This window comes from Physcomitrium patens, chromosome 2, assembly GCF_059467195.1.
Source record: "Physcomitrium patens ecotype Gransden chromosome 2, ASM5946719v1, whole genome shotgun sequence".
NCBI classification, from domain to species: domain Eukaryota; kingdom Viridiplantae; phylum Streptophyta; class Bryopsida; order Funariales; family Funariaceae; genus Physcomitrium; species Physcomitrium patens.
The window spans coordinates 2847643-2991821 of record NC_143411.1 but is presented as its reverse complement, the minus strand read 5'-3'; the positions used below and the strand labels follow the sequence as shown (position 1 = coordinate 2991821).

At 35.8% G+C, this 144179-nt stretch overlaps 9 protein-coding genes and 2 long non-coding RNA genes across 37 annotated transcripts; 7 read left to right on the top strand and 4 right to left on the bottom strand.

The window, feature by feature from the left end:
• Positions 1-2530: 2530 nt before the first annotated feature.
• On the bottom strand, positions 2531-5170 carry LOC112293752 (uncharacterized). Its single transcript, XM_024543558.3, has 4 exons — positions 5044-5170; positions 3964-4139; positions 3524-3710; positions 2531-3317 (listed from the first exon to the last, which is right to left on the bottom strand). Exons 1-4 carry the CDS (start codon positions 5105-5107, stop codon positions 3067-3069), a joined length of 678 nt encoding a protein of 225 aa, XP_024399326.1. The 5' UTR covers positions 5108-5170; the 3' UTR covers positions 2531-3066.
• A 50758-nt stretch (positions 5171-55928) lies between these two features.
• LOC112278895 (uncharacterized) lies at positions 55929-58197 on the top strand. 12 transcript variants are annotated; one of them, XM_024512776.3, is made up of 5 exons: positions 55929-56003; positions 56460-56537; positions 56710-57028; positions 57242-57448; positions 57622-58197. In XM_024512776.3, exons 3-5 carry the CDS (start codon positions 56738-56740, stop codon positions 57931-57933), a joined length of 810 nt encoding a protein of 269 aa, XP_024368544.1. In that variant the 5' UTR covers positions 55929-56003; positions 56460-56537; positions 56710-56737; the 3' UTR covers positions 57934-58197. The 12 variants fall into 12 exon arrangements, with proteins under 12 accessions (XP_024368544.1, XP_090099807.1, XP_024368546.1 ...); XM_090243681.1 differs by having other exon boundaries at positions 56703-57028; XM_024512774.3 differs by lacking the exon at positions 55929-56003 and adding an exon at positions 56049-56150.
• Positions 58198-58676: 479 nt separating this feature from the next.
• On the bottom strand, positions 58677-65984 carry LOC112278893 (ceramide kinase). Of its 7 annotated transcripts, none has more exons than XM_073532234.2 (16): positions 65862-65984; positions 65148-65250; positions 64689-64755; positions 64223-64484; positions 63746-63898; positions 63394-63552; positions 63063-63155; positions 62714-62806; positions 62017-62428; positions 61333-61474; positions 60776-60931; positions 60514-60615; positions 60238-60364; positions 59706-59980; positions 59335-59401; positions 58677-59161 (listed from the first exon to the last, which is right to left on the bottom strand). In XM_073532234.2, the coding sequence occupies exons 3-16, from the start codon at positions 64718-64720 to the stop codon at positions 59018-59020; spliced, it is 2217 nt and encodes a 738-aa protein (XP_073388335.1). In that variant the 5' UTR covers positions 64721-64755; positions 65148-65250; positions 65862-65984; the 3' UTR covers positions 58677-59017. The 7 variants fall into 7 exon arrangements, with proteins under 7 accessions (XP_073388335.1, XP_024368536.1, XP_090099773.1 ...); XM_024512768.2 differs by lacking the exon at positions 65862-65984 and adding an exon at positions 65434-65575; XM_090243647.1 differs by lacking the exon at positions 65862-65984 and adding an exon at positions 65434-65575 and having other exon boundaries at positions 61333-61426; positions 64223-64364.
• On the top strand, positions 65960-66741 carry LOC149989692 (uncharacterized). The gene is made up of 3 exons (XR_016497902.1): positions 65960-66048; positions 66213-66253; positions 66602-66741. It is a non-coding gene; the product is annotated as an uncharacterized LOC149989692 (long non-coding RNA).
• Positions 66742-67299: 558 nt separating this feature from the next.
• On the bottom strand, positions 67300-72844 carry LOC112278894 (rop guanine nucleotide exchange factor 7). 3 transcript variants are annotated; one of them, XM_024512770.3, is made up of 8 exons: positions 71191-72844; positions 70300-70656; positions 69950-70066; positions 69643-69797; positions 69196-69270; positions 68632-68916; positions 68046-68414; positions 67300-67891 (listed from the first exon to the last, which is right to left on the bottom strand). In XM_024512770.3, exons 1-8 carry the CDS (start codon positions 71462-71464, stop codon positions 67385-67387), a joined length of 2139 nt encoding a protein of 712 aa, XP_024368538.1. In that variant the 5' UTR covers positions 71465-72844; the 3' UTR covers positions 67300-67384. The 3 variants fall into 3 exon arrangements, with proteins under 3 accessions (XP_024368538.1, XP_090099791.1, XP_024368539.1); XM_090243665.1 differs by having other exon boundaries at positions 71187-72418; XM_024512771.3 differs by having other exon boundaries at positions 71208-71347.
• Positions 72845-73012: 168 nt separating this feature from the next.
• On the top strand, positions 73013-74613 carry LOC149989691 (uncharacterized). Of its 2 annotated transcripts, XR_016497900.1 has the most exons (3): positions 73013-73109; positions 73259-73354; positions 73522-74508. It is a non-coding gene; the product is annotated as an uncharacterized LOC149989691 (long non-coding RNA). The 2 variants fall into 2 exon arrangements; XR_016497901.1 differs by lacking the exon at positions 73013-73109 and having other exon boundaries at positions 73214-73354; positions 73557-74613.
• A 7722-nt stretch (positions 74614-82335) lies between these two features.
• Positions 82336-85135, bottom strand: LOC112294899 (caffeoylshikimate esterase). 3 transcript variants are annotated; one of them, XR_016497877.1, is made up of 5 exons: positions 84419-85135; positions 83994-84177; positions 83272-83845; positions 83008-83068; positions 82336-82759 (listed from the first exon to the last, which is right to left on the bottom strand). XR_016497877.1 is itself a non-coding variant. In XM_024545895.2 (5 exons), exons 1-5 carry the CDS (start codon positions 84791-84793, stop codon positions 82643-82645), a joined length of 837 nt encoding a protein of 278 aa, XP_024401663.1. In that variant the 5' UTR covers positions 84794-85135; the 3' UTR covers positions 82336-82642. The 3 variants fall into 3 exon arrangements, 2 of the variants coding, with proteins under 2 accessions (XP_024401663.1, XP_024401654.1); XM_024545895.2 differs by having other exon boundaries at positions 83746-83845; XM_024545886.2 differs by lacking the exon at positions 83008-83068 and having other exon boundaries at positions 83746-83845.
• A 1632-nt stretch (positions 85136-86767) lies between these two features.
• On the top strand, positions 86768-91176 carry LOC112275909 (putative protein phosphatase 2C 35). The gene is made up of 6 exons (XM_024506667.3): positions 86768-87698; positions 87879-89343; positions 89564-89695; positions 89831-90050; positions 90289-90668; positions 90881-91176. The coding sequence occupies exons 2-4, from the start codon at positions 88033-88035 to the stop codon at positions 90017-90019; spliced, it is 1632 nt and encodes a 543-aa protein (XP_024362435.1). The 5' UTR covers positions 86768-87698; positions 87879-88032; the 3' UTR covers positions 90020-90050; positions 90289-90668; positions 90881-91176.
• An 844-nt stretch (positions 91177-92020) lies between these two features.
• LOC112275915 (uncharacterized) lies at positions 92021-97297 on the top strand. Of its 3 annotated transcripts, none has more exons than XM_090243624.1 (6): positions 92021-92162; positions 93720-94130; positions 94500-94751; positions 95347-95490; positions 95787-96042; positions 96277-97297. In XM_090243624.1, the coding sequence occupies exons 2-6, from the start codon at positions 94023-94025 to the stop codon at positions 97011-97013; spliced, it is 1497 nt and encodes a 498-aa protein (XP_090099750.1). In that variant the 5' UTR covers positions 92021-92162; positions 93720-94022; the 3' UTR covers positions 97014-97297. The 3 variants fall into 3 exon arrangements, with proteins under 3 accessions (XP_090099750.1, XP_024362466.1, XP_090099751.1); XM_024506698.3 differs by having other exon boundaries at positions 92157-92911; XM_090243625.1 differs by lacking the exon at positions 92021-92162 and adding an exon at positions 92189-92448.
• Positions 97298-98103: 806 nt separating this feature from the next.
• On the top strand, positions 98104-105012 carry LOC112275900 (alanine--tRNA ligase, chloroplastic/mitochondrial). 3 transcript variants are annotated; one of them, XM_024506652.3, is made up of 14 exons: positions 98104-98231; positions 99135-99283; positions 99392-99491; positions 99662-99787; positions 100048-100438; positions 100777-100855; positions 101020-101154; positions 101465-101614; positions 101751-101861; positions 102194-103099; positions 103434-103706; positions 103810-104019; positions 104231-104385; positions 104487-105012. In XM_024506652.3, the coding sequence occupies exons 2-14, from the start codon at positions 99230-99232 to the stop codon at positions 104818-104820; spliced, it is 3024 nt and encodes a 1007-aa protein (XP_024362420.1). In that variant the 5' UTR covers positions 98104-98231; positions 99135-99229; the 3' UTR covers positions 104821-105012. The 3 variants fall into 3 exon arrangements, with proteins under 3 accessions (XP_024362420.1, XP_024362411.1, XP_090099737.1); XM_024506643.3 differs by lacking the exon at positions 98104-98231 and adding an exon at positions 98250-98449; XM_090243611.1 differs by lacking the exon at positions 98104-98231 and adding an exon at positions 98515-98715.
• Positions 105013-126363: 21351 nt separating this feature from the next.
• LOC112295726 (long-chain-alcohol oxidase FAO4A) lies at positions 126364-130253 on the top strand. The gene is made up of 5 exons (XM_024547617.3): positions 126364-127199; positions 127338-127616; positions 127711-128950; positions 129065-129313; positions 129413-130253. Exons 1-5 carry the CDS (start codon positions 126876-126878, stop codon positions 129712-129714), a joined length of 2394 nt encoding a protein of 797 aa, XP_024403385.1. The 5' UTR covers positions 126364-126875; the 3' UTR covers positions 129715-130253.
• The last annotated feature ends 13926 nt before the right edge of the window (positions 130254-144179 follow it).

Below are 144179 nucleotides of genomic sequence, written 5' to 3'. Positions count from 1 at the left end.
TCATAATAACACAAATTTTTTTAAAAAAATTAAACATCTCTTATTGTTTTTAGAACCTTTCAATTCATATTACTTTGAACTTTCTTAGAATCCATCATAATGCCATCATTTGAAATGATATATCTTAAAAAGTCAACCTGAGTAGTTTAAAATATGTACTTTTTTTTATCTTGGCTTATAATCATGTATTTCTAAATTTTTGTATGATACAAAAATATTTATGCTCTTTTGTATTCTTAGAATAGATTAAGATTTCATCTAAATATTAGACAATAAAATCATTTAAAAATTCTCAAAAGACATCATTCATAAGATGTTGAAAAGTAATTAGGGCATTTGTGAATCCAAAAAGTATGACATTATGTTCAAAATGCCCATACTTAGTTCAAAATATTATCTTCTATTTATCTCTTTTTTTGATGCATATCAGGTTATATGCTCCTCATAGATCTATTTTAGTGTAGATCTTACCTTAATTTAATTCATCAAAAAGTCATGATATCAAAGATAAAATATTTTTATTCTTAACAATAATCTTGTTGAATCTTTGATAATCTATACATATCTGCAATGATCCATCTTTTTTCTTCACAAATAAGATAAAGGCTTCTAGTGGAGATTTTGAATGGCAAATGAAATTTTTAGTCAAATTTTCATCAATTTACTTCTTGAATTCAACCAACTCATTTTGCAATAAATTTTAGATTGGTCCAAATCGCAATTAAGCTCCTTCTTCAAAATCAATTGAGCAATTATAAGAATGATGCTTTGAAAGAATATCAGCATTATTCTTTTCAAAAACATCTTAATAATCTTGATATTGGCTTAGAATGAAACTATTGTTAATAAATTTCTTTTTAAAATCTTATTTTGAATCCATAGCATTTTTGATATCCAATAGAACTAAAAACTCCCATGTACCATGATTTCTCAAAGAATCAAGTTCTTCTTTCATGGTATGATTCTACTTCTTCCTAAAGGATGAACTCATGGCTTACTCAAAAAATTTCTAATTCTATCTATTTGTTAGCGTGAACAACATCTACTATTTCAATTGGCAAATCATAATTTCTTCAAAAAAAATTGTTGTTATTTTTGTAAAGTATGTAATATATCTTACTATTAATTATAATATTTTTTGAATCAATTCCACCTATGTTATGACGTCTTGGTGGTAGAACTTAAGTAATTACCTTTACTTCTAATTAATGTAATTCCACTACATTCATTGATTTAGAGCTTGTATTAACACCAAACATTTTTTTACTAGATCCTTTATGGACTTTTGATCCAAAGGCTTGAAGTTTAGGTATTTTCCATCTATCCAAATATTAAAGACCAAACTAACCAAGCTTGTTTTTATGATTCTCATTTCTACCACTCTTATCTTATAGAGTCATTGGTTTATCAAAATCTTCATCTTTGTCATCAAGGAAAACCACATCTTCATTGAAAATCATCTTTTTTTCCTGAAGTAGAAAAATCTTGTATAATTTTATCACATCCAAATATTCAACAAAGTTATTCTTTTTTTCCTTTGCAACAAGCTTTTGACACTTCTCCATTAGTATGTGATACCAAGTAGGACAATCAAAATGACAAGCATATTCAACAAAAGATTTTTCACCAAAAAAAATTTAATGTAGTGTCTTACAACTAAGTATTACAAGTAGAAGGTGATTGCCAGTCTAAGTCATATACTTGGTAGAAACACCTAATATCAACAATCCAACTTAACATTGTCTAAAAATATTTGTATTGCTTCAAAGATGGTCTACATTATTTGTCCTACCATGCCAACGATCTCATTTCAATAATCATTAAAATAATCATGTGTCAAATGCCTTCAACCTTAAAGTGCAAACCTAATTAATGTTTGAAGAATTTAGTGCCTTGATTAATAACAAAAGTTTTCATCTTTCTATTGGTTTTCTTCTATGTCTTTGCTTCATAGGTATTGTAAGTAATATGCACATGGTCTTTAGTCTAAAAAAATACAAGACTATAATAACCAAAGTATTTGACATTTCATACAAGTAATCATTTGGTGCTACTAAAATTAGTTGAATAAAAATAACCAAGATCAAACACTACTACAATATACTTATGCTTATAGGAAAAAAAAATTCTATAAGCCTTACCAACAATGTATAATTGCCATGTAGATACTTTATCACCCTTGATCTTCAATCCTTTGACATTGTTCACTTGCTTTGTCTCTTAGATCATATGCATTGAATCATATATTAATGCTCAATATCATCCAAATTAAGCAAGAATATTGAAAGTTTTCAACCTCCTCAATCAAAAGGTCAATTTTCAATGTTCTATCAAATATATTGAAGTGATGTGAACAATGAACAATGAACATTTGCACCACCAACAATTACACATATGTGGATCTATGCTAAAGTCATCAACTTCACCTTTCAATTGCCTCATAACCCAACAAATTTTTTATTCCATTAACAATTGAATGTCCATCATACCACATAGATAATCGATTACAGTTAAAGACTAGGTTTACACGTTCCTTTCAAATCCTGATCCATTCTTGTCATTTTGATTATTAATGGAAGTAGACTCTTTTGTTACAATATTCTAAGTACAAGTTGGAAATTTTACTCCAGAGGGATTTCCCCTCAAAACTATGGTTATGCTATTCAAGGCCACTATTCTCCCATCGAACAGTAGAATATGTACCACAAGAGCAAATAAAACATCCGTCTTCAACTCTCCCCTAATTACAAAAGCTTCAAAATGCATGGCATTATGTATAAAGCTCTCCATGATGCACCCTGATCAGTTGAAATGCCTCGAAGTAATCTTTTCAGTGTAAATGACACTCGGCTGATTCTCTTATCAAGCAGGCCCTCCATCAGGAAATCCTTCCAGCACATTGTGATTCTACAACTACTTGAGTACTAACCTGCTCAGAGGAAAATAATCAGGTAACAAGAGATGCAGAGGGTCCCAATTCACCAGCAACAGAGGAGGCATCCTTCATCCTACTTGATGAAGGCCAAATTTGTGAAGCCAGAATTGGGTGTAGTTTGAAAGATTCACTTATAAGTCATCCTTCAGCCCCAGCTCATCATCAAGAAAGTCATCACTTTCAAACAATTTGATAAATCGTGCTTGCTGCATCTCCCTTTGTTTCCGACGCCATCCGCTATAAGCAACAAAGGCGAACCCTCCCAGTGATAATAGTGCAAATACAACAATCACAGCTATTAACTCATGACCATGGCTCTTCTCCTTTTTCTCAGGACCACTGTCGGGTTCACCTGCTTCCACTTCTTCGGATGCCACCACATCTGACAGAACACCATCCCAAATTCAATTAGCAGAACTCTACCTCGGGATCATTTTTCATTCTCAACAACAAAGGAACTACCTTAAAAGTTACAAATAACGGCAGCTCCTCATACGATCAGTATTATCTGGAATATCGTCCTAGTATTATGTGATGACAGTAGAAGAAACTAGACTGGATGCCAGTATCAAAGGCTGTTGAACTTACTGCAGGTTGGGCATGTGAACGTGAGGTTAAACTCATTTTCTTTAAAACGATGATAAAGCCCATCTGGACTTGGTGTGAAATTCAATGGACAAAGCTCCCATTGATCAAATACGTCATCTGACTTAAACGTATCCTTCTCGAAAATTCCGCAGCGCTTGCATTTCTTTCCTACCAATCTTGTGAGAGGCTGCAAAAATAGCTCAAGCCAACACGGGTCATAATCGTATACACAACATAATCCGTCCATATAGAAGTCTCTTCACATAACAAATGTCACTCTTGTAAGCTAAAGCAGTTGAGGTTTGAACGTCTCGCCCTTCAAGAAATCACAGCGTGAATGGACTGTGATCAGTATCACTTTTGTTCTTGCCTGTTAGGAAGTAAACAATTTAGTATAGTCAATCATTTTCTTCGACATCCAAACGTGAGTAGTACGCTACCTGCCAAGATTCCTCTCCCAGGAAAGTATAAAGTTGATCCTTCGCTCTAACATCAGGCAAGTCCACCCTGTCTTCGCCCTGACATTGGAAATACACGTTAGGTTTTTGTCCAAACCATTCGTGCGTATTAAAGATTGTTAACGACTGTAATGTAACGTTCCCATCTGCGGCAGCACCTGTAGAAGAAAATCAGAGTATTGAAGTTAGGAAGTTGTTGAGCCGAAGATGGAATTGTCAACATCAAATGCACAGCTGTCTAAACCAATCGTGTTAGATAAATGAATCTTGAAGGAAACTATATGCGGCACTTAATGGAGAGCAAATCAAATGTCTATAGAAACACACAAAAACGAATCCAAACACTTCAAAATTGTAAAAAATCCTACATATGAAAACCGTGAAATCTCCCTCCTGAAGTTTCAAAAATCGGAACACACTCCGAGAAGCTTACAAATAACGCGCTATCGACCGTGTCACGCCACGAGACCCAAATGACCGACTAACCATCGTGTAATCCACACAAAGCTTTAAAATGTATGACAGGACCTTAAATTTGTTCACATCAGATAATTTGCACTACACGTTTGCACACGAACACTCAGCTTCCAGTATCAACTTACGTCGTATGTACTAACCCTAACATTCATGAACCACCTCGTATTTCCTCACTGAAAAAGTACACAGCCTTTCCACCACTCCAAATCGATACAAACAATCCTACTCGTGAGATGTTAAGAATTTCCGAAGGATCTGGACTCTGCATACAAAATTCACGTAGATCCTAGACTCCATTAACCTAACAAGCCAATTGAGACCTCCACAATATATATATATATATATATATATATATATATAATCAAAAAATCAAAATTCAAAAATTACAAAAAAAAAGGTAGATCAACTAACAAACGCACATCGCTAACATGAAGAACAGGAGAAACACCAGCGGAGAGGCGCATCGGGACCATAAGTAACCTCGACTCTAAACGAGGTTCCTTCAAAGGGGTCACAAACACAAGAGTTTGGTGCCCACCGACCAAAGCGAAAAAGACATCATCGCAAGGGATAGAAGAGCATTACCGGAAGCGGCGAGCAACGTCAAGATGCACAGAGGCAGAAGAGTGCGGTACCATCCCATCGACATCGCCGGCAATTGTGAAGCAAACTCGCGATTGAGTCGCAGCAGCAACAGCAGGATATGATCTTCATCGTTCAGCAATAAGTCTCAAGAATACATGGCCACTCTGATTAGTAGGAATAATTTTCAATGACCCCCTCCCTTCTCCTACCCCTATCTATACCCGCTTAGATACCCTCCACCATATACCCAGGTGGCCTACCACCGAGATCCTTGACTCGGTTCCCCAACCTGGAACCACCATTGTTTAGTTGCGTTGCTCGGTGACAGGCCATCTTCAATGTTTTGTCTTTAGTATGAAACTTTGTTGTGTTCAAAAATGTTTTGTTGATACTAGCATTAGTCATTCATTAATCATCATAATTAATGATGATTGAAATTAATGTCACATCAAATTAAAAAAAATTAAATGTCCAGTTACTAGTTTGTAAAATAAAATAAATAAATATCAGGTACAATTATTTTAAACAGTTTTTGTCAATTTAAGTAGGCAGTTAGGACCTTAAAGCAATATTTAAATTATGACACATGTTTTTTTTTGTTTATTTTACTTTATTTTTTATCTTATTATAGAGATACAAATCCATATCAACGAGAAAAGGTAAAGGATCAATGGATTAAGAATTGTAAGAGGAACAAGTTATTGGATTAAAAATAATTATAAATACAAGATTAGTAACAAGATACTTGGATTGTTTCAAAACTTCAGTTTGTAAGTTTGAGATATTTAATGTTTTGTTATTTTAATTATGACGCAGCAATTTGATCTTGTAGAAATTTCAAAGGGAAATTCTAATAATCAAAGAATATTTAAAAGTCAAAAAATCTTTGTGAAAACTTCTAAATTAATTGACTAGGTCTTGATTAGTTATAAAAGCTTCTAGAAGACTATAGAAGATTCACAAAAACATTTGGACAACAATAGAAGATTTTGGAATCTTAAAGAATTTTTTTTTGAAGAGTCTTAGGTTTTTGACCATTTATGGAAAGTTTTACAAAACATTTGTAAGGTTTTTAAATATTTCAAAATATTTTATAAAATGCTTTATATTATAACTTGTATATTTATACCACCTCAATTGTGAGTAGTTTTATATGTTTGTGGATTATAAAAGAAAAACCATAGATTCACCAAGGTATCATTATTTTTATATACTTACTAAATCTGTATGATATACCTTTCTTTTACCTTAGCAAAATACAAGTGATTTTTTTAAAAAGTTTAGAACTTAAATTATAAAACTAAGATGTTTCTCTTTATATTTAAATTCAAATCTAATAATATTTTTCTATAAAAAGATTTATAATAAGTTAATAAAATATTATATATATATATATATATATATATTCATATATATTTTATTATTTTTAAAGAATAAAGAAAAAATAATATAAAGAATAATTTTTTTTGAATATATCAAGTTTAAAATTTTTATTGTAAAAATATCCAAAATATAAAAAGAAAAATATATGTTTTATAAAAATTAAGAAAAAAAAATACTAAAAAAAATAATGATTATATTTTTCTTTTAAATCTTTTACTTGTTAAGGACATGAATCTTGAAAGAACTAAAAACTCAATACACTCTTATATAACTCAAAAAGAATAGATATTCACTCAAAACTAATATAGTATTGAAATTAGAATGGCTATTGCCAAAGAAAAGAAGATTAGAAAATCTTGAAATAAGACTAAGTACTCAAAAGGAATTTAGAAGAGTGAAGTAGGCTTCATTCTTGCCTCCATATATATTATCTAATTAAAAGTTATGTAGTGACGTTTTATAGGACCTTTAATACGTGTCCAACTTGTGAGACATATGTCTAACTTGTAAGACAAGTTTTTTTTATATGCACCATGTAGTTAGCTTGTACCACAAGATTTTAAGACATGAGATACATAGCCAATTTGTTGGCAAAGTTTCCAGCCTATCAATCAACACATCTAAGAAGCTTTTCCATAAGATAATATCAAATCTAGCTACATTAATCTTCTATTTAATACTTCTTATCTAGGTAAATATGTATGTCTGTGATATTACCTCTCTTTTAAGGATAAGTTCTACAAGGAGTGGCAATCATATGTTGAGAAAGTCGAAGATGTGGCAAATTATATTTGCTACATTTTTTAATCTTTGTTTTCTTTAAAGGTAGTTGATAAGTCCTATCAACTATTAATAATGTCCCATTTTAAGATAAAAAGACCACCCTATTATTCGATTATTATTGAGGCCTTTGTAATTCTTTCAAATAAACCATTTGAAATATCGTCAAAGGTGGTTCTTAACTCGAATAATATCACCAAGCATTAAGAGTCTCTTTTAAGGTTGTGATATCAAATACATTGTATCTCACCATCTATTCAAGAAAGTACATATTATTCTTAAGGGTCTTCATCTCTATTGTATCATCTTGAAGATTAAGACAATTGCAATGTCTTGTCTAGTGACTTAGCAGATAATAGCTCTCGAGTTGAATCTACTAATTATTGATATTTCATCTCATTAGTGCCACAAATACATAGAAACTACAAATAAGGATAGAAGATAGAATACAATCTCTTTTAAATTGTAATTCTTTTATAGAAAAGTTTTGCTATCTTTTGTCTTTATTTGGATGGATGTTGTCAATAAAAAGCATTAACTTTATTTGCTACATTTGTAATATTTTTTATTGGCTGCCATGTGTTTTTATTAATATCCTATTTGTATCAATAAACAGAATATTCTAATATATTTTGGTGCCACCTTGTGTGAAAGATAAGAACTTAATGAAAGTAAATAAAAAAATATAAAAAAATAGAAATAAAAAATATGCATATTAAAAAGAAATTAGAATGGCTACTGCAAAAAGACAAAGAAACTAGAGACTCTTAAATCTAGACTAGAAGCAAGAAAAGAATTGATAAGAGTGAAGAGGGCTTCATTCTTGCATCTATGTATACTATCTAACTAGGAGCTATATGGCAATATTCTATAGGACCTCTAATATGTGTTGACTTTGCAAAATACATGTTTTAGCTTATAAGGCAAGTTTTCTATATGTGAACCATATAATTAGCTTGTTCTTCAAGCTACCAATATATGTGTCACATGGCCAATTTTTTGACTATGTTTTTAACTTAAAAATTAATTATAGACACCTACAAAGTCAAAGCAACATCTATAAAGCTTCTAAGAAGCTTCTAAAGAATATATTATAGAATTAACTTATTTTTACTTATTTTTATTTAATCATATAGATAATTATTAGTTTACATGTATATGTCCATGATATTAGTCCTTCTTCTAGGGACGATTTCTATAAAGAGCGATCATCATATATTGAAAAAATCTAAGATGTAATAAATTATATTTGCGACATACTCTGATCTTTACTCTCTTTGAAGATGGTTGATAGGACCTCTTAACCATCAATAGTGTCCCATACTAAGGCAAGAAGATCACCCAATTATTTAATTATTATTCATGCCTTCATAACTTCCTTCAAATAAAACATTGAAAACATCGTCAAGAGTTGTTTCTACCTTTAGTAAAATCACCAAACATTGAGAGCCCTTCCAAGGTCGTGGTATCAATCGCATTGTATCTTGCCATCTATTCAATGAAAAAAATATCATTCTTGAAGATCTTCATCTTGATTGTATCATCTTGAAGGTTGTGACAATCATAATGCCTCGTCTAAAAAGTCAACAAATAAAGGTTTTTGAGTCAAATTTGTTGGTTTTTGATTCTCTATTTTTTTAATGTTATAAATATATAAAAATATTAAATAAAGATAGAAAGTAGAATACAATCTTTCATAGACCTTGTTTCTTTTATAGCAAAGACTTATTATTCTTCATCTTGATTTTGATAGATATCATCAATAAAAAGCTTCCATTATCTTTATTATATTTAGAAGATTCTTTATTAGCTTCTATGTGCATTCACTAATATCATATCTGTGCTAATCGATAAGATATTTCAATTTATTTTGGCATTGCCTTAAGTCTAAAACTTCTTCTACTTTGAACTCTTCATTATTTTTTACTTCTATAAGAGGAGGTAGAACTTGTCTTCTTCTTGGTATGTTCATAGTCTTGTATGGTTCAAAAAAAAACACATGGAAGATAAGATAGATCTTCATTACCTCCAATAGATATAATCGATGAATAAGTAGATTGATTTCTCCACAAATAAGAAAAGATCCAAGCTTGCGATAGTCTAACTTATCACAAAGATGAGTAGACTTGATATTACAACAAAATAACCATACCTTGTCACCTACATTAAATCATGGTTGTTCCTTTCAATAGGCATTCACATTGATCTTTTGTTATTCTTGAACTTCTTTTAGTTGCACCTTCATTGTTGCATGTAGCTATGACAAATGATTTGCCAAACCTTTTGCCATAGGATTATCAACTTTTAAAAAGTTAAAAGTATCAAATTATTAATGGTAATCATAATTGATAAAAAAAATATTTTTTGCATAGAAGAATGCATTGTATTATTATAAGCAAACTCTGCCAATGGCAAAAAGGTTCTCCAATCATCTTGTTGATAATTGATGGTTCACCTTAAGTATTGTTCCAAAATTTAGTTTACGCACTCTATCTGTCCATCAGTTTGAGGATGAAAGGCCAAAGAAAGCTTTATGTCAATCTTTAGAATCTTAAAAAAAGTTCTCCAAAATCTTAATACAAATTGAGTCTACTTATCTGATTTAATATCTTTTTTCAATCCACAATATCAATAGATATTGTCAAAAAAAAAACTTAGCAATTTCTTCATGTGTGATAGATTTTATACATAATACAAAATGTGCCATTTTGATAAAAATGATCTACTATCACAAATATAGAATCACACAATTTTGAAACTAGAAGATCCGTAATAAAATCCATAAAAATTGAAGACCATGGTTGTTGTAGAATAGGTAATGGCTGAAGAAGTCCATAAGATCGATGACAAGGTATTTTTAACCTTGAACAAATGTCACATGATTAAACAAAGTCTTTTATAGCCTTCTACATTTGCAGCTACTAAAAATCTCTAGATATTAGCTTCAAAGTCTTGTTATATTTAAAATATCCTATTACTACAAAGTCATGATGTACTTGAAGAAGACATAAATATGCTTCTATTTTTGGTATATATGGACATCCTTCGAAATAGAATAGGTTGTTCTTGAACTTAAACTTAGAAGTATCACAAGACTTAAAAGAAGTATTATTGATATCATGAATAAGAAGATCAGAGGACATATTTGATTGAATTCATTTGAAAAAAGTTGAATCAACAATCAATATTGATTTCATTACTCAAAGATGAAATTATTTTGGCTTCTATAAAATTATTCTTTGTTGATTAAAAGATGTATCTCCTTCTTTAGATATAAGATAAGAATATCTAGAAAGGGCATTGCACAAATTTTATTATTTTTTTGCTCGATAAGTGATATTGAACTCAAATCTTAATAAAGATATGCTCCAATAAGCCTAGAAATAATTCAAAACATGAGCTGATATGAAATACTTGAGGTTCTTTTGATCCATATATATAGTAACTAAATTGAAAGTATCTTCTAGATAATTATGTTATTCTTAAAAAGAATCCACAATTATAAGAAGGTCTTTGTTGTAGATCTCATAATTAATCTCGATTGCTAAAATTTTTTTGGAATGAAAAGCTATTGGCTAAAGTTTATCATCTATTCCCATTTGTGATAATATAGCATCCAAAGCAAAGTCTAATACATTTGTTTCCATAAAGAATGTCTTAGAGAAGTCAATGTGATACAAGATTGGTGCAAAAACCAAGTCTATCTTTAAAGCTTCAAATGCTATTTTTGCTTCTTGATTCTATTGAAGTTTTTCTTTACAAGTCAAACATATAAGTAGAGTTGCAATTTGAGAGAAGTCCTTCATAAAGATTCAATAGTAGTTGGCAAATTCCAAAATACATTTGACATCTCAAACTATTTTTGGGATTTTCTAATCCATAATAGTTTGAATTTTTTTAAGATCCATCATAAGTCCATCATTTGAAATGATGTAACCTAAGAAATCAACTTAAGTAGTGTAGAATATACACTTTTCTATCTTGGCATAGAGTCTCACATCTCTTAATTTTTGTAAGACACAACGAACATAGAGTTCATGTTCTCTTGTATTTTCAAAATAGATCCAGATGTTGTCTAGATAATAGACAATAAAATCATCCAAAAACTCTCAAAAAACATCATTCATAAGATGTTGAAAAATTGCTCATGCATTTGTAAGTCCAAAAGATATGACATTATATTTAAAATATTTGTACCTAGTTTGAAATGCAGTCTTTCATTCATCTCTTTCTTTGATGCATCTAGATTATATTCTTTTCATAGATCTATTTTTGTATAGATCTTAATTTGATTCAATTGATCAAGAAGTCTAGATATTATAGGTAGTGGGTATTTGTTCTTGATGGTGATCTTGTTGAATCTTTGATAATCAATACACATTCACAATGATCTATCTTTTTTCTTTACTAATAGAATTGGGACTCCTGTTAGAAATTTGGAATGGCATATGAAGTTTTTCGCTAGTTTTTCTTCAATATATTCCTTAATTTTGGCCAACTCATTTTGTGATAAATTGTAGATTGGTCCAAATGGCAGTTGTGTTCTTTCTTGAAGGTCAATTGAACAGTCATAAAGATGATGTTTTGGAAAAGTATCTACATTCTTTTTTTCAAATACATCTTGAAATTCTTAATATTGGCTTGAAATTCCACTTGAAGTCTTTAAACTATTAGAAATGGATGTGGCATAAATGACATAAGATGATCATTTTTTTCCAATATGCAAGAAAGCTCTTACACCTACAAACATAGATTTAATTGTACTAGACTTGTGATTTTTTACTTGATTAACTACACCCTTAGTTATACTTTTAGAAAAATAAAGAATATAAGTAATCCAATCTACTCAAGGATTTTATTTTTCTAACCACAATAAACCTAAAATGATTCGATTAGATGAAGATTTAATGATATTAAATACTACAAAGCTATTATGACCATTGGTTATTACTTCTTTAGGAAGGATTTTAAGAATAACATCTCCAAAAGACAAAAGACAACCATCTATGACTTCTATGTGAACAGATTTAATTTTCCTTACTAAAGATATGCTAAGTCTTTTAGCAAATTTTTCATCTAAGAAATACATTGAGGCTCCTAAATCTAATAAGATAAAGGCTTTGTAATGTATAGGTCCTAAAATAATATTTAAGATAAAACAAGGAGAAGGTTCTGAGGAAAAAATAGGAGCTTTATTAGATATTGTATAAGGTTCCAATTGCACAATTCATATTATAACTAGACAAACTCATTTTTTGATATATTTTCTTCTTTGATATTTATACACTTTATTTTATAATTGTGTCATTTATTTCAATAATGTTGAGCACTAAGCTTAGGTTCTCTATAATATAATTATAATCCTTTCTGGTGGCAATAAATCTTTTTTTGCTTAATAAAAATTTTGAAACGTACCACATTAATTTATATATCCTCTACTTCTAAATATATGTGTTGAAGAGGTATTGGTATTGTTATTGAATTATAGTAGCATTGAGGCCGACTTGTTTGACTCCCAAATTGAAATTCAAAAAATTGATTATCACATGTCACAGCAAAGTCAATTCCTTGATTCAATGTTGAAGATTAGGTAAATTGAGCATGAATTTCTTTACCTCATATTATAATTTTTAGAAAAATTTGTTAATAAGTGCATCATCATCCCACTTAATATCAATTATAAGTTGTCAAAATTGTGAAGTATATAATGTTACAAGTTGATTGCTTTGTCATAAAATATGAATCTTGTTGGTTGTAACACTAGTTGCATCATGTTTTCCATACATGCATGAAAACTCTATTGAAAAAGCTTCCAAATTATCTAATATTGGATCTTGTTGTTCAAGCAAAGATAAAAATGATGATAATATTGAACTTGAAAAGAATATACTAATGAATTTAATTTGTGATCTTGGAGTTGGATAACTTTGGGATTGAAGTTCAATAACAAGTTGTATTTGATTGATAAATCTTTGAAATTTGAATCTTATGCCATTAAACTTCTCAAGCAATGCAATTCTTAGTTTTTTAGTACCAAAAGGATGCTCCATTATAGGAAAAGAGGCATGATTGGATGCAGATGTTGAAGCAACTTCAATCATATCTATATCTTTATTTCTTGCTATTCTTATTGCTATTTGTGGTAGTAAACTGAGTTGATGCATTGTAAGCATTAATTCTCTCAATTGCTCTTACATTTATGCCATTGCACTCTTTATTTCAACAAAATCTACCATGATAATACTTAGAAAATAAATGTCTAATATTACTCAAGACAAGCAGATGAAAGGACTTGAGAACAAAGAAGATATTAAGAATAATATTATTTTAAAAGAGAGTAATCTTCAACTTCTAAAAATAATTATGTTTTATCAAAAAAAAAAATAATCCACTCTTAATCAAGAAAAGACAAAGCTCTAATATCATAAATGTACTCTTGTCAATTTATCAAAGACAACAACTTAATAAAAGCAAATAAATAAGTATAACAAAATAAAAATAAAGAAGTATGTATATTAAAAAAAAACTGAAATGGCTATTGTCAAAAGACAAAGAAACTAGAGACTCTTAAATCTAAATTAGAAGAAAGAAAGGAGTTGATAAGAGTAAAGAGGGCTTCATTTTTTCCTCTATATATACTATGTAATTAAGAGTAATGTGGCTATATTCTATACGACCTCTAATATGTGTTGACTTTGTAGAACACATGCTTTAGCTTATAAGGCAAGTTTTCTATGTATAGACCATATAGTTAGCTTATTCTTTAAACTACTAATATATATAGTACATGGTCAACTTGCTAACTACGTTTTTAATCTAAAAAGTTAATTATAGATATCTATAAAGTCAAAGCAACGACTATAAAGCTTCTAAAAAGCTTTTATAGAAGTTATTATGGAATTAATCTACTTTTATCTACTTTTATCTAATCATATAAGTAATTATTAGTTTACATGTCTATGTTTGTGACACCTTGAGTTAAAGATCTCTTCAACCTTATACACTTGATTATTATCCACTTCTAAAGGAAGAAGTAGTATTTGTCAACTTTATAGTATATCTATTGTCTTGTATGGCTCAAGAAGAAATATAGAAACACAGGATGGATCTTCATAGACTATAGTATGTACAATTAATTAGCAACTAAATTAATCTATTTACATATAAGAAATGGTTTAAGTCTATGATAATCCAACTTGTCACAAGAGCAAATAGTCTTAATATTATGATGAAGTAAATAAATTTTTTTGCCAACATAGAATTGAAATTATTTTATGCAATAAGCATCTACATTGATCTTTTGTCGTTCTTGAATTTTATTAAGTAATTTTTTTTATTGCATATAACATTAATAAAAAAATTACCAAATATTTTTCCATAAGATTATTAACTTTTGAAAAGTCAAAAATATCAAATTATAGATGATAATTATAATTGGAAAAAAAATGAATAGAAGAATGTATTGTATTATTATAATCAAATTTTATCAATGGCAAAAAAATTATCCAATTGTCTTATTATTAATTGATGTTAAATCTCAAATATTACTTCAAAACTTGATTCACTTTCTCCATTTTTCCATTACTTTGAAAATGAAAAGCCAAAGATAGTTTTTTGTCCATCTTTAAAATCTTGATACAAATTGTATCTTCTTATCCAATATAATATTTCTTGGCAATTAATAATATCAATAATTTTTTTCAAAGAAAATTTTAACTATTTTTTTACTTTTAATAGATTTTGTATATAATACAAAATGTGCCATCTTGATGAATTGATCTATCATCAAAAATATAGACTCAAAAGAACTTGAGATTAAAGATCTATAATAAAGTCCATAGAAACAAAAGTCTATGGTTGTTTTGAAATAAATAATGGCTAAAAAAGTCCATAAAATCAATGATGAGGAGTTTTTGATCTCAAAAAAATGTCACATGTTTTTACAAGATCTTTAGTTACCTTCCACATTTGAGGCAACCAAAAATCTCTAAATATTAGCTCTAAAATTTTGTTATATTAAAAATATTTAGCTATTAAAAAGTCGTGATGAACTAGAAGAATATGTACTTGTGCTTTGCCTTTTATAACGTACAATTATCCTTCAAAATATAGTAGCTTATTCTTAAATTTAAAATTAAAAGTATCATGAGATTTAAAAGAATTATTCTTAATATTGTAAATAAGAAGATTAGAGAACATATTCAATTGTACTTACTTAAAAAAGATTGAATCAATAGTTGATGTTGATTTCATTGCTCAAAAATAAAAATGATTTGATTTCAAGAAAATCATTCTTTTTTGATCAAAAGATACATCTCTTTCTTTTGGTGTAAGAAAACAACGTCTAAAAAAGGCGTTTGACAAATCTTATTATATTTTGGATCAATAAGTGAACTTATAATCAAATCTTTATAAAAACATGTTCCAATAGGTTTGACAATGATTTCAAACACATGTTGACATGAAATACTTGAGATTCTTGTAGATCTTATAGTCAATCTCAATTACTGAAATAAATTTAGAATAAAAAGCTACTAAGTAGAACTTATCATCTACTTCCAATTATAAAAAATTTTATCTATAGCAAAGTCTAATGCATCTATTTTTATAAAAAATACCTTTAAAAAGTGAATGTAATAGAAGTTTGGTATAGAAATAAATATTTTGTTGAAGATTTTAAAAAATGCTTCAACTTATTTGTTGTACTCAAGTTTTTCTTTACATATCAAACGTATAAGAAGAGCCACAACTTGAAAAAAAAATTTATGATAATTCAATAATAATTAGAAAATTCCAAAAAATATTGCACATTTTTAACTATTTTTAAAATCTTTTATGATAGTTTAGACTTTCTTAAGATCTATTATAAGACCATTATTTGAAATGATGTATCTTAAGAAATTAACTTGAATAGTGTGAAATATACACTTTTCTATCTTGGTATATAATCTTACATCTTTTAGTTTTTATTATACATAATAAATATAAAGTTCATATCTTTTTATTATTAGAATAGATTAAGATATCATTTAAGTAATAGATAACAAAGTCATTAAGAAACTCACAAAAAAAATCATTCATTAGATGTTAAAAAATAGTTGGTACATTTGTGAATTCAAAAGGAATATCATTATATTTGAAATGCCATACCTAGTTCAAAACAAAGTTTTTCATTCATTTCTTTTTTTAATGCATACAAGGTTGTATGATTATTATAGATCTACTTTGATATAGATCTTTGTTTGATTGAGTTGATTAAAAAGTACTGAAATCAAAGATAGAACGTACCTATTCTTCATGGTGATCTTATTGAATCCTTGATAGTCTATACACATCTACAAAGATCCATCTTTTTTCTTCACAAATAAAAAAAAAAACTATTACTAAAGATTTTAAATAGAAAATAAAGTTTTTAGTTAAGCTCTTATAAATATATTCCTTGAGTGCAACTAATTTATTTTGTAATAGGCTATAGATTGGTCCAAATGGTGGTTAAGCTCTTTTTTGAAGATCGATGGAAAAATCATAGGAAAAATACTCTAGAAGAATATTTCTATTTTTTTATTTTCAAAAATATCTTGATAATCTTAGTACTAGCTTAGAATGCTACTTGAAATCTTTCTTCCATCAAAAGTAAGTGTGGCATGTATAAAAAAAGTTGACCCTTCTTTTGCAACATCTATAAAAGCTCTAACAACTATCAATAAGGATTTAGATATATTAGACTTATAGATTTTTATTTGACTAGAAAAATCTTAGGCTAAAATATAAAAACAATGAAGATTACAAGAAATTTAATCTATTTGATGGTTGTATTTTCTTAGCCACAATAATCCTAACATAATTAGATTAAAAGAAGATTTAATCACATTAAATATTATTGAGCTATTATAACCACTAGTTGCTACATCTAAAGAAATAATTTAATAAGTGACACTTCTAAAAGACAAAAAATAAGCATCTATTATTTCTACATGCATAGATTTGGATTTTTTAAATAGAGATATTTCTTATTTTTTAATAAAGTCTTGTCTATAAAACAAACTAAGGCTCATGAATCCAATAAGACTAAGACTTTGTGATCTTTTGGACCTAAACAAATTTCTATTATAAAATAAGATAAAGGAGCTAAGAAGAACATAAGACCTTTACTAAGTATTGTACAAGATTCTAGCAACGAAATCCTTATTATAGTTAAAAAAAAAACTAGTTATCCAATACATTGTCTTTTTTGGCAACCATGCCCTTTATTTTCAGATTGTATTGCTTCTTTGGAAAATATTAAAAAAAGTGCTTAGGTTTTCTATAATATATGCATAATTCTTCTTGACAACGTGTTATAGACAAGAAATCAATAAAAGCAAATAAACAAGTGAGATTTTCTCAAAGAAATATGACAAAATAAAAATAAAAAAGTATATATATTAAAAAAAAAAAATTAGCTATAGCTAAAAGATAAGAAAACTATAGACTCTTCAAATTAAATTAAAAGCAAAAAAGAAATTAAAAAGATTGAAGAAGGCTTCAGTCTTACGTCTATATACTATCTACCTAAGATCTATATAGCGATATTCTATAGGACATCCAAAAATGTATTGACTTTGCATGATATGTATTTAAACTTATAAGGAAAGTTTTATATATGAACGCCATATAATTAGCTTGTTCTAAAAGCTACCAATACATGTGGTACATGGTTAACTTGTTGGCTAAGTTTTTAACCTACCAATCAATTACAAGTATATGTAAAGTCAAAATAGCATCTAAAAAGCTTTTTTAGAAGATATTATGAAATTAATCTATTTTTATTTACTTCTATTTTTTTATATTATTTAAGTTATAATTATAGTAGATATATATATATCCATGATATTATCTCCCTTTTTAGGAACAAATTCCACAAGGAAAGTTGATCATATGTTGAAAAATTCTAAGATGCTAAAAATTATATTTGCTACATATTTTAATCTTTGTTTGCTTCAAAGGTAGTTGTTAGGTCATCTCACCTATTAATAATGTCCTATTCTAAGGCAAGAAGACCACCTTATTGTTTGATCATTGTTGAAACCTTCGTAACTCCCTTAAAAAAAACATTTGTAACACTATCAAAAGTCGTTCATACTTCCAATAAAATCACCAAACATTGAAAGTCTCTTCCCATGTTGTGATACCAAATGTATTATATCTTGCCATTTATTTGAAAAAAAACATGTCGTTCTTGAAGGTCTTCATTCCTATTACATTATCTTAAAGGTTGTAATAATTGCAATATTTCATATAATAAGTAAACAAATAATGGTTCTTGAATTGAATTCGTTGGGTGTTGATTCTCCATATCCTTAACACTGCATATTATAAAAACTACAAACTAGGATAGAAGGTAGAATGTAATATTTTCTAAATTATATTTTTTTTATAGAAAAGATTTACTATTCTTTATTTTGATTGGATGGATTTCATTAATAAAAAGGTTTGACCTTTTCTATTGTATTTGTAAGATTTTTTTTGTTGGCTCTTATGTACATTTTTTAATATCATATCCATGCCAATAAATAAGATATTTCAACTTATATCAGCATCGCCTTAAGTCTAAGACTTTTTGTACATCAAATTCCTGATTATTATCCACTTTTATAGGAGGCAGTGGTATTTGTCTTTTTTTCATTATATTCACTATCTTATATGGATTAAAAAAATACATATGAAATACAAGATGGATTTTTATAGACTCCAATAGATATAATTGATAAATGATTAAATTAACTTATTTACAAATAGAAAATGGTCAAAGTCTATAATAATCTAATTTCTGACAAAAGAAAATAGTTTTAATATTATGATAAAGTAACCATATTTTATCACCAATGAAGAAATGAGGTTGTTCCTTGCAATAAGCATCCATGTTACTCTTTTATTGATCTTGAGCCTCTTTAGTCACACCTTTATTATTATATGTAGCTTAGATAAATAATTTATAAAATCTTCTATTGTAAGATTATCAACTTTTAAAAAGTCAAAAGCATCAAGTTATAAATTATAACTATAATTATTATAAAAAAGTATTTATTGCATGGAAAAAAATACCATATTGTTATAACCAAATTCAACAAATGGCAAATGAGTTGTTCAATTATCTTATTGATAATTGATGTTATATTTCAAATACTACTCTAGAACTTAATTTATATGCTATTGTGATACGTATTGTCTTATTTAGAAATGCACCAGGTATCTAGCTGTGGAAGATAAAATTATATTTTATAAATATTGAAGAAATCTTAATACATTCTATCCATATAAGAAGAATAAAATTCGAATTTTAATTCAAAAGTGCTTAAAGCCAATACAAAAAGTTCAAAAATATTCTTCTTAAAAACCTCAACTATACGTAAATTCCAATTATCTTATTACTTTCATAATCTGGTAATTTTGATTTTTCTTGTACAAGTCCTAATTAGTATGAAATTTAATCTTGAAGTTTTTCACTACTATGCCAAATTTCATTTTGATCCAATTAATAGATCTTTGATATTATAGAAACCCTATTCAACCTCAAATTGCCAACTTCTAATACCTTCTTCTATGAAAATCCAAATAACTTCTAAATACACCATTAAATTGAAACAAAATTTTACACACTTAGTACATCTAATCAACCAAGTACTTTGAATCATAGATGTGATATCAATTGCATAAATTAGCTAAGATTTCTAGTCCTAATTGTATTGCATAAATTCCAAATCATCAATACAAGTCCTAATTTTGAATAACAATTACAAAGTCATTTTAAGTTCTCTAAAAATAAGGCTTATACTTTTAAAATTTGCTTGAAACTAGCTCACTAACTGTAATTGTTGATCTTCAAATGCTTTCTTAAGCTATCCTAGACAATCATTTTAATAGCTAGAAGTCTAATTTTGACCTTGTTCTACAAACGGTAGACCCTTGGATATCAATTTAATCTATCCTAGGGATTTTTTAGCCCAATCGTATCTTCAACTTAATCCTAGTATCAACCATGTTAATTATTTACCTCTTCTAATCTGATTTTATTAATTTATGGCCTTTCTAAAGCAATAAAAGAGCTTCTACATCTTAGAAGGTAAAATTATCAACCAACTTTTAATCTATTAGCTATTAAGACAAGAAAATAAACTAAGTGGCTTTTATGAAAGTCATATTTAAATATTTTGAATTATTATTGAATCAAGATGATTAGATATTATTTAAAATTTTATTTTTGATTATATCTTTATCATATAGTTGTATTATAATATGACATCCATTGCCTCTAAATCTACACATCATTTGGTATATGCTAAATGAACCATATGACATAATCGACATCACATTATATCTTTTTTTCTTTCATTCTATATTTTTATAATTTCACTTTATAGTGATATTTTTTATGATTCTTAATTTCTTCAACAACTTTGGACAATGGCTTCTCCCTCAATCTATCTCAATTTGGCTCATGATTTGGAAGCACAATAAAAAATTATACTATCCTTCTCCCATCTTCTCTACGAATTTGTGCATAAATTGAACCATCATCAAGTACCTTTATTTCCATCGAAGTTGCAATAATATATGGCTGCCTTAAAATAAAAGATAAGATGTTGCATCTTGAACAAAGAAATTTTGTTCCATTTTAACGTCACTAATTCAAATTTTTACATCTAGGCAAGTACTATGTAAATTACTTCATGTATTATTAGTTGCTTGTATTGTCCATCTATGTTCTATATCAATTAACCACCTTTTCTTCATGTAAAGATCCTTGGACATAAGATTTATTTCCGAATCTTCATCAATCAAAGCAATAATGGACTTATCTATATCTTCAATTTTCAACAATACCTCTGTAGTTGCTCTAGCTCAATGCTTTAGAGTATAATGACTAGAAATCTCTTTATTTTTATTACTTTAATCATCAAAACATATTCTTTGATTATGAATCCTTTCCTTACTTATTAATTCTTTACAACGATTATAAAATTCATCTTCTTTATCCTCACATATGTGTGCATCAATTGCATAATTCAATCCAACTTCCTCTATTAGTTTTTTTTTTTTTTTTTTTTTTTTAATACTATCAATAATGACATTATGGAATTCTTTCTTAAAAATTTCTAAAATCTCCTTCAATATAAACTCAACCTTAGCATTGAGCTCACGTTTTTCAAGCACATGTTCTTCAAGTACCTCCTTTAAATATGTGGTTGCCACAATATCAAGGAGTAGTTTGTATGTTGATGACTTATCTTTATTTTTTATATCTTTTAATTTTTCTTTCAATGTTGTCAAAGCATCCTCCATCAATAATTCTTGTGAAGCCATCTCACGAGTCTTGTCTCTTCAAGTTTACTTTTTAGAAGAATTTTTGTTTTCTGGTATCATCAAAATTTTGTCTTTTCTTTTCTTCTATCAAGGCTTTATGGTGGCTCTTAGCAATATATGCATAAAGCAAAAGAGCTTCTATAAGATCTTTCCAACTTATTACACTATATATTGTAGCTGCACTTCTCAATAATGCCTCCTTAGGTATTTTTCTTTTTAGCATCATAGAAATGATAGAAGTCTAAAATCTACTTATTTCTATACTTCCATCAAAGTCATTGTCTATCTTAGCACCATAACTTATAGTTTTTATTGCCGTGAATACATATACAGCCAAATAATCCTTAATAAATACTTTCATACTTTCTTCATCAAAGTTGATTTTGAAAAGATGACCAATATCCTTTAATGTATCAAAGATATGAATCTTAAAGATTGAAATCGACAATACATTCTTGTGTCATTAAAAAGAATTAAAAAGTCACTCAAAGATGATATAATATTAAACTAAAATAGCTATTGTCAAAAACAAAAAAACCAATAAGTCTTAAAAAAAGATTAAAGACTAAAAAGGCATTGACAAGAATTAAGAAGGCTTTACACTTGCCTCTATATATATCCTTAACTAGGAGCTATGTGATGATGTCCTGTAGAACCTCTAAAATGTATTGACTTTCTAAGACACATATCTTAACTTACAAGGAAATTTTTCTATATGTGTACCATATAATTAGCTTTTTCTATAAGCTATCAATATGTGATTAATTTATTGACTAAGTTTCTAATCTACCAATCAACTACAAACACATATAAACTCAAAATAGCATCTATGAAGCTTCTAAGAAGCTATTTTAGAAGATCTTATGAAATTAACCTATTTTTATCTACTTTTATTTATTTCTACCAAATCATATAGATATTTATTAAAATACCTATGTATATCTGTGATACAATGCCACTTTTTCATCTTTCTAAAAAATAATGTCTTATTGTATGATCTCATTGAATTTACTACAATCTTTTTGAAAATAAAAATCATCATTATACTAAATATATCTTTGTATATATCCTTGCTTAGAAATAGTCTTTGAACTTGTTGTAGAAGTCTTCTTTTCAAGTCTTATAAGTTTGATTTGAAGATCTTGCATTCCATATATAATCTCTTCAAATCTCATATCTTCTTTCTTTGATATAGTCCTTGGAGATTGGACAATAGGTACTATTGATTGTAAAGTAGGTATTTGAATTTAAGGTGCTTGTACTACTCTTAGAATATTAACCCAATCCTTTCTTCTTTCTTGTTTTACAAGCAAATCTACTATATCTTCAACATTTCTCCACTTTGTTGTCAATCCTTCATCTTCTTCTTTATCTTCAAGAAGCAACTCCAATTTTTCTTATAATTCTCTATTGATAGCTCGAAGAAATAATTCAACCTTATTTACTTATATATTAACTTTTCTACTTTTTATAATTAAAAATATTGTCTTTCAAACTCTTTCAATAGATCTGTTGTTTATAAATTTTTATTAGACTATTCAATCTAGTCCAAAAATAATTTCTTAATAATAAAATTAATGTCTTCTAAGATATATTCATCTTTTAATGTATGTAAAAATATCTTCCATGAATTCTTTTAATGCTTCATAATTAATATAATATATTTTTATATCTCATGTATTATAATAAGTCCAAATAGTTTAATCATCTTCTTCTCAAAAATTCAATTTCATTCCATTTCTTGTACATAACATCTTAAGTACTTTGAAATATCTCTTCCGTTAGATTGATCAATTTTATTGACCAATGCTTTGGTTGCCAAAGCTTCTTTATAATCATTATTTTTCTGTTACTGCATAGATAATGAAAAAACATCAAACATACTTGCAATGATTGGATTCATGTATATACTTTATCCACCAATAGAAAATCCACTTGAAGCTCCACTCAAGGCTCCATCAAAAAATTCAAATTCAACCTTCTTGTCTTCTTATAACATCAATTCCAAATAACCACAAATACAATCCAATATCTTCCACTCCAAACTTTTCCTTTCAGTTCACCACTTATGTCATATTACAAAAAATCTTATTTGAGAATACATCGAGTATCTAATTATAGAAAGAAAAAAGATATTATAACAACAAGATTCTAATTTTAATATAATTCTAAATAATTTTAATTAAACCTTAATAATACTAATCAAGATATGATCAAATCCAAAGAAACTTCAAAAAAATTATAAAAGAAATATAAAGAGATCTTAAAGAAATTCAAATAAAGTATTAGAATGAAAATCTAAATATACTATAAATAAATTTTAATCAATTTTTAATTTAATCTTAGTTAAAATTCTATGAGTCCTTACTAAAATCCTAAGTTCAATCCTAACTAAATCCTAAAGAAACAATAAATCCTAAGAAATTTTTTAATCTTAAATCAAACTCCTAATCAAATTAACAAAAATTAAAAGCAATTTAAAATCTCAATATCTATCAATGATATTATTGATCTTACTTAAGATATAACACACCTCTCAACAACTAAGTTGGAAAAAAGTACATAAAATTCAAAGAAGATCAAACTTATCAAATAGAAGATCAAATCTAAATTTTGCTCAAGTATTGACTAGCCTCCTTCTCTGATTTGAATGTTGAACTTCTAGTGCCAAAATTCCTTTTGAACCATTCAAGTACATCCAAAATACACCTAAACTACTGAAAATCAAGTCAAGTCTCTATAAAACAAAAAATTCACTTCAATTTAATTAGTAGATCCTTAAAGATCTTAAAAATACTCATTTGATAACAATAAATGTTGTCAAAGAAAAGCTTGGCTATTTTTTTCACCTATGATTGCTTTTGTATACTGTAAAAATAAGCCATCTTACTAAAACAATCTACTATCATGAATATAGAGTCATAAAAACTTGAGACTAAAAGATTTTTCAAAAAATCCATAGAAATAAAAGACCATGGTTGTTCTAGAACGGATAATAGTTACAAAAGTTTACAAGATTGATAACTAAGAATTTTTTATCTTAAACAAACATCACATAACTAAAAAAAGTCTTTCACTACCTTTCACATTTATTACCACTAAAAATCCCTAGATATAAGATCTAAAGTCTTATTGTATCCAAAATATCCGACTGCTAGAAAGTTATGACATACTTGAAAAACAAGTAAACGTGCTTTTCTTTTGAGAATGTATAGGCATCCTTTAAAATAGAGTAGATTTTTTTTGAATTCAAACTTAGAAGCATCATGAGACTTAAAAGAAGGGTTCCTGATATCATGGACAAGAAGATCAAAGGACATACTTGGTTGAATTTGTTTGAAAATGGTTGAATCAATAGTCAATGTTGATTTTATTGCTCGAAGATGAAAATGCTCTAGCTTCAAGAAAATCATTCTTTATTGATCAAAAGATATGTTTCTTTCCTTTGGAGTAAGATAAAAACATCTAGAAAGGACATCTCACAAATCTTGTTGTTTTTTGGATCAATAAGTAATCTTAAAATCAAATCCTGACAAGACATGCTCTAAAAAGTTTGGCAACAATTCAAAATATATGTTGACATAAAATATTTAAGCTTCTTATAGTTGATATAAACAATGATTGGATTAGAAGTACCTTCTAGATAATGGCACTATTATTGAAATAAATCTATAATTATAAAAAGTTCTTTGTCATGAATTTCATAGTTGAACTTGGCTACTGAAAACTTTCTTGAATGAAAAGCTATTGAATGAAGTTTATCATTTGTTTCTATTTGTGATAATATAACACCTAAAGAAAAGTCCGATAAATCTATTTCTATAAAAAAATGGCTTAAAAAAGTCAACACAATATAAGATTGATGTAAAAATAAAAGCTATCTTTAAAGCTTCAAATGTTGCTTCTGTTTTTTAATTCCATTGAAGTTTGTCTTTACAAGTCAAATATGTAAGTGGAGCTGCAACTTGAGAGAAGTTCTTGATAAAGATCTAGTAGTAGTTGGCAAATTTACAAAAACCTTGGATATCTCTTACCATTTTTGAGATCTTCCAATTCATAATAGTTTGAACTTTCTTATGAACCATCACAAGTCTATCATTTGAAATAATGTATTTTAAAAAGTCAACCTAAATAATATAGAATACATACTTTTTTGTCTTGGTATAGAGTCCTATATCTCTTAATTTTTGTAATACATGGCAAACATGAAGTTCATATTCTTTTTATATTCTTAGAATAGATTAAAATTTTATTTAGGTAATAAGCAACAAAGTCATCTAAAAAGTCTCAAAAAATATTATTCATTAGATGTTGGAAAATTGCTAGTGCATTTACAAGTCCAAAAGACATGACATTGTATTCAAAATATCCATACCTTGTTAAAAATATAATCTTTCATTCATCTTCTTCTTTGATGCATATCAAATTATATACTTTTTATAGATCTATTTTTATATAGATCTTAACTTAATTCAATTAATCAAGAAGTCCAAATATCAAAAGTAGCGAGTACCTACTTTTGATGGTGATTTTATTGAGTCCTTGATAATTAATACACATTTGCAATGATCCATCTTTTTTCTTCACAAATAAAATTGGAGCTCTTACTAGAGATTTGGAATAACATACGAAGTTCTTGGCCAAATTTTCTTCAATATACTCCTTGAATTCAACCAACTCATTTTATGATAAACTATGAATTGGTCCAAATGGTGGTTGAGATCCTTCTTCAAGATTAATTGAGCAGTCATAGAGATGATATTCTTGTAGAGTATCTGCATTCTTTTTTTCAAATACATCTTTAAAATCTTCATATTGGCTTGAAATTTCACTTAAAATCTTTCCACCATTAGAAATAAGTGCAGCATAAATGATACAAGGTAGTCATTCTTTTGTAACATGCAAGAAAGCTCTTATACCTAAAAATATAAGTTTAATTATACTAAACTTATGACTTTCTACTTAATCCACTATACTCTAAATGTACTTTTTAAAAAAGTTAAGACTACAAAAAGTTTAATTTATTTTTGGATTATATTTTTTTAGCCATAATAAACCTAAAATGATTAGATTAAAGGAAGATTTAATGATATTAAATATTACAAAGCTACCATGACCATTAGTTGTTATTTCTATAGGAAAGATTTTATCAGTAATATTTCTTAAAGATAATAAACGACTATCTATGACTTCTACATGAATAAGTTTAATTTTTTTTTACTAAAGATATATTATATGTTTTAGCAAATTCTTCATCTAAAAAATAAATTGAGGCTCTTGAATCTAACAAGGCAAACGCTTTGTGATGTTTAGGTCCTAAAATAACATTTATTGTAAAACAAAGAGAGGGTTATAAAGAGAGATTAGGACCTTCACTAAGTATTCTATAAGTTTTCAACCACATAGTCTTTATTGTAGCTAAACAAAGTTGTTTTTTGACATACTATCTTTTTGATGGCCTTACTTCTCATTTTGTAATTGTGCCACTTTTTTGGACAATATTGAGCAATGTACTTAGATTCTCTACAATATAAGTACAATCCTTCCTGACAACACAAGTCTTTTTTGCTCAATAAGAGGTTTGAAACATACCACATCAATTTTCATATCCTCTACTTTCAAATGTATGTATTGAAAAGACATTGGTATTGTTATTGAATTATAGTAATGTTCAGGTATACTTGTATAACTCTTACATCAAAATTCAAAAAGGCAATTGTCACACTTTATAACAAAGTCAATTGCTTGACTGAATATTTGAAGATCAAGTAAGTTGAGCATCAATTGTTTTACCTCATATTATAATCTGTAGAAAAATTGGCTAATAACTGCAACATCATTTCATTTAATATTAGTTGTAAGTTGTCAAAACTATGAAGCATATAACGTTACTAATCAATTATCTTGTTACAAAATATGAATCTTATTGGTTGTAACACAAATTGCATCATATTCTCTATACACAGATCAAAACTTTGTTAAAAAAAAACTTTAAATTATCCAATATTAGATCTCGTCATTCAAAAAAAGATGAAAACTATGATAATTCTAAACTTGGAAAGAATATATCAATGAATCTAATTTGTGATCTTGGAATTGGATAGCTTTTAAGTTGAAGTTCAATCACAAATTATACTTGATTGATAAATCCTCAAAACTTGGATCTTATGCCATCAAACTTCTCAAGCAATGCAACTCTTGGTTCTGTTATACTAGATGGATATTCTACTATTAGAGAAATGACATGATTTGATACATATGTTGAAGTAGCTCCAATCATCTCTATATCTTTACTCCCTACTATTTTTATTGCTCCCTATGATAGTATATTGAGTTGATGCATCACAAGTATTAACTTTCTCAATTATACTTGTATTTATGCTATTACTCTCTTTATTATAAAAAGCTTTGCTATAATAACACTTAAAAATGAGAAGATGTGTAATATCACTCAAGACAAATAGAAGAAAAGACTTCAAAATAAAGAAAAAATACCAAGGATAATATCAGTTCAGAAGAGAATAATCCGCAACTCCTAATATATTTAAGTTTTATCAAGAAAAAGAGATAATCTATTCTTAATTAAAAAAAGACAAAGCTTTGATATTATAAGTGTATTCTTTTTAATTTTTCAAAGATAAGAATTTGATGAAAGTAAATAAATGAGACTTTTTGAAAGAAATATGACAAAATAAAAATAAAAAAGTATGTATATTAAAAAAAATGAAATGGCTAGTGCCAAAGGATTAGGAAATTAGAGATTCTTGAAACTATACTAAAAGCACGTAAGGTATTGACAAGAGTGAAGAAAGCTTCACCCTTGCTTCTATATATTATCTATCTAAGATCTATAGAGCGATATTCTATAAGATCTCCAAAAATGTATTGACTTTGTATGACACATATCTTAACTTGGAAGACATGTTTTTTATATGGACGCCATATAGTTACCTTATTTTACAAGCTACCAACACATGCAGCATGTGGTTAGCGTATTGACTAAGTTTTCAACCTACCAATCAATTACAAGTATATATAAAGTCAAAATATTATCTAAGGAGCTTCTAAAAAGTTTCTTTAAAAAAAATTATGAAATTAATCTACTTTTATCTTTTTCTACCTGTTCATATTATTTAGGTAATGTATATATATATATATATATATATATATATATATATATATATATATATATATATATATATATATATATACGTATGATATGATATCACATCTTTTTTTCTTTAATAAAAAATTAATAGTATATCTTATCAATTTACATAAGTTATTATCTTAATGAATATGCTTCTATGATCCTTAAAGATGTTGCCATGATTTGACATATATCTCTTCAACTAAGTCTTTATTCTTTGCATCTTTTAAAGAATCAATTATTGTATGCAATAGCTTAAGCATTAAATTACTCTAATAAGTTTATTTTTGGCATAATTTATAATAAATCTTTGACATTATCTTTTAATCTATATTAAAATTGATTAATAAGAGCCTTATTATTTCAATCCATGTTTCAAGCAAGGTTTTGGAATTAAATAGTATATATGGTGGTTGAACGTGATCTTTTTTATGAAGATATAAGTTTAATCTTTACTACCTTTTCTTAATGGTTTTTTTAAAATGTAGTTATATAAACTTTTAAGAATAAATTTATATCATATAATAGTCATGAATCTTTTTTGTATTAAAGGAATATATTAAGAAAGAATATTTTTAGAAAAAAATATACTTATGAATCCAACTTGAATAAATTCATTAAAGTATTGAAGAAGATACAACTTTAAATAGAGCTTTATTTATTATAAAAATCCTCAAAACATTGATCTTGTTCGATTGAACTTTTCTTACATATTTATCCTTGCCTCTTTTATACTTATAATATTAAGACTTTTCAAATTTACTTGTGAATTTTATCTACTTGCTTTTCTTAATTCTACAACTTTTTGGCATAGACCTTGAATTTCATTATTGACTTCTTTTATAGGCATTGGAATACTATATCTATGGATGACATTAGAGATACATAAAATTTATACCTTAATAATATTGATAAGCTTGTAAAGATCTTTAATGGTTGCAAATCTATTCTCATATCTACTAAGAGTAACATTCATAATTTTTTCTTTCATAAATAATTCAAATAAATCTATAAGTCAAATTAAAAGAAGATATTTCAAAACCTATAATATCAAAATTTCTACAAAGAATGAATAGTTCACTCTCTTTAAAGAAAAATCACTATTAGAAAACTAAAATATTAGATTATAAGTTATCAAATTGACTTACTTATTATTTTAGGATAAAAATATATATTTAGAATGCATAAAATCAAAATATGTAATAATTAGTGTAGAAATCCTTAGAGAAATAGAAAATTAGAATGTTAGTGGTGCAAATGGAGTCTTCGTAAGTCTTAAAGGCAATTATCTTTGTTGGTTTAGTATTTTTATTTATTGTTGAATATTAAAGATAATTTATTAAGACTAATATTTATATTGGTCTTCTATCTATATGTAATACTTATAAAAACTATAAATGTTATTAGTTAGAAGAAGCATGAGAAAGAACCTCATGTCATTTTAGTTATTGATATAAAAAATAAGATTTATAGTGGATTTAAATTGATTTTTTTATTATAAAAAATCACCTGGATAGGAAAATTTAACCTTAAATGGATATTGGTATTATAAAAATATTATAGAATTTTTCATAATTTATTTAGAATCTATTTAGAATATTTTAGGAATTTTTAGAGCAATTTTCAAGATCTTAATAAAAATGAGTTTTACCACTTTGGGAGCCTTTATGAAAAAATGGAGCAAGATTTGAAGGCCAAACAAGGCTTCCAAGCTAATTGGATGTTTTCAAAGACCATGGTGAGGTCAAAAATGCAAAAAAAATTGGTCCTTCTAGTAGAAAATAGGAGGACCAGCAACTAGTGTAGTCCTTGTAGGAAGGAGGGTGTCGAGGGCAAGAACTTGATAAAGACAAATAAACAAGTTAGACTTCTCTCAAAGAAAGATGAAAAAATAGAAATAATTCTATATATATATATATATATATATAAAGAAAGAAATAAGAATGGCTATTGCCAAAAGACAAGAAAACTAGAGATCCTTGAAACTAGACTAGAAGTAAGAAAGGAGTTGACAAGAGTGAAGAGGGCTTCACTCTTGTCTCTATATATACTATCTAACTAGGAGCTACATGGCAATATTCTATAGGACCTTCAATATGTGTTGATTTTGTAAGACACATGCCTTGATTTATAAGGTAAGTTTTTCTACATGTGGGCCACATAGTTAGCTTAGTCTTAAAGCTAACAACATGTGTGGCACATGGCCAACTTGTTGACCATGTTTCTAATCCAAAAAGTCAATTAAAGATACCTATAAAGTCAAAGCAATGTCTATCAAGCTTCTAGGAAGCTTCTATAGTAAACATTATAGAATTAACTTTCTTTTACTTACTTTTACTTACTTCTACATATTTATACATGTAATTATTGGCTTATATGTATATGTCTGTGATATTATCCCCCCTTCTAGAGACAAGTTCCACGAGGAGCAGTCATCATATATTGAAGAAATCTATGATGCGACGAATTAAATTTACTACATACTCTAATCTTTGTTCTCTTCGAAGATGATTGATAAGGCTTCTCAACCATCGGTAGTCTCCCATACCAGGATGAAAAGACCACCCAATTATTTGATCATTGTTAAGGCCTTCATAACTTCCATCGAATAAAACATTTAGAACATCATTAGGAGTTGTTCCTACCTCTAGTAAAATCACCAAACATCGGGAGTCCCTTCCAAGGTCATGATATCAAATACATTGTATCTCACCATCTATTTGAGGAAGAACATGTCGTTCTTGAAGATCTTCATCTCGATTATGTCATCTTGAAGGTTGTGAAAATCATAATGTGTTATCTAACAGGTCAACGAATGAAGGCTCTTGAGTCAAATCCACTAGTTGTTGATTCTCCATCTCTTCAGCATCACAACTACAAAGAAGCTACAAACAAGGATTGAAAGTAGAATGTTATCTTGCCTAGATCTTGTTTCTTTTATAAAGAAGGTTTTCATATTGATTTTGATGGATGTTGTTGATGAAAGGCCTCTACCACCTTTGTTGCATTTATAAGATTCTTTACTAGCTCCCATGTGCATTCACTAATATCATATCTGCAGCAATGGATAAGATATTTCAATTTATTTTGGCACCGCCTTGAATCTAAGACTTCTTCTACTTCAAATTCTTCATTGTTGTTTACTTCTATAGGAGGAGGTGGAGCTTGTCTTCTTCTTGGTATATCCACTCTCTTATATGGTTTAAGAAGAGACACGTGAAATATTGAATAGATTTTCATTAACTCTGGTAGATGTAAACGATATGCGATTAGATTGATTTATGTAGAAATAGAAAATGGTCCAAGCCTTTGATAGTCCGACTTATCACAAAGACGAGTAGTATTGATATTACGATGAAGTAATTATATCTTATCACTTATGTGGAATAGTGGTTGTTCCTTTCGATAGACATCCGTATTGACCTTTTATTGTTCTTGAGCTTCTTTTAACTGCGCCTTCATCGTTGTATGTAGCTTTAACAAATGAATTGCCAAATCTTTTGCCACAGGATTATCAACTTTTGAAAAGTCAAAAGTATCAAGTCGTGGATAATAACCATAATTGATAAAGAAAGGTGTTTGTTTTATAGAAGAATGTACCTTGTTATTATAAGTAAACTTTGTCAATAGCAAAAGAATTGTCTAATCATCTTATTGGTAGTTGATGGTACATCTTAAATACTGTTTCAAAACTTGATTAACATGCTCCTCTTGTCCATCAATTTGAAGATTGAATGCCAAAGATAGTTTTATATCTACTTTTAGAATCTTGAAAAGAATCTGCCAAAATCTTGATACAAACTGAGTTCCTCTATTTGATATAATATCCTTGGATAATCTATAATGTGATAGATATTGTCAAAAAAAAACTTAATTGTTTCTTTACATGTGATGGATTTTGAACTTAGTAAAAAATGTGCCATCTTGATAAAATGATCTACTATCTTAAATATAGAGTCATAAGAATCTGAGATCGGAAGATTTGTGATGAAATCCATAGAAATAGAAGTTACAACTCTACTTACACGTTTGACTTGCAAAGACAAACTTCAATGGAATGGAGAAGCAGAAATAGCATTTGAAGCTTTGAAGACAGCCTTTGTTTTTGCACCAATCTTGTATCGCATCAATTTTTTTAAGCCATTTTTTAAAGAAATAGACGTATCAGACTTTGCTTTGGGTGCTATATTGTCACAAATGGGAACAAATAATAAACTTCATTCAATAGCTTTTCATTCCAAAAAAATTTCAGTAGCCAAGATCAACTACGAGATCTACGACAAAGAACTTTTTACAATCATGGATTTGTTTCAAGGATGGTGCCATTATCTAGAAGATGCTTCTAGCCCAGTCGCAGTGTATACGAATCACAAGAACCTTAAATATTTTATATTGGCACTTATTTTCAATTGTCGCCAAGTCCATTGGAGTATATCTTTGTCAAGATTTGAATTCAAGTTCACTTATCGACTAGGAAAACAACAAGGTTTGTCAGATGCACTCTCTAGATGATCTTATCTTGTACCAAAGGAAAGAGATGCTACTTTTGATCAACAACAAACAATTCTCTTGAAGCCAGAGCATCTTCATCTTCAAGCAATGAAATCAACACTAACTGTTCATTCAACTTTCATTAAACAAATTCAGTCAAGTATGTCTTCTGATCCTCTTATTCATGATATGAAAAAAAATCCTTCAAAGTCATATGATACTTCCAAGTTTGAATTCAAGAAGAATCTACTACATTTTAAAGGATGCCTATATGTTCCAGAAGGTGAAGCTTGATTACGTGTTCCTCAAGCTTGTCATGACTATCCAGCAGTAGGTCATTTTGAGAACAATAAAACTTTGGAACTAATATCCACGGACTTTTGGTGGCCACAAATGTAGAAAGCAATCAAAGATTTTGTACAATCTTGTGATGTTTGTTCAAGATCAAAAATTCTTCGTCATCGACCTTACATACTTCTTCAGCCATTATCCATTCCAAAACAACCATGGTCTTCTGTTTCTATGGATTTCATTACGGATCTTCCAATCTCAGGTTCTTATGACTCTATATTCGTGATAGTAGATCATTTTACCAAGATGGCATATTTTGTACCATATACAAAATCTATCACAAGTGAAGAAACAGCTAAGCTCTTTCTTAACAATATCTATTGCTATCATGGATTACCCAAGGATATTATATCAAATAGGGGAACTCAATTTGTATCAAGATTTTGGTGGACTCTTTTTAAGATTCTAAAAATAGATATAAAACTATCTTCAGCATTCCATCTTCAAACTGATGGACAAATAGAGCGTGTTAATCAAGTTTTGGAGCAATATTTAAGATGTATCATTAACTATCAACAAGATGATTGGACAACTCTTTTGCCATTGGCAGAGTTTGCTTACAATAACAAGGTACATTCTTCTACAAAACAAATATCTTTCTTTGTTAATTATGGTTATCATCCACGACTTGATACTTTTGACTTTTTAAAAAATGATAATCTTGCTACGAAAGATTTGGCAATTCATTTGTTAGAGTTACATGCAACGATGAAGGCGCAGTTAAAAGAAGCTTAAGAACAAGAAAAGATCAATGCAAATGTCTATCGAAAGGAACAACCACCATTTCACATGGGTGATAAGATATGGTTACTTTGTCGCAATATCAAGACCACTCATCCTTGTGACAAGTTGGACTATCGAAGGTTGGAACCATTTTTAATTTCTACACAAATCAAACTAGTTGCATATCGTTTATATTTATCGAAGTCAATGAAAATCCATCCAATATTCCACGTGTCTCTTCTTGAACCATACAAGATAGTGGACATATCAAGAAGAAGACAAGCTCCACCTCCTCTTGTAGAAGTAGACAATAATGAAGAGTTTGAAGTAGAAGAAGTTTTAGATTCAAGGCGGCGCCAAAATAAATTGGAATATCTTGTCCATTGGTGCGATATCAAGGACAAGAACTCGATGAAAAACCAATTCAGACAAGTGAGCCTTCACTCAAAGAAAAGTAACAAAATATAAATAAATAAGTATCTATATTGAAAGAGAAACTAGAATGGCTATTGCCAAAAGACAAGAAGACTAGAAACCCTTGAAACTAGACTAGAAGCAAGAAAAGAGTTGACAAGAGTGAAGAAGGCTTCACTCTTGTCTCTATATATACTATCTAACTAGGGGCTACATGGCAATGTTCTATAAGACCTCCAATATGTGTTGACTTTGTAGGACATATGCCTTGACTTACAAGCTAAGTTTTTCTACATATGGGCCACATAGTTAGCTTAGTCTTCAAGCTAACAACATGTGTGGCACATGGCCAACTTGTTGACCACGTTTCTAATCCAAAAAGTCAATTAAAAACACCTATAAAGTCAAAGCAGCATCTATGAAGCTTCTAGAAAGCTTCTATAATAAATATTATAGAATTAACTTACTTTTATCTATTTTTACTTACTTCTACCTATTTATATATGTAATTACTGGCTTACATGAATATGTCCATGACATTATCTTCCTTTTTAGAGACGAGTTCCATAAGGAACGGTCATCATATGTTGAAGAAATCTATGATGCGACAAATTATATTCGCTACATACTTTGATCTTTGTTCTCTTCGAAGATGATTGATAGGGCCTCTCAACCATCGATAGTATCCCATACCAGGGCGGGAAGACCACCCTGTTATTTGATCATTGTTGAAGCCTTCATAACTTCCTTTGAAAAGAACATTTGGAACACCATAAAGAGTTGTTTCTACTTCTAGTAAAATCACCAAGCATTGGGAGTCCTTTCCCAAGTCGTGATACCAAACGCGTTATCTCTCGCCATCTATTCGAAGAAGAACATGTCATTCTTGAAGATCTTCATCTTGATTGCATCATCTTCAAGGTTGTGACAATTGTAATGTCTCGTCTGACAGGTCAGCAAATGCAGGCTCTTGAGTAGAATCCACTGATTGTTGGTTTTCTATCTCCCAAGCGTCACAACTACAAAAAAGCTACAAACAAGGATTTAAAATAGAATGTTATCTTGCCTAGATGTTGTTTCTTTTATAAATAAGGTTTTCATCTTGATTTTGATGGATATCGTCAATGAAAAGTCTCCACCACCTTTGGTGCATTTGCAAGATTCTTTATTGGCTCCCATGTGCGTTCACTAATATCATATCCACACCAATGGACAAGATATTCTAATTTATTTCGACGCAGCCTTGAATCTAAAACTTCTTCTACTTCAAACTCTTCATTATTGTCCACTTCTATAGGAAGAGGTGGAGCTTGTCTTCTTCTTGATATGTCCACTGTCTTGTATGGTTCAAGAAGAAATACGTAGAATATTAGATGGATTTCCATTGACTTTGGTAGATATAAACGATATACAACTGGATTGATTTGTGCAGAAATAGAAAATGGTCCCAGCCTTCGATAGTCCAACTTGTCACAAGGATGAGTGGTCTTCATATTGCGACAAAGTAACCATACCTTATCACCTATGTGGAATGGAGGGTTGTTCTTTTCGATAGACATCCGCAATGACCTTTTGTTGTTCTTGAGCTTCTTTTAACTACACCTTCATCGTTGCATGTAGCTCTGATAAATGAATTGCCAAATCTTTCGAAGCAAGATTATTATTTTTAAAAAAATCAAAAGTATCAAGTCGTAGATGATAACCATAATTAGCAAAGAAAGGTATTTATTTTGTAGAAGAATGTACCTTGTTATTGCAAGCAAACTCTGCCAATGGCAAAAGAGTTGTCCAATCATCTTGTTGGTAGTTAATGATACATCTTAAATATTGCTCCAAAACTTGATTAACATGCTCCATTTGTCCATCAATTTGAAGATGGAATACTGAAGATAGTTTTATATCTATTTTTAGAATCTTAAAAAGAATCTACCAAAATCTTGATATAAATTGAATTCTCCTATCTGATATAATATCCTTGGATAATCCATGATAGTGATAGATATTGTCAAAAAAGAGCTTAGCTGTTTCTTCACTTGTGATAGATTTTGTACATAGTACAAAATATGCCATCTTGATAAAATAATCTACTATCATAAATATAGAGTCATAAGAACCTGAGATTGGAAGATCCGTGATGTAGTCCATAGAAACAGAAGACCATAGTTGTTTTGGAATGGATAATGGCTGAAAAAGTCCAAAAGGTCCATGACGAGTTTTTGATCTTGAGCAAACATCACAAGATTGTACAAAATCTTAAACTACCTTCCACATTTGAAGCCACCAAAAATCCCTCAATATCAACTCCAAAGTCTTATTGTATCCAAAATGTCCTGCTGCTGGGAAGTCATGACGAGCTTAAAGAACATGTAAACATACTTCTCCTTCTGAAACATATAGGCGTCCTTCAAAACACAGTAGGTTATTCTTGAACTCGAATTTAGAGGGATCATGAGATTTAGAAGAATTATTCTTGATATTATGAACAAGAGGGTCTGAACACATACTTAATTGGACTTACTTGAAAAAAGTTAAATCAATAGTCAATGTTGATTTTAATGCTCGAAGATGAAATTACTCCGACTTCAAGAGAACTGTTTTTTATTGCTCAAAAGTTACAAGATAAGAACGTGCAAGATAAAAATGTCTAAACAAGGCATCAAACAAATCTTCTTATTTTCTTGGTCGATAAGTGATGATTAATTCGAATCTTGATAAAGACATGCTCCAATGAGCTTGATGACAATTTAATACATGTACTAATATGAAATACTCGAGGTTCTTGTGATCCATATGTATGATGACTGGACTGAAAGCACCTTCTAGATAATGATGCCATTTTTGAAAAGAATCCATAATTGCAAGAAGTTCTTTGTCATGGATCTCATAATTGATTTCTTCTGCTGAGAATTTTCTTGAATGAAAGGCTACTAGATGAAGTTTGTCATTTGTTCCCATTTGTGACAAAATTATACATAGAGCAAAGTCTGATGCATCTTTTTCCATAAAGAATGCGTTGGAAAAATCAACACGATATAAGATTGGTGCAAAAACAAACGTTGTCTTCAAAGATTCAAAATCAACTTTTATTTTTTGATTCCAATGGAGTTTGTCTTTACAAGTCAAACGTGTAAGTGGAGCTGCAACTCGACAGAAGTCTTTGATAAAGATCCAATAGTAGTTGGAAAATCCTAAAAAATATTGAACATTTCTTACCATTTTTGGGATCTTCCAATCTATAATAGTTTGAACTTTCTAAGGATCCATCATAAATCCATCATTTGAAATGATGTAACCTAAGAAATCGACTTGAGTAGTGTAGAATACACTCTTTTCTATCTTGGTATACAGTCCCACATCTCTTAAGTTTTGTAACACATGACGAACATGAAGTTCATGTTCTTCTGCATTCTTAGAATAGATCTAGATGTCGTCTAGATAACCGACCACAAAATCGTCCAAAAACTCTCAAAAAACATCATTCATTAGATGTTGAAAAGTTGCTGGTGCATTTGTAAGTCCAAAAGGCATGACGTTGTATTCAAAATGTCCATACCTAGTTCGAAACGCAGTCTTCCATTCATCTCCTTCTTTGATGCGTATTAGATTGTATACTCCCCGAAGATCTATTTTTGTATAGATCTTAGCTTGATTCAGCTAATTAAGAAGTCCAGATATTAAAGGTAGTGGATACCTATTTTTGATGGTAATCTTGCTGAGTCCTCGATAATCAACACACATCCGCAATGATCAATCTTTTTTCTTCACAAATAGAATTGGAGCTCCTGCCAGAGATTTAGAATGGCATATGAAATTCTTGGCTAGATTTTCTTCAATATACTCCTCGAGTTCAGTCAATTCATTTTGTAATAAACTGTAGATTGGTCTAAATGGCAGTTGTGCTCCTTCTTGAAAGTCAATTGAACAATCATAGGAATGATGTTTCGGGAGTATATCCTCATTCTTTTTTTCAAATACATCTTGAAATTCTTGATATTGGCTTGAAATGCCACATGAAATCTTTGCATTCTTAGAAATGGGTGTGGCATAAATAATATATGGTGATTCTTTTATAGCAACATGCAAGAAAGCTTTTGCACCTATAAACACGGGTTTAATTGAACTGGACTTATGACTATCTACTTGATTAAGTACATTGTTAGTTATACTTTTAGAGAAAGTAAAAGTTCAAGAAATCCAATTTATTTGAGGGTTTTATTTTTCTAACCACGATAAACCTAAAATGATTGGATTAGAGGAAGATCTAATGATATTAAATACTACAAAGCTATTATGATTATTGATTATTACTTCTATAGGAAGGATTTCGTGAGTAATATCTCTAGAAGACAATCGACGACCATCTATGACTTCTACATGAACAGATTTAATTTTCTTTACTAAAGATATGTTATGTCTTTTAGTAAATTCTTCATCTAAGAAACACGTTGAGGCTCTTAAATCTAATAAGATAGAGGCTTTGTAATGTTTAGGTCCTAAAATAAAATTTAATGTAAAACAAGGAGAGGGCTCTGAGGAGAGAATAGGACCTTTACTAGATGTTGTGCAAGGTTCCAGCCGCACGGTCTCTATTGTAGCTGGACAAACTCGTTTTCTGACATATTGTCTTCTTTGACAGCCATACTCCTCATTTTTTGGTTGCGTCATTTCTTTGGACAATGTTGAGCACTGTGTTTTGATCCTCTACAATATAAACATAATCCTTCTTGACGATGTTGGAGGAGAGAGAGTTTGCCTCAAGAAAATGCTGGGCTTCTGGCTGTCACTAATTATTCAATCAAGCTTGAAAATAAAAGAAGCCCCAAGTTTATATATAATCTTTTCTTTTTGAGTAATTACATCAAATATACAATCCTCAAATAACCCACAACTTCCAAAATATGATAAAATCTTCTAAAACCTTATTTATTCTTATGTGGAGATTTTTCTGAACTTCAACACCTCATATCTCTTAATCCGACAGTCCAAAAAAACTCAAATTTTATATGAAGTACAAATGTATTCTTATTAACTTCTACAACAATTTTCAATCACAAATTCGTTGCAGATCTTGAGATGTCTTGAAAACCCTAATAGTCGCTTCAAACCCTTGTCTTTATACATCCACGTGCAATTTTCTTCATATCTCACAAAATATAAGCTCAAATGCCACGAAATTTGTATTTATAGCTTTTTAACACAAAAATTTACATTCTCAAAAAGTTTGAGCCAAAAATTCATCCGAATACTCAAGTTATGGCTCCAACCATTACTACAAACAAAACCGCTTACTTACTGCCTTTGATTTGGAAGCGCCGCCTTCAACTCCTTACAACTCCTTCATATGAACTCCAAAAGTAATAATTCTTTCATGAAAGATTTAGGCCTTGAAATCGCCGTTCCAATCGCATCTTTCGATCTTCAAAAGCTGCTATAAAACTCCTCGTACTTTCAAAAGAGTAACAGTATATCTTAAATAAATACCTTAACTTCAAACAGCTATAACGTTTTCACCCTAACTCCAAATCCTCTAATTTTTGCACACAAATTGTATTCCAAACCCTAAAATTTACAATCCTAGCTTGTAATCTCCGAATGCCTTCAAAAGAAGAACCCTAATCCCTAATAAGGCCTCGGGCAGCATCCTTGAAGTCCATTGGGCATAGTATTCGACCAATAGGGATGAAGTTCTCCATTCCTTACCTTCATCCAATCATGCCTTACTTTCATCCCTCTCAATTAGCCTCCTACTAGTTTAGATTTTCATCCTTAGGCTTCCACCTTCTCCCAAGGCTTCATACTAAACATTTAGGTCTTATATATATATTTTTTTAATGTCAAAATCAAAACAAGTAAAGAAACAAAGTAAAGTTTCTTATACCAATTCCTTTTAATTTAATCTACTAGCCACTCTAACACACATCTAGATTTATTAACATATAATATGTTCTAACTAATTTTTACATATTGTAAACATTTACAGTACGATAACAATGACGAGTCTTTTCTTGCTCAGTAAGAGGTTTGAAACGTACTATATCCATTTGTATATCCTCTACTTCCGAATGTATGTGTTGAAGAGGTGTTGGTGTTACCATTGAATTATAGTAACGTTAAGGTCCACTTGTACGGTTCTCAGATCGAAATTCAAAAAGGCAATTGTTGCACTTCACAGCAAAGTCAATTGCTTGACTCAATATTTGAAGATTAGATAAGTTGAACATTAATTTTTTTACCTCATATTGTAATCCGTAGAGAAATTGGCTAATAAATGCAGCATCATCCGACTTAATATCAGTTGCAAGTTGTCGAAATTATGAAGCATACAACATTACTGATCCATTGCCTTATCGTAAATTATGGATCTTGTTGGTTGCAACACAAATTGCATCATGTTCTCCATACATGGATTGAAACTCCGCAAGAAAAGCCTCTAGATTATCTAGTATTGTATCTCGTCATTCAAGAAAAGATGAAAATCATGATAGTGCTCAACCTGAAAGAATTGTATCAATGAATCTAACTTATGATCCTCGAGTTGAATAGCTTTGCGGTTGAAGTTCAATCACAAGTTGCACTTGATTGATAAATCCTCAAAACTTGAATCTGGTGCCATCAAACTTCTCGGATAGGGCAATTCTTGGTTCTCTAACATTGGAAGGACATTCCACCATAGAAAAAAGGACATGATTTGATGCAGATGTTGAAGCAGCTCCAATCATTTATATATCTTCACTTCTTACTAATCTTGTTGCTCTTTATGGTGGTAAATTGAATTGATGCATCACAAGTATTAACTCCCTCAATTGCTCTTGCATTTGTGCCATTGCACTCTTCATTTCAACAAGTTTTGCCATGATAACACTTAAAAAAGAAAAGATGTCTAATATTGCTCAAGATAAATAAAAGAGAGGACTTGAGAACAAAGAAAATACTAAGGACAATATCAATTTAGAAGAGCATAATCTACAACTTCTAATATGCTTATATCGTATCAAGAAAAAAAGGTAATCCACTCTTAATCAAGATTAGACATAGCTCTGATATTGTAGGTGTACTCTTGTCAATCTGTCAAGGACAAGAACTCGATGAAAAAGCAATTCAGACAAGTAAGCCTTCACTCAAAGAAAAGTAATAAAATATAAATAAACAATTATGTATATTGAAAGAGAAATTGGAATGGCTATTACCAAAAGACACGAGAACTAGAGACCCTTGAAACTAGATTGAAAGCAAGAAAGAAGTTGACAAGAGTGAAGAAGGCTTCACTCTTGTCTCTATATATACTATCTAACTAGGGGCTACGTGGCGACGTTCTATAGGACCTCTAATAAGTGTTGACTTTGTAAGACACATGCCTTGACTTACAAAGCAAGTTTTTCTACATGTAGGCCATATTATTAGCTTGGTCTTCAAGCTAACAACATGTGTGGCACATGGCCAAGTGGTTGACCACATTTCTAATCCAAAAATTCAATTAAAGATACCTATAAAGTCAAAACAACGTCTATGAAGCTTCTAAAAAGCTTCTATAGTAAATATTATAGAATTAACTTACTGTTATTTACTTTTATTTACTTTTATTTACTTCTACCTATTTATACATGTAATTACTGGCTTACATAAATATATCCGTGATATGCAGATATGATATTAGTAAATGCATATGGAAACCAGTAAAGAATCTTGCAAATGTAGCAAAGGCGGTAGAGACTTTTCATTGATGACATCCATCAAAATCAAGATGAAAACCTTTTTTATGAAAGAAATAAGATCAAGGCAAGATAACATTTTACTTTCAATCCTTGTTTGTAGCTTCTTTGTAGTTGTGACGCTGAAGAGATGGAGAACCAACAATCAGCGGATTCAACTCAAGAGTCTTCGTTTACTGACCTGCCGGACGAGACATTACGATTGTCACAACCTTTAAGATAACGCAATCGAAATGAAGATCTTCAAGAATGACATGTTTTTCCTCGAAGAGATGGTGAAATATAATGTATTTGGTATTACGACCTTTGAAGGGACTCCCGATGTTTGGTGATTTTACTAGAGGTAGGAGCAATTCTTGATGGTGTTCTAAATATTTTATTCAAATGAAGTTATGAAGGCCTCAACAATGATCAAATAAGTAAGTGGTCTTCCCGCTCTGGTATGGGACACTACCGATGGTTGAGAGGCCCCATCGATCATCTTCAAAGAGAACAAAGATCAGAGTATGTGGAGAATATAATTCATCGCATCATAGATTTCCTCAACATATGATTATTGCTCCTCGTGGAACTCGTCGCTAGAAGGGGGAGTTAATGTCATGGATATATACATGTAAGCCAATAATTATAGGTATAAATAGGTAGAAGTGAGTAAAAATAGATAAAAATAAGTTATTTCTATAGTATTTAGTATGGAAGCTTTCTAAAGCTTTATAGACGCTGCTTTAGCTTTATAGGTGTCTTTAATTGACTTTTTGGATTAGAAACATGGTCAACAAGTTGGCCATGTGCTACACATGTTGTTAGCTTAAAGACCAAGCTAACTATGTAGCCCACACATAGAAAAACTTGCCTTGTAAGTCAAGGCATGTGTCCTATAAAGTCAACACATATTGGAGGTCTTATAGAACATTGTCATATAGTCCCTAGTTAGATAGTATATATAGAGACAAGAGTGAAGCCTTCTTCACTCTTATCAACTCCTTTCTTGCTTCCAATCTAGTTTCAAGGATCTCTAGTTTTCTTAGCTTTTAGCAAAAGCCATTCCAATTTCTTTTTTAATATATATATCAAATTATTTCTATTTTTTCATCTTTCTATAAGAGAAGTCTCACTTGTTTATTTATCTTTATCATGTTGTTGTCCTTGACAGTATAGTATAAACCTTCCTCGAATGAATTTCCACAATCTCATCATTATCCCCTAATCCAATAGATGCAATTAATTCCAAAGAATCTTCCAATCCATTTTCTTTATAAACACCTAAAATCCTCTCATCATCTTCTAATGTTCTAAACTTGCGTAATTTCCTTTTAATACTATATAATCTTTTCTTTTCTTTTCTTTTAAAATCATCAACTTTCTTATACATAATATTTCCATTCTCAAAAATACCAATAAAACTCGTATCAAAAGCACCTACATCTTGCGAGAGTACATCTTCTTTTGTACCTCCATAATTCCACTTTATAGTGGTACTTCTCCAAAATCCTTAAATTCTTCAACAATCCTTGGCAATAGTTTCTCCCTCAAGCTATCTCGATTTCGTTCATGATTAGGAGGTACTGTTAGAAATTGTACAGCTTTCTTTCTATCTTTACTTCATATCCTTGCATAAACAGAACTATCATCAAGTAATTTTGTTTCCATCCGTGTTGCCGTAATATAAGGTTGTCCTAAAATCAATAGATAAGACGTTGTATCTTGAATAAAGAAATGTTGTTCTGTCCCAATATCTCCAATCCAAATTTTGACATCTAGACAAGCTCCATATAATTTGCCTTGTGTATTATTAGCTGCTTGTATTATCCATCCATGTTCCATATCAATTGACCATTTTTGCTTCTAATAAAGATTCTTAGACATAAGATTTATTTCAGAACCATGGTCAACTAAAGCAACAATTGGTTCTTCTATATCTCCTACTTTCACCAATACTTCAATAGCTGCCTTTGTCTAATGCTTTTGAGTATAATGGCTTGAAGCTTCCATTTCTTTATCACTATAATCTTTGAAACGTACTCATTGATTATACCCATTCTTTTCATTTTTTGATTGCTAGTAACCATTATCAATCACTTCTTCATCTTTATATAATCTTGCATCAATAACATGACTCATTCCAGCTTCGCCCATTAATTACCTCTTTTGTTTAATGCTGTCAATGATAACATCATGAAATTCCTTCTTTGCAATTCCCAAAATTTATTTCAATGTGAATTCTGCCTTAGCATTTAATATACGTTCTTCCAACATCCTTTTTAAATTTGTTGCTGCTTCAATATCAGAAAGTAGCTTATAAGCAATTGATTAACCCTTATCTTTTGTCTCCTTTGTTTTTTCTTCCAATTGTGCTGAAATATCCTTTATATGTAATTCTTGTGAAGTTGCCTCATGAGCCTTGTCTCCTCGAATTTACCTCTTAGAAGAATTTTCTTCTCTTGTATCATGAAAATTTTCTCGTCTCTTTTCTTCTATCAAAGCTTCATGTTGGCTCTTAGCAATATATGCATGAACTGAAAGAGCCTCAACAAGATCTTTCCAACCTGTTGTACCTCGTATTATAGTTGCAGTCCTCAATAATACTTCCCGAGGCATTTTTCCTTTTTGCATTGTGGAAATGGCAGAAGCCCAAAATTCACTAGTTTCTATACTTCCACCTAAGTCATCATCTGTTCTAGTACTATAACTTGCAGTCTCTCGTGTTGCTATTCCATTTTCTATTAAATAATCTTGAATCAATGCTCTCATACCTCCCTTGCCAAAATTGGTTTGAAGGAGATCCTCTGTATCTTTTAATGCAATCTTTCCATCTTTCCAGTAAATAACTACTTGCTATACCATATTATTAAATTCATTGCAATCCTTCCTAGTATGCAAAGCATCATCACACCAAATACATCTTTGTACATACCTTTGTTTTAAAATATTCTTCAAATTATTTATAGAAGTATTTTCTTTGAGTCTTGCCAATTTGATTTGAAGATCTTGCATTCCACGTATAATTTTTTCAATCCCCATATCTCCTTTCTTTGATAAAGATGTTGAAGGTTGAATAATAGGCATTGTTGGTGGTATTGTATGTACTAGAATTTTAGGTGCTTGTATTGCTTTTGGAATATTATTCCTATCCTTCTTCCTTTCTCTTTTTACAAGCAAATCCACTGCATTTTCAACATTTTTCTACTTTGTTGTCAATCCTTCATCTTCTTCTTTGTCTTCAAGAAGCAACTCCAATTTCCCTTATAATTCTCCATCAGTAGCTTGAAAGAATAATTCAACCTTGTTTGGCTCTAATGTCAATTTTTCTACCTTTGATAATTGAGAATACTACCTCTCAAATTTCTTTAATAGCTCTGTTGCTTATAAATTCTTATTAGGCTGCTCAATCCATTCTAGAAATAATTTCTTAGTAATACGATCAGTGTCCTCTAAGAAATATTTGTCTTTTAATGTATGTGAAAAAATCTCCCATGAATTTCCATAATACTCCATAATTGATGTAATATGCTCTCTTGTCCTTTAGAAGGAACTCCACCAGAAGCTCTACTTGAAGCTCCTCCCAAAGCTCCTTCAAAATTTTTATTCTCGTTCTCCATAAAATAAAAATGAAAATAAACGAATTCCAATACCTGTCACGGACACAGAATACAGACTTGATATCTACCAAGAAGTTCAAGAAGAACTGGCAAGAACTAGATTAATCAGATGAATACAAGAATAACACCAGAGAGGTGAGCTAGAGCTCCAAGAGATGTGTTGTCGAGACTGAAGAACTTTTCAGCCTCGATTCTAATATATACTCCTATTTAGGAAGCTTCTCAAGCAACTTCTACCAACTAAGAAGCTTCTAGAAGGTTCCAGAGACTTGCTTCTAGAGGGTTCTAGAAACTTATCTCTACAAGGTTCTAAGGACTATGTTCCTAACATCTTCTACCAACTAAGAAGCTTCTAGAAGATTCCAGAGACTTCCTTCTAGAAGGTTCTAGAAGCTTGTCTCTAGAAGGTTCTAGAAACTTGTCTCTAGAAGGTTCTAAGGACTATGTCCCTAACATCATCCCCTCCTTTAGCTTTGAGGTCTCTGAGAAGCAATGTTATTGTCAATCAGTACCAACGCAAGAAAATGAAGATCTGTCGCATAACGTCTACTATGAACTCCAACTGTTGTTCACGAGGTAAGTGGTTCATCGGCCCTTGAAGCCAACGGTAGTGGCCCACTCCTTCAACTTCTGACCAAGCATGAACTTCCGTGTCTTCATTGTGAAATTGTCCTGCAAATATGCCTTCTGGTTGACCATCGTAAGCAGGCTCGGACTCAAATACAATCACTAGTGATCGGTTACTTGGTATCCTCCTTCGTCGTCGTGGTCCAGGTGGTTCTTCATCTCGGGGTCGCCTTCGTGAACTAGTTGGTTGAGATAATCTGACTGGCATAGTATCTATCTCTTGGCTATCCATATCAGAAGACCAAACTATGGCTACTCAAAAAATTCTATTTTATCTTAGTGAAAATAACTACATCAACTACGAATTTTGCTGGTGCTCTCTCCCTTTCTTATATTTTTGGGTGAGCAAGCTTCAGAAAGAAGCTATTGTCGAACCGGCTTAGGTTTATGAGGATGTTGTTGATGAAACTCCTGTACCTTTTGCGGTGCATTGGTGAGATTTTCAGCTGGCTCCCACGTTCGCTCATTAATGTCGTAGCCGCACCAATGAACAAGATACTCCAACTTGCTCCACCTTCGCCGAGAATCTAGCACTTTTTCAACCTCGTATTCCTCATGGTTCTCGATCTCAATACTAAGTGGCGGACATTGCACTCTTCCAAGAAAAGATGACTCTCGATAAGGCTCCAACAAAGAAACATGAAAGACTGGATGTACCTTCATAGAAGCCGGTAATTCGAGACGGTACGCCACTGGATTGATTTGCTTTTGGATGATAAATGGTCCCAATCTTCGATAATCTAACTTATCACATGGTCGCTTGGTCTTGATATGTCGTCGAAGAAGCCATGCTTTATCTCCAATTTTGAAAGTAGGTGCTTGATTCCGAAATCTATCTGCAGACGCCTTATAGGATTCTTGAGCGGATTGTAATTGAAGCTTCAATGTATTTTGAAGCTCTGATAGTTGTTTCCCAAATCCTTCAGCTGCTGGATTGTTATTTGTTGATGGACTCAATAAATCAAGCTTTGGATGATACCCATAGTTGGAAAAGAATGGTGTGTATTGAGTCGATGCATGGAGGGTGTTGTTATATGCAAACTCGACTAGCGGCAGATATGTGGTCCAATCGTTTTACTGATAGTTGATGCTGCATCGTAAGTATTGTTCCAAGACTTGGTTCACCCATTCCGTTTGACCGTCAATTTGAAGATGAAAAGCCAAAGAAAGCTTGATATCCACCTTCAGTATCTCAAAGAGAGATCTCCAAAACTTTGATACGAACTGGGTTCCTCGATCTGATACGATATCATCTGGTAGTCCATGATATCGATACACATTATCAAGAAAGAGCCTTGCTGTGACTTCACTGGACGATGTCTTCTTGCAAGGGACAAAGTGTGCCATTTTTGTAAGTCGATCTACCATGACAAAGATGCTATCAAATGAGTTCGATGATGGCAGGTCCGTGATGAAGTCCATGGAAATTGAAGACCATGGTCGACGTGGAATCGGCAATGGCTGTAGGAGTCCATAAAGGCGATGTCGAGGATTCTTGGATCTTGAACAGATGTCGCAGGAGAGGACAAAATCTTTCACATCCTTCCACATTTGGGGCCACCAAAAATCTCGAGAAATAAGCTCCAAGGTCTTGTTGAATCCAAAATGTCCCGCAGCTAGAAAATCGTGGCGAGATTGAAGAACTCAGAGTCGTGCTGGTCCTTTTGGGATATATAACCGCTCTTCAAAGTATAAAAGATCTTCCTCCACCTTGAATTTGTCCTCATTGGCACACTGCTTAATATCAATGGCTACTGAATCTTTAATGCTTACGGCACGTACCTGATTCAGGAAGTCAGCATCAATTGGCATAATAGTAGCGCAAAGCTGAAATTGCTTTGGCTTCAACAATGTCGTACATTGTTGATCAAACGCTGCTTCTCCAGCCTTTGGTACAAGATACGATCTTCTCGATAAGGCATCAGATAGTCCTTGCTGCTTTTCAGGTCGATAAGTGATAATAAAATCGAACCTAGATAGCAACATACTCCATCGAGCTTGACGTCGATTTAGAGCTCGAGCCGACATGAAATACTCCAAATTCTTGTGATCTGTATATACGGTCACTGGATGTGCAGCTCCTTTAAGAAAGTGACGCCATTCTTGAAAAGAATCCACTATAGCAAGAAGTTCCTTATTGTGGATCTCATAATTGATTTTAGCAGCAGAGAACTTTTGAGAATAGAATGCAACCGGATGGAGCTTCTTGTCTTCTCCCATTTGTGAAAGTACAGCTTCCAAAGCAAAATCCGAAGCATCAGTTTCTAAATAGAAGGCCTTTGTAAAGTCTGGATGTACCAAGATTGGAGCCGTAGTAAATGCGGTCTTCAGGTTTTGAAACGCCTTCTCTGCTAGAGGTCCCCATTCCAGCTTATCCTTGTATGTCAACCGAGTGAGAGGAGCAGCAACTTGAGAGTAATTCTTGTTAAAGATCCGATAGAAGTTAGCAAAACCAAGAAAGCATTGTACGTCTCTAACCGTCTTCGGAACCTCCCAAGACACAATTACTTCCACCTTCTTGGGGTCCATCTTCAAGCCTTTCGTAGTCGCAACGAACCCCAGAAACTCCATCTCTATTTGGTGAAATAAACACTTCTCCAACTTGGCATATAGTCCTCGCTCGCGTAGTTTCTCCAATACCAAACGAACGTGTTTTTCATGCTCTTCCTCATTTTTGGAGAATATCAAAATATCATCCAAATAGATGACAATAAAATCGTCAAGGTACTCTCGAAAAATGTCATTCATCATATGTTGAAAGACCGCTGGAGCATTGGTAAGACCAAAGGGCATGACATTATATTCAAAATGGCCATACCTTGTACGGAACGCTGTCTTCCACTCATCTCCTTCCTTGATTTGTACGAGGTTGTAAGCTCTCCTTAGATCAATTTTTGTAAAGATCCTTGCACATCTAAGTTATTCTAAGAGACCAAAAATCAAGGGTAACGGATAACGATTCTTCTTTGTTACCTTGTTGAGGCCTCGATAGTCCACGCACATTCGCAACGAGCCATCTTTCTTCTTCACAAATAAGATGGATGCTCCAGATGATGATTTTGAATGACGGATGAAGTTCTTGGCTAGATTCTCGTCGATATACTTCCGCAACTCCGCCAACTCCATCTGCGATAGATTGTAGATTGGGCCAAAAGGCGGTTGTGCTCCTTCCTGTAAGTCTATGGTGCAATCATATGGTCTGTGTTTCGGTAGCATGTCGGCATTTTTCTTTTGAAACACGTCTTTAAAATCCTTATATTGCTCCGGTATACTTGTTGTCGAGATCTTCTCCCCGGTAGTTGAAGCCGCATAAATGACAAACGGTGTGCCTCCCTTAGACAATCTTATAAACGTTCTTGCTCCAATAAATAAGGATTTCTCTATTCGGGGTTTTCTACTAGGCTTGCTCTTGGGTGGTTTTGTGGGAAAGGTCATCTTCCGCAACTTCCAATCTATGGATGGGTTATGCTTTTCCAACCAGGAAAGACCAAGAATAACATGATTTGATGGGGTTCTAATAATATTGAAAATAATATGACTACTAAGGTCCTTAAACGTCACTTCTATAGGTTCTGATTCATGGATGACACTACCAGACAATAAAGGACGTCCATCTATGACCTCAACGTGAACAGGTTTGGATTTTTGTACTAAAGGGATCTTATGACGCCTTGCAAATTCTTCGTCTAAGAAAAAAGCAGATGCTCCTGAATCTAATAATGCTAAGATTCTCAGTTTCTGAGGGCCAATAAGCAAAGGGATTGTAAAACAAATGGTAGGTTGAGCGGAAAGAAAAGAACCTGGTTGTTGTTGCGATATTTCACTGTCGAGCCGCATGGTTCCTATTGTGGCTGGGCATCTTCGTTTTCTTGAATAAACGCACCCTTAGTCTTGATAATACGTCGACTTTGCTTCTTGGGGCAGTTTCTAACTTTGTGGCCTTCTTCACCGCAATACAAGCATAGACATTCCTCCATACGCCGCTTTTTTTCTTCTAGAGTAAGAGATTTCACACGTACCGCATCAATTTGCATGTCTTCTACCTCTGAATGTGAATTCACGCTGCTTGCCGACATAGTTGGGGTGTGGCGAACCGTATGTTGTCTTGAACGTTAGTCTTGATGACGTTGGAATAGGCGGTTATCGCACTTCACAGCTTGGCTAATAGCTTCGTTGAGCGTTTGCGGATTAGGAAGAGTTAACAGCAAATCCTTCACATCGTCCCTTAAACCCCAATAGAATTGACTCATCAATGCTTCTTCGTCCCAATCGATGTCGTATACTAATTGCCTGAAGTCCGATACATAGACTGATGTAGAACGCATCCCTTGTCGTAGTGACCGGATCTTTGTTGTAGCCCATCGAACCTTGTCGTGTTCACCAAATGCTTCTGCAAATGCCTCCAAAAAGGTTTCAAAGTTGTTTAGAATGGACGATCGTTTCTCAAACAAAGGAGCAAACCATGATAGAGCTTATCCTATAAGTAAGATTCCAACAAGCCCAACACGTGACTCCTCCGTTGGATAGCGTTCGGGCTGTAAAACTGTTATCAACTTGATTTGGTTGATGAATCCTCGAAACTTGGAACGTGTACCATCGAACTTGTCCGGAAGGCTAACTCGGGGTTCCTTATGTTGTAGAACCAGCGGTGCTTGTCGAACCTCAGGTAAAGTTGCTTCTCCAAGTGTAGAAGTTTGAGGCTGGTGCAACCTAGATTGTGCCATCCCAGATGCTCCATCATTATGAAGCCTTGCCACGACTCCTTCAATCTCTGCAGTTCTTTGTGATAATGTAGCGAGGGCATTCATGATAGCATCTAACTTGGACTCTGAACTTTCCGTCATACTAATGTCTTGGCCCCTGACCATTCTAAGAGAAGGACAGAAATGACTCTACAAGAAGACAATATTGGTTTAGAGGAGGGTACTCCGCAACCTCTAAAATGCCTTAAGAGTTTCAAGAAAAGGGGTAATCCACTCTCTCCAAGAAGAATAAGACTCCAATATTGTAACAAAAGAAGTATCAATTTAGAAGAGGGTAATCCGCAACCTCTAAAGTGCTAGTACACTTCCAAGCAGAGGGGTAATCCGCACTCTAACAAAGAAGAAACTAGCTCTGATATCTGAGGTGAGTGAAGTCTCGACAAACTATCACGGACACAGAATACAGACTTGATATCTACCAAGAAGTTCAAGAAGAATTGGCAAGAACTAGATTAATCAGATGAATACAAGAACAACACCAGAGAGGTGAGTTAGAGCTCCAAGAGATGTGTTGTCGAGACTGAAGAACTTTTCAGCCTCGATTTCAATATATACTCCTATTTAGGAAGCTTCTCAAGCAACTTCTACCAACTAAGAAGCTTCTAGAAGGTTCCAGAGACTTGCTTCTAGAAGGTTCTAGAAGCTTGTCTCTAGAAGGTTCTAGAAACTTGTCTCTAGAAGGTTCTAAGGACTATGTCTCTAACAATACCTCCCACCTCAAGCCTTCACGTTGGGTTCACCACTTCTTTCGTATTATATGCTATCTTGCTTAAAAATACACTGGGCATTTGGCTATGGAAGATAAAACAATGTTTTACAAGTATCCAAGTAGTCTAGTGGGTTTCAACCATCTAAATACAAACTATTTCAAATTTCAATATAAAAGCTTAATTCCAATACAAAGTGCTTAGAAATACTATTTTTAATAACTTCAAGCTATTATAAGTACAAATTCTTTTTTTACTTTGTTAATTTTATTTTATTTTATTATTAGTATTATTTTTTTTAATTTTTAATTTTTAATTTTTTAATTTTTAAACCTTAATCCTAGATAGCGAGCTTTGGAAAGCTGTAATTCTCAATTTGATCATCTGATTCTTATAAAACTTCTACCATTAGTGTCTTTGTAAGTCTTTTAAGTGCTCAATAAGTTTCAATCCAATCTAACTTACAGATTGCAAGAAAACGCCATAAATCCACACTGATGTCCCTTGACCGCTGCCTAGAAAGTTGATGACAAACTTTGAATTACAATTTCTCCTTCTCCAACTGTTAATTCTTATTCAAACTTTGTGTACAACTTTGCCTTTAAGTCCTCGACTTACCATGCCAAAATTCACCTTATTTGAGTTGGTAGATCTCCAAATATTGCAAAAACCATCTTTGGAAGGAGCTTGAAGCTGGCTCTCCGACTTCAAATTCCGATCTCCGAATGCCTCCCTACTTTACCCTAAGCGGCCATTTTAGTGACTAGAGGTCTGATTTTGACCCCAACCCACAAACGGTCATCTCTCGGATATCAATCCTACTTATCCTAGAGGTTTTTCAACACTTCCCTATTCTTAACTTCACCTTATTATCTACCATATCATTTTTTTATTTCATCTACCTTATTTTTACTAATGTATGGCCTTTCTAAAGTGGTAAAAGAGTTTCTACAATCTAGAAAGAAAATTTAATGACAAGATTTTATCTATTAGCTATCAAGACAAGAAAATACTTTAAAAGCTTTTATAAAGCCTTCCTAAATTGTCTTGAGCTCTTATCAACCAAGATGACTAAATATTAATAAAATCTTTTTCATTTATATTTTCACCATATAGTCGTGTTACAACACGACAACGTGGCGATGTTCTATAGGACCTCTAATATGTGTTGACTTTGTAGGACACATGCCTTAACTTACAAGGCAAGTTTTTCTACGAGTAGGCCACATAGTTAGCTTAGTCTTCAAGCTAACAACATGTGTGGCACATGGCCAACTTATTGACCATGTTTCTAATCCAAAAAGTCAATTAAAGACACCTATAAAGTCAATGAAATATCTATGAAGCTTTTAGAAAGCTTTTATAGCAAATATTATAGAATTAACTTATTTTTATCTACTTTTACTTACTTCTACCTATTTATACATGTAATTATTGGCTTACATGCGTATGTCCGTGATAGGGGGTGGACAAGTCCCATATGGATTGTTGTACCTTGAAGGTAGTTGAGAGAATAAGACTAAGGCCTTATAGCCTTAAAGAGCCATATACACTATATGTGAGCCGTGGTGAGGCTCGAATCCTTGATCTATAAATAAGTTATCTTTGAGGTAAAATATTTTCAATTCATCTTTTAATTATTAACTTTCTATCTTGAAAACTTCATAACTTACTCATAATAATTCGGATTTATATGTTTCTTACCTCATTGAAAAGATAATAAAATTACCTATCTAAAAATATACTTTTATTTTTTACTTTTTACTTTTTATTGGATAAAAATATAGTGAACAAAATATGACTTAGTTTTAGGTGTTGTAATTACTTAATTTCATTTCTTCCACTTGTATTGTGGTTGTTCTTCTTTGTTTTTTTGCCAATTGCATACTTCACTTCACACCATCAATTATAAGCAACTCTTAATTGAGACTATCTTGTAATTAGAGTTGAAAAGTAAAATTTACACTCACATAGATTAGAGGTGGATAATTTTTAATCTTTAAACACAACAATAGAAGTGGTGTAGTCCACTCACTTCTAAATCAAAGAAAAGAATAATGAGTTAACACTCTTATCAAATTGTCAACAATATGAATCTTAAAGAACCAAAAATTCAATACAGTCTTATGTAATTCAAAAAAAATAGATATTCACTAAAAATTAATATAATATTGATGGAATGGCTATTGCCAAAGACAAAAAGACTAAAAAGTATTAAAACAAGACTAAAGATTTAAAAAATATTAATAAGAATAAAGAAGGTTTCATTCTTATCTTCATATATACTATCTAATTAGAAGCTATGTGGTGACATCCTACAAGACTTCTGACATATGTCTAACTTGCAAGACATGTATCTAACTTATAAGACAAGTTTTTTATATGTATACCACGTAGTTAGCTTTTACAAAAAGCTACTAACATGTGCAACACCTGGCTAATTTATTGGCCAAGTTTCTAACCTACTAATCAACTACAAACACGTCTAAAATCAAATATGCATCTATAAAGCTTCTAAGAAGCTTTGCCATAAAATAATATCAAATCTACTTATATTAATCTTCTATCTAATACTTCTTGTCTAGATAAATATATGTGTCGATGATACTACTTCAATTGCATCAATTTATAAGTATTTTTTTAATTAATTGGTTTAATACATGCAATAGCAAAATAAACATAACATTTTTATCATAAAAAAGTATAATAGAATGTAGAAATTCAAATATATTATTCCAAATAAAAGACAATGTTTCCAAAATTTCATTTAATATATTTTTTTTATAGATGATTTCATTATGAAATAAAAAAATAAAATATTATTTTTTGAAATTTTGACCACATAATGTGTGTATATATATATATATATATATATATATAAAGAGAGAAAGAAAAAAGAAGAAAGAAAGAAAGAAAAAAAAAGATATATATATATATATATATATATATATATCTTAAAATTGAAATTATTAAATTTTAATTAATCATAGATTATATTATATATATTTTTTAAAATTAAATAATTAAAATTAATATAATATATTTTTAAAAAATGGAATGCCAATTATTTTTTATGTATATAGATATAAATATATAAAAATATATTAAATAAATATAGGTTTTTATCAAATTGATCCACCTATCCTAACCATCATGAAAAGGAAATGACCTCTACATTCATTTTTTCACTAATAAATCCAAAACCAAGGAAAACCAACCACATTTGTCATGATTGCCATATTCTTCATGATGGGTAGGTCAATTTGGTAAATATTTGGATCTATTTAACATTCTTCTATATATATATATATATATATATTATATGAATGGATTTAAATGTGAGAAAGAAAAAGGTATAATACTTGGAATAGATACCCATGCTCTTTCCACAACTAATGGGTGACCACCACCTCCACACAGATGGATTGAATCAGGGTTTAGGGTTCAAGCATTACCGCTAGACGTAGGAGCAACGACAGCCGCCATCTGACGTGGGAGCAGCGATAGCCGCCGTCTGACGCGCTCACCAGTGACGCCGAATAACGCGTCCGCGTCGCGGCACGCCGCCGCGGCGAATCGCCACATGAGTGGCGGACGCAAGCAGTGGCGCCGTGGGCGTGGGTCCCGAAGTGATATTTGGTTGTCCGTGCGGGCACGCAAGGTCCACTAGAGAAGCCGAAACCTGCCATCCAAGCATTTACTCGCACTGTTGTTGATGATAGAAACCCAGCAGCGGTGGGCGATGCATCGATCTGCCGCTGTCGCCACCCCCCCCCCCCCCCTCATGCAGCCACGCTGCTGCGGTGATCATCGCCACGCTGGGTTTCGTCTTTGCCAAGTTAGGTGGCTTGGTCGTGTCCCTCCAATTCCGGAGATGCCGATGCGTTTGCGGCTCCCAGTTCTGCGTTGAATGATCGGAGGTAGGATATAGTTGTGCTTTGACTGAAGTGGAGGATTTCTCCACTGCTTGCGTCTGTCAGTGAGTGTGGATGATTTGCTGGGTGTTTGCCGGAGGTTGTATATTAAGCGATCACAGTGGATTGGGCGTTTTGGAGGAGCTGGACGAGGTGGGGTGTTTGAAGTAATCTGCAAAGTGTTGGAGGTTGTCAGATGGTCTACGTAGTTTGTCATGGAAGGGAATGTTGTATCTGATTTCTCTGAGCTTGTGGGATCTGTTTACCTTCTCTCGTCCGTCTTCTGAGCTCCATCGTTTATCTGCACAGCATTGATCGTCAGAGACACCAACATGTTTTTTTTGTGTTGCTTTGCGGATAGACTCTCGTAGGTTTCATCGAGGAAGGAAAGACTTGCAACCTTGTTTTGGATGTTGTTGACTGCACGATAGAGTCTAAGGTGATCAATTGCCCTAATTGTAGGGAAGGGTCTCGGTTTGCGAGGTGACGTAGCTGTTCTATGAGAAACCATTGGTGCTCTCTCGTTTTGTGAAACGTCAGGTGATTCCCACGTTGTCCACGAGCTGAATGATACGAACCACAGTCGCTGACTCTGAACTTGTAATTTTTGCATAACTTATGTTTTGGGAGCACGTCACTTGTGTCGTCTTATATTATTTGTATGGATACACTTTTGCGAACGACTGTCTGAAGCTTTGTGAGAAGAGTGCAGAAAACCTCCCTGAACGAGGATCATCGCAATGGCGGCACAAGCGTTGATGCAAAAAGCCTCTCCAGCTGCACTAGGAAAGCTGAAATGCATCACAGTGGACGTGACGGGAACTTTGATAGCATACAAGGGGCTTTTGGGAGATTACTACTGCATGGCTGCCAAAGCCGTGGGCCTCCCTTGTCCCGACTACGATCGCATGCACCAGGGTTTTAAGATCGCGTACAAGGACATGGCTACCAAGCATCCCTGCTTCGGTCAGGCGTCCAGGATGCCTAATATTGATTGGTGGAGAGTCTGTGTCCGAAACTCTTTCATTGAGGTGTGTCACACTTCTGGTGTTGGCTAGTCCGGTCTGATGTAGATTGAAGCTATACCAAATTTCTTTGTAAATCTTGCACATCTGAGTTCGGAGGACAGACCAAGGTTTAGATACCTTTTTAAACCTTAACCATTGTGAAGTACTTACTGTGCCTGGTTTGCCGAAGATTGTTTCTGTGCTTGGTTTGAGGGCATGATGTGGGAATTTTAACAGGCTGGCTACAACTATGACGATGAAACTTTCGGAAAGGTGTTCAAGCGGATATACTCGATGTTTGGGTCAGCTGCCCCTTATATAATTTACCCAGACGCACAACCGTTCTTGCGTTGGGCGCGGAAGCAAGGAATTATCGTCGGGGTAGTGAGTAATGCTGAGTATCGATATCGTGACGTCATATTGCCATGTTTAGGGCTCAATCAGGTCAGTGCAGCTGGGCGATCACCACCATTAACTCTTATTGTGGTCGTTTACCAGAATGTCCATTTTATTTTGTATTTTGTTGTGAGCTTCCTGTTTGAAGAGTTTCCGGGAAAATGTGGCCTGCCAAAGTGCTCCTCATTCGTGTTTGACTAGAAACCATGTAACATTGTCAGGGTTCAGAATGGGATTTTGGAGTGTTTTCGGGCATCGTCGGTGTCGAGAAACCTGACCCCAGGATTTTCGAGATAGCTCTGAAGAAAGCAGGGGGGATTGCTCCTGAGCAAGCTCTCCACATTGGAGACAGCCTCCGCAAGGATTACGTCCCTGCTAGAGGACTTGGCATGCATGCATTGCTGCTGGATAGATTCCAAACCAACGAAGCAATGCGTGCCAGTGAGGCCGGCGTGCCTGTGTTTCCTGATCTCACATACGCTCAGAAGTACATTATGTCGCTACAAGAGAAAACAGAAGCTTTAGTTGTTTAAATAATCATATCATTTTGGCTTCCTTCAACGGACGTGTATTATATCACAAAAGAAGTTGGCAAGTAAAAGATACCAAAAGCAGGACCTAGAATAACTACAGAATCATTATCCGCATCAACGAGATATGGGAAAATCTATCAATACTAACAAACTGAATTTAGGAATGTGAATTATCATGTATAAATTCAATGCTAGCATTGCATGCTACAAAGCAACTTTTTATATTGTACAAGTACTTCAATAACAGAGTTTATATCAAAATGATGACATTTGCCGCTCCAGGTTTCCTTTCATTCTTTGCTGGAACAGCATTCTGTCACCAGAGTTGGGCTAAGTGTATTATGGGGCGGCATTCGAGTGAGAAGTACATAGCGGAACAGGCGGTACAAAACTGTGTATGTACAACAACATCCTGTGCAATACATGGGGTGAAGCCACTGTGTCAACACAGTGCTTTCAGCTTTTAAAGTTTGTCCAGCTGCAAAAAAAAAAAACGATGTCCTTGGATTTTGAAAGCAGCTTTAAAAACAATTGAAGTAACTGGTTCAGGATTAAGCCGTTCGAATGTTTTAACATTTCAAGATCCCGTAGAACACTCCGAAATTAAATGGAAGAGCATGGATCAGAAACTGCATAAGAAAATGTTTGAAAATGCCTTAAATTAGAAGACAGTAACCAGGAGAGAATTTCCATCACTGCAATGACCAAGCATTACACGAATTAATCTTCACGACAGATGGACAAACTGATAATTTTCACCTGTAAGGTAATATATTTACTGCTCATTGACTTCATACGTTGCCCATCAATTACGCTGCATTTAAAACCGCACCAAGTGGTTGGAGTTTTATTATTCCCCATCCACTTCTTCACTCTGCGAACGTTTTCTGACCTCACTAGAAATTTTGTAACAATAGTTTGTCGCCGCTGTCCTATGGACGCATTAATGCCATTTATGTCGCTAGTAAAATGTGATATCACATCATTCTACAATATAAACACTACTGCTGCTTTAAATCTGATCCCTAGAATGAAGTAGACAAACTTCTGTTTGCGAAAACCATTACTGAACATACAGTTATGCTTAAGCACTCTCGGGACCCCTTGCAAACAGATTCACGAGCCCGCGAAATACTTGTCCTTCAAGCTGTACAGCTTGGAGTAGCTCACCATCTACACTCCACACGCTTTCCTCGTCCCCACGAGATGAAAACGTGAACAGCGGCGTCTGCAGCACCAAGGAAAAGTATTAACAAAAGCAGGCATAAGGCCCAGTCATAATGTGGCCATGCCGACAAACCACCTAAGAAAATACTGTTCAGTGAAACGAGAAAGCAAGTCCCATGTGACTAATCACAAAATACAATAATAGAACTATTTGTTAGACTTCCAACTTTATACCTTGTGATACTCGACAAATGGGAATTTGAAAGGATCTGCTCCACGTCTGGTCAAGCGCAGCAGCTGCCTGTGTTCAGAAGATCCAAATGTATTAAAACAAACATTCTTCAATTTACTGGATAAGATTATGTCTCGAAATGATGAATAGGAAGAAAAATATGAGCTTAGTAATGCTCTCATCTTTCTTCACCACTCACCTACACGAAGTCATAAGTTGCAGAACATAAACCAGCCGTAAGCATGAAAGAATCATCAAACTTAAAATAAGAGGGATACCTTTTCCTGAACCAGAAACGGAAACGATCTTTAAACATAATGTTTGGTTTCCTAAGCTTTCAACCATGGCAAGTCTAGAAATTTATGAAACAAACCTGAGGTAACCAAGACGCGAACACTCTCGAATGAGGATAAGGTGAAGCAAACCATCCGCCAAGTGAGCATGGGCTGCCACTCCTTCGGGTGCTTTATCATTCCGACAAGACATGACTGCAGCACCTACGCTCTGAAATTTTGAACGGACTGTTTTCCATGTCGGTGCCTGCATTCCCTCGGCATGCGGAACTCCCTCTGAATCACTCTCACTATTGACTACATGCGAAAAATCGAACCCTGATGCGCAAATTGCACAATTAGCGAGGCATACAACCTGCATTGCAATCAGCAAGTCAGTCTTAGAGTAAATGATTCATTGGTGTCCAGAATCATATTTCATAGAGCATCAAGCATGACACTGGAACGATACTAACATATGCAATGCTTCTGTATAAAACTATGTGCACAAAATATAATCATGGAAGCCAGTCAAGAATGAAAAACGCTCAAAAGGGCTCGCACACAAGAATCACACTAAACCAGATTCTTTTAGGTGGTTTTCATTATACAGCTTTAATACCATAAACGCACCTTTCTGCGCGCATCATTCCTGGACTGAGAGGATGTGTTTCTAATCCAAGGGCCTTGTGGCATCGATGTTTTAGGATCTGGCTGGTTCTGTGAGACATCTAAGAACGACACTTCGGCCTCATAACTCCTGTCACATGAGCAATACTGTAAGAACCTTTTGATCCACAAGCCCTATCTATGAAGATACAGAAAAAACCGAAATACTGAAACAAATACCCTGCAGTACGAAAAGCTTCGCTGACACACCACAAGAACGGAGACGTACAGAACTCTTACTTGTGATTCATGAAGACCTTAAAGCCTGCTAAATCATATCGAGCAGGACCCATCCACCGCAGTTCTTCGCTCTCCCTCATTACATCTCCATAAAAACCATACCTGTTAAAAGGATCATCAATGCACCCCGTTACATAAGCCGTAGATGCTTGCTGAAGTTCACCAATCCTACCAAAGACTATGTCATGAAGTCCTGAAAAAGCCAGCATACTTCCCATTATTTTGCATAACCAGTATCTAACTAACAAGGATATGTCCCTACCCAGTAAACGATGCTGCATAACGGACTTCTGGCTTCCCGTTGAGTGAGCCCTCCGAATGATTTTTCCAACCCGTTATTCTTACCAAGTCCAGAGGCATCCTATCTCCTAAAATTACGTGCAGTGCTGATGTTATAGAGTCACGTGCCCCAGTTGTACTGCACACACGGAACAAAATAAGGAAATCAGAGGCGTTCGTTAACGTGAAGTTAAAGCTCCCAGCAATGCAATACGATGTTAGACAGCAATTGAAGAGAAGAATGAAGGGTATAGACATGAATTATCAGATTAAGGACTTCACGGGAAAAGCATATATAAAGCTTGCACAAGCTCAGGAAATATACCAGAACCAAGAGCTAAACATTGTCAAAACTCAAAACATGTTCCCAGCCATAGCATCCACATTATCTTCAACCAAACAAAATTCAGGTATAGTAGATGAACGTTAGTCGGCGAAAAGAGTCCACTAAAAGCTCATGATAAGCGCTTAAATGACAGAGGGTGAAAGCCTTGATATGCATTTTACGATGCACAGCAAATAAGACCGAAAAGCTATTACCTGATCACAACTGTATCTGTTGACCCAGCAGGTATTAATCCAATCCGCAGATTGGGGTTTGAATTTAATAGAGTGGTACTGGGATTCTCCAACTCTGTATTGTCCACAGGTGTGCCAATAGACTCAGAAGCATCGCATACACCTTCAAAGTTTATAACTCAGAAGTTCGTCAACAAAATGCACAACATGACAATAATCACGTGTAACGAAAGTCCTTCAACATCTAAACAGACTCAAGAGGCCATTTAGGTAATTCTTTTAGATCAAATGCAAACGTACCCTCCTAAATACTCTCCAGATCTAGAAACAACTCTGTACACCTCAACAAACCCTTATTTGGATCATGAAACTGGAGGTGTTCATGTGTCGCTCAACGAGTTCATACTGGATAAAAGTAATTGCAAGTTTTCATTCCATGAAAGCTAATGATCGATTCATACGTCCATGCACTCAAGCACCTTCTTCACTCTAATCAAAGAATATCATTTTCAAGGAAAAGCAAGACGGGTTCAAATTCTTAACAAACAGTTTCTGATAGAGAACAAATTCGTAAGATCGGCTGAACAAACCGTAAAAGACCCTTTCCTCTTGATAGCAATGTTTGAATCTCCTAGCATTGTTGTAGAATGTTCGAAATTCCTAATTCATCCTGCACTACGACTCAGAAGAAGATAGAGGTGTTACCTGAGAAACCACCACCAGCTTGCCCTCGCAATTCATCTTTCACTTGAACAATTGAGTCATTCACAGCTGTATCAATCCTCTCAGACTCAACCCCACTCGAGCAAATCTTTCCTCCAGTGCCCGTGCCAACCTTGCCTTCTTGGCCAATTGAAGCTTCTATAAGTAAAGAAAGAGCTCTATTTTGGAGAAGAGGATGTTCATCCGAAGAATTCTCTTGCGACGTGCTTACATTCCCAATTAATAGCTGCTTCAATCCCCCTTGCTCATCCGAGATCGCATTAACCTTAGTATCTATTTGTTGAGTTCGCGTTTTGCTAAAACTACTCAATCTACCGGGCATGATAGCAGCCTGTGCTTTGTGGCGATGCATAACTAGGCCATTAACCACTTCGTTGAAGGTACCATCTCCACCCTATACATCACATAATATATACTTAGAATCAACTTTGAAAGTTACGGCTTCCGAAAGTCAACAAACTCAAAATACTTTTCACATAGAGAACAAAAAGTGAGAGAACGCATCTAACATTCATTGTGGTTGAGCAAAGATAAAAATATAAATTACAACATGCACGCTAGCTAATCAATTATCCTCTAGTTGAACTACGTATTGGTACGCTCTGCGTTTGTGGCGTCTGGATAACTACGCGCACAAAAAAATTGTGTCCTATCATGAACAAGGTAAGAAACAACGAACCACAACAATCACACCATCCAGAGCATCAAGTTCATCTTTCGTAGCACGCTCCATTAATTCACGCGCATGACCTGCCCGTTCAGTCTCAACCACCTGCAACAATCACGAACAAGAAAGTACTCTTTCAAGAACTTAGAAGTTCAGTTACCTCACAAAATCCAGCATCCGCACCTTTGCAGTTGGAAAAGATGTGACAAGAAAGGCCAAGAGGGGAACATAAGCATTGAGCCGAGTAAAACCACCTTGTCTGACGACTTAAAACTTCAGCTATGACCATTTAACATCTGAGAACATAACAAAGATTCAAAAATAAAAATCACCTAAGAAATACAAATGAATTGAATTTTACCGTCACTTTGATCTTTGCCAGCTCAAAAAATGGTGCTACTTGTTCCCAGGTTTGAATACCAGATCTCTTTCCTCCATACGGATTGACAAATACCTGCGCTTAAACATGAATCCAGAGCATCTGATTACATGCTTGCGTAAAAACGTGTATGGCGAGTTATGAAACCCAATTTTAATTCCCCCATGTTATATAATTATTGCGCCCAACCTGTAACAAAATATACTACACATCCTCTGGTACGCTAAGCATGGCAAAGTCAACCAACCAATACATGAAGACCTGTGGCATCACAAGATATTACATGTATAATCCACTTATGAATGAAACATACCAGCAAAGTTTTTGGCCTATGAGAATCTTCATGTAGTCGCGATTGGATTCTCTGAGTCCACTGTTGAACAACAGCTGGACTTGTATGGCCGAACACATAAACCTTTGGAATCCACTTGCTGTCGGAACGCAGGAATGTGTGCACCTCAACTCTATGAAACTACCCTTCCCAGTATGAGGACAAGGTACACAAGGTAGTGTCATTTCAAAAGTTATAGCCTTAGTAATCACAACTCAACTTTTTAGTCCTACACTGTCATCACTTCGACTTAACCTGAGACAGCTATACAGGAGCTTGCAACTTCAAGTAAAATCACTCATATATTTGATGCCTAGAAAGCAAACTGACATACCTGCTTGGTTGGGAGAGAATCTCCACATAGAGGCGGTTTGGCCTGAGTGACAGGACCAAAACCCGATGATTTCACGGCAAAAATTTCTGCTACCGGCACGTGCCCATCCACATCCTTGTGTGTGGTTCCACAGCAAAGGAGCGAACGAGCATCCTATTCACCAACACCATCATATAATAAATGCAACGCTCAACATACTGGAACTTGTTTTGTTTTTCACATTGATTCTCAAATGAAAGACATTCCCAATAAGTGCAACTAGCATCCTGCTCAAGAGGAAAACGTAGCGCCTCGACTTTACAATATGACACGAACCTTTTCAGAAGACGATGCTTGTAAGAAAACAATGTGATTGATACCAACGCTGAGAAATCCGAATTTTTTAAGAAGAAACGTGGAAGTACCATCATACCAATTTTAACTCTCTAGTCCACTGATACCCCTAACTAAAACATAATGCAGTATTACGATAATTACCAGATTCTGAATATCATCCTCGACAGAATGCCACACAAGATGAGTATCTGAGAATGTCACTGAAACTTGGTCAATGCGTTCAAGATGAAAGATATCCTCCAACAATAGAGCTTCATTTGAACGAGTTGCGCACCCGTGAGATCTGAACACACCACCACAATCACCATGGCTCCCATTGCTGCAAGGATCTTTGCCATCGACATATTGACCCTGATGAGACGTATCAATGGGCACATATCGATGATTCTCACTCTCCATTGCTCTGTTTATACACGTTGAAAAGCACAAAAATAATGGCCATGACCCTTGCAAAGCTTACATGTGGTATATAAGGATTGCAGGTGAAAAAAACGGAGAAATATAGGCGAGAATTTGCTACATTTACAAGACGTGCAAACTACAACTCAATTCTACAGCTGAAGAAAGCGCAACAACAGCCAACACAAATTATTAGCCTGAAACTTGCCTGCCTTTCCTGGAGCCCTCGCTGGACGCCATCAGGATCACATTCCGATTTAGACTCTCACTCTTCTCTGCGAACCAAAATTGCACTAACGAAATTTAACGAAGGGCACTGACTACGAGGCATGACACGCAAGGAGTTTCAGCAGCACTGATTTCAATGGAGGGTAAGCAAGCACTTATTTTCCTGGGATGTTAATTATCGAATTGCAGTCAAGAGCTGCCTGACTAATATTCTTTCCTGAGAAGAATCCAAAATATGGTGCAAAATATTTGCATTCATCTGAATCGAACAGCATCATTCACTAAGATTCCAACTACTCTAGGATTCTTCTACAGAATAACCTATCTAGACTCGATAAATTGATAAACCTTTCCAACTTTCCAGCAATGGCTACCCTCAGAATCCGACACTAAGTCGCAATTCGCAAAATTGCCAGAGATCGAGCATCGAATTTCATACCCGTATCCCTCGCCTTCTCCACGATCTTCAACCAGCCATGAGCAGCTCCGAGGCGCAACTTCGGTGCAAAAAAATCTTCCACGTCAGTTTTGAAACCCTAGCACTATCCCATCAAGAATTGCGCCCTCAATCAGAAATTCTACTCACCTTACCAACAGTAAGAGACGATTGCTTCAAAAAATCTTTAAGATTGATATTCCGGCAACCATGCTTTCCCCTATCCCGCTGTGCAACGATCGGGTGAGTCGGAAAATTGTGAAACCCACAAGCAGACATTCGCACTGACCGTAAAATTTACACCAACCCAAGTGCTTGCGCGACGGGTACGAGACTTCGGCGTCTTGCGAAGCCCAACAGGAAGGACGACGCGACAACAACAAGAGCTAGAATCTTTGCCACCTCATGGAATGGACTGTTCTGGGAACGCTGACGGTGCATTCCTGGACGGACGACTGTTTGGTGCCCATCTACGATTCGTCATCTTCAGCCATCACACCAAATATCGACTCTCTTGCACACACTAAACAGCATTAATGCTCTTAAAATATCTGCTGCAAGTAGTTGGTACATTACACTTTTCTCTACAACCTGGTTTTGACTAGATTTTTTTCCTTTCGCAGTGTGACATAGTGCTAGCATCTGCTGAAGAGAATTTGAACCTTGCAGTTTTGCATCCAGAAAAATATATTTCATTCTGTATATGCAATTGCTTACATTCGATTGGTAACTGTTGCGGTGTTGTTTCCTTCTACGCAGAATAAGACAACTCTCGAACATGTGATAGAAGGTCAAGAAAGAATCTAATGACGTATTTCTTAGCAGACTTTTGGAGGTTGCAAAACTATTTGGATGAAGCCCTTGCATGGCCTCCTGCAGCACAGAGTCTTCCTTAAAGCTAATGGTAATGTTGTGTTGATTTAAGTTCTAGTGAGACGTTCTGGGAAGACATGCAACGCTACTAGCTAGATGATGTGTACGTTGATACCATCGCTAATAAATCCCCACATCGTACTCTGTAATTGCAGCCAAGGTCTGCTCAGCGTGCTCTTGTTTGTTGGTGCACAGATACTTCATGATTCTGCACGGAGACTTGCAATGAGTTCCAGGTGATATTTCAAACTTTGCATCAGTGGTTGTATGGATCGGTACAATCACAACCTAATCTACTAATTATTTTCACTTGGGTCAACTATCTATGCTAGAGTTAAGGGAATACCCCTCAATTTTTGTGCATGTTCCATAATAGAGTAGAATTCATGCTGCGTTGCACATGATGGTCAGCTATGACAATCAATCTGCATGCCCAGTCCCAGAGCGTGTGAGATGCTGCAACAGTTGAACAAAAGTGAGAAGTGACGTTGAAAGTACGTGTACACCCGGAAGTAGTTGCGCATGAATCTGCTGTGAAAGATTAACAAAGATTGTGTCCCTGGTGCTCTTCGTGATGTGCTCAGGTTATTGCTGTAGAAATGTGATTCATCAGATTCATGGCAACAGCGTGCATCGTCGAAATAAATTCTAAGAATTTTTTTTAAAAAATTAATTGTTTGATCCGACAGTCATTGACATGACTCAATTCTAATTGGAGTCTTCTTCAAAAATCTTTGAATATGAAAAGGCATTTACAAGTATTTAGTAAGCCTTTCAATCAAAAGAATGCATGCTTGAAATACTGACAAGGCATTGAAGCCATTTGAGGGATGTTATAAATTTTAGTGATATTTTAGTGCCTTGGCCAACGGGAGGTCTTGTTTATCTCCCCATCTTGATATATTTATACTTGTAAAATTGATAGACTGCAAAATACATCAACATTCAAATCTTGTACAAGCCTTGTTCTTACCAGAAATATGTATTTCATTAAATTTTGATTTCTTGAACCTGTCAAAAACTTTAATGAATTACTGTCACAGCCAGTGTAATAGCTGCAATGATAAACTGTACTGAGCATAAAAATGGAAGCCACATCAGTGCCATGGAGAACAGCCGCACCGCACCGCAAATTGCCGGCGGCAATTCGCGTGGTAGACAATGAGCAAGTACATGGGAAAGGTGAGTGCGGCACCTGATCAATCGTCCAACCTTGACAACGTCAAACGCTGGCGAGCTAGAAAAACAAAACCAAATCAAGAGACATAAGGACAACGTTGCGGAGCTTGCAGAAGATCAGTTTCAATCAGTGAAGAATGGGATACTGTACAAGGAAGAATGAACCCACAAAAGGTGTGTTTCTACAACTAATCCCGCCCGGGGGGACTATGGAGAGCGTGCGAATTCTCGAGATGGCCGGCATATGTCCATGGCCTACCACCATCTAACGAAAACTTCTGGGGCACTTCAAGCTCCAGCAACGATCCACCTTCAGGTATATGTCTACACATGTAATCTGACAGTGCTTTGCCCAGTCCCGGCGTTAGAATCGGCGCTTTGACGCCCTCCAGGGGAGAGGTCGGCGTCGTTGGGCGAGGACTCATCGTAGGGGAACAGCTCGGCGAGATGGAAGGCGTCGCATATGCGGTGCTCAAGGCAGTGAACCGCGTGGACCCGTTGTGCCTCGTTCTTCTCCCTGAGAAACTGAGACGCCGCGAGAGGGATCTATCCTCACGCGCCATGGATGGTTGCGGTCCCAGTGATCTCTTCACTAGGTCGTTGGCATACAGGACGTCGTCGATGCGTGCGATGATGTTGTGTGCTAGACTTTCCAGCACACGGGAGTAGCTTTCCAGAATCGACTGCCCGACATCCTGCATTTTTGCAACAATATGGTCGGTTATAACACGGTCCAAGTGCTGCGTGCACACGTCGAATCCAAGTTGCGTGAATGAGGCCTCTATTGTTTGAATGAACAAGGGGGCGAAGTGAGGATGTTTCTTATAAGAACTGTGGTTGTGAACATACCCTGTTGAACTGTATCTTGTTTGCATCCAAGGCAGTCTGCGACATCCCTGGAACTCGTTGTTTCAGGTACAAGAGTACACTCTCCGCTCTTTCTGCAAGAACCGCTCTCCTTTCTGCATCGCCAACGAAGTCTTTCATTTTGCTCCAAGAGGTTTTGCGATTGAGCTTGTTCTCATACGGCATAATCTGTGTCATTGCCTTCGTCTGACTTCTTCGCCGCCATCCAACCACTGCAGCTTCCAGCCGATTGGCCATCTCTAAAATACTGTGTTCGTCATCTATATCCAATTTTGATACAAGCCGATCCGGAGAAAAGTGGTCGGAGGCTATGGCCCGGTACAGGTCATCGCCCAGGCAGACTCTTCCGTTCTGAAAAGTAATCAGAGTGCAACTCGTCAATTCTTTCACCTGGGTCATTGACCTACCTCCAATTACCTCATTGTAGCGCTATCGTCACATTTACATTGTACAGAAAGGTGTGGTACAACCTGGCTTATAAAACTTCGGGGTGAATTACCATGTACAAACCGGGGGAACACGGTTGGCTAGTTTCTGGTTAACGGGAGAAAGGAGATTCAGGAAGTACCTTAGGAAGAGTTTCGAAGTAGCTCTCCGGCGCCTCCATCTCAATCAACACTTGAGCATTAATAGCCATAGCAGCTTTAAGAATTTGGCTTGTGGCATCCCTTTGATGGTGTAAAAACTTTTCAGAAGCCTCTGAAAGACCATTAGCTGGTACATTCGGGGTAGGCAGCCACCACTTTTCTTCTTGCCGTTGCATAGAATGCCGCACACTTCTACTGTCCTCAGAGACCGAAATTCCGTGCTCAACATACCAGAATTCCGTTTCATGGTAACTATCTAGCGACTCCTGGGAAACCACGCAGAAAACACCCGTACGAATTGATTCATGGGCTAAATCAATAAGTCAAAAAGCGAGCCGCCACATCTAGGTCAATGTGATTAATGGAGCCGTATAATTGCCAAAATATAATTTCTAGCCTCAATACTAAAGAGCTTTATTTAACCCAAAGCTTGTAGCCTGTTTCTACTAAACATATATATACATATATATATATTAATCACAGAAGAGCCTCCGTTAGTAAACACATACGAAACCATTGAGAGGAAGTAGGAAGAGGACACTTACGAGCAACATATTGTCCAACTTTCTAAGTGCTGGCAAGTTGATGCTGAGATCTGATCGGGGCCTGGTTACCATTACCTGGATTGAAAAATGCAGAAACTTTTAGGATTCCTCTAGACCAATAACGAAACTCAATTGCGGATCTCCAGTGAGAAAGAACAATGCAGTGCAGTGATTCCAGACTCTATATTTCAATGTTTCCTAACATAGTAGATTCAGGGTCCTAAATACGCCTACTCTCCACAAGATTCTCATTTCACAGTACTTAAAATTTGGAAATTATTTTCTTACATGTTCCGGAACCCGGAATCACCTTAAGGAGTACATTCCTTGCGTCCATCTTATCAGGGAATTGTAAAATGACAGACATGGGTACCGCAGTATTAAGTAGTTTTGCAAGCTTCTAAATGTAAAGAGTGTCAGAAAACCTGGTTGAAGAGAACAACATACCTCCACTGTGATTCCATCCGGATATCGTTGCCAAGACGGGACTAGCTCAACAATATGATCACTGACTGAAAGTATCCAATTCATCTCTCGCCTCCACATATTACGCCGTTTCATAGACAATGGTTCCAACCTCCACAACTCTCCAAACACTGACGCTGTATCCACAGATCAGGGCATTAGGTAACGAAACGGGAAGCTCCCCGTTTGGATTAATGATCGCAATATCAATACTACAGCAACATGATAAATTAGGTGGAAGAAGAATTTCTTTGGCAAAGCGGCAAAGGGTAAGATCGTTGATTGGCACCTGACAAATTCGTGATTGAGTTCGATATAGCTAAGGCTGTGGAAACACCTTTGCCCCCACCTGACATATCCTCCCCAAGCAGTAGCTTTGCAAACTTCTCCTTCATCATTTCCACCTCTGTAGAAGCAAGACGCAATTAGATAAAAATGATCCTGGCACTTGCCGGCATAAAAACGGAAGGCAAAAAATTCCATTGATTGAGAGCTCGCTTGGTTGCAGACTTAGATGATGTGATAAGAGCCCAGAAAGATGGCGGTGATTGTAGGGTGTGAAGCTGAGTTAAATTGAGTTGAGATGTTCTGCTGCTCGTAACGGAATTGCGAATGCTTAGAAAAAGGACATAGACAAACCTAGGAGCTCTGTAGTTCTGCTCTCCTCCTTTTCCTCCAACATGAAATCTTTCCTTCCACTTGGCATGTTCGATGATGAAGGCGAAGGAGCTGCACTTTGCCTGTCCATTCTAGCCAGTGGCCACCCCAATGGTGAAGATCCCGTTGAGCTGCTTGCGCCATCATCACAGTGATTCAGGCTAAAACTCGCATCTCCGTCGCCTAAAAGGTCCATACTGAGACCTTCCATACTAAGGGTGGAACTTGTTCCATCTAGGCTGCGTTCCTCAAACTTGTCTTCTGACGCAGCATCCATCGGTATTCTTCTTGAACCGTTTAACGACGATCCCCGCAATCCTTTCATCCTAGGCACAAAATCTGCGTCAACGATGACAAAAATATAAGAGAATGATCCACTATGATGTTATCAAGGTTCAGCATTCGGTCCCTGCAAAGACGCGAAGCTAAAAAAATCCAGTGAATCCGTCGCCACCAAATTGCGCGTTCAAAATGCAGCCGACAATGTGAGCTGTTCGAGCAGAGTCAGATAATCCTCTCAGCACCAAATCATCAACTTCATGTTTATTATCAGAAAAAGACAAATGCAAACTTCGATATCCTCACGCATCAGAAACAGAGATTTGGAAAGAACGGGGAACAGGAGACACACGTAATAGCATGTCAAGAGGACTCTTGTGGAACCAAGTGATCATTTCAAGCTTCGTGATAGTACAAACAAAACGTAACATAACCAAATAATTAAATAAACAGATTTCGTAAACAAGGAGAGAAGATCAGGAACACACATCGAAGCAAGCATTAGGAAGAACTAGATAAATTGATTCTGTCCCGAAAATGAATGGTCAGAAGAGGGCAAGCTTAAGGTAGAAGGATGGAACTCGAGACACCTACAAAAAGCAGCGCAGCACCTCACAGATTCGTGGTCGGAATAGTACAAAGTAGCCCCCGGACTCCGATGTGGGTGAGTTGGAGGTAGCAGACGACGTGGTATTCGCAGCCCTCTAGACCAAGACAGATTCCTCAACACGCGCAATACAGCGAGACCGACTACAGGAGTGCTGCGCTCCCGGCCAGTTGCTAAGCGTCTCTTGCTGTTGCCAACAGATTCGATTCCCTTGCCTTCGGTTCGGCCTCTTTGTTCCATCCCTACCTGGTTCCTCTGCATGGATCTGCCTCTTCCATCTCTCGGCTCTTACTTCCAGCAAATTAATTTACGGTCAAGGTAGGCTCCATCACCGTGACATGTGCCACTGCTGTTTACGCAAACCCAGAACGCACGAGAAAACTTCTCACGGTCTTCACACGTTTACGAAGAAGATTAGTCTTGGCAAAAGAGCGCTACAAGGTTTTGTATTCGCCACCCGCAGCAGATAGTTGCCGTTGCCATGGTGTAGTCGTGGAACTTCCAACATTCTCAATCGAGCTATGAGGAATATATCTGACATAAAATTGCGTTACAAGTGCAGAAGAGTGTTCCGTATCAGATATCTTTTTCAGTTCAACGCTGCAAATTTCAAACCATTCAGCACTCGATTGTCTCCAGTCTTCAGAACGACGGTATTACAGCACTTGAGAAAACTTCACGAGAAACGGTGCTTTGAAGACGCACAGATGGTGCCGACGCTGGTCATCATCCAACAACGTACCGCACGTGTGTGAAGCTTCACGGACCTATCAACCTCGTTGAGGAGCCAGTACCAAAGACTTTTTCACAAGTAATGAGGCACGCCAGGACCTTAAACCACGACCATCACGCCGCGTATTATTTAATTCAAGACCCAACTCAACGCTGCAATGTCTCGTATCCCAACAGCCTATCAGCTTGAAACTCACAAGACAACACCGTTGCAGCGCCGTAGTGTCCCAACAGCACACAGCAGCGTTCACACTCCACTCTTCCACCAGCTCTTCAGTCCTACCTACCTCTTCTCTCCAATTCCACCTCCCCAATATCGAAGCCAAACGCTGCTTCTTCACTCATACACCCTCTTCATGCAAGATTTCTTCCAAAACACTCCGGCTGCCTGCGTTCTGCCGTCATCAAAACGCGCACTCTATCTCATCTCCTTACCCACAACATTACACCATCACATTCACCTTCGCACTCCGCAGCCCCTACCCTTCTCCAAAGCCCTGCTATCTTATTTCCAACACCCTCCTCCTCACCCAAAAATCTTGCTACAAAACCTCAACCGTCTACCGCAAAAGCACACAACCTCCCCTGCGACCCCCGCAAAGCTCACAGACACTCCCACTACTTTCCAAACACGTCTCACGTGCGCAACCAGCTCCTAAAACAGTCTCCCACAACTTGCACAGTATCTAACGATAAAGATCGTGAACTGCTGAAAAGAACTGAACTACCAACCTCGAATCTCCTCACACTACAGCACATGCCCGCATTACCCTCTGTCTCCAAATCGTAGCAATCACCTAGCCTCCCTTCGTCTCTCTAGCGAAACTTGCTAGCCTTCCCTGCACGCATCTGTTAATTTCATATGGATATGTCTACCCCATAAGAGCTGAGACCTTTGCTTTGTGGCCGTCTGCGAAAAGGGCCAAAATGAACTCCGACAGTTGGTTTTCAGCATTGAATCGCCTTCCGAATTCGCGGCATCATGGTCGAGGAAGAGGCTGAAGCTCTACGAGTGGCGAACATGTTCGACCGGGAATAGGTGCATTCCGTACGCGGACAATCGAGGGTAATGGAGCCAACATGCTTAAGTATAAGCGATTTGCCAGAAAAAGGACTTTCAAGTCCATTGTCTTGTAGTTCATTAATACGGGAACTGCCAGTTCGCCTGCTTCAGGTCACTATCGCGTTGTAGTATTTAGGGGTGTCTTTGCATGATTAACTTGTCCCTTTTTTAAAATAGAATTATCATTTTTGCAATTCATGTCAGAGCTTTCGGACTCTCTCTCTCTCTCTCTCCTGCTTGAAACTACACCAGATGTGCAGGCATGGCTCCGATGACTAGAAGCAAGTTGACAGAAGCCATCTCAGAAGGAATGGCCGCTCTGTGAGCATCTGCAAGTTCACACAACGCGTTAAGAGGTGCGTTGATCGATGTGCTCTTCTAGAAGTAACTTGTTGATTGCAGCCATGAGCAAAGATATGAGTGACTGTTAGTGAGCAACGTCAAAATTTCTGCTGTTGGTAGTTTTACGCACACATGCAAATCGGCGGGTTGCAACGCCGATTGTTTTGATCCTCTCTGACAGAGAACAGATTATAACGCTGGAATTTTTCCGTGAAGGCGAGTGCGAGCAGCTGCGGTACGGGTGAGTAGAACGAAGGCTTAGGAATGCGAGGTGTAGAGGACAAGCAATCGGGCGTATTTTGCAATCGTCATGCGATTTTCTCACATACTCTGAGAGTGGGAAACTCTACTGTGTTCAGCCACCAAAATTAATGATCCGTGAACAGAGATCGATTTGATGTGCAACGTAAACAGAATGTACACCAAACATTGTAGCCGCTTAATGCATCAGCAGGTCCAGCATCCGCAGGTCCAACCTGAGGTCACTGAATGGTCATTGTAGAAGTCAAGGATCCAGAGCGCCAAGAGTAGCAGACTCGCCTTCCATGACTGACACGACAGGATGGATGGTGAATACCGACATGTGAACGGGACAGCTTGAAACACGGACGAAACCAGTCACGGCACACGAAACCAGTGCTACAGTTTTATGGCGATATCCAAGTTCCAGTACCAGACCAGAAGGAGGCCATGTTCACATCCAGTAAACTCCGGACAAACCACAGCGACACGCCGAGAAAGATAAGCACTGATACTGTAACTTGGACCCAATCGCAGCGATCAGCTCATCGATTCACAACACCAAAGTCTAGAGTGCCGCTGCAGGAATACTGGTGTCAACGTTGCCAATCAACAGTGAAACTCATGGTGTCAAAAAATGTTACACACAAGCTGCAGCGAAATTGTAGCGATCTTAGAAAAGTAGCGTAAGTTTCCAGTGGTTTTGTGACTGGTTACCGTCATTTTTGTGATGGCTTGCGATAAGCTATGCATCTAGCAAGGAAGGGTTATCCGATCGGAACCTACATGCTCGTTAGTGATTCACAATGTGTTTTGTCCCTTCGGCAAGGCTGCAGAAAAGTTCGCCTTCGGTTTGGCACCAGCGTCGAGGAGCTGCTGTGGAATCACTTGAATTCTTTGGCATCTTGTGAACCCACTTATTTGTGTACTTGGTAATGTCTACACAATGGTTGTTTCTGTTCACGCAAACATTGATCATGCATATTCATATTAATACAATGAAATGGTGTTTGAAATGAACACTTTGTGTTGTTATGTTTTGCAACTGTTTGTTGTTTATGTTTGTAGAAAAATTAACATCGGCTCTCTATACTAGTGTGTTACAACATGTGTCGAAAAGTGATCTATGATGTAAGATGGTTATTGATAGAAAAGTATTTAAGGATTGTGTATTTATACATGTGTTTACATTCTTTTACATGTGTTATAAAATGTGGTGGAATGAATACCAAGAAAAAATGATAAGAAAGATAGCTTAATAGCACCAATACAGAACACCAAAGTTGTAAAACAGGTGGTCAATCTATAAGTAATCAAGACACACGGCCACCTTAGATGACAAATAAAAATTAACTAGTACAAAAGAGTTGTATTATCATATTATAGTCTTACAAAATTATTGTCAATCTGTATGTATCTATGCAACAACCTTTATATGTAAGCAACTTGGTTGTTAAAATCACATAAGTAGAGAATCATATCTTACTCCATGTCTAAGCTTTGTTTTGTGTTTTGTATAAATATATTTAGAATCTACAACTTATATATATATATATATATATATATATATCACACTTGTATTATTAAACTTTTCACGTGTACCAAAGTTTAAAATTATACTACAAAAAACTTATCTAATCATGTTTATGAGTCTTGTAAATATCTAAAAATAGAAATATGTTTTGTATATTCTGTTTAAATACTATATAATACTATTTTTTTGAAAGTTATTCCAAAAAAAACATATGTATTCTGACATATCATTATAGATGATAAATAAAATAATGGCTTAACTTTGCTATTAACTGCCACAAATCTATAAGCAAATTCGGGGAAAAAATCAATTTCATTAGTTCTAATTTATTAAATTTATGAAAAGCATGAAAAGACAGAGGGAGATATATGATACAATATATATACGTATACATATATAAATGTATATAAATATATAACTCCACATAAATATCTTAGTTGATTAAATGTTAATAAAAATGTAGAAAGTGAATAAAAAAATGATTTATTAATAATGTAAAATATGCAATATTTTACAAGTTCACAGTAAATGTATTTAAAAATAGAGCATTGTAATTTTTTTAACTGGTATTTTAATAAAACCTTATTTGAGAAAAGAAAATTCAAAGATATGATCAAATTGCATATACTCATATTTGATTTTTTTTAAAGTTTGATACTATGTATATATATATATATCAGAGAAAAATTAGTGCTTTGATAAACTTTAAATAGACCTAAAATGTAAATACATATAATATTTTTTTAAGAATTACAACTATGTATTTTATTAATAAGCTTTAAAATGTTCATATATTTATCTTTACTCAGTTGATTGGAGCCACGTGTACTTTAGCAATAGAATATCTTTGAATAAAAATTAATAGAAACACACTAAAATATAACCACGTATTTTTATTAAATATTCATATGTGTCTATTTTAGTTTTATTGAGTACATCTTTAAAATTAATTGTCATGTTTTTAAAGCTCACATTTAAGTCTGAACCTTACAATACTTTTAGATCCTGTAGTAAGTAGTTCTTTAAATTTTGGTTAAAGAACTACTTCTAAAGTTTAACCAAGAAACACTCCTCTTGTATTCTTGCACAGAATGTCCCAGTCCAAAATTAACACTCTATTGATGGCTCTCAACAGCATGTTCTAAGATTTAACATTCTCACCAAGTTGGCACATTTTTCATATACAGTATCCATAAGTTGGCTGGCAACAAAGACCACAATAAAGCAATGGTGGCCCAGTTCTCTTTTCCTAGCATAAACCCTAATACTGTCAAAGCATGTGAGAAGCTGTTGTTAGAACACCAAAACTAAATTCTATCATGCTTCAATGGCCACCCATTTAAGAAGACTCGCATGAAGAAATAATTGGAAGAAATACACCCTCCAAGATACAAACAGCTCAAACTCATGAAGAACACCACTTCAACTTTCACCTCTGTTTCCACTATCTATTTTTGGCAAATTTATCTTCAAATCCCCACATTGCTATATCCTAAACCTTCAAGCTAAAACTAATCCTTTCAAGTAACAGCTGTGATTGAGCTCTTTGATATTGTATGTCTTACCACACAATCACTTTAGTTGCTGCAATAAGATTGAATCTTGAGCTGTTCTACTACCGAAAGTTTATGGAAAAGAAAAAATTCGAAAGAATATTAAGAGGGAAATATGATACATGAGAATCAGAATTATTATTGGAATTCACGTTGCAACACAGATAGAGTGTCAATGCAGGCAATAGTAGAACCGAGGGTGGCAACTGCAAATGCTACATGTTGAGAGAGGTCTTCTCAATATGATCATCCTTGAGTTTTGAACATTGGATTGTGATCAGATGGAATGTTCTTCCACAAACGGATACTAAGGTCAAATTTAGGAGGTCCTATCTTCTCCTTGTGTACCATACAAACATTTAATTCACTCTTTTAAAACACTATACCAGAAATGAACCCATCAATTCTTCTCTCACTGTTGCACTATCTTACAACAATGTCTAAGCAATGGTTTATTTAATTCCTCACACAAGCTTATTCATTCTTGTTTGAACTTTACTGGTTTCAAGGAATTTGTTTGAATAAATGAAACACTCCTCCAACAGTAATAGCACAAAAATTAGCAAACTCATCGTTCAAAATTATGGAGAAGAACGTGGGATTTAAGCAAAGTCACATCCAGAAACATTTATTACAAAGTCAATTAGAAATGGAAACGATGACCAATCCTTTGGAAAATCCCTCACCAACGATATAAATAGATCAAAACACGCAAATCAATGAAAACTAATAAATAAACAAATAATGCCTCCTTATGATGCTGCCAGATGGAGCAGCAAGGGCAAAAGGAAACAAAACGATGGGTACGAAAAAGCAAAAGTCCAACTAAAGCTTTAGTCCAGAAAGGAAGCAAATTCTGGGTGGAACCGTACCCTTCTCATCAAATGCCATTTAATGCCCCTGATGCACATGCTGTGGAAGTGTGATTGGTCCGGGCCCACTCGTGGGGAACGCCGGAGAACCATGGCCTCATGAGAACTGGGTCCTTAATGGGGAACTTAACTGACCTGGGATTTGGATATCATAACATTGATGCGAACGGGATCATAGCCTGTCCCACGGCATTAAGAGGGCTTTTACTCCTTCACCGTGCCATGGGAACAGCCGACGTTCCCCATTCGTTTCCTTTCCTCAACGGGGAACTGAATTAAACCCAGCTTTTGTTACCGAAAGGCTGATGAATCCATCGGAATTTGGGCCATTTTTAAGGACAATATCTCTGTCATTCTCAGTGTCGTGTTCCAAATTGTTCCCTAGGATTCTAAAAAAGAATGATGTATTTTTCTTTTTTCAGTTAGCAAGAAAAAACAAGTGAATTAGTATTCATGACCCTTTATACCCAGTACACCGTGAATTCGTACTGACAAAAAGTTTGAGGTTTGTGTGGTACTCTGCGGACAATTTATGTGGACAACAAAACTAGTAATAAAGCCCACTCTGCTTACAAGTAATGGGTTCTGAGAACCACTGTTACTTCGATAGAAAAAAGGCTACTTATTGCATGAAGATTAATTAAATATAAAAAATGGATTAATGGGTACTTATTTGCCAGATATAAGGACACGTAGGGAAAATGAGTGGTGGCGTTTGAAGGTAGAAAGTGTCGTACCTGGGTACTCTTAAATTAACTACATTATCTTTTGGCTCTTCCCCTAATTTTGAGGAACGACACTTCGTCACCTTTTTTTACGAAAAGAGAGATGGCCATTTTTCTGTGGAGGGCTGCTCGCAGCGACCTGCCGTAGTCCACCTGGCAGGTCTGTGGTGCGTCAGCATGAGATGGCAACTGAGTTGGACAATTGTGCATACACCTGGCAAGAAGGTTGTTACTCTGTCCCGCAGCCACGTCGCTGTGTGACACGCTGGACCCTCTTCAGATTAAATTGGATGAGCTGGCGTTTGCCCAGCTGGACCACTCTAATCTTACCCTCGTATGAACAAGGCTCTTTCCAGGCCCCTTGTTCCGAGCTGACTTCGTGTGGACCTCTGTCAAGTGTGCACGTCTCTGGACGACATTGGGTATTGTATTAATGTACATGTATATATATTTGTATTTGTATACACTGCAAGGTATTCATTTGCATTACAGTTGGCTAATCAACATTTATACAGTTTGGTCTACAATTAGAAGCCAAACATGGAGGAAGTGTAGCTTGAGTTAAAACAATATTCGTAGAGAAAATGCTTATATTACTGAAATTGGGGCCACAATTTAATTAATTATAATTCAATTATCATATAATACGTTTTGAGAAACTACTTTACCTTTTCTCTTTTTTACTTTTATGATTGCGATTTTGAAGTAATTTTTACTTTTATTCTACTTTTATTCGTACACAAATAAGTATAGACTGTACAGAAAGGTACCTATCATTTTGAAAAGCGACCTCATAACCAATATTACATGTCAACATTTCATCTCAATCAATAATTCAAATACATTGTTGTTGTAACAATCTAACTTTTTCGTTAGTTGTAGTTTTGCTCAAGCTTTCCCAATATAAACAGTAACTATTACAATTTATAAAGTCTAAAGAAAACAAACAATTAATTTTTTTTAAAAGTAGGTGTGAATCTAGCATCGTTTGACCGTAATGCTTGAACCCAAATCAACCATGCCAGGCTTATATTTATTAGCCTGTTTTAATTTTGAAAATTGTGATAATTTTTGTGGTTGTCCCAATAGCTGATCCAATTGTGAAAATTCTGCCATGCCTTCCACGAAAGTACAGCAGATTGAGCTCCATTCTTTGGATGTATTTGGTCTTCTTTTCTCGTTCATGTTTTTTCTATATGTTTTTAATATGAGACATTGATTTACATCTGGAGTATTTGGAATGCAGCTTTCTCTTTTCCTCTCTACGCATGTCAGTATCATGTCAGGCTGCCATTCTTCAGTTCCTATGATGAAACACAATATAAAGTTTCTATGAACAAAACAATGATATAAAAAGAGTTTAAAGAACATCCAGAGGGAGACTGCTAGTGCACCCTCTCTTATTTCGTTTTTGTCTCCAAGCCTGCTGCACCCAGTTTTTGGAGCCTCATAATGTGAGGAAAAAGAGCCATTAGCTATTGCCAAAGCTGGGAAAAGCCTGCTTTTAGCTCCCTACCTAGAGCCACTTTTGAAGAGTTTCCTCACCATTCACACCATGTGACAGAATCAGACAAATCATAGTGCTTGCAGCATGGATGGAATTATTATTCTCATTGCGATAATAATAATAATAATAATAATAAATAGATAAACAATTATGTAAGCGATCCTATAATAAATTTAAGTACATCCAAGGTTTGAGATGAGTGGGGTTCAAAATCGAATTTTGCACTTGGCTGCAGGTGGAGTAAAAAGGCCCAGATTAGGGTTCATGGTTTAGGGTTTCGTTCGTGGGATTCAGCCCTGAGAATGGAGATCAAAGGCACTGAGCATCAAGCTTTGAAACCCGTTCTGAAAGCTGCGCAGCCTTGAAGGCTCTCACTTCTGAAACCGAATGCCGAAGCAGGGAAAGGAGAGGATAAGAGAGGAGAGACACAGAGACAGGGAGAGTCAATGAAATGCCACCGCTGGGTGGCAGATGCCGAGGGTAGTAATGGAACCAAAGATCAGAGCTGCAACTGCGCCGGACCCGCCAGAGTGCACCGGTATTATACTTCCACCAGGGGACGAGGATTGGGCATGTGCGGCGTCAGTGTGTCAGGCACCCACTACCTGCAGCCTCAGATTTTCCGCTCCCACCCGCACAGGACAATCCCACGGACGCCGCGCGAAGCCGCGGAACGCCTCGTCCTCCAGCCGGGGACAAATCAGGACGGGAATTCTCTCCCACCGTCCTACCGCACCGGCTGGGGCTGCGTCCAAGCCAACACTCCAGACGGGGTTACGTCCAAGTGAAGGCTCCAACGTCGGCAGCAATACAGCCCTGGGCGCAGATTCTGTGCCAGGCGGTGGAAAGATTCGGCTTGCAAGAGAAAAGCGTGTGAGGAGTGTTGTGTTGAGCCCGACAGAGTTCGACGACGAAATTCGGCAGGTTAGGCGCCGAATTGTCGAAGAAGAAGATTCTCTCTTCACCTTCCAGTCGCCGAATTGTGCGTTTATTTGTGTGTGTGTTTCCAAGCTTCGGTGTTTGTTTGGAGACGGCTGCTGTCTCTTTCCTCTTCACTTCTTCTCCCCCCATTCCGCTTGTTCTCAAGGTGTGGCGCGTGGGCACGCGTTCTCTTCGATCCCAACAGCGTTCCTCCCGCCCTATCGCACTGTCTCCGTTCGCCGCGATTGCGGGCATGGGAGCCCGTTTGCAGGTTGCTTGCCACTTGTGATTGTGGTGACACGTTCCTATTGTTGGGTATGGGTGACTGATTGATACCCGGCGGGTCTACGTCTCAGCTGCACGATGGCTTGGGTCACAAAGTAATCTTAGTGGTTAGAATCCGCTTGTCTTATACTATTTTTTTAAAAAATAACTGCTAAAGATGAAACTAGTAACAAAACCTTCATTAAATTTATTTTAATTGGTTATAATTGAATTTTATTAAAAAGAAAAAACATGTATACACTTTTTGCATCATTTACAGTAACAAACAAGAGATTTGTTCAAACATTTAATGTTAATAGAATTTATTTATATTAATATTTATTTATTCATTAAGAACTTTGATGTCTTTTTTAACATTCATAAATATTTTTTTCTCCAATTTTTTTATTAGAATGAATATTTAAAATATATATATATATATATATTTAATAATATATATTTTTGATTTTTTAAATTCTTAAAAAACATAATGATAATTACAAATAAAGAATGAGAAAATATTTTATTACTATATTTCAAAATGTTATTGAATTAGATTAGAAGAAAAACAAAAAAATATTAAATCAAATTCAAAAATTTGTGAAATTTATAAGTCTGCTAAAGTAAAAATTCTTCTCTTTGCATTATGTCTTCTTCAACTTGGACAACCACAAATGTAGAATATCAATATGTTTGTTTAGTGCCAGTTCCCTTCCACATTTGTAAGTAAGCGACATTAAAGCAAGAAGATGCATAGCAAAACATTGTTTAAAGAAAGTGACATTGACCAATAGAAACAAGAAGAATGGAGATGGTGTTGACACTCCATAATAAATAGAACTTTTATTTACCTATTAATTGAAGATCATTCAACTTAATGACTAAATACACTTACTTTGTGTACTTCAGTATTTAAATTGTTCATAACAAAATGTTAAAAAGTTAAAAAGTTAAAAAAAACACACACACAACGTTAAAGGACAACTTTATTTAAAATCCATGACTTTTTAACTAACTCTCTATGTCCTCAACTAATATTCTCCTAAAATTATGATCATTTTCCTCCTCTAAACCAAGTAATTGGGCCACACTTTTTTCCACTTATCATGATATCGTTTGGTTATATAGCAAACAAACGAGAGTGTATGAAGCAAAATATACTCTGATTGTCAAAACATTCTACGTTACATTGAGCTGTTTAAGTGTGTGCAAACATGTGTGGATGTATTTATGTATATATACACACCTAATGTTGGTAAGTATTATCAGAAACACTGCAATTCATGTGATACAGTGGAGAAGTTACTTAGATCACCAAATTGTAAGATTCTACAACGGTACATAAAAAGCCCAGCTGGGGTGCAAGAAGCCAATCCATGTGACCAATCTGTTTTCGAAATTAAATCCAGGTGAGGATTCCATTTAACACAGGGCAAATGCCATGGCAGAGTAACGATAACTACAGCATTCAAAACGCTTCAATGAGGATATCAGGATGTTCAAGTGCTAACTTGTGGAGGAAGATGTGCTTCCAGCCAAGAAAACATGTCACCGAACACTTGCTCAAGTCCTTCAGAGGGTTCTCCCACTAGCTGGTGCCACATATCTGGGTAGACATGCAAAGCTTTGTCTGCGCAACTTACATTTTGATGCAGCATTTTGACACCGTCCGGATCACACACCACGTCAAGGCCTCCATGTAACATAAGCAACGGGGCTGTGACCTCTGATGCCCGACCCTCGATTTCCTTCACAACTCGCAGAAATTCCTGAGCTGTGGCGGCCCGAGGCCTTCCAGAGTACCTAAGAGGAAAGCAGTAACGTGATTAAGTGAAGGATCTTCAACATCAAACTGTATCACTTGAAGAGTGCAGGTTGTGGAGATACATGTCGACTTCATGAGAGGATGTTCAGGTAATACCCATTAGAAAGGTTTTAGGATCGCACGGCTAAAGTCTGTTGAAATGTACCAATTCTGAGTACAACCATTCAATGCTTTTCTAGGCTTGTCAGAAGTGCAGACCGTATTTCTCTTTAAAGAACCAACTTACATGGGGGCAAATTATGCTGAATCGCGGACGGGGAAATAATAAAAGGAAAAGAAGGAAGAAACTGCGCACGAGCAAAAGAAGACTGGCACAAGCATCAGTCTCTGTAAGACTCAGACATGTAAGCGAAAAGGACAATTGTGCCCTAAGCTGAAGTTCTGCAGATGTTATGTCCCCTGAATGGCACTCAAAATTTCTACCAAACAAAAATCACGCCAGACAAAAATCACGCCAAACGTTTGTCTCCATGTCACCCAACTTGCATACCTAAATACTGAGTGCGTGAGCTGCACATTATGCTTCGTATTTAATTTGCATATCCGAATTTCTAGCAGGAGCAGCCAAGACTTTCACTGCTAACTGAAATTAGACTTGTGAAGTTAGAATGCTCTCACACGAGGCGTTTGCGGGACCAGCGAGGGGTTCTCCAAAGACACAATAGTTCTAGTTTGCAAAGTATTTGCAAAATAACAAAATTCTATCTCAACAGAATATCAGAACGCCCAAGTTCAGCCTGATTAACATCGATAACTCCGTTCGGGCACAATTTTTTATCAACCTGTCTAAATCGAAACTTGTAAAACGTAATTGTTAGAGGGTTTTTGATTCCTAGAAAATAGTATTTAATACAAGTTAACAATATCCTGCTCACGGTTTGAACCAGATGAAAAGAACAATGTGTATACATGGGGAGCAATAACTTGAGTCCAACAAACACTGTGAATTACAGAGACTACGTACCTGTTAGGATTATTACGAGCAAGTTCGCGCTTCCAAGGCTCCTTGAAAGATACAGTAGGTATATCCTTCGTAGGAACGATTGGCCACGTGGGAATAATACCTAACATCATATGAAAGCGAGCAAATATATTTTTAGCTCTCATGCATGACTCTATATCCAATACAAAATACAGTATAAACAAACGCTTCTTTGGACGCTAATTCCATCAGAAGACCACAGAGAAAGAACTCAAAAAGATGTAAAGTACCCGAGATAAAGCCAAGCAGATGTTCAGCTGGCCAAGGGGGCTTAAATTTGCCAATCCCGCACATGGCGCCATTGAGAACGACTCCTTGCCAAAGCTCCGGTTGCCGAAGATGAATGAGCAAAGCGATGGCACCACCCATGGACTCGCCATACAAGAAAAAGGACATACCCTTGTGGGATCCCCGCTAGACACCACCAAATATAAAAACATGAATAACACGTTATAATGCTTAAAGAATGCTTCAAAAGATGATAATGGAGTTCTGATGTTTCCACCGCCAGAAGTCGTCCTGGAAAATGAATCATGAATTTCTTCGAAGTGATCGAAATAAACCCTCGATGTCAGAAACATCGTTCCTTGACTCAACATCAAGGACAACTGTCATAATCGAGAGAAACCCAAAGACTGTGACAAGTATGTCAGACCTTGGAATCAAAGAAGGCAATGCAGTCGTCGACGACGACCTTGATATCAGGAACATGCCCCTTGAGACCTTCGGATTTACCATGACCTTGATGGTCAATAGCATACACTGCATAACCCTCCTTCGCAATGGCGATGCACGTGAGCTGCACTAACCATCCCGCGTCAGCGCCATAGCCATGACACACACACACCACGCCCCGAACTTCTCTGTCCACCGGCACCCACGATCGCCAACATTGCCTCAAACCCCGCGAATTCAATAGCATGTCTTCGAAATAAGACACCTCATGCTTGGTGTAAAACTTTTCCGGCTCCAACTCCCCAAATATATTACTCGAAGAGGCATCGCAACATGGATGTGGCTGTCGACCCATGGCTGTCTCGAGATTAGACCCAAAACTCCTGCAAAACGCAAGCAATGTTTTCCTTCCTACACTGTCTGTCTCATCAAAAACTCCTTCGATGGATGACCCAGCTTCAGAGCTCTAAACTTCCTTCGAAGCTTGCAGGCCTTAGCATCAAGCTCTCAGTCCAATGATTCATCTAAGCTCCGACAACGCCACCAGCAACTCAGTCTGCAACTCCTCTAATGACACACATGAACAAATCATAAAAGGGTGGAAGTGGGATTCATAATGGTGGCCAGGAAACCCTCGTGATTGCATGGAAATCCAAGTACCACTGCAGCAATCAGCGATGGCTTTGATGGAGTCAATGCCGCCGCAACGCTGTCGAAGTCTTCGCTTTGTGTCCCGCTTTTTGTGATCCGACGTGGCAGACTATGTGGTGACGTGGACTGTTTGGTGCCGCGGTTATAGGTCCCGCTAGGTCGGCAATCGGTCGGTTTGCGTGCGTCATCACCGCTTCACTCGGATGTGGCAGCTGGTGTGGTGACGTGGGACGTGGTAATCAGCCAAACTTTACATTTAATTAAATATAATTATGCACAAGTAAGATTTTATCATAAGATTATAACAATGAGGTAGCCGACCCATTGTCAACTACCTCCATTTCCAACCGATAGGGTGAGGTTTTCCCTCAGTCTGGCAACCTATTGTCGACCAAGTCTAATATTTGTTGGTCCATATTAAGTCAAGGGTTGGTTAAAATGATGTTGAGCCATAATCGGAAATAGGTCGGGGGCTGGTTGAAATGATGTTAAGCTGCATGCAGTAAATAAATTTAGTTGTATTTGGAATGGATATGCATGAACTATATATATAATGTGTTCTTGTTGTTGCATTAGTGATGTAAAATGTTCATACATGTACAATATGTACAGATGTATTTCAACATGTCATTGATATATTAGCATTACACATCTCTGCACAAGCCTTGGATTTTTTAATCCAACATTATTTATAGTTCTTTTAAAAAGAGAACCTCATTTTATATATATATATATATATATATATTTGGTATGATTACAAAGTTGAAATTAAAAATAGTATTGGCATAAATGAATAATAATTAATATTTTTTTATTGTCATATTTTATATACATGCTTGCTTGCTTTGTTTGTCTTTTTAAGTATTGTGCTATTAAAAACCAATTATATTTTATGCTGCAAAACATCGACTCATATTTGTATTATTTTTAAAGAGTTATATATAATTTTGATATTTTACATTAAAAAATTGAAGCAGTGGAAAAGCACTTTACGAAGAAAAAAAAAAAAAGTGTAACAAAGCCTCCAAGTTCTTTGTGCATGTATTTTGAAATAAACTTTTGGCTTTACAATACTCTTTAACAACATACCGTTTTTTAAAAAACATATACATACATACATACATACATACATACATACATATATGTTAAATAAATTGAAAAAATTACGAAGTAAAAGTCTTTTACTTTTTAAATACATGTAATATTGTAACATGTAATATTTTTAAAAATTATCAGGGAAGTAGAAGCATCTGAAAACGTCTATTAAAACGAGGAAATTTGACGTGCAAAGGAAATCTATTCTGAATGCAAATATTAAACAACCAGATCCAACTTAGTTTAGAACCTGGATGTGAACAACCAAATATACACATTAGGAACATGGGCAAGGATCATCGATGGGAGGGCTCTCATTCATCTATGAATTTCGTCCCGACGTCTCGTCAGAGGTCGCGGGATCGACCCCGTCGAAATAAACCGAGAATCTTCGTCGAGATGAATCGCATCCGTTATTGAATGTCATCCGCATCACGAGTCAGAGTTGCAGGGATTCGACCCCGCTGGGAAAATTCGACGAGGGTCATAAAAAGAAGAAGCGATGCGGTGTAATGGGAAGCCAAGCCACCCGCGCCACGTCTAATAGTATGGATCCGGGGTAGCATAGCTCGGGGGTATGTATGTAAGGTGGAGGACGGGCGACCCCCGCCCACGATGAGCAACTCCCCTCTGTGCACCCGGGCACGAGCAAGGGCCGGAGCGGGGGGCGTGGAGCACAGGGGAGTGGGGGGTGCGAGGAGGCGGGCAGGGCGGGCAGGCTGGCCACTAACGTGAACCCGGCAAAGCGACGGGCGAGACGGCACTGCGGTAGGCCAGGGTTGGTGGTGCGCTGCGGAGCGCGGGGAGCGAGCGAGACGAGGGGGAGGGGCCAGTCTGGAGCTGGGTGCTCTGCACCCCGACTGATGCCGCGCGCCGATTCCTTGTCAGCGCTTGCTTGATCCAATCCTCGCGATGATGCTCTTTAACGCCCCCCTCCGAATCCCCCTCCCCCCTACCTGCGTCGTGCCATCATGCCATTCCCCCGTCGCACCCTTCGTAGATTTTGCTCATTCGTCTCCAACGTCGCTATGGTTGCAAATGCGGTCACTGGGTCCCAAACCGTCATGCATTGTCGTATGTAGAGTAGTCGTCGACAAGGAGCTTGTTGATCTTAGCGAGCGGATTCCTGCGTCGGTGCTGTGAGATTAGGTTATGAGTGAGCGAGTTTTGGTTGATGCGGTGTTGCGCGCTCGAGGAAGAGAGAGAGTTAAGGTTTCTGGAATTGGTGGAGACTGTTAGGTTACAGGTGGTAGATGGGGAGGTGTTTGATCCCTACGACGAGCTCGCGTTGGATGCCGTGTTTGAGGTTGATGAGCCTAGATTCTTGGATCTGGAGTTGTCGCATTGCTGCTTTATTGACCTTCAAGAGTCGCTGGATCTTTTAGGGTGGACTCGTTGGTATTTTCCCGAGATCAGCTTCAGGTTATATGATAATATGGAGGCAGGTAATGATGGAGGAGCGGCGTTTCGGGAGCGTAAATGTGCAAAGAGCAGGATTGTGCGATCACCAATGTGTAAGTACTCTCGATCACGATTTTTTTTTTTTTTTTTTTTTTTTTTTTGTCAATCGTAGTTTGATCTCTGCATCAAGAAATATGGTTTTTGATGCAGACTTACAAGCTCGTAAATTTTTAGACCAGATCGTGTGTCATAGGACCAGCACGGTCTTTGACTTTAAGCACGGTGATGTGCAGGTTACACGCCAGATTCAATGGAGGGGTTCAATGTCTCTTTCTCATGAGAAAAGTATAGACGTCATTCAATTCCAGCTCGTGGACTTTTAGTGGGGTTACAATCTTTTGCTTTTTTAGTAGTTGTTATCAATTTTCTCCCATTCACGTACACATAATGGGGTGCATGAACTCAAAGAAGTCGGCTGATAGTTCATCGGGTAAAGATCCTAAGAACAAAGACGCCAAAGACCCTCGGCGTGTGTACACGCCAGCTAGCCACGACAACGATGAATGGGGAGCGCCAGTTCCTCTCCGCCCCAAGGCCAAATCTGGTCCTGTACCCCCTGTCACCCCAGTATCGAGGAAGAAGCAGGCAGTGGGCAGTGGGCCTCTTCCACGCGCTAATGCCTCCGCAACCGGGGCATCACCCGGGAAATACACACCTGGTACACCTCCAGGTAAGTCTCCCACTTACATAATCGACAGGCCTGTTCCGAACATTACTATCCCGCTGCCCACTCAACCTAAACCTGTGTTCGTGCCGAAGCCAAAAGCCCCAGACCCCAAGCGATCGTCGAAGTCTGGAATTTTATACCAGGATACGCCTTACTCTAAGACTGTCGAAGGGGGAGCTCCTCCTGTAGTTGTGGAGTCTGGACTTGGAGACCAGTGCCTCCCCCCATCCGGTTCTAAAACAGTGAAAGTACCAGAGGGGAATTACGAGCTGAATTTCTCGGTTTTGTCTCAAAGAGGTCATTACCCGGATCAGTTGCGCAAGGCTAATCAGGATAGCTTCACCATTCACACCTCTTTCGGTGGCGATCCAAACGACCATTTCTTTGGAGTTTTTGACGGGCACGGTGAATACGGTCAGCATTGCTCAGATTTTGCTCGGAAACACCTCTGGAAGAATATGCTAAACGACTCGCATTACCCTAACGACGTGGTGCGGGCATTTCACTCTGCCTACCTGAAAACTAATTCGGAGCTTCACAAGCACAGTCAGTACGATGATTCAATGAGCGGGACGACAGGGATCACCATTCTTGTTCGTGGCCGGAAAGTATATGTTGCTAATGTCGGGGACTCGCGTGCTGTTCTAGGGGTTCGGAAATCCAAAAAGGTCGTAGCCAAAGATTTGTCATTCGATCAGACACCTTACCGGACCGATGAGTGTGAGCGTGTGAAAGCGTATGGGGCACGGGTGATGACGCTAGACCAGATGGAGGGTTTGAAGGATGCTACTGTGCCCTGCTGGAATGACGAGAACCACGACGATGGGGACCCACCTCGGCTCTGGGTTGCTGATGATATGTATCCAGGCACAGCTTTCACCAGAAGCATTGGAGACTCAGTTGCTGAAAAGATAGGTGTCACTGCTGTACCGGAGGTGTTGTGTCTAGAACTTCGGCCTCGTCATCCCTTCTTCCTCATAGCAAGCGATGGTGTCTTCGAGTTTCTTTCAAGCCAGGCTGTCGTTGATATAGTTCGTACCTTAACTCTCTGCACTTTCTAACGTTGCGTGTTTTACCTCTTGCGTGTTTTGCGCATTTGGCATATTTTGTTTGGTTTTTTAGGCTTATCTATTTATTTATTTATTTATTTTTGCGTATTTTACTTGTTTCTCATGCACTTAGTGCCAGATGAGAATGATTTGCTTTGGATTTCTTTGATTCTCGCCTGACTGTGTACTTCGATTTCTGTAGGTTGCATTATATCAGGATCCAAAGGAGGCTTGTCTCGCTGTTGTGAAGGAAGCCCATCGTCTTTGGTTGAAGTATGAAACTAGGACGGACGACATTACCATCATTGTTGTCCATGTTGATGGTTTGAAGGATGTAAGATACTCTTCCCTTACTTTCTTGACTTCATTCTGATATTAGTCTCACTTTATTTATTTGGTGCATGTTCTCTACCACCTGGTAGTGGTGAGTCTTGTAGTCACTAATCTCACTTGTATTTTGATTGAATAGCCTAATAAACCTCGACGACAGTCGCATGGCGAGCCACAGTTATCGGATGGTGCTTCCTCCATTCCTCCTGAGGCTGAAGATGAACGAGATCTTCCATCAAAGAGTTCTCGTCCTGTCCGGAGTATGTCACGCATTAGATTGCGTTCTGAGGAGGAGGCCGCCGTTGACAGCGAAAAGTGGGCGTCTTGATCTTAATGCTTAGAGTTTTAAAACAAGAAAGGTGAGTTTTTACCACGACATTAAGTCTTACCGTCTGTACTCGGGTCACCTTTGTAGTTATTTGCGAATTGGAGGCATTTGTGTGCTACTCTTTGCCTACGATTCCTTTGATATTCAAAGGATTCCGTCATTAGATTGAATCTTCTCAAGCATAGTCTATTTAAGCTTGTTATTGTGAACTGAATAACTTCAAGTATGTGGATTCTATCGCCTGAGTTGTTTTTCTGCCATTTTTTCAGGCTTCTTACACTAGAAGTGACGTCTTAGTCCTACAAGTTCCCTGGCATTTTGAAGGACTCAGATTCATGTGAGGGTGCTATAAACTGTCACTGGAGTATGCCGTACATTGGAAGGCTTTCTGCTTGGTCCCACAGACCCTGAAGCTGGCCTGTTCTTGAATGAGAAGGACATGCCATTCTGTGATAAATGGAGCATGGGTTGCTGTGAAGCGAGGTAGTACGCTGGAAAAAGTCGCAGGTGTTCGATTACTAAGGGCAGGTAGATTTTCAATTTTCGGTTTTCGTATGGGTGGTAGCTGTGCTCCAGCGTTATTTGCAGAGCTTTCCTGACTTCTGTCGTTAATGCAACTCCAAGGTTCCACTGTCATAATCATATTGAGGTAAATACTTGCTTCAGTAACCCTCCGTGATTTATCTAGCATTCGTATGCATCTATCTCAGTAGAATACACTTCTCTGCATTTGTGGAGTTATTTTATCTGCTTGCGATTCATTAAAGAATGGTTGCATGGCTCGCTGTTTAGAACTTTTCGCCCTAATTGATAATTTATTTTTGTTGGGTTTCTAACTTTATATAAATGGCTGTCCTCCAGTAAATGCACTCCACTTAATGGCTTCGTTCCTGTCCCAGCTCGTCCCTCAGCGGCCAGATAGACATCTTCCATGTACAGTACAAATTCAAACATGGCTCCGAATTCATGTTCTGTAGCGTTTTGAAGACGAAAACGCACAGTACGTTAGGACCATTTGCTTCAATGTCTTCTGAGCCCGATAGGCTTAGACAGAAGCTGTTGATATCCAGGACATATTTGGGCCAGTTCTACAAATTCCGCTCAATAATCTGTACTTTATTTTTTTCCTCAAAAAACCACTTTCCGATTTTGCTAAATCATTGCAATCAGTTCTTGGATTTTGCCTCAAAATGTAATTGCACAATTAAGATCTTATCATTGCAAGTGTACTCATTAGTTTAGAGTATCTTTTTTCCTCTTCTATAACTGATCATTCTTTCTTGGATGTTCATTCTTTCTTGGATGTCAGTGAACTGAATGAGCTAATTCGGATTTGCTCCTCTAATGTAAAATTGCTCCTCTAATCTGTTAGCAACTCTAATGTTTTTCATTCTTGAAAAAAATTCTATTCAAATTAACACTTGTTGGCTGAGAGGGAAACGGAAGCCACTGCATTTATTAAAAGTACCAAATAGAGGTTTGTAGTGCAAAGACTTTACATGAACCACATCAATTATATGATTTGTTTTTGGTTACAATTCGACTTTGAACACCAACATTTGTCTTGGTGGCAATTATTGTGCAAACCTGCTCAGTACTATGTTCTGTTTATATATTTGGGTAATTTATATATTACTATTCTTAGATCACACTCCAATATTAAGTCGGTAAACTAGGTTAAGAGTCAAAGAATGTCATAGACAGCGAACCGACTCAAGTGCGGCTGCACCGACATAGCAATTCATCATCCTCAAAATGGACTAACATCACTGGCTGTTTACATCTTACTTCGGACATAACGAAATTTCTAGCACTACATTTCTTTCATCTTCTGAAATGGAGAGATAAAACTACAGAACACATGAACACAGTAAAATTGCAAATAAAACTGGCGCTGGCGGTGCTGTTGGCGATGGCGATGCCCTTCACAGTCCTCATCCATCTTCCCGCATGGATCGTCGCAAACAATTTGACCCCATGCCGAGCATAGCTTAATCTGCTCTGATATCGTCCTGACGTGTTCAACCATGGGGATGACGACGATGGTGGCCACAATGCTCGTAGACCCTTCAGCTGACGCGTAGAGTTCTGTTTTGCATCGAGACACCGTCGCTCATTTCATATGTACACTACGCCGCAGCAGGTTAGTCGACGCCCATGCACGCGTATTTTGTTACGTGTAGGTCATGGTGGTGGAATGATGGAGCTCTCGTCTGGGCGTGCACGAAGATTTGGGGGAGAATCTGACCATTTCGTCGAGTCCTTACGATTGCAGCAGGATTGCGCGATGCTGAATTAGGTTTTGGACCCGGAAATCCAGAGAGGGTTCTCTCGTAGTGTGGTTAAATTTTTTCACGAGGGCCCAAGTTGTGTGTCGTTGTGTGTGACGTGAAGTGACTTGGATTGTGCGACTTTGGGGGAGCAATTGGGTGGGGTGGTTTTCCCTCGCTCTCCTCTTCATTCGTTTGATGAATTCTCATAAGATCGAAAGCGCATTCACACATCCTGCTGGTTGCAAAGCTTCAGTCTCAGCATCTTGAGATTAGCCAGAATTTACAGCCGAATCGGGGCCGAAACCGTCGTGAGAGATGTATACCCGGATAAGTTACCGTGAATTTTCGTGTAAAGAGTGGCGGATTGCCAACAGCTTTCGTTAGAAGTATATATTGTATTCTATTGAGGGTCTTGCTACACGATACCGCCAGTTGGTCGGCATTGTTTACGAATCACCTAGAATTTTTGTCAGAATTCTGGCAATGGCCTGCTACTCCTGCCCAGGATTCGTGGCGTACATGCGAAATCCTCTTTGTCTTCTGGCTTCAATTCTACGGCGGAGTTTGTTGGATCAGCAAGCTCTTGGCGCCGTATTTACACACTCTGGTCTTCGTTAAGGTTAAGCCCTCCTTGCGTGGTTACGATGCATTTCAGTGGAGTTGCAGGAGATTGATCCATGTCGAAGATTTGTGTATTTGGTTGTAGAGGGGAGATCATGGTCGGTAGGGTGTATGTCGTAGAATTAGAGCTACTTTGCTTGGTGTCGCAGGTTGTTTGAGGTTGTGGGTGAGACGGAGTCGCGGTTCCTCTTGTTTGTCGGAATTGACCTTTGTTGGGTTGGTCGCATCTATGAGTGTCAATTGAGTACCGTCTCGGGGAATTACATCCGTGATAATTTGCGGGGCTCTGTGTTGCTTTACTGGTGGTATTTCTTGATAAAGACCTCGTCATTGCTGTGATAGTGAGCAGTTATGGAGAACAGAATTAGAGGCTGGAAGATCAGAAGATGAGTGTGTCTGTTGCCGTACTAGGCGAAGTCATAGTGTTGCGGCATTTGTGCGCATGATGTTTGCAGAATAATATTGATGATTCGATTGCGCACGAATCTGCCCGAGCCTACAAATGAGAGTTTAGGGTTTTTCTTGGGGTGAGGCAGAGAGATCGTGTCTCTGCATGCACCTACTAGCTAGGCTATGACATTAACTGTTCATAAGATTTTCCTAATTACAGAGTAACCTATACTCTGATGCAGAGCTTGAGTGTGGAACGGTCGTAGAATCGAGTTGGTCGTGAGAACTAATGATCTGGAAATGTTTCTGCCATGTTGTTGTTTGTCTGTAAGCAATTAGTGTGACATGCTGCAGATGGTGATGTTGGAGTGTGATGAGGCTGAGAAAAAGATGGAACCGTGATCTGTTTTGTGCAGGAAGAACCCTTAAGCTGAGGTTAACAGTATGAGATTGGTAGGGTTAGATTGAATCCGCTGTTTAGCAGTTCACGAGGTACTGTTGATCGGTGTAACATGTTAGTAGGTTTGATGCAGTAGTCGTCGAGAAGCGAAAATCATGGCAAAGGGGTTACAGAGACGGAATCCAATTAATCTACTTCTAAGCTTGTCAAGATCAATAAGGATGAGATATTGAGTGGGCGAATTGAAAATCATAGAAAATAATTAAGTAGCTGGTGGAACGTGATTTACATTAATCGTTTAGGAACAGGGTTTAAGAAGATGTACCGTACAAAGGACTTGTATAGGTGTGGCCTCGGCGAGCATTGGCGTCGCCAGATTGGGGATGTTACTCCTACTGCATTTTCTCGAAAGATCGGTGGCTGTGAGGTATGAAAGCACTTTCCTGATGGAGTTGTGAATTCATTTCGTACTATCTGGCTGCCAATCGGGCAATACAAGAGATTATAATTTTTTAATTTTCAACCTTTTAATAAAAAATAATCTAATTTAGTTTTCTGCTGCGCGTAGACGTCTGTTGTCACAGGAGAATTTCACAGCTATTTTACAGGAATATCTTGAAAAAAGGACTGTGAATGAGGACCTCATTTGTTTCAAGGTTAAGATTCAGTAGTGTTTTACTGCAGGTTATTTCTGCCTGCAGTGTTTGTGAATAGATACAAGTATTCATTCTTGCCTTGAATGGTTCTTGCTTTGATTTCCAGTATCATTGCTCAAAACAAAATATTTGGCTTGCAGGATCTCATCCACCGTCTTATTAATTACGCGGAGTTGGAAGGACACAATGGGTGTGTAAATACAGTGTCTTTTAACCCATCTGGTGAGCTTCTAGTGTCCGGTTCAGATGACCAGGAGATCAAAGTGTGGAATTGGGGAAGCAAAACCGAGGTTCTATCTTATGAATCAGGTCACGAAGACAACGTGTTTCAGGCCCGAGTGATGCCGTACTCTGATGACCGCATCATTGTTAGCTGTGCAGCTGATGGCCAGGTCTGCTGAACCTTCTCACCTTTTTTTTCTAAAAAATATTACATAAAGTTAAATAAATATTTTTATTTTGTTTTGTTTTGTTTATTTATTTATTTATTTATTTATTATTATTATTATTATTATTATTTATTTTGTACAAATAGATTAGCTTGTGCAAGTGTTTTTCAACGGAGCATCCATTTTCTACTTCATTACAAAATAGAGTATTTTTATCTTACCAGGCCGATTATTTGGTTTTCTTTGTTCATTTTTATTCTTTTCGGTTGCAGTTCATATTGTCTATTGCAATTAATCGTGTAGTAGTAATCCAGGTCGTCACCACTATTAGCCTATTACATGGGTGCGTGCAGTGGTTTTTAGGTGAGAAAGGTATCTCATATTCATGTTGGCGTACATGAATTTGAAGTCTTAGCCTGCAGCTCTCTCTCTCTCCTCTTTTTTTTTTTTTTTTTTTTTTTTTTTTCTCCCTATTTGATTGGACTGTTTCTTTCATATCTTAATTTGTTTTTACGTTTCATTTGTCTGACCCTCTTCTCTGTACAATGTATAATTTCATTAAGAAAAATCTCAAAATACCATGTGATTATGGGGGCAGGTGAGATATGGGACCATTCTTGAAAACGGAAGGGTTAGCACAAAGAACCTTGCAAAACATAGGAACCGTGCTCACAAGATGGCAATTGAACCTGGCAGCCCTCGCATTTTTTACAGCTGTGGAGAAGATGGTGTTGTTCGACATGTAAGTATGATCTTCTTCCTCCTTGCAGTTCTAAGCACAGAACATAGTGGGTGGATTGGTTTGTATCCAGTTATGAGTTGATGGTCAGTATTCTAGGCACATTCTTTGAAAAATTGTTGTAAATATAGCCACAAATCTATGTTCAGCATCTTCAAAGAAACCTGCATAACGAGGAACCTATTTGTGGTTCCTTTACATAATCTTTCATATTAAGGCAATTGTATTGTTGAATTGGTGAGCTGGTTGGTAAGTACTCATCGCCCTCTCTCCGGTCTATCTGAAATTGCTACTCACAGTTTGACTTGCGGGAGGAGAAAAGTACAAAGCTCCTCACTTGTCATCAATTTCGAGCAAGCACTGGCAAGCCAAGTCGGTCTAGAGTAGTCCGGCTGAATGCGATTGTCATGAACCCAAGAAACTTCAACTACTTCGCTGTAGGGGGTTCTGATCAATATGCACGCGTTTATGACTTGCGGCGAGTTAATGCGAATGGGTTTGAAATGGAAGACAATCCTGTTCAGTGTTATGCTCCAAAACATCTCCAAGGGCGAGGCAAGTCTTTGTTTCTATGATCTCTGCTATGATCATGCTTGGAATATTTGTAATAATACTGAGAACTGACTGTTGCGGACAATTGATTACGTTTACTCTAGAACCTCTTGAATTTCTCAACTAATTGCCAATTTTGAGGGTAGGTGATATTACTCTTTCAGCACCTTAAGTTTGGTTTAAATGCTTTGAAATTATACAGGCATTTTCAGTATTTCTGAACATGAGGATGCGCAGATCACGAGGAACATATCACGTGTGTTGCCTACTCTCACCAAGAGGAACTTCTCGTTACCTACAACGACGAGCTCATTTACCTGTTCGACAAAAGCATGAGCTTGGGTTCTGGGCCGGAACAGAGAAACTCAGAAGATGATTGGAAGGGTGACGATGAAGGTGAGGGATCTCAGCAGGACGTTCCACAGCCGCAAGTATACGAGGGTCACCGAAATCACCAGACTGTGAAGGGCGTCAACTTTTTGGGTCCTAACACAGAATACGTCGTCAGTGGCTCAGACTGTGGGCGAATTTTTATTTGGAAGAAGAAAGGCGGGGAGCTTGTTGCTTTGATCAAGGGAGACAATAAAGTCGTGAATTGTCTTGAGCCTCATCCTTATGCTACCGTGCTGGCCACCAGTGGTATTGACGAAACCATCAAAGTCTGGGCTCCTATTTCGGAGCGCATCCTTGAGCTTCCGCAGGATGCTGAGAGAGTTATGAAGATCAACAAACGAAGGAGAGAGAGCCATGCATCGAGCGTTCCGCTCACCGCAGGTCTTGTGAGAACGCTGCTCCTGCAGCGACATCTTCAAATACCAACTGAAGGCGAGGGTGGAACTTATACTCGCGTTTCCTTCGAGGGGGGTTCTTTTGATGACGAGATTGCGGCCGTGCTGGACAGCGACTTCGAAGGTGATGACGACTCTTCCGATGATGGAGGGAATGGAAATCCACGTGAATGTATAATTAGCTGAACAGGGTTGGATGGGGAGCAGATATCAACCTTTCGTGTGGTCTTAAACAATGGCCTCCCAAACGAAGAAATAGAGGTCATAGTTGCTACACATTCCTAGATAGGTATTGATGTTGTGTACAAAGTTGGTGATGGTCAGTAGTGGAGTGATGCTTGCTGCCCGGTGGGTGATTGCAGAACCGGCCATGTCTCCACTGCGGTAGATCGCCCCGCAGTTATCTTTAAAAAATGCTTGTGTTTTGAATTTTAGATTTTATATTGAATGGAGAAAAGTTCAGATTTGTATGTGCGCTGCAATTGAACTGTGCTTTAGTGATCAGCTGTATAAACATCTGCTGAGACTGTATCATGAAATGGCAAGAGGGGCAATCTAGAGTGAGAGCTTGATCCGCTGATGAAGGTTAATCCTAGACCCTAGCCGCCGATCCGCCGAAAACAACTCGTCGCTATGTGGTGACCTTTTTCCGGCTCAGCAAGGAAGTCACATAATTATGCACGCTCTGCACAGCCTTAAGAACTTGTATAGCACTCCGCTTAGGTATAAACAGTCGAGAGGCTACTATTTGTGCTGAAGACAGAAAGCCCTAGGATCGAAATAAGCCGAAGTGTTGGCTAAATAGTGACGTGAAGTTTTAATGGATGAAGGAATTTACTGATCTCTTGACGGTGTCTGCGGCGGCACCGCTTGCGATTGATTTTTTTGCAAGTGTTCCAGCCACCCTGGATTGCTACAATCGGAAGACGGTTACAAGGGTGAAGTTCAACTATCCCGGGAGAGATTGTTAACTGGCGGTACTAACAAATCACAAGCTCTCATCCCTTTAGTATCCTCTGCTCAATCTCAGCCACAAATTTCCAGGTCTTGGTGGCGAGTACTTTTATCTCGTCGAATTGGAGTCCAGCATTCGTCAATTGTTGCCTCCTTTCTCATCGAGATCAGTTTCTATGGACATGGAAATGAGTTTTGACAAAAAGAATTAGCCAGCAAAACATATTAAATAACCGACGTGCTCCCCTGCCGACGTGTCAGTTTGTTACTGGGTTTTCGATATTGGTTTCTGAGGATTTTGGATCCGCTCATCCTTGGCGGTGGGGAGTCGATGGACGTCGTTGGTGGGTTTTAAGTTTTGACTTGCAATCGACGCCTCATTTTATAGAGGCTCAGCTTCGATAGATTGTTCACAAGGAGTGATTTCTATGCAGCAGTTGGTGCTGACAGGTACTTTTCTGCTCACATTTCAGCTCCCGCACTTTGACACCCACCGTCCGCAATTCCTGGGTTTGCACTGGAGTGTGGGGAGTTCTGTGAATGGGGCAAATTTTGAACTTGTAATTGTATTTTTGGGCGTTACATACTTGAAGCAGTTAGGTTCACGAATCTATTTTATAATGACTTGGTAGAGAGGGAGTTGTTTGAGTTGCAGCTCACGTCTATTGGTGAGTATGTATTTGGCACAGTCCTAGATTGCTTATGGCTGTGTGTGAGTTCGAGCTTTTCTTGACCTCTCTCTCTCGCCCTCTCTCTCAATTCACCGCTTATTTTAGTTGGGTATGTCGAAACGTCGCGTGGCAATTCAGTACTTGTGCGGAGTACTTGCATCTACGCAAGATTTGCTGTGCTCCCCACAAGCTGTTAGGGGTGCTTCGTAATTGCTACATCATCCTTGTTATGCTCTTCAGTAGCTCTGAACCGGAATTTAGAGGTTGGAACAGCCGGTGCTCTGCTTGTCTGGTGCATTTTTAGGTGGCGTCTCAGTGTTGCGGTGATTGTTTCAAATTTCGTCGTTGAAGGAGAGAAAACTCTGCACCTCATAGCTGGGTGCTTTCTAAACACTAGATTTTATGTGAATTTTCTGTAGCTTGCGATTGAGGGTTCAGGGTTTTGTTCAAATCAATACGGTGGGATAATGTCTGTGCATCTACATCCTGAGATAGGACTTGAACTGCCCGTTCCATTTCCTTACAGAATAGCCAGATTTTGGTGTGGAGGAATCGAGGGATCGTGAGAATCGCAATTTGGTGATACAATCTGGTGATCAGTTGTTTATACGAAAGTGATTGTGTTCCATGCAAGAAGCATGGTTAAGGTGATGATATGACGGAACTTGATTTGTTTGTGCAGGATGGACCGTAGAGCTGATTAGTAATATGTAATAAATTGGATCGGCTTGAGTTCATCTTTTGGTAGTCCACAAGGGGTGGGATCTATCTCCAGCTATGGCAAAGGCAATGCAAGCCACGCATGCTCTGGCTTTGCCTGCAATGTTGAAGGTAACTCTTAATTCTTCAGTGTAGTATGTCACGTCTTTATGCTAGCTTTTAGTTTATTTTCGCATTTTGGACTTCAGTCTCATCTGATGTGTTGACGTATTATTGCAGGGTGCTTTATTCAAATCGGTGCACGCGTTGGGAGCATCTGGTTCCATTCGTCATTACTATGTTGCTCAGTTAAACAGATCAGTTTTGTGCCACATTTCAGGTATGCAGAGTGATTTTTATCTCGATTTGTAGCACTATTACTAGTTCAATTGGAATCACACATCCTGTCAGATTGAAATGCTGAATAGCAGCTGAATATTTATCTTTCCGGTTTCGGTAGGACCGCAAGAATTCCCCTTATAAAAGTGTCAACTCTTGTCTCTGAAACAGTAAATGAGATCAATCTAGGGAGCACACTATTCCTCAATTCTAAGAAAATTACAGCAGCATGTGGCCGGTCTTCAGTCAGCACGACGTCGTATCGTAGGGGAATGCTCGCAACCTGCAGAATGTCAGGTAATCTTGTCTTCACTTTGTTGAATTTGAATCACTGAGAAATCAATAGTATATCGTTTACTTAGTGGAGGCCATGGACTTTTATATGATGTAAAGGAGAAGGTAATACCCGACAGTAATAAATTTCAATTGAGGATTGAAGACTGTAGGTTGCGGAACGAACGGAGATGCTCAAGTTTGATCCATACTATCAATTATTCTCACTGTCTACTTCTGAAGTATGTTTAATTTGACCCGTTTTTGTGTGATTGCTTACGCAGCTCTCACAGAGACTGTCAAGGAAGGAACGACGGAGTCACTGAAACCGCTTGATCCCGAGATAAAAGGTGATGCAATTCGCAAGCGGTTCCTTGAGTTCTATGCTGCCCGGGGCCACAAGGTCCTTCCGAGCTCATCGTTAGTACCTGATGACCCGACAGTCCTGCTCACCATAGCGGGAATGCTGCAATTTAAGCCTATCTTTCTGGGCCAGGTGCCGAGATCATATCCTTGTGCGACGACCACGCAGAAGGTTGTTAGAACTAACGACATTGAGAACGTCGGTCGCACTGCACGCCACCATACTTTCTTCGAGATGCTAGGAAACTTTAGTTTTGGAGATTACTTTAAGCGACAAGCAATTGCCTGGGCGTGGGAATTGGCCACTCAAGAGTAAGCAGTCTCTCATCCCATCTGACTGGATCTCTCATCTGATGCTTTTCGTGAATTTATAGTTTTTTTTTGGTTGTATCCTAACTTTAGGGTGTTGACTGTTTCTCTGATCAGAATGTAATCAACACTGAAAATTTATTTGTCACCTACAAAGGAATCTTACTAGACTAAATTTGAAGAACACTTGTGCATCTGGTGTTTTACGTGAAGACCTAATTTGGAAAACCAGGACTGCCTACATCTGCATAGGATTGTGGTGTTAGCATTTTCCCAGGTGTTTTCAATAAGTGCATAGCGTATTTTACATCTGAAATTGGAAACTGAATTATTTTGGACAGGTTCAAGCTCCCCTTAGAGAGGGTATGGGTCAGTGTCTTTGAGGACGATGATGAGGCTTTTGCCATATGGCGGGATGAGGTATAAAATCCTGAATTTTCTCTGGTGAATTGAAATAAATCGTTTCATGGTTTTGTTATCCAGAAAAATAAGGGGTATATGGTTAAGCTGTTGAGGGTGATACAAAATCTGTCTGCGAAAGTCATCTGGGCGGTTGATTAGACATTTATCTGCATCATGTGAAGGTGGGAGTTCCTGTGGAGAGGATAAAGCGTATGGGAGCTGAAGACAATTTTTGGTCAAGCGGTGCTACTGGCCCTTGTGGGCCATGCTCAGAGATGTATTTCGATTTTCATCCTGAGCGGGGTACCGACGATGCGGTATGGACTTGGCACCTTGTAGATTCTCTGAATGGAACATTTGTCTTTACGCCTCACCAGACATAAATTTTTACATGGCTTTTGATTCTGTTAACCGTTACATGCATACTAGTAATTTTGTTACATGCTTTTCTGGCAGCTTTACAAACTATCGTCTTGTTTCGAATGCTTTTAGTTGCGAATAATCTACATAACTTTTGGCAATTTGGCTGTAATTTGTTTCTAATACCTTCCAATACAAGTCAGTTTTGTTCCCCGACATATTGCAAATCTTTATGTGTCGCTGAATATCTGGAGCGTGCTCAAACAGGACTTGAATGATGATAGCCGCTTCATCGAATTCTACAATTTAGTATTTATGCAGTACAACCGTACTGATGATGGACAACTCGAGCCTCTCAAGAATAAAAACATTGATACTGGCCTTGGTTTAGAACGCATGGCTCAGATTCTTCAGCAGGTTTGCACTGAAACATTGTTATTCTGAGTATCCCTGCTAAATTATTGTAGTCGGTAGGAACAATGCACAATACCCCAGCACTTATTGTGGACTTACACAACATATTTATTTGCTTATGCTTTCATGACTGATGCAGGTTCCAAACAACTATGAGACAGATTTAATATACCCAATAATAGCGCGCGCTGCTGCACTCGCTAATGTGGATTATCAATCAGCAGATGATCGGGTTAAAACATATCTGAAGGTTTGCACATCCTTTTAAGTTTATTTTATTCTAAATGTTTGTTTGTATTAGAGGATTTTTTGTGAAGAGAATACAGCATGTTTTAGATCTCTCTTAAAAATTACTATTTCCATCATGCACACAAATGTCTGAAGTCATTGTAGTATAAAATAGGTGATGTAATACTTCTATACACTTAGTATAATGGATGTAGTACTCCTTTCTCATTTGAGTCACAAATCACCAATTAATCACTAACTAAATCAAGTTCTCTTAGCAATCTATCATATTCAGCTGCGGTGGTCATAGCTGCTAATGCCTAGCAATGACATCTATCCTTGTCTTAAGGGCAGGTCATTGGAGATCACACCCGAGCTGTAGTGTATCTTATATCTGATGGTGTGTACCCATCAAATATAGGAAGGGGTTATATAGTTAGACGACTTATTAGACGTGTGGTACGCATGGGTCGTTTGCTGGGAATTCGTGGCGACGGTCAAGGAAACCAAGAAGGGGCCTTCTTACCAACAGTTGCAGAGGTTGCGGTTGCTATGAGTAAAGATGTTGACCCCAATGTCGAGCAACAAAAGATCAAGATTTACAATGAATTGAAAAGAGAAGAGTTACGCTTCGTGCAAACGTTAGAGAAGGGGGAGAAGTTGCTTGAAGAACTGCTTGCAGAAGCGTTGGAGAAACGCGGGACCGACACGCCGTGTTTGAGTGGAAAAGACGTATTTAGACTTTATGACACCTTTGGGTTCCCGGTAGAAATCACTGAAGAGGTTGCCTCTGAGCGGGGAGTGACTGTCGATCTTGCAGGATTTGAATCGGAAATGGAAATTCAGAGAAAACAGTCGCAAGCTGCTCACAATGTAATAAAATTAGCAGTAGGAGGGGCTGCTCAGGAAATGCTTGCTCAAGTACCCGAAACTGAGTTTCTTGGTTACGATGATCTCACAAGTTCTTCTTCAATATTGGCCATCCTTGCCAATGGTGAAGCACTGGGTGAAGCCTCAGAAGGAGAGGAGGTAGAGCTTCTCTTGGACAGAACGCCATTTTATGCTGAGTCCGGAGGACAGGTAGGTGATCATGGTTACCTCCGGGTTTTCGGTGGAGATAGTGAAGCCGTGGTGAAAGTGAAAGACGTCGTGAAAGAAGCTGGCAGATTCCGCCACATTGGAGTTGTTCAAGACGGAATTGTAAAGGTTGGGCTGGGTGTGGAGGCTGAGGTTGATCCCGTCTTAAGAACGCGAGCACAGGTAAAATGACAAATGTGCTTTCAAGTCACTTTCTTTAAATGAATGCCTTAAAGTAAATCTCTGTTGCTTTCATTATTTGTTTTAGTGCACATTATTTCTATAAAAATCTTGTCTATGTTATGACATGCTTATTGGAACTTGTCAACATGGGATTGGTGGTCTCTTTATACTTGATTCTTTGTGTTAGTGTCCACTTGTTTTTTTATCATCAGAAAGAACCCTCAACTAGGTCTTGCAATATGTTTTGATTTGATAAAATGGATTGAACTACGGTTTCAGAAAAACCAACTGCCAAGCTCGTTGGTTATACGTGGAATGTATGTCTTGGGTGCAGATTCACCATACAGCAACACATCTTTTACAAGCAGCTCTCAAGAATGTCTTGGGCTCTGATGTTTCACAAGCTGGATCTTTAGTCTCTTTTGATCGTCTTAGATTTGATTTTAATCTGCCAAGAGCGATGACAGACGCCGAGATAAATAAGGTTGAAATGCTTGTCAATGAGTGGATTGGTATGGGAGTACCTGTTACTTCTGAAGAGATGGCTATTGCAGCTGCTAAAGAGAAGGGAGCTATAGCCATGTTTGGGGAGAAGTATGGGGAACAGGTTTGTGGTCACATCCTCGAAGTCCCTTGAAGTTTGTGTTCACTCATTCCTGTATTATATAGCGAGGAACCACCATAACATTTTGTGCATTTGTGGATGGCAGGTTAGGGTGATCTCCGTGCCAGGCATTTCCATGGAACTTTGCGGAGGAACTCATGTGAGGAATATTGCTGAGATACGAGGTCTCAAAATAATGTCTGAACAAGGAATTGCGTCGGGAGTTAGGCGGATTGAGGCTGTAGCCGGTAATGCATTCATTGAGTATATCAATGCTCGAGATGCCGTGGTGAAGCAGCTCAGTGCCTCACTCAAGGTATAGTCACTAATGTATAGCCTTTTATTGTTGCAGCTACATTTGTTAGGTTGATGTGTTTTGTTAGAGGGTGGTACATCAGTGCGCATAAAGTTTACTATTTCATTTGTCAACTTACTTTTCACATGCCTGTCCAATTCCAGGTTTATGCATCCTAGTCTTTCAAGTGTTAAAGTGTGTATTGATACTGACGGCTCGTTTTAATGACCAGGTCAAGGCCGACGATTTGGCTGGTCGGGTGGTAGGCCTGCAAGAAGAGGTGCGCGCATCAAGAAACGAAGCTGCTGCTCTGCGTGTAGAGCTTGCAGTGGCGAAGGCAGAAGCTTTATTATCGACAGCTACGTCCATTGGTGATTCCAGCACAAGGTATTATTCTTGTTCCTTGGTTTATCCGTGTGCTCTCTTTCTTGTAAGAATGTCCAAGGTGAAAACGTCCTTACTCCTATGACCCATTTTTTTGTGCGCAGGGTTTTAGTAGCTTCGTTGGACAAAATTGATGCAGAGTCGCTAAAAGCTGCAGCTGAGCACCTCCTTGCAAAGTTGGGTGACCCTGCAGCAGTCGTTGTGGGTTCATCTCCTGGAGATGGCAAAGTAAGCTTAGTAGCCACTTTTAGCCCGAGTGTTGTGAAGCAGGGGATTCAAGCAGGAAAATTCGTGGGCACAATTGCCAAAATATGTGGAGGAGGCGGGGGTGGGAGGCCCAACTTTGCACAAGCAGGTGGAAGGCAACCCGAGAAATTGGATGAAGCACTTGAGAAAGCAAGAGAGGACCTGAAGGCTCAGCTGACCAAGTCCTCGTAGGATATGTTGCGCATCATATTCTTGTAGTACTGTGAAGGTGGTAAGATGGCTGTTGGGAAGCTGTAGAAGGGAAATCTTTTGCTCCTTTGTTCAATATGTACTCTAGTCATTGTTCTCCTCAACCCTTATGCAATTGCAACCATTTTTATGGATTACTACCACGGTGTGCAGAGACACCAACGTTTTCTTCAACGTTTTGAGATTTGTATGTAGCATTTCATTGGCTCATTTTAGTTATCCTGCTTATCTCGACCTCAGAATACCTCCTTTCGATCACCTTGGTTGAACATCTCATACATTTCCACAGTTTGTCAAGAGAATGTTTACTGACTAGTTGTGTCTTGAGAAAACTTGAAAGGGGATTTGATTTAAACTCAACAAAAGAACACTAAAATAAATTAGAAATAAACAAGAGATGAACTTTCTATTCCCAACAACATGAGTTTCCAGTAGTATATTATCATATAGCTCTTATAAGTGTACATATTTATGCACATATACATGATATAGTTGGCATCCTTGAAATAATTGGAATATTATATATATTTGGAATATTTGGAATGTCATTTATATACATATATATATATATATATATATATATATAAAGGTCAAGTTTTTTTAAAAGAGGAAAGTTTAAATTTTTACAATTGGTATCAAATTCAACCTTTGCAATGTGGATAATGCAAATCAATCCTTGCACTAAACTTTGTAGATGATTCTTATCTTATAAATTATTATCTAGTACGTTTAATTTGCACTATCCCTACTTATTTATTGCTTATTATTTTCTACTTCAATTGAATCTACTTCTAAAAAATTCACATGAATTATAGACTCTGGATTCATGATTAGAATTAACCACCAAATTTAATGTCTCAAGTTTGGCTTTTAATTTCTTTATTATTTGTAACTATTACATTTGGCTAATTTATATAGTAATTGCCAAAATCAAGTATGAAATCACTAACTCTACTATTAGCCATTCGTACTTTGTAATTTATTGTAATAATATCTAATTAGTTGGTGATTCAAGTTCTATTTTAATGAATTGATGTAATTAATAAATTGCCAAACTTGTAATTGATGTAATATAGCAAATTATAAGTTTGGCAATTAGTTAATCAATTGCTTTTACTCTGATGGTCATAGTTGGTATTGGTTTTGAGATGGATAGAGTTCAAATACTAGAATGGAGCAACAAACAATAAAGTTTGGAAGTGGGGGAGTGATGATGTGAGGTTTCATGACTACAAATGGTCCTAGCATGATATATAGGATTGAGAGAAGAATAAATCAATGCATGTATAGGGAGATTTTAGAGTAAGAATTGATTAATACAATGCATGCATACAATTCAAATCCTACAAGTTTGGTTTTCAACAAGATAATAAATCCAAGCATATGTCTAAGAGTGTGCGTTATTGACTCAATTCACAAGAATTTACTCTTTTGAAGTAGGAGGTACAATTTCTAAACTTGAATTTGATTGAATACTTATGGGCAACTTTAAAACGTCAATTGAACCAATATGAAACACCTCCTAAAATAATGCTAGAATCATAGAAGTGTATTGAAAATAGTTAAGCTTCAATTACTCTTGATGAGTATAAGAACTTGTATAAAAGCATGCATAAGCATATTAGAGCTGTAATAGCTGCTAAGGGCATGTGGACAAATTTTTAAATTTATTTCAGCTTATATGAGCAAAATTGAATTTTAGACCTAACTTTATTTTAATTTTTCTTAAAAGTACATACTTGTATATAATAAACTTCAATCATTATGAAAGTATGATTTACTACAATGGTAATCTTGTGAATTTTATGGTTTTATTTTTGTTGCATCTAATTTACCTACATTGTTTGTTGAATTTGACTAAGCTATTATATTAATAAATATATTATATATATATATATTAATAAATATATATATAAATAAATAAATATATATATATATATATATTTGATAATAGTTTCTGGAAATAACCTTATGATTTTTAACCTTTTAGCTTTTAAATTTTATATATTGTAATAGCTAATAGTTTAATACAAAAATATATAAAACTATACTTTAAATAAATAAGTATAATGAAAAATTTGTAAATAGACAAATAATTACTACAAAAAGAGTTATAAACTATAACACTTAGACTTAGAAAAGAATTGCAAAGAAATACTGTTATTCTACCTTTTATTTTTATTGTATAACATAAAAGCCTTAAACAACTCTAAGTTGAAATCCTCAAAATAATCTCTTTGTTTTTACTATGTATTGTTTTTTTTTAAAAAAACACTTCTACACTCTTGTTAGTATTTTCAAATAAATTTTACAATTATATATTTTTATCTATATCTAAAAAATAATCTGTAATCATGCTTAATTGTCACAGACATAATCATGTAAGCTAGTAATTACATATACAAATAGGTAGAAGTAAGTAAATTTTATAGTATTTAATATGGAAGCTTTCTAGAAGCTTCATAGATGCTACTTTGACTTCATAGGTGTCTTTAATTGACTTTTTGGATTAGAAACGTGGTCAACAAGTTGGCCATGTGCCACACATGTTGTTAGCTTGAAGATCAAGCTAACTATGTGGCCCACACGTAGAAGAACTTGCCTTGTAAGTCAAGGCATGTGTCCTACAAAGTCAACACATATTGGAGGTCCTATAGAACGTCGCCACGTAGCCCCTAGTTAGATAGTATATATAGAGACAAGAGTGAAGCCTTCTTCACTCTTGTCAACTCCTTTCTTGCTTCTAGTCTAGTTTCAAGGGTCTCTAGTTTTCTTGTCTTTTGGCAATAGCCATTCCAGTTTTTCTTTCAATATATATACTTGTTTATATATATTTTGTTACCTCTCTTTGAGTGAAGGCTCACTTGTGTGAATTATTTTTTCATCGAGTTCTTGTCCTTGACAGATTGACAAGAATACACCTACAATATCAGAGCTTTGTCTAATCTTGATTAAGAGTGGATTATCCCCTTTTTTTTTGATAAGATATAAGCATATTAGAAGTTGCGGATTACCCTCTTCTAAACTGATATTGTCCTTAGTATTTTCTTTATTCTCAAGTCCTCTCTTCTATTTGTCTTGAGCGATATTAGACATCTCCTCTCTTTTAAGTGTTATCATGGCAGAACTTGTAGAAATGAAGAGTGCAATGGCACAAATACAAGAGCAATTGAGAGAGTTAATGCTTGCGATGCATCAATTCAATTTACCACCACAAGGAGCAATAAGATTGGCAGGAAGTGAAGATATAGAAATGGTTGGAGCTGCTTCAACATCTGCACCAAACCATGTCCTTTATCCTATGGTGGAACGTCCTTCAAATGTTAGAGAACCAAGAATTGCCCTACTCGAGAAGTTTGATGATACCAGATCCAAGTTTTGAGGATTTATCAATCAAGTGCAACTTGTGATTGAACTTCAACCCCAAAGCTATCCAACTCCAGGATCGCAAGTTAAATTTATTAGTATGCTTCTTTCAGGTTTAGCACTATCGTGGTTTTCATCTTTTTTTGAACAACGAGATCCAATATTGAATAATCTAGAGGCTTTTTTGATGGAGTTTCGATCCATGTATGGAGAACATGATGCAATTCGTGTTGCAACCAATAAGATCCGTATTTTACGACAAGGCAATCGATCAGTAACGTTATATACTTCACAATTTTGACAACTTGCAACTGATATCAAGTGGGATGATGCTGCACTTATTAGCCAATTTTTCTACGGATTACAATATGAGGTAAAAAAATTAATGCTCAACTTACCTAATCCTCAAACATTGAGTCAAGCAATTGGCTTTGCTGTGAAGTGCGACAATCGCCTTTTTGAATTCTGATCTGAGAATTGTACAAGTGGACCTCAACGTTACTATAATTCAATGGCAACACCAACACCTCTTCAATACGTACATTCGGAAGTAGAGGATATGTAAATTGATGCAGTACGTTTCAAACCTCTTACTGAGCAAGAAAAGACTCATCGCCGTCAAGAAGGATTATGTTTATATTGTGGAGAACCAAAGCACAGTGCTCAACATTATCCAAAGAAATGACGCAATCACAAAATGAGGAGTATGGCTGTGAAAGAAGACAATATGTCAGAAAATGAGTTTGTCCAGCTACAATAGGGACCGTGCGGTTGGAACCTTGCACAACATCTAGTAAAGGTCCTATTCTCTCCTCAGAGCCCTCTCCTTGTTTTACATTAAATGTTATTTTAGGACCTAAATATTACAAAATCTTTGCCTTGTTAGATTCAGGAGCCTCAGCATGTTTTTTAGATGAAAAATTTACTAAAAGACATAGCATATCTTTAGTAAAGAAAACTAAACCTGTTCATGTAGAAGTCATAGATGGTCGTCCATTGTCTTTTGGAGATATTACTCACAAAACCTTTCCTATAGAAGTAATAATCAAGGGTCATAATAGTTTTGTAGTATTTAATATCATTAGATCTCCCTCTAATTCAATCATTTTAGATTTATCGTGGTTAGAAAAATACAACCCTCAAATAGATTGGATTTCCTGAACTCTTACTTTCTCTAAAAGTATAACTAACAGTGTAGTTAATCAAGTAGAGAGTCATAAGTTCTATTCAATTAAATCCGTATTTATAGGTGCAAAAGCTTTTTTGCATGCTGCTATGAAAGAATCACCATATATTATTTATGCCATACCCGTTTCTACTGGTGAAAAGACTTTAAGTGGCATTCTAAGCCAATATCAAGAATTTTAAGATGTATTTGAAAAAAAGAATGCGGATACACTCCCGGAACATCGTCCCTATGATTGCACAATTGACCTTCAAGAAGCAGCACAACCGCCATTCGAACCAATCTATAATTTATCACAAAATGAATTGGCTGAACTCAAGGAGTATATTGAAGAAAATCAAGCCAATAATTTCATACGCCATTCTAAATCTCCAGCAGGAGCTCCAATTCTATTTGAGAAGAAAAAAGATGGATCATTGCGGATGTGTGTTGATTATCGAGGACTCAACAAGATTACCATCAAAAATAGGTATCCACTATCTTTAATATCCGGACTTTTTAATCAGCTAAATTAAGCTAAGATCTATACAAAAATAGATCTTCGGGGAGCATACAATCTAGTACGCATCAAAGAAGGAGATGAATGGAAGACTGCATTTCGAACTAAGTATGGTCATTTTGAATACAACGTCATGCCTTTTGGACTTACAAATGCACCAGCAGCTTTTCAACATCTAATGAATGATATTTTTCGAGAGTTTTTGGACGATTTTGTGGTCTGTTATCTAGACGACATCTTGATCTATTCTAAGAATCCAGAAGAACATGAACTTCATGTTCGTCATGTGTTACAGAAATTAAAAAATGCAGGACTCTATGCCAAGATAGAAAAGTGTGTATTCCATACTACTCAAGTCGATTTCTTAGGTTACATCATTTCAAATGATGGACTTATGATGGATCCTAAGAAAGTTCAAACTATTATAGAATGGAAGATCCCAAAAATGGTAAAAGATGTCCAATGTTTTTTGGAATTTGCCAACTACTATCAGATCTTCATCAAAGACTTCTCTCGAGTTGTAGCTCCACTTACACGTTTGACTTGTAAAGACAAACTCCAATAGAATCAAGAAGCGGAAGTTACTTTTGAATCTTTAAAGACAGCGTTTGTTTTTGTACCAATCTTGTATCGTGTTGATTTTTCCAAAGCTTTCTTTATGGAAACAGATGCATCGAACTTTGCTCTCGGTGCGGTTTTATCACAAATGGGAACAGATGACAAACTTCATCCAGTAGCCTTTCATTCAAGAAAATTCTCAGCTGCAAAAATCAATTATGAGATCCACAACAAAAAACTTCTTGCAATTGTGGATTCTTTTAAAGAATGGCGTCATTATCTAGAAGGCGCTTCCAAACCAGTCACCGTATATATGGATCACAAGAACCTCGAATATTTTATGTCAGCATGCGTATTAAATCGTCGCCAAGCTCGTTGGAGCATGTTTTTATCAAGATTCGAATTCACCATCACTTATCGGCCAGGAAAATAACAAGGTTTGTCCGATGCCTTGTCTAGACGTTCTTATCTCGTACCAAAAGAAGGAAATGCAGCTTTTGAGTAACAAAAAACGGTTCTCTTGAAGCCAGAGCAATTTCATCTTCGAGCAATAAAATCAACATTGACTGTTGATTTAACTTTTCTTAAGCAAGTCCAGTTAAGTATGTCTTCAGACCCTCTTGTTCATGATATTAAGAATAATTCTTCTAAATCTCATGATCCCTCTAAATTTGAATTCAAGAACAACCTACTCTATTTCGAAGGATGCCTATATGTTCTAGAAGGAGAAGCACGTTTATGTGTTCTTTAAGCTCGTCACGACTTCCCAACAACAGGACATTTTGGATATAATAAGACTTTAGAGTTGATATCTAGGGATTTTTGGTGGTCTCAAATGTGGAAGGTAGTTAAAGATTTTGTACAATCATATAATGTTTGCTCAAGATCAAAAACTCCTCGTCATCGACCTTTTGGACTTCTTCAGCCATTACCCATTCCAGAACAACCATGGTCTTTTGTTTCTATGGACTTCATCACGGATCTTCCAATCTCAGGTTCTTATGACTCTATATTCATGATAGTAGATCGTTTTACCAAGATGGCACATTTTGTACCATGTACAAAATCTATCATAGGTGAAGAAACAGCTAAGCTCTTTCTTGACAATATCTATCGCTATCATGGATTACCTAAGGATATTATATCAGATAGGCGAAGTCAATTTGTATCAAGATTTTGGTGGTCCTTTTCAAGATTCTTAAAGTGGATATAAAACTATCTTCGACATTCCATCCTCAAACTGATGGACAAACGGAGCGTGTTAATCAAGTTTTGGAGCAATATTTAAGATGTACCATTAATTACCAACAAGATGATTGGACAACTCTTTTGCCATTGGCAGAGTTTGCTTAGAATAATATGGTACATTCTTCTACAAAATAAACACCTTTCTTTGCTAATTATGGTTATCATCCACGACTTGATACTTTTGACTTTTTAAAAGTTGATAATCCTGCTGCGAAAGATTTGGCAATTCATTTATCAGAGCTACATGCAAAGATGAAGGCAAAGTTAAAAGAGGCTCAAGAACAACAAAAGGTCAATGCGGATGTCTATCGAAAGAAACAACCATCATTCATCTTGGGTGATAAGGTATGGCTACTTCGTCATAATATTAAGACCACTCGTCCTTGTGACAAGTTAGACTATTGAAGGCTGGGACCATTTTCTATTTCTGTACAAATCAATCCAGTTGCATATCGTTTACATCTACCGGAGTCAATGAAAATTCATCCAGTATTCCACGTATCTCTTCTTGAACCATACAAGACAGTGGACATACCAAGAAGACGACAAGCTCCACCTCCTCCTATAGAAGTAGACAATAATAAAGAGTTTGAAATAGAAGAAGTCTTAGATTCAAGGTGGCGTCAAAATAAATTAAAATATCTTGTCCATTGATGCGGATATGGTATTAGTGAACGCACATGGGAGCCAATAAAGAATCTTGTAAATGCAGCAAAGGCGATGGAGGCTTTTCATCGACGACATCCATCAAAATCAAGATGAAGACCTTCTTTATAAAAGAAACAACATCTAGGTAAGATAACATTCTACTTTCAATTCTTGTTTGTAGCTTCTTTGCAGTAGTGACGCTCAGGAGATGGAGAACCAACAACTTGCGGATTCGACTCAAGAGCCTTCATTTGCTGACTTGTCGGATGAGACATTACGATTGTCACAACCTTCAAGACGACGTAATCGAGATGAAGATTTTCAAGAACGACATGTTCTTCTTCGAATAGATGGCGAGATACAACGCATTTGGTATTACGATTTGGAAAGGGACTCCTGATGTTTTTGATTGTGCTAGAGGTAGGAACAACTCTTGATGGTGTTTCAAATATTCTATTTGAAGGAAGTTACGAAGGCCTCAACAATGATCAAATAACTGGGTGGTCTTCCCGCCTTGGTATGGGACACTACCGATGGTTGAGAGGCCCTATCAATCATCTTCGAAGAGAACAAAGATCAGAGTATGTGGCGAATACAATTCGTCGCATCATAGATTTTCCTCGACATATGATGATCGCTCCTCGTGGAACTCGTCCCTAGAAGAGGGGGTAATATCACGGACATAATCATATAAGCTAGTAATTACATATACAAATAGGTAGAAGTAAGTAAAAATAGGTAAAAGTAAGTAAATTCTATAGTATTTAATATGGAAGCTTCTTAGAAGCTTCATAAATGTTACTTTGACTTCATAGGTGTCTTTAATTGACTTTTTGGATTAGAAACGTGGTCAACAAGTTGGCCATGTGCCACACATGTTGTTAGCTTGAAGATCAAGCTAACTATGTGGCCCACACGTAGAAGAACTTGCCTTGTAAGTCAAGGCATGTGTCCTACAAAGTCAACATATATTGGAGGTCCTATAGAACGTCGCCACGTAGCCCCTAGTTAGATAGTATATATAGAGATAAGAGTGAAGGCTTCTTCACTCTTGTCAACTCCTTTCTTGCTTCTAGTCTAGTTTCAAGGGTCTCTAGTTTTCTTGTCTTTTGGCAATAGCCATTCCAGTTTTTCTTTCAATATATATACTTGTTTATATATATTTTGTTACTTTTCTTTGAGTGAAGGCTCACTTGTCTGAATTGTTTTTTCATCGAGTTCTTATCTTTGACATTAATCCAATTTATATACTAAGAAAATTAATCATTTTTTAAATAGTACCTAATAATTTCTTAATTAATAAGGAATACAAGACAGTTTTTAAGAACATGCTCAAACCTATAATGATTCCATATTTTTTATGATTTCGACTTTAGAATGTATGGTAAATTATATAATAATTTTTTAAAAAATGAATTGATATATATATATATATATATATATATATATTGTGATGCATTAGAAACTATTTTTTTCATTACATGGTGGAAGATTAAAGCATTTGTATGTAATGATTATAGGTCTTTACTTCCAACAAAAAATTCTAATTAACAATTTGTTACAGTTTAAATTGATTACCATTTTAACTTTAATGTACATTAGAATTTATATATTTAAATTTAACTTTAATGTACATTAGAATTTATATATTTAAATTTAACTTTAATGTACATTAGAATTTATATATTTAAATTTAACTTTAATGTACATTAGAATTTATATATTTAAATTTAACAGTGTAATATACCACCATAGGCTCTCCATCATGTATTGAAATAAAGTCCCAAATGTTTCTTAAAAAGTGGAAATTAATTGCCACAAAAGATTCGTCCTTTAAAACAGTATCACAACAACAAGAATAAAACAAAATAATGTCAAATGTCTCGTAAAGATGGGACCACACACAGAATGCCATGTGTCTTCTTGTCTTCTTAACTCTGAACAACACACAATGCAATCAAAACCCACAGAATGTTGGATGTTGGATCTCTCTCTACTTTTCTCACTTATTGAGACACTTAAATGAAACACAAATTAATTGATAATTCTGGTGAAAACTCTGGATAAATTCACGAACGAACGAACCAATAAATAAAATAAACGACATTTTGCGTGTTTGCCTGTACGATATGGAGTATGAATGCGGCATGAACGTGGCTTAGAATTGCAAGCCTCATGGGCGAAGCAAAACAGGCTCCGGGAAAACACGCTCGACGTCGAGCTCCCGGTGCCATCAAGGAACTGGATTCGGACGCCGCACAAATCATATCCGGCATCAAGACAAACATAAAGACATACAGAAAGACAGACAGCGACATGGAGCTAGTACCCACAACCGGAAACCTGCAGGCCTGTAGTTCAGTACGAGGCATTCCTGCTCCACAGCATTCTTAGCAATCACCGCGGCCAGCTTGCGCTCTACCCAATCATGCAACCACTATGAAGAAACTCAGAGCTGCTTGCGGGAATCACATACTGCATCCCACAAGCAAGGGAGGATCACGTTGGGACTCAGCCACGGTCTCGACAACAAGATGGAGGTCGTACCCGTAGCAAACAGTGACTTGCCGACAGCCATCGCCAAGAGATAAGTTAAATCTGTCCAATATGGCGAGAGCTGCAATAGTAAAGCTGCCGTGGAAAGGCGGCCGTGATGGCTCACAGCCAGTTCGTTGATGGAGACTTGATGTGCTGCGGTGAACTTCGTTGATCGCAGGGTTGCCGTCTTCTGGCGAACTGGATGCATCGTGCTCGGTGAGGTTGGGGCCACATGGAGAGTTTGCTTGCGATGGTTGGCAACGGGAGTGTTGATATTCTCGTCCTAATGTCAGAATATTTTCACATTTATCCGTTACCGATTGAGTGTCACTGAATGGCCAAGCAGATTACAATGGTTATACTTAGACGTTAATTGTGTATAAAACACATTTTCCCTGTATCTTATTTCCTATCTGAATTAATTTACAATTAGCAATATGGTATAGATTATAGATTGTATTATGGTATCAAAGCAGTCTTAGACCCTCAGTCTTTGCTCTTTTTCAAAACATTTCTTTTTGCTTTCTTCTACAATATTTTAGTCATCATTATAGAATTAGTCATGATAAGTAGAAATAATCCTAAGAGTTCTAAACTACAAGGAGTCACAAACTATGCTATTTGGTCCTACAAGCTCAAGACACTACTTCAAGAGAAGAAGTTGTAGAGCATTGTTGACCCTTCTATTGTCTTTGTTTTTGAGGCATTGTCTTTCAGTTCCATTTAGTCAAGGCAAAGAGCAACCAACTCCACAACTCAAGCAATACCACCTTTAGCTCTATATGCACAAGGTCTCTTACTCAAAGACTAAAAATATGAGGCCAAACATATTATGAATGTATCAGATCTAAGAAAAATATACTTTAAATTTAGAAAATTATACTAATTTAGTTCCATGATTCATGAAGCTAAAATACCTATGCCTTAGTTTGTGACTTGGAAGCTAGATTACAATCTAATACATTGCAATGGCACTCAAACCACTTTAATAATACTGCTGAGATAATACTTCATAATTAAACTTTTGTACCATCTAATAAAGCAGCTCTAGCAAAGGCATTTGAAATATATACCTTAGATGTAAAATCTCATAAAAAAAAACAAGTTTAGTTGATAGATTTAGGAACAAGTGCTTATGTTATAGAAAAATTAGACCTCTTGAATAATATTAAAACTAGGCCTTGTTCCATTATAACTATAATTGGAAGAAGAATATTTCTAAGTACTAGACATGGAACTACCAACTTAGGTTGAAATAAAGCCTTGGATCATATTTTTTTTATGTTCTTAGTATGATGAAAAATCTCTTATAAATTGGCAAGCTAGCCAATTCTAGCTATCATACACTCTTTGGCCCTCAAAATTATTAAAGTTTTTCAAAAACTCATCCTTATAATGTACTTTCTATTGGCAATAAGAAACCAAGGAATAGTCTTTATACAATAAACAATTCCATATCAAGAAATATATTCTTATTACAATATAACTTTTCTATCAATTTTGTTATTGCATCTTAAGTAGAAGTAACAAATTTTTAGCATAAGTAAACTGCTCACTTCAATGTTTAATCTCTATATAATCTTTCACATTGTAAAATGGTCATGAAGATGTCACCATTATTTCTTGTTAGAACCACAAGTAAGACTTGCATACTCGATAATTTGTGAGAAATTTTGAAATTAGTTGCCTATGGTCTTTGTATTTCATAAAATTTATTGATGATTATTTAAGAAAATCTTAGTTCTATTTTTAAATGTAAAAAAATAAAAATTTTAAAATCTTCAAAGATTTCAAACAAATAATTGAAAGAAAACATAAAAAGAGCTATCTTGCTTATGTACAAATTAAAGTAGAAAATATTCATTGAATGATTCAATTTTTACTATGCTAAAAATGGTATACAAAAATAGCTTACATCACTATATACACCTCAATAAAATAACATTGTTAAGAAAAAAAATAAATATTTTTGTAAGGCTATGTAGAATTTATTATTTGGCACACATATATCATCTTATTTATGGAAAGAAATTAGTCAATTTACTAATTATACCTCAAATTATATCTTATATTGAATTCTTCATAGGATTATTTTATTATGGTTCTTTTCAAGTAAGAAATTTGACCTATCTCATTTATGTATATTTGGTCATTTATCATATTTTTATATGCAAAAGTAGAAACAAATTAAATTCCAAAGCCAAAAGATTTGTACTTGTAGGATATGATAACAAATCAAAGTATAAAAATGCTTTGATTTTAATATATAAAAAATAATTACATCTAAAAATGTCTATTTTAACAAAACATAAGTAAGAATGCTACCTATTATCCATCTATCTTGTATTTATGATGATGTACTCTGAGTTTTTTTGGATTCAAATTCTACTATCTATTACTAGTAAGAAATAGTATATGTCTAATATTTGAGACATATCATTATATCATGGCTTGCTACTCTTTATTGATGCAAAAGCTACACTAGTAGATTCTTACAAATATTGTTATATAGTTGGAAAATTAAACTTTCTCATAACTACACAATCCAATCTATCTTTTGTTATTAATACAATCTCGAGGTAAATGGAAAAACTATAAACACTTTATCAAGAAGTAGTCAAATATATACTTAAATATATCAAATATACTACTAATTTTGGACTATATTATTAATTGAAATTAAATCTTGATATTCACAACTATATAGATATTGAGTAAGCATCTTGCCTAAAAACTCATAGATTGATAGAAGGCTATTGTTTTACAAAAGCAAGGACAATAATAATTTGATAAAATAAGAACTAATAAAAAATAGTAAAATCATCAATAGAATTTGAATACATAAGTCTCTCATTAGAAACCTTCAAAGTAATCTTATTAAAAGACTACTTATTGAATTAGATACCATCTTGTCCATATCATCTTCACTTTTCTTCAATAACAACAACAAAAACTTTGTATTAGATATGCAAAATTTCTATCTCTTTTTACATTGTGACAACTAATTTGTAATTAAATTAACCAAAAATCTTGTGTTCTATGCAGGAACCAAGCATATAGAGATACATCATCATTTTATAAGAGAAATTAGATAAAATTACATTTCCATGGATTCACAACCTATAGATATCTATACAAAAGTCCTGCCTTAACTCAAGTTTGAACAACATTGCAACTTTCTAGTATTAACTAATATGTCAATATTACTTGATGAAATCCTCTTAGTAAATCTTAGATAATCTACAACTTTCTGGTAGGATCTAAAATCCTTAAATTTGGCATCAAAAAATCCCTTCACAACTTCCTTGCACTTACTCCAACTTATATACATTCCACATCTTAAACCTTTCATAACTACATAGTCCTTTCAAATCCTAGATACTTTAGACACTACAGATTGGTCAAAACAAACAACATTGGATCTATAATATTCACATATGTCTGAACTTTGCAAATCCTCTCTTTTATCTACTACTATTGTCAATTCAATTTATCATTTTAAAAAATAAAAACTATAACAAATTCAAATTAGAAGCCTTTAATAAAAACAACATAATCAAAAATCTCTATAGGTTTTTTTTCTATCCATTCTTAGCTTAATGAACTTGCTTAAGTACATCCATATGACACTGTGTAAGAACCGCCTCAAGACAATCAACAAGACCTATGCATAACTCCCTCAAAACTAATGCCATCAACCACAAGACCTATACATAATTCCTTCAAAAATAATGCCACTGACTACAACAAGACCTATGCATAACTCCCACATAACTAAAGCAAATCAGATTATTGACCATTGAAGATACAACTATAGATAATAAACTGACAACAATCTCAAATATAAGAATTCACTAGAGAAACCTTGGTGTTCATCATTGACTAGCAGCACACTCCACAATAGAAGTAAAAATGAAATCCCAGACTGCTCTTTAAGGTTCACCTCAAGTAGTCCTTGAAATGAGGTATTGAAAATCTCGTCCTATTGACAGAAATCATCCATTACAGAGAGAGTGTACTGACTGGCCAAGCAGATAGTTATTCTTAGACATTAATTGTGTGTAAAAAACACATTTTCCTTGGATCCTATTCCCTCTCTCACTTAATTTACAGTTAGCAATCATCGGATTGCAATGGGGAGGGTGTGACTGTCGAGATTGTGTAGCGCTGCTCCTCCTCCTCCTCCTCCTCCACGGCTCCCAGATTTGACTTGATTTGAAATCAGACGATTGAAGTCAGTCGTCACATGGGTACTGCAGATGCTGAGCACGTCCCGAGGATGCCAGACTAGAAAACGGTGGCTGCGGGGCAGCTGGCGTGCTTCTGTATGACGCTGTCGCGAAGTCGTCGCCGATGCTACGTAGTGGAATAACATCGCCCTACAGAGCCTTTTTTGTTGCATGCGAAGTGCTAATCTTTGAAGCAGGTGCCCGTGAGGTTGTTGCGTGTCATCACGTGTTGAGATCTAGGCAAGGTGGGAAAATACCTTAAGAATTATGTGGCCTTGTTCTCGAGAACTCAAGTAATGAATAAGAATAAATTACATACTTGTGTATTTAAATATATTTATGAAGATATAGACAAGGAAGTAAAAACCTTCGAGGAGGATGTGATTTGCAAACTCAGCTTTACATTTTATACGAATAAACTTATTTAATGTCACTTTGCTAATTTTGAAGAAGACAGGTTCATAATGCAACTTTTTGAATTTAAGACGACAACCACTGACATCCAATTACAGAACCTTGAAAAAATAAATAAAACGTTTGTCAGAAATTCTTTCTCTTTTTCATCTTCAGTGGTTTGTTCATTGATTGAGATGGAGCTTCTGTCGACTGTAACATGCCATGAAATCATCACACTTATGTGTGTGTGTGTGTATATATATATATATATATATTTATATATTTGTGCTCCACATATACCATATACGCTCAATATACTCATTCTTGACAAAGAAATAAAATTTGAATACATTTTTACGTATGCTTTAGATTCTTATTTCAAAAGAAAAGTTATGTCTGTGTGTAAAGAAATGTATATATATATATATATATATATATATAGTAGTTAGCAAAAGTTTTGTAGTTAATTATAGGAAAATATCACATGTGTGCCTGAATTCTTCCGAAATATCAAGAATACCCCTCAATTCTTGATAATATCTTATCTACCCCTGCCTTTTGTGATAATTGTAAAAATGCCCCTAGGAGCAATAACCATGTCTAGTTACGTAATGCAACTGATACTCCTTAGCGCCTCCCCATCCACCTCGCACAAAATTCATGGTGCAAGATTGGGGAATGTCACGAATCAAATTATGAGAAATCCAGTCCAAGGCTGCAGCTCATGCAATGAGATTGAAGGAGCCCCCCGCAAGAGGCCAAGGCCAATATAAAAGGAGTGGCCACGCCGCATCGTGTTGATCGCATGGCATTACACATGTCTAGAATCACATATCTTTGCTATCCTATAACCTACCATTCCAGCGCACCGTGAGACTCTACACCGTCAGTAAACAACATTACCGATCCGATCTGTTGTGAAAAGGGGAAGCGATTTCGATTATTGGATCATGAGAAACTTTGAAATTTTTGAAATCAATAGGAGTGAAGTTGGCCCTTGAGGTACATGCGTAGGAAATCTTCGTATCTTTTAATTGGCAGGCAGATGTTGTGAATGGCACATTGAGAGAAATGAAGCTCTAATAGTTGGTAACTGTTACATAAAACAGATCACATCAGACCTAAAAATTTCGCCTCGCAGAGCCATGAACTGATTCCAGCAACGGATGACATTATTTCCTTCACAATTCTAGAGTCAATGATGGTAAAGCGGAGATGAAGCGATTCAAGTCATTAATTTTCATACCAATTAGCGGCAGTCAATTTTTTTTTCCTAGATAATTATGGTTCTCATCTTTCATTCCCGAGATACTGATTTGTAGTTCCTTGATGTAGAACCACATGCAGTGTGATGTGGATTTGGGTTAACTTAGGACTCTACTCCAACGGTCTAAGTTGTGGACTAACAATGTTGATATTTTGAGGAGAATGAGGAATCGCCATCATTGCGGGCATAGCAGGACTTCCACGTCTCAGGCTGGGTACATTGTAATTGCGTTGCCCTGGTGTGTTCGGAGCTGAGGGATACTAAGTGGCGCTTGCAGAGTTCATCGCAATGCCCCCAGAAGACCGCTGCACTTCTCCAATGCCAGGGCTCATAACTGTCGTGGGGAGTTCCATGTACTGAGTCCCTCCATGCGATGAGGACTGTTGTTTGCACTGAGTGGGTTGAGGTAGCTAGTGTGTTCCAGGCTGGTCGCGCTCATGGAAGGGTTGAGGATGTGGACTGTTTCAAACGAGAGCGAGCGGCTGTTGCGTCCGATTGTGTCAATGTGGATCTCTTTCCAGACACTTCGTCCATCCGAGTCTTGGAAACTTATACAGCCTTGTTTAGAGCTACGCGCATGCGCGGCTGGTTTCGTAAAGCCCTGCGTTGATACGTTTGATTGCCTTGCGCTGAGGACACAATCTGTGGAACATTTATACATTTATTTCTGTTATTTTATATTTTTGATATCAGATATAGTTTTTCTAATGCATCTTTTCTGTTATTTTATATTTTTGATTATTTTTTATATAATGTATTTGATATTTCTAATGCATTTTCTTTTAATGTATTTCTGATATATTTTTAATAATTTTGCAATATATTAAAATATTTATGGCCTATATTTTTGATAAAAGATTTTTGGCATGTATTTTTGCTATAGAATTTTGTTAAGCTAACTAGTTATAACAGATCAAAAAATATACTATTGATGCTTTATTGTGTGTTTATCATAGATTTAAGCTTTATCAAAAAAGTTATTTGTCTCTCCAAGCTCTGGAGAATATTAGTGGATGATGCTTGTGAAGTAATCAACAATGAACATATTTGCCTTTTGAGGAATTTGGTGAGTAAGAATCTCCCTTCAAATTGATAAGTGCTCTTATAGTGGATATTATTTTCAGTAATATTAAGGAATTGAAAGAAGCTATGTCTCATAATGCAACTAGCAAGCATTATAAAACATCTATTGTCAAATCCGACCCAATACAGTATATTGTGAAGTGTTCCAATAATACTTATAAATTGTGAAATTGTATGCATTACAATCTTAATTGACAAGTATGGGTGAATTTGTTATTGCATTTAGTATTGTCAATGTTGAAAATAACAAGAATTGGCTGTGGTTTTTGCAAAAACTAAAGAAATCAATTTTTGCATTCCATCTAGTGAGTAGTGAACTTTCAAAGTTCACATTTTTGTTTGATTGATAGAATGGTCTCATTGATGCTGTCAACCTTGCATTTCGAACATGCAAGTATGTATTTTGTATGTGCCATTTAGTGGAGAATTTCCAATGGTAATTTAAGTATCCTATGCTTGTATGAGTTTTTTGGGCAACAACACGAGCACCAATTGTTTTTGATTTTAATATGGAATTTTCAATAGTTTAGACTATATCAAAAGAAGCTGCAAAGTACTTAATAAGCACTAAATCACAATATTGGATATCATTATAGTTTGACAAAAACCAATTTGGCTATATGACTTTAAGTATTATGGAATCTCTAAATTCCTAGATCTTGGAAGCACATGAAATGCCACTAATTCCAATGCTAGAAATAATTTGTTATCAATTCATGGCATGGTACAATGAATGACATATCATAGCTAATATAATTACTAGACTATTGTCAATAAGTATAGAATAGCATATCAAATGGTTGCAAGTATTTATACAAAGATACAATATCATTCTTTCTTTTGCTTTTATATTTGAATGTATGTCAGAGCAATTATCTCATGTTTTGAATTTAGAAAATTCCACATGTACTTGCAAATAGTAGCAGCTATCTAAAATCCCATGTATGTATGTAATTAGTGCTTTGCTATTCATATAACAATTTGTTGCCAATTACACTGCTTATTTTTATACTATTGCATCTCAAAAGTAATTTATGCAATAGCCATCATTCTAATATCATCCATTAAGTATTAAATAGAACCAAGCGACAATGAAATTGATGTTGCTTCAATCCAACCATCCTTAATACAAAGTCTACTCAGCCACCAAAAGAATCATCGCATCTATATAGAGGATTTAAGACTAACCAAAAGAATGCTTAGATATAGTTAATGTAAGAATATTAGGCATAATTGTACAACTTATAAGAAACCGATTTAGTTCCAACGTTGGCATGCTACTTCATATGATATTTAATTTTATTTTCAATAGTTATATTTTGAATCAAATTATGATAATATTGTGAGTTAATTAAAAGAACTACATATATATATATATATATATATATATATATATTTAATTTTCAAATGACTACTAATAAATTATAGACTTACAAAAAACAACATGTAATTTTCAATCCAAATATAGATATTACTAGATTTATAGAAAATCATTTTTATTCTATTAAAATAATTTTAATTTTAAAATGAATAATACTATAAATTTATATAGACATAAAAGAATAAGTATAGTCAACATGTAATTATGTCTTTGAATAAAAAAATTGTAGCCTCCTATCAAAATTCATTTCAATTTAAGTTTAGAAAAAAATAATAATCTTTCTTTAAGATGTCATTAAAGAACTAAATTTATTCAACAAAAATTTAAAATAAAAATAAAAATAAAAATTTTAATCAAAATCTTCCAAGTTTCACAAAGAAAAAGAAAAGACAAGGTACTAGAAATCATTTAAACAAAAAAAAAAAAAAAAAAAAAAAAAACTTAAGGCAAACAAGACCATTGAAAACATCGCAATCATTTAATTTTAGGGGCATGAGATAATTACAACAACTACCATTTTGCTACAAAAAATTAATTGCTTGTGATCTTTAAAATTAGTAAAGGAAAATTTTCACATCCAAACTTCAATCAAACTTTCTTTTAATAAAGAATTAAAGTAAAAACACACAATACAAGAATTTATGTACTAAAATTTTACATCATGAAATATACATAAATATATATATATATATATATATATATTAATAATTTTTAAATCAATAAATAAATCATTTAAAAATATGCTGATTTTTATATTATTAAGATCCTATCAACTGTTTTTTATAAAAATAATCCTGGAAATTAAAAGATTAGTATATATTTTATTTTGGTATTCTATGATAAAATTATTTTTCAAAATAACTAATCAACATCACCTTCTTTTTGAAAAATGAAAAGAATTACATATCAATAGTATGGATCAAAAGTCAACAACATATTTTGACAGAAGATAATAGTATGGCATAATATATGTATGTTGTTGAAAGGTCGATTGGTGTTATTCGAAGAATGAAGTGATGTTTGTATGTAAACAAACATTTGCTTGTGTTCGGATTTCTACTTTTCATCTGTCTGGCGGTTCAGTGTTTCAATTGTTGTTTTTGGAGGACTTGCAGAGGATTGTAAAGATCGAAGTTCTGTGACGTATGTGGAGGTGAAAATATATCACACAATTACCATGAATTTCAAAGAATTGATTACTTGAAATAAACATTGGGCTGCAGTTCTTATTTGTTTTTTCAGTTGAAGAGAATAGCTCCTGTGGAAGCACTGTCCACTTTCCCCAGCAAACAAGAGGAGCTGGTAGTTACCCCTTCACCGAGAGCTATAGATAGTCCTCATATCAACCTGCTATTTGGTACGCATTCAGCTCGACGAGCACATTATAATACAGTAACAGCGAAGCAATGGTACTCCTCGAGAGAGACTGGCATTCCTCTCACCAAACCAGCCTCGGAGAGAATTGCCAAATTGAACGCCCAAGTAGGCAGAGTAAAGAGGATTCTGGTGGTGCGGTGCGGGAGACTACCCCCTTGCTGCGACTGCAGCGGGGATGGGGGATTTCCGCGGGGCCCAGGCACTGCAGAAAAGTGCCGCTCCGGGCCCCAGTTAAACCTGTAACAAACTGGAGACACACAGCTTATCAGCCCATAGCGCATTCTTTGCAATTATCACAAAATGCAGGGGTAGATGTGAGACTATCAAAACTTGAGGGATATTCTTGATATTTCGGGAAAATTCAGGGGCATGTGTGATATTTTCCCTTAATTACATAAAATATATATTTGCAAATAAATGATGATTCTAGAATCAACAAAAAAGTATTCTTAATCATAGCTACTTCAACATTCTTTATGGATGTGTATTTTTAGTGTACACACAAAATACAGAAACTCATAAATTTCTAATCCTTAAACATCAACAAAGAAATCGTTTCAAAACTCTGAAAATAATGAACTAAATGTTTGCATACAACGAGTAAAATTATTCGTATTGGTATGTAAAATAAATGCTTCCAAAATTATCTTAAATAATCATATTTCAAAAATCAACCTCCTCAACATTATATTGTTTTATTATATATACTCATACATAATTATATCTTGTGTGTGTGAATGTGTTTAAGACTTACAGGGACATTGAATGTGGTACACGTGAGCGGATAAACTGAGTGAAGATGGGTTACTTCTAGGTTACAAGTGAGTGGAGAAACAGAGCCCCGGGTGGCAACGGAAGATTGCATGCAGCGTGGACAGAGCAAACGAAGCCAGAGAATGGGGCCCTGCATGCATAGCCGGGATGAAAGTGAAGGGGGCTGCACCGGAACTCCGGGTTCGGGCGTTGAATCTACAAACTGAGCAACTGGGTACCGCAGCGACGGAGGCGTCAATGCTAAGCTCCACTGCGACACAAATATCCCGAAGAGGAGGCAGATAATGAAGTAGACGAAGTAGACGAAGTAGACGAAGTAGACGAAATTAACTAACAGTGGCGACGACGACGAAGACGAAGACGAAGAAAGGAGCAGGGAACAGTAAACGAGCATTTGGTGGCGACAGGACAGAGAGAGAAAGAGGGAGATGGCGAGTGAGAGAGTGAGGTGAATATGGAGGATTAAATTTGGTTGTTTGTGGATGGGCTCGGATTGTAGAGGCGATGGCAGAGACGGGGGTGGGGCGTCATTAAGTCTGTCACTATTTAGGGATCTGGAAGATGGAGGGATGGTGAGTTATGAGTTCATGATCGCCGTCCTTGGAATGGGACGAACCACTGATCTTCTGCAATGGAAGTGAGTGTGTACTCGGCTCGGTCCGCTGTCGCCATCGCCATCGCCATCGCAATAGAACACCTCCGCCAGCCTTCGTGACTCCAGAACCGACGCTCACGTTGACGTTGCAGGGCTGGGTAGCTAGGTGCGACCGCTCTTGGTAATCTCTGCAGCGTTGGCGTTGTTATCAGCTGCCCGCTTCTGTCCCTCTTCGCTGCCATCTCCGCTCCGTATACTCGTGTGACAGGCCCACCCCCCAGGGGCCAGACTGGTGGTGGGGGGTATAGCTAGTTTCGTGGACCTGGACAGGAGTTCAATGCGGCGTTGAGCCAGCGAGCCATCAGCCTCCCCACCTGAACACGCTACCCCTCTGAGCGTCTGCAAATTTGTACCACTTGCATGGGAGTTTATCCAACCAGTTTATGGGATCAAGCACTCGCATTTTGTTTCTTCAGTGCGCACTGCTTTGTTGATACGTAGTGGCTAGTCTATCGTGCTTTTAGCCCATGTATTCCTCTAATATCCCGCCATTCGATGTTTGATCCAGTGGGGCTTGCTTTTTCCTTTGCGCTTTTATATTTATTTTTATTGGCAGCCTCTTCTCTAAGGAAGCGTCAAGTTAGTGTGCTGCATGGAACCTCTTCACCATCCAAACATCAAGTAAACGTCGGGCCAATTTGTGAAAGTTGGGCCGAATTGGAATTGGCCATAGCTCGAAAGGCAACGCTATGATGACATTTGTGTGCTTCAACCCCTGTTAGTCGGGCCAATCGTTCGGAAGAATGCAGTTGAAAGTAATGCTGGATATTCCACAGAAAGGTCAGAGAGTCTAGCTTGGTTTTATTATTAGGGCACCAGGAGGGGTTTGGACATGGCGATTGGAAATGGTCAAGCGGAGTTTGAAAATGGTACCCAGCCCGAGGGGAGCCCGGATTTTCAAGACGACGTGAAGTGTGATAGGAATAAACCTGTAGTACACGGCCATCCTGCGCTTCTTCGATGGACACCTCCGAGAAATCACAATCTCTCCCCAACCCAGTTCGAATCGCTAAAGTCAATTGCCGATACCTTTGTTCCTTCGCTGCCACCGCCCTTCAAAGCCGGCGAGGAATTTGAGCTTATGCCAGGCGTGACGGCTGAAGATGTTGCCAGATTTTACAAATTAAAAGCCTCCGACGAAGATATAATTAACGTGGTACGTTTCGTCATGAACCTTCGAAGTTTTATTCACAGGAACCACTCTGGAAGCCAAAAGATTGAATCCAATTGTGATAATATGATTACTAAGAAGAGAATTTTGAATTGATGAAACTCGTCTGAACGTTTGATGCAGATGGCAGCCATTCTCGAAGTATTGATGAGGCCTCCTGTGCTGAAGTCCGTGCTTGCAGTGCTGCAGCTTTTGGGCACAGGGTGGGGTACAGCTCTTTTGGCTTGCGGGGGCGGAGTGAACACGGTGTCTCTTAAGTACCCTTTCTTTAGGAAATTCGCTAATCTAACCCCTGAAGAGCGAGAGAAGATGCTGCAGGGCTGGTCGACAAGCCTACTCTCTCCGTTGCGACGATTGTTCAAGTCCATGAAATCCATCACAGGATATACTCTTTACTCTAAGGTTAGTTTACCTGAATTTTGATGTTGTCGACCCCTCAAACAACGGGATTTTGTGTGTAATATGCACTTAAGCACATGGTATTTTGGATTATTAGATTAATGACGAGGGAGAGAATGCGGCATGGAAGGCGATCGGGTACACTGGCATGGATCCCACGGTGCGGAGCAGGAGCAAGGAGGAGTATTGGAAACCAAGGCCACTCGGAGACGGTCATGTTGACGCCAAGGAGGCGGGAGTTCGTCTCAAGGCAATCCTCGGGGCGAAGGGGTTCTCGGTTCTTGACGAAATTAAGAGCTTCAGAGTACAATCGAGGAAGTGGGGATATTCGGAGAGCTCGAGTGACATCTACATGGAATGCGATGTTGTGATTGTGGGATCAGGATCTGGGGGCGGAGTCATGGCGGCTGTTCTTGCAAAGCAGGGGTTCAAGGTTTTGGTGCTTGAGAAAGGCCAGTACTTTGCGGCGCAGGACATTACTTCTCTAGAAGGACCGGGGATGGTGAATATGTACGAGAAGATGGGAGCTCAATCGACCGATGACGGAGGCGTGTCGCTCATTGCTGGCAAGACAGTCGGTGGCGGCACGGCCGTCAACTGGTGCGTTTCGTTCAAAACGCCGGAGCATGTGCGAAACGAGTGGGTGAACGATCACGGCCTCGACCTATTCACCAGCGCGCAATACGAGCAGGCCATGCAAGCAGTGTGGAAGCGTCTTGCAGTGCAACCGGAGGTTGACAAGCACAGCTTGCAAAATACAGTGCTGCTAGAGGGATGCAAGAAACTGGGCTATGAGTGCGGCACATTGCAGAGGAACTGCTCCCCTGGTCACTACTGCGGGTGGTGCAGCTATGGGTGTCCAACGGGGAAGAAGCAGTCGACCGCCGAGACGTGGCTCGTTGACGCCGTGAATACCGGCAACGCTGTGATTCTGTCAAATTGTCATGCAAAGCATGTGTTCCATGATGCAAATCCTGGTGGCAAGAAGGCCAGGAAAGGTCACGGAGTCGTGGCGACGATTGGTGAAGGATCGACTCGGATTTTTGTCAAGGCAAACGCCACTGTGATCGCTTGCGGAGCGCTGCTGACTCCGCCTCTGCTTCTCCGAAGTGGCCTTAAGAATCCCAACATTGGCAAGTATCTCCGAGTGCATCCGGCAACCACATGTTTTGGTTACTTCCCCGAAGAAGTTGAACCGAAAGGAAAATCTTACGAAGGGGGGATCATGACAACGTACTCGCCTGTCACACTGCGCAAGCCGACGGAGTATGGCGGTCTTCTCGAGACGGGAGTGTTCCATCCTGCAGTCTTTGCAGCATTCCACCCATGGCAATCAGGTAACGCAATCATCTACAATCTCCCCCTTCAACCCAACGATTATGGTCGCTTCTGACATATAGAAAAAGCACTAAGCACTGACCTTGCGTTTCCGGTGTCTGCACTGCATCTAGGCGCTGATGGCAAAGAGCGTCTACTGCACCATGCCCGAACCTCCCACATAACAGTCGTCACCCGAGACAAAGGCTTTGGCACGGCGAAAATAGACAACGACGGACTCCCCATGTACAGTTACAAAATTTCGCCGTATGACGAGCAGACGTTAATAGCAGGAATGATCCAAAGCCTGCGCATCCTGGTAGCAGCCGGAGCAGTGGAAATCGGCACCCAACAGCTGGACGGCGAGCGGTTCAAAGTGAAAGGCAATGAAATCTCCACAAACCCTAGCTAGATTCCGAAGCATTGTAACTCAAACTGGCCAATTCGGACTGACTCATCGAACTGCATCGTGGTCACTGCAGGTGCGACGCCAGCGCAAATCGAAGAGTATTTGGATAGGGTGAAGCGGCGGCGCGCGAGGCAATCGTCGATACAAATTGCGTCGGCGCATCAGCTGGGCAGTTGTCGCATGGGCACAAGCCCACGAACGTCGGCGGTGGATGCGAGGGGGGAGACATGGGAGGCGGAAGGTGTGTTCGTCGCCGACGGCAGCGTACTACCGACATCGTCCGGCGTCAATCCTATGGTCACTATTCAGTCCATCGCATACTGCACCGCCGATTCCGTCGCTCATTTTCTTCACGGCGCTTCTTCCGCGAAGTAGCACCCCCACCCCCCGCGCTCGTGATGGTTGATACCCGGCCCCGCCACTACTCTTTTCAGTCCAGACTTGACGTTTTAATATCTACTTCAATGAGCCTCACCGACCTGTGCGCCAACTTCTGTTCCACTTTTTTTTGTCTTTTGCTTTTACTTTCTCGTTTTACTTTATCTTTTTACTTTCGCTGCGACGTCCCTTGCTCTTTTTTTTTTTTTTTTTTTTTTTTTTTTTCTTCCTTCTACTTTTTAATATGCTTTTCTGAGCCTCTTTGACCTGCACACAACCTTCTGTTTATTGCATGCATCGTGCAATCAAAAAGGATTTTTCCCAGGTTTGTCTGTAAAGTAATTTAATACCTTGGTTTCTACTGTTGAAGCACAGTTTTGACAATGTGTTTACAGTGTATATTTGTCTTTTGTTTTGATTACAGAATGTTGGTGTGGTAAGCTAAAATTATGTACAACTAACTAATTTTATGCAGTTTGGGATTTCTTTTTGTTTTTTGTTGTATGATTAAGAAATAAAATCCTTAAAAATGTGTATATTCTTTTAGTGAAATTTTCTGGTTTGAATATCATAATTAGTGGCGAATTTAATGAAAATAAATGCTTGATTGTCCAATTTGCATGATAAATTTGATTTTTATTACCTAAATGAAAGTATTTATTTTAGATATTCCAAATTATCTTATGTCACATGCATTTTAAATTTTATATACTTGTATTTATATTTCTTTCTTAAATTTTATTAACTGATATAATAATTGATGAAAAATATACATAAACTTATCAAACAAATTTTATTGTAGGTTCTAAAAAGTTTCTTGATTAGAGAATAGTAAGATAAAATCTATTGTTTTTATTTGCATATGATTTCATTTAGAAAATAACACTTTACATATTAATTTCTATAAAAATATTTTAAAAAATGTAGAAAGTAAAAAATAGTAATTAATGCAAAAGCCATTTTAAAAATATTAATATATAAATGTACTATCTTTGTTCTTTGTTAATTTGTTTTTGCAAGTTAATTGTATAAATATATTAATAATTTAAAAGAGTAAATATTTTTAAATATTTAATAATAACATGCAAAATTTATAAAGTATTAGCAACAAATCTTATTAAACATCAAATTTTATTAAAATTTTTGTACAAGTCATTCAAATAGAAGTTTGATTATTTTGGATATAAGGCATGTTTTTTGTGTATTTATATTTTTTGGATAAATTAAGAAGAAATTCAAAATTCAAAGTAATATAATTTTTCTAATTTCTTCTTTTAACCACAAAAATCTAAAGTGTGAAGATTTATGGATTACAAAATATGATTAGATTACTACTTTGAAGTAGTAAGTTTGAAAGAGCTATTATTGTGGTTGATTTTATATTGATAATAGTTTTTATATATTTAGAACCACCTTTATTAGGCATTGGTGATTCTTGAAATCTTGTTTTATTTTTTTTATTTAGTGTTTAGAGCACATACTCTCTAAAACTTATTATAAAAAAGATTAGAAAAAGATTTTGTGTAAAAAAAGATAGTTAGACCAACCATATGGATGAATGGAGATAGATGATGAAAATCTTCATTCTTATTGGCCAAAAGCCATGCCCAATAGGCTTTAAGGAGGCTGCTTGAGGCCTTATTATATGGTTTTAGTGAAAATTTTGTATACTTTGGAGTTTTTGAGAAAAAGATATAAGTGCTCAAAGTTAAGGTATTGATTTTGTACCTATTCTCATTCTTTAGGGCATAATGCATGTGTATAAAAAACGTTATTGTGTTGTACTATGATTATATGGTGAAAGATAATAATATGGATCTTGTTATAGAAGAACCAAGTTAAAAGATAAAGTAAAAAAATATAGATAAAATATAAGAAGGTAATAAAAATTTTAGTAGTGATACTGCCTTTTTAGAAAAGTGACTTCTACTTACTTTGTAGGGCAATAAATAAGGTAAAATAGGGTAGATTAGAAAAATAAAAGATATATGCATATGTAGGAGAGAGTTAAGAGTTGGTTTTAGAAAAAATTACCTAAAAAAACTAAATATTGATACCTGGAGAGGGCCAGTTATGAATCTGGATTGAAAATAGATTCTAAGACACAAAATTGAGTCTCAACAATAATTCAGGGGTTCTTATATTGATTGAATTGTGGGATTTAGAGGAGACTTGATAGAATTTTTGTAGGCACTGATTTTAAGGGATTTGAGTAGATAATGACTTTCTAAGAGCTTTGCAAAGTTGTTGTTGTTTTCAATGACTCTAGTTTTTGGAAATAAAATAGAATTAACATTTTGGACAATTTCAAGAGTTTGATAACAGATGCACGGGTGAAATTTTTTGGATTTGTGGATGTAATTGTGTTTAATGTGTACTATGAATTTGGGTTTGATTGAACGGTTGGATTAAAAAGCATGAAGATTTTTGTGGATTATGGTCTCAAAATTCAAGGTTTTGAGGACTAGTGAGGTTTTCCTAGATATCTGTCAATCCGCCAGTTAGATTGAGGCAAAGTTTTTTTTGAAAGAGATAGTCAGCTTGATTTTTAACAAGTGGATTAAACTTGGAAGCAAAATAACGATTCAATTAGGAATAATGGCTTTGGAAGATTAGCATCAGGGTTAGAGAAGAAGGCCAATGGACACTTGAATATATTTTTGAGATTATCGTGTATTTGATAATTTTGATCATTTTTAATTTTATTTTGTGCATAGTTTTGACTTAATTAGTGAAGAATGTGTAATATTTTAGTTGGAATCAATGGTTCAAATATTAGTTATTGAATTTCAAAATCTATCATAAGGTTGTTAGAAATTTATTTAAGATTTAAAAAATTAATTAGGATTTGGTTAGGGTTAGAACTTGGTTAGGATATATGTTTTGGTTAGAATTAGGATTTGGTTAGGATTAGGATTTGATTAGGATTAAGATTTGGTTTGGTTTAGGCTTGGTTTGAATTTCTTTAGAGTTTCATTAGGATTATTTAGGATTTTTTTAGAGTTTCTTTAAGATTCTTTTAAGATTCTTTAAAGGTTCTTTTGAATTTTTTTAGGTTTTTTTAGGATTTTCTTATATTTTTTTATAGTTTATTTTAAAAATAAAATAATAATAATTGGACTTAATTGATGCTTGGTTTTATTTGTTAAGCTTATATAACAATTTATATATCATTTTATTAGAGGACTTAGGACTTGTTGCAAATTCCTTTTATCTTCTACAGCCAAGTACTCAACACATTCTTAAGTAAGACTTTACATAATACAAGTGTGTTTGATGATCGAATTATGTAATTGAAAAGTTGGTTTAAAAGACTATATTTTGCATGTAAAAAGCAAAAGGTTTGGAGTTGATTTACAGAAGAAATAACTACTTGAAGATAGTCCTTCCAAATTGAGATTTGTGTTAGGGACATAGTCCTTAGAACCTTCTAGAGATAAGTTTCTAGAACCTTCTAGAAGCAAGTCTCTGGAACCTTCTAGAAGCTTCCTAGTTGGTAGAAGTTGCTTGAGAAGCTTCCTAAATAGGAGTATATATTGGAATCGAGTTTGAAGAGTTCTTCAGTCTCGACAACACATCTCTTGGAGCTCTAGCTCACCTCTCTGGTGTTGTTCTCATCTGATTAATCTAGTTCTTGTCAGTTCTTCTTGAACTTCTTGTTAGATCTCGAGTCTGTATTTCTGTGTCAGTGACAATTTGTCGAGACTTCACTCACCTCAGATATCAGAGCTAATTTCTTCTTTGTTAGAGTGTAGATTACCCCTCTGCTTGGAAGTGTACTAGCATTTTAGAGGTTGCAGATTACCCTCCTCTAAATTGATACTTCTTTTGTTACAATATTGGAGTCTTATTCTTCTTGGAGAGAGTGGATTATCCCTTTTCTTGAAGCTCTTAAGGCATTTTAGAGGTTACGGAGTACCCTCCTCTAAACCAATATTATCTTCTTGTAGAGTCATTTTTGTCCTTCTCTTAGAATGGCCGAGGGCCAAGACATTAGTATGGCAGAAAGTTTGGAGTCCAAGTTGGATGCTATCATGAATGCCCTCGCTACGTTATTGCAAAGAACTGCAGAGATTGAAGGAGTCGTGGCAAGGCTTCATAATGATGGAGCATCTGGGATGGCACAATCTAGGTTGCACCAGTCTCAAACTTCTGCACTTGGAGAAGCAACTTTGCCTCAGGTTTGACAAGCACCGCTGGTTCTACAACATAAGGAGCCCCGAGTTAGCCTCTCGGACAAGTTCGATGGTACGCGTTCTAAGTTTTGAGGATTCGTCAACCAAATCAGGTTGATAACAGTTTTACAGCTCGAACGCTATCCAATGGAGGAGTCACGTGTTGGGCTTGATGGAACCTTATTTATAGGACAAGCTCTATCATGGTTTGCTCCTTTGTTTGAGAAACGATCGTCCGTACTAAACAACTTTGAAACCTTTTTGGAGGCGTTTGCGAAAGCATTTGGTGAACACAACAAGGTTCAATGGGCTACAACAAAGATCCGGTCACTACGACAAGAGATGCGCTCTACATCAGTCTATGCATCAAACTTCAGGCAATTAGCATGCGACATCAATTGGGACAAAGAAACATTGATGAGTCAATTCTATTGGGATTTAAGAGATGATGTGAAGGATTTGCTGTTAACTCTTTCTAATCCGTAAATGCTCAACGAAGTTATTAGCCAAGCTATGAAGTACGATAACCGCCTATTCCAATGCCGCCAAGATCAACGTTCAAGACAACAAATAGTTCGCCACGTCCAAACTATGTCGACAAGCAGCATGAATTCATATTCAGAGGTAGAAGACATGCAAATTGATGTGGTACGTGTCAAATCCCTTACCCTAGAAAAAAAAAAGCGGTGTATGGAGGAAGGTCTATACTTGTATTGTGGTGAAGAAGGCCACAAAGTTAGAAACTACCCGAAGAAGTAAAATCGACGTATTTTTAAGAATAGAGGCACGTTTATTCAGGAAAACGAGGTTGCCCAGCCATAATAGGAACCTTGCAGCTGGACAGTGAAATATCGCAACAACAACCAGGTTCTTTTCTTTCCGCTCAACCTACCTTTTGTTTTACAATCCTTTTGCTTATTGGCCCTTAGAAACTGAGAACCTTAATATTATTAGATTCAAGAGCATCTGCTTATTTCTTAGATGAAGAATTTGTGAAGCATCATAAGATCTCTTTAGTATAAAAATCCAAACCTATTCACGTTGAGGTCATAGATGGGCGACCTTTATTGTCTAGTAGTGTCACCCATGAATCAGAACCTATAGAAGTGACATTTAAGGGCCATAGTAGTCATATTATTTTCAATATTATTAGAATCCCATCAAATCCTGTTATTCTTGGTCTTACTGGTTGGAAAAGCATAACCCATCCATAGATTGGAAGTTGCGAAAGATGACCTTTCCCACAAAACCACCCAAGAGCAAGCCTAGTAGAAAACCCCGAATAGAGAAATCCTTATTTATTGGAGCAAGAGCGTTTATAAGATCGTCCAAGGAAGGCACACCGTTTATCATTTATGCAGCTCCAACTACCGGGAAGAAGATCTCGACAGCAAGTATACCGGAGCAATATAAGGATTTTAAAGACGTATTTCAAAAGAAAAATGTTGACATGCTACCGGAACACAAACCATATGATTGCGCCATAGACTTACAGGAAGGAGCACAACCGCTTTTTGGCCCAATCTACAATCTATCACAGACAGAGTTGGCGGAGTTGCGGAAGTATATCGACGAGAATCTAGCCAAGAACTTCATCAGTCATTCAAAATCGTCAGCTGGAATACCCATCCTATTTGTGAAGAAGAAAGATGGCTCATTGTGGATGTGCATGGACTATCGAGGCGTCAACAAGGTAACAAAGAAGAATCGTTATCCATTATCCTTGATTTTTGGTCTCTTAAAACAACTTGGACGTGTAAGGATCTTTACAAAAATTGATCTAAAGGGAGCTTACAACCTCGTACGAGTCAAAGAAGGAGATGAGTGGAAGACAGTGTTCCGTACAAGGTATGGCCATTTTGAGTATAATATCATGCCCTTTGGTCTTACCAATGCTCCAGTGGTCTTTCAACATATGATGAATGACATTTTTCAAGAGTACCTTGACGATTTTGTTGTCATCTATTTGGATGATATTTTGATATTTTCCAAAAATGAGGAAGAGCATGAAAAGCATGTTCATTTGGTATTGGAGAAACTATGCGAGCGAGGACTATATGCGAAGTTGGAGAAGTATTTATTTCACCAAATAGAGATGGAGTTTTTAGGATTCGTTGCGACTACGGAAGGCTTGAAGATGGATCCCAAGAAGGTAAAAGCAATCGTGTCCTAAGAGGTTTCAAAGACGGTAAGAGACGTACAATGCTTTCTTGGCTTTGCCAACTTCTATCAGATCTTCATCAAGAATTACTCTCAAGTTGCTGCTTCTCTCACTCGGTTGACATGCAAGGATAAGCTGGAATGGGCACCTCTAGCGGAGAAGTCTTTTCAAGATCTGAAGACCACATTTACTATGGCTCCAATCTTGGTACATCTAGACTTTATAAAGGCCTTTTATTTAGAAACTGATGGTTCGGATTTTGCTTTGAGAGTTGTACTTTTACAAATGGGAGAAGACAAGAAGCTCCATCCGGTTGCATTCTATTCTCGAAAGTTCTCTGCTGCTGAAATCAATTATGAAATCCATGATAAGGAACTTCTTGTTAGAGTGGATTCTTTCCAAGAATGGCGTCATTTTTTTGAAGGAGCTGCACATCCAGTGACCGTATACACAGATCACAAGAATTTGGAGTATTTCATGTCGGCTCGAGTTCTAAATCGACGTCAAGCTTGGTGGAGTATGTTGCTATCTAGGTTCGATTTTGTTATCACTTATCGACTTGGAAAGCAGTAAGGACTATGTGATGCCTTATCGAGGAGATCGTATCTTATACCAAAGGCTGGAGAAGCAGCGTTTGATCAACAATGTACGACGTTGTTGAAGCCAGAGCAATTTGGGCTTTGCACTACTATTATGCCAATTGATGCTGACTTCTTGAATCAGGTATGTATTGTGACCATTAAAGATTCAATAGCCATTGTTATCAAGCAGCGTTCGAATGACGACAAATTCAAGGTGGAAGGAGATCTTTTATACTTTGAGGAGCGGTTGTATATCCCAAAAGGACCAGCACGACTTCGAGTTCTTCAATCTCGCTACGATTTTCTAGCTCCGGGATATTTTGGATTCAACAAGACCTTGGAGCTTATTTCTTGAGATTTTTGGTGGCCCCAAATGTGGAAGGATGTGAAAGATTTTGTCCTCTTTTGCGACATATGTTCAAGATCCAAGAATCCTCGACATCGCCCTTATGGACTCCTACAGCTATTGTCGATTCCACGTCGACCATGGTCTTCAGTTTCCATGGACTTCATCATAGACCTTCCATCATCGAACTCATTTGATAGTATCTTTGTCGTAGTAGATCGACTTACAAAGATGGCGCACTTTGTTCGTTGCAAGAAGACATCGTCTAGTGAAGTCACAGTAAGGCTCTTTCTCGATAATGTGTATCGATATCATGGACTACCAGATGATATCGTATCAGATCGAGGAACCCAGTTCGTATCAAAGTTTTGGAGATCTCTCTTTGAGATACTGAAGGTGGATATCAAGCTTTCTTTGGTTTTCATCCTCAAACTAACGGCCAAACGGAATGAGTGAATCAAGTCTTGAAACAATACTTATGATGCAGCATCAACTATCAACAAGACGATTGGACCACATATCTGTCGCTAGCCGAGTTTACATGTAACAACATCCTCCATGCGTCGACTCAATACATACCATTCTTTTCCAACTATGGATATCATCCGAAGCTTGATTTATTGAGTCCATCAATAAATAACAATCGAACAGTTGAAGGATTTGCGAAACAACTATCAGAGCTTCAAAATACATTGAAGCTTCAATTACAATCCGCTCAAGAATCCTACAAGATGTCTGCAGATAGATTTTGGAATCAAGCACCTACTATCAAAATTAGAAATAAAACATGACTTCTTTAACGGAATATCAAGACTAAGCAATCATGTGATAAGTTGGACTATCAAAGTTTGGGACCATTTATCATCTAGAAGCAAATCAATCCAGTGGCGTACCGTTTGGAATTACTGGCTTCTATGAAGGTACATCTAGTCTTTCATGTTTCTCTGTTAGAGCCTTATCGAGAGTCGTCTTTTCATAGAAGAGTACAATGTCTGCCACCTAGTATTGAGATCGAGAACCATGAGGAATACGAGGTTGAAAAGGTATTGGATTCATGGCAAAGGTGGGGCAAGTTGGAGTATCTTGTTCATTAGTGCGACTACGACATTAATGAGCGAACGTGGGAGCCAGCTGAAAATCTCGCCAATGCGCTGCAAAAGGTACAGGAGTTTCATCAACAACATCCTCATAAATCTAAGTCGGTTCGACGATAGCTTTCTTTTGAAGCTTGCTCACCCAAGAATATAAGAAAGGGGGAGAACACCACCAAAATTCATAGTTGATGTAGTTATTTTCTCCAAGATAAAATAGAATTTTTTCAGTAGCCATAGTTTGGTCTTCTGATATGGATAGCCAAGAGATAGATACTATGCTAGTCAGATTATCTCAATCGACTAGCTCATGAAGGCGAATCCAAGATGAAGAACCACCTACACCACGACAACGACGGAGGATACTGAGTAACCGATCACTGGTGATTGTATTTGAGTCCGAGCCTACTTACGATAGTCAGCCAGAAGGCATATTTACAGGACAATTTCATAATGAGGATACGGAAGTTCATGCCTGGTCAGAAGTTGAAGGAGTGGGCTACTATTGTTGGCTTCAAGGGCCGATGAACCACTTGCCTCGTGAACAATAGTTGATGTTCATAGCAGACGTTATGCAATAGATCTTCATTTTTTTACGTTGGTACTGATTAATAACAACATTGCTTCTCAGAGACCTCGAAGCTAAAGGAGGGGGTGATGTTAGGGACATAATCCTTAGAACCTTCTAAAGACAAGTTTCTAAAACCTTCTAGAAGCAAGTCTCTGGAATCTTCTAGAAGCTTCTTAGTTGATAGAAGATGTTAGGGACATAGTCCTTAGAACCTTCTAGAGATAAGTTTCTAGAACCATCTAGAAGCAAGTTTTTGGAACCTTCTAGAAGCTTCCTAGTTGGTAGAAGTTGCTTGAGAAGCTTCCTAAATAGGAGTATATATTGGAATCGAGGCTGAAGAGTTCTTCAGTCTCGACAACTCATCTCTTGGAGCTCTAGCTCACCTCTCTAGAATTGTTCTCATTTGATTAATCTAGTTCTTGTCAGTTCTTCTTGAACTTCTTGTTAGATCTCGAGTCTATATTTCTGTGTCTGTAAGAGTTTGTTAGTGAACCAATTTTATGAGGGATTCGGTTCTAGCCATATCTTAGGTATTTGAATGAATCTTTAGCTAAAATTTTCTATAAATATGTATTACTATATTTTAAAGCTATATACCAAATTTTGTGGCATTTGGATTTTGGATTTTTGAGATATAAAGAAAATTATATTTGAGTACTTATAAATTAGGGTTTAGAGCACTTGCTAGGATTTCTAAGATGCCAAACATTTTGTAGTAGATTTATGGTTCATTATTTTTGTGATAAAGCTTAAGGTTAAATGCTACATTATCTAAAAATTTGAAAAAAATTGAATAGTTGAATCAAGAGATATGATATTCTAAAGTTTAGAGAGAAAAAATCTTTTGTGGGAGAAAAATATTTTGAAAGGATTTTGTTACAATTTGGGCATTTTATACAAAATAAAGAGATTTTTGGAGGCCAAGATTATATATATATATATATATATATATATATATATAAAGATAGAGATATGGACCTATGACAAAATTATGATATAAAGATAGATTTTTGTAAAGAAATTATGGATTTTTATTAAATTTATAAAAAAGCTAATTTATTGGCAAATAGGTAGTTATGATTTAATATAGCAAAGGATGTTAGGGCATTTCTAAATACTTTAGAAAGCCTTACGTATAAATCTTCTTAAATATAAAAGGTTTTTTATTATTAGAATATCTTTCTATATTACTGCATTTATTTATTTGTTATAATAAGAATAAATCATTTATTAGAGCTTGGCCAATGAAATAAAGCTAAATTTTCTATAGCTAGGTATTTATTGTATTTCCAAAAAGAAAATCATGCTATATGATAATGTATTATCTAACTTGAGAATACACAAGATGCATGGTTTTAAAAGATAACTTGTATTTTGGGACAAACAAAGAACCTAAAAATCCTAATAAAATCCTAAAAAAACATTAATTGAATTTTAAAAATTCATATAAAATCTTTATCAAATCCTAAAGAATTTTTAAAAAATCTTAAAAAAATAATTAAATGAATTATAAAGAATATAAAATAAAATTTAAGTAAATTCTAAAAATTTCATAAAGAAATTATGAAAAAATTCTAAAATTATAAAATCTAAAATCTAAAAATAAAAAATAAAAAATAGCATAAAGAAACTTTAAAAAAAATATGACAAAGATTTTGAAGATATTATAATGAAATTTTTAAGAATTCATAAGTAAATTCTAAAAAAATCTTGATCAAATCTCTATCAAATCCTAAGAAAATCCTATTAATCTTAAAAAACTCCTAAAAATTCATAATATAAGTGCAAAGATATCCTAACTAAATCTTAAGTAACATCTAACTAAAGTTAATCAGCTCTAATAAAATCTTTTAGTAATTCTAAAATCTTAATAATTATTATCTTAATCATTAATTTTACTTTAAAATGTTCTCATATTACAATCTATTAGTTAATATCAAACATAAGAAATCAAAAAAAATCCAATTTATTGATTAAAAAAAAAAAATTAATTTAGTTGAATATTTGCCATTTTTTTTCCTTCAATCTTAATTTTAATCTATCAACAATTTTATTTTATTTTTGTACCACTCAATTACCTTCAATATTTATAAAAATAATATATATATATATATATATATATGAGTTCATAAAAATTATCTCTATTATCCCAAAAAATCACACAAGATCAAAAAAATATTTACCAATTCTTTAAATTCAAATTTTGAGATCATAATCCAATTGAAATTATAAAATATTTAATCCAAATATTTGAAATCTCAAATTTACAAAATACATTCAAAACAAGTAATTTCATACTCCTTCAAATTTTTACTTTTCAATCTTATTGAAATAAGAATAAGAGACTATGTAGAAGATATTATGTTAGATAAGTTGCTAATGGTTAAAGAGTAATAAAAGACTGATGGCAAGTTATTAATGTAGTGGCTAGGATTTTAAATAATGGCTAAATTAAGAAGAATCTAAGATTTAGTTTAATGAAGCAAAAAAGGATGAAGATCATTATAAATGAAATTCAATGACAATAGATATAAACTCCTCTTATAAGTAAAAGGTATTAGAAGTGAAAGACATCTTATTCCACATTTCTATTATGTACAATATTTTTGAATTTTACTTACTTGTGTCTTGCTTATTGTATTTCTTCAATAGATTATGGATCTATACACACTTTGTTGTGCCATTCAAATAAGTTGATGTCATTTTCTAGTGGTTGAATATATATAAAACAAATCTTATGGTGTTTGTTGATGTTAGGATTTGTAAAATCTAAACTTGTGTTTTGGCATGAAGAGGTGCTGATTTTGACCTTATAGATCTCTAACATTGTTTTGTAGGTTCTAAACTCCTAGGATTGTGAGTTTAAGACCTTATAGAAAGACCTTGATAGTATTTTTTTTGTGTTGTTGAAGTTGTTTTACTTATCTTGTATGTATTGTGAAATAATTAATTTAAAAGAATAGAAGATCTTGACAGTAAGATTAATTGGAGTACACATACTTGTTAGAAGTTTTAGAACTTGAATTAATAATATTTTGAGTGAGAAAGCAATCAATTATTTACAAGAGGGCATTATGAGATTTTGTCAGTATAAAATTATTTTGGTGATTTTGAGTACATAAAGACTTCTTTTCTTGATGTTTTTTAATAGAATTCTTTTTAGACATAGCTTCTTGTAGAAATAAAGGATTGAGAGTGATTGAAAAGTTTAGAGGCAAAAATTTCTATGACTAGAAGATCAAAATGGAATTTTTGTTGGCATCTTTGGATCTTTGGAACATTATAGATGAAAGTAAGGAGCCTTCAAGTATACATGCAAATGCTAAAGACAGGAAGAACTTCAAAAGATGTGAAAAGAAGGCTTTTGACATAATTGCCACCAATTTGGATGAAGCCAACTTTTTTCACATTATCTCTTGCAAAAGACCAGCAGAAGCATGAAAGACTCTTTAAAACATATGTGAGACTAAGAACTTGTCCAACATTATCTTCACAAGGAAGAAATTTGTCATTTGGAAGATAAAAGAAGATAAAGACCTCATGGTTCATATCAATAAGATAAAGACTCTTATAAATCAACTAGAAATTATTGATAAGCCTTTAGAAGATGTTGATATTGATATAATCTTACTTATGAGCCTTTTGAATCCTACAACTATATGATTGTGGTATTAGAATCCATCAAGTTAGAGGAACTTATAATGAACTATGTGATGGCAAGACTTGCCTATGAAGTGACCAAGAAGAAAACAAAAGAGCTTAAAAGTGAAGATTTGGTTTTCTTTTTAAGACAAGGCAAGAAAAACTATTCTTATCAATAAAGAAATTTAAAAATTTGCTTTATTTCTAAAAAATCAAGTTATTTTGCACAAAATTGCTACAAGGTAAAAAAATAAAATAGAAAAAGTTCCAAAAATGTATATAAAAAATTTAGAAGAAATGATTTTTCATTCATGGCAAATAAAGGCACATTTATGGCTGCCATATCCAAGTAGATTATTGATTTAGATGCCACTTAGTATATGAATCTATATAAGTATTTATTTGATACTTATGAAGAAATTTTCAAAACAAATATTTTTATGAGAAATAATGACATAGTGGTAGCCATTGGAATAGGTTCTATTATAGTGGAGATTGTTGTGAAGGAATAAACCAAGAAAATTACATTGAAGGATATCTTATATATACCTAGGATTAAGTAAAACCTCCTTTCAATGAATAAATTAATTTTACATAATTATAAGGTGCAATTTCATAAGAATGGATGCTTTGTAAAGACATTGAATAGAGATGATGTTGTCAAAAGCTTTAGAGATTGAAACCTCTACTTTATTAAGTGTGAGAAGATGAATGGAGTTGAAGTGATTGCATTTGTTGAGTTTCTATTTGATCAAGAAAAATTTGGCATTTGGCATGGATGCCTTAGTCATTTGAATACCAAGAATATAAGAGAATTCCAATCCATAGTAAATATCTTGAATCTTAGACTATCATATAACAATGTCTTGCTCCTGCTTGTGAAGTTTGTATCTAAGGCAAACAACAAAGAGTCTCATTTTCAAGTAGAATTACAACATGTGCAACCAAGTTGTTGAAAATTATGCATTTAGATGATTGTAGATCAATAAAGATGCCATCAATTGGAGGAGTAAGGTATTTTGTCACATTCATTGATGATTTTTTAAGGAAGATGTAGATTTTTATCTTCAAATTTAAGAGTGAGTACTTTCCAAGATTTAAGGAGTTTAAGGCACTTATAAAAAAAACAACATAAATACAAGATCAAAGTATTGCACAGAGACAATGGAGATGAGTACTTATCAAAGTATTTTGATGACCTTTTAAAATTTTAAGATATTGTAAGATGAACATCTATTGCTTAAACTCTACAACAAAATGGAGTTGTTGAAAGAATAAATCAAACCATTGTCAAAATAGCAAGAAGTATGCTATATGCTCAACACCTTGAATATAAATTTTAGATAGAAGCTATGGTAAATACAATGTATACAAAGAATAAGTGCCTTGTAAGTGCACTTTCATCAATGACTCAAAAAGAAGCTTGGAATGGAAAAAAAATGTTATGTTTTATGTATGAAGACATTTAGATGCATTGCTTATGTAAAGATATCAGATTGTATGAGGTCCAAATTTGATGCAAAAGGTACAAAATTTATGTTTTTTGGATATTATGAAAGTACCAAGGTATATAGGCTAATGTATTTGTATACCAAAAAAATCATTAAAGGTTGTCATGTTGAATTTTTGAAAGATAAGAATGCTTGTGAGTACTTTTAAATGTGTTCAAGTACAAGTAATTATGTGTTTATGGAGACATCTTGAATTCCAATAGAGAAAAAAGAACAAGATAATGATAATGAAAATGAAAGAGTTATAAATAAAGATGAAGAGGCAAAGAAGATGAAAAAGAAGGCCTCTACAATTTCTAAGATCAGAAATGAAGAAATTGAAGATGATGATAATGATGATAATGAGTACTAATCTTTAGATGAAAATAGATAAGTTTTAAAGAA

Excerpts from the sequence above, each read along its gene's own strand:
- LOC112293752 (XM_024543558.3), bottom strand. The coding sequence starts at position 5,107 with ATGTCGATGGGATGGTACCGCACTCTTCTGCCTCTGTGCATCTTGACG. Across the intron at positions 4,140-5,043 it reads GACGTTGCTCGCCGCTTCCG|GTGCTGCCGCAGATGGGAAC; the intron begins GTAATGCTCTTC and ends TTTCTTCTACAG. Across the intron at positions 3,711-3,963 it reads TGGGAGAGGAATCTTGGCAG|CCTCTCACAAGATTGGTAGG; the intron begins GTAGCGTACTAC and ends CTATTTTTGCAG.
- LOC112278895 (XM_024512778.3), top strand. The coding sequence starts at position 56,738 with ATGGCGGCACAAGCGTTGATGCAAAAAGCCTCTCCAGCTGCACTAGGA. Across the intron at positions 57,029-57,241 it reads TCCGAAACTCTTTCATTGAG|GCTGGCTACAACTATGACGA; the intron begins GTGTGTCACACT and ends GAATTTTAACAG. Across the intron at positions 57,449-57,621 it reads CATGTTTAGGGCTCAATCAG|GGTTCAGAATGGGATTTTGG; the intron begins GTCAGTGCAGCT and ends TAACATTGTCAG.
- LOC112278893 (XM_024512765.3), bottom strand. The coding sequence starts at position 65,423 with ATGTCTGCTTGTGGGTTTCACAATTTTCCGACTCACCCGATCGTTGCA. Across the intron at positions 60,616-60,775 it reads TATGCAGCATCGTTTACTGG|GTATGGTTTTTATGGAGATG; the intron begins GTAGGGACATAT and ends TCCTTTTAACAG. Across the intron at positions 59,162-59,334 it reads CATTTGTCGAGTATCACAAG|ACGCCGCTGTTCACGTTTTC; the intron begins GTATAAAGTTGG and ends TTGGTGCTGCAG.
- LOC112278894 (XM_024512770.3), bottom strand. The coding sequence starts at position 71,464 with ATGCAGAGGAACCAGGTAGGGATGGAACAAAGAGGCCGAACCGAAGGC. Across the intron at positions 69,798-69,949 it reads CTCAATCACGAATTTGTCAG|CGTCAGTGTTTGGAGAGTTG; the intron begins GTGCCAATCAAC and ends CTGTGGATACAG. Across the intron at positions 69,271-69,642 it reads CGGATGGAATCACAGTGGAG|GTAATGGTAACCAGGCCCCG; the intron begins GTATGTTGTTCT and ends TTTTCAATCCAG.
- LOC112294899 (XM_024545886.2), bottom strand. The coding sequence starts at position 84,793 with ATGGGTCGACAGCCACATCCATGTTGCGATGCCTCTTCGAGTAATATA. Across the intron at positions 84,178-84,418 it reads TTGCCTTCTTTGATTCCAAG|CGGGGATCCCACAAGGGTAT; the intron begins GTCTGACATACT and ends GGTGGTGTCTAG. Across the intron at positions 82,760-83,745 it reads GCTCGTAATAATCCTAACAG|GTACTCTGGAAGGCCTCGGG; the intron begins GTACGTAGTCTC and ends CTTTCCTCTTAG.
- LOC112275909 (XM_024506667.3), top strand. The coding sequence starts at position 88,033 with ATGGGGTGCATGAACTCAAAGAAGTCGGCTGATAGTTCATCGGGTAAA. Across the intron at positions 89,344-89,563 it reads GCCAGGCTGTCGTTGATATA|GTTGCATTATATCAGGATCC; the intron begins GTTCGTACCTTA and ends CGATTTCTGTAG. Across the intron at positions 89,696-89,830 it reads ATGTTGATGGTTTGAAGGAT|CCTAATAAACCTCGACGACA; the intron begins GTAAGATACTCT and ends TTGATTGAATAG.
- LOC112275915 (XM_090243624.1), top strand. The coding sequence starts at position 94,023 with ATGTACCGTACAAAGGACTTGTATAGGTGTGGCCTCGGCGAGCATTGG. Across the intron at positions 94,131-94,499 it reads GAAAGATCGGTGGCTGTGAG|GATCTCATCCACCGTCTTAT; the intron begins GTATGAAAGCAC and ends TTTGGCTTGCAG. Across the intron at positions 95,491-95,786 it reads AAGATGGTGTTGTTCGACAT|TTTGACTTGCGGGAGGAGAA; the intron begins GTAAGTATGATC and ends TGCTACTCACAG.
- LOC112275900 (XM_024506652.3), top strand. The coding sequence starts at position 99,230 with ATGGCAAAGGCAATGCAAGCCACGCATGCTCTGGCTTTGCCTGCAATG. Across the intron at positions 99,788-100,047 it reads CGCAACCTGCAGAATGTCAG|CTCTCACAGAGACTGTCAAG; the intron begins GTAATCTTGTCT and ends TTGCTTACGCAG. Across the intron at positions 103,100-103,433 it reads TCTTAAGAACGCGAGCACAG|ATTCACCATACAGCAACACA; the intron begins GTAAAATGACAA and ends TCTTGGGTGCAG.
- LOC112295726 (XM_024547617.3), top strand. The coding sequence starts at position 126,876 with ATGGCGATTGGAAATGGTCAAGCGGAGTTTGAAAATGGTACCCAGCCC. Across the intron at positions 127,617-127,710 it reads GATATACTCTTTACTCTAAG|ATTAATGACGAGGGAGAGAA; the intron begins GTTAGTTTACCT and ends TTGGATTATTAG. Across the intron at positions 129,314-129,412 it reads CGAGCGGTTCAAAGTGAAAG|GTGCGACGCCAGCGCAAATC; the intron begins GCAATGAAATCT and ends TGGTCACTGCAG.